This window comes from Pelodiscus sinensis, chromosome 1, assembly GCF_049634645.1.
Source record: "Pelodiscus sinensis isolate JC-2024 chromosome 1, ASM4963464v1, whole genome shotgun sequence".
Lineage (NCBI taxonomy): Eukaryota > Metazoa > Chordata > Testudines > Trionychidae > Pelodiscus > Pelodiscus sinensis.
The window spans coordinates 310,558,628-310,667,200 of NC_134711.1; the positions used below are offsets into that span (position 1 = coordinate 310,558,628).

The window sequence follows — 108,573 nt, forward strand, 5'->3', positions numbered from 1 at the left end:
TGTCTGCAAGGAGCTGGGGACCCCTGTGGACTGGGGTGGCGGACAGGAGCTGGTCTGTATGGGGAGCCAATTTTTAAACCACCTCCCCTCGCAGGATGGCAGGGGGCTCCCCAGCAGTGGGTCTGGGAGCTGGGAGCACACTGGTGGCCGGCCCCGGTAACCATGTAATTGCTAAAAATAGTTGTGGCCACACAATTACTAAATTAAACGATATCCAACATCCCTATTTCCTATGGAGCACTAAATGGTGATCTGAGAAGTAGCAATTACTGATCACTCCCTGCCAACTTGACTAAGGTAACAATCCTCTGCCCCTGAAACTGTCTTCTTTCTGCCCCTCCAGATCTTGTCATCAATTTAACTAACCTACAGATCTGGTACCAAAGCAAGGAAGTTACTGCTTTGGAACTTTGTTTAATTCAACATAATTCTCATAAAAATCTAAGTCCAAAAGCAACAATCTTTAGAACAATTTTCATTGAGCTGTGAGAAATAGCTCACCACATTCAGGGAAAATAATCCCCACAAAGAAAACAAAAATAGGGTGAAAACTTGCTTCAAACCATTAACCGGGATCCTGGGATGTATCTAGACTCTGACCACACATTGCTTTCCCCGCAGTTGGTAGTGCGCCTCTTACACTGGAAACAGCGTCGGTATCTCTCACACTGGTCTAGTAGCATGAGCTTGTTCCCAGCACTAAAGTTAAAGAGAAACATGCTGAATGTTATTGACTGAGGAAAAATAAAGAAATAAGCTGCACCAGCTCAGCCCCAGCCCCACTGCAGTCAATAGGAACTATACCTGCTAATACCAGCAGTGCAAGTGGTTCTGTGGCTGGGTCATGGATCACACAGAGCCCTCCTTGTACAGTTGTAAGGTAAAGTTTGCAGCTATTCATATGGGGACTGAGAAAAGCAGCATCTGGGCCTTTCAACTGAAGTAAGCCAGTGCAGAAAGCATCAGTGCAGTACACAGCTGTCTGCTGCCAGCCTCTTTGGCATGGGAGATGTTATGAGAGGAAGACCAAACCAAACTGGACTTTGGAGCAACCTTTTGGTAAATCTAGGGACTCAATCCACCTGTGGCATATATTACCAATGTCAGGGTGCCCAAGAGATGCCTCTTTGTGTGTAAGGAGTGTCTGATCAGCGGCTCTGATAGGTAGCTCCCAACATACAAGGCAGAGCAGAGTGGTTTTGTCCCACAAGAGGTGGCAGTAGGAGACTCGTTAACTCCAAGACACCTTTGAAACCATATATACATCACCTATGGGCTATTGCAAATCACAAAACAGCTGATGGGCTTAGTTTTTGTCAGTCTTTTTCAAATGAAGATTGATGGCTCTGTCAGAAGGCCTTTAAAACAGACCCTAGTAAACACAGGGGTCCCTTGATGCACTAGACATGCAGCTAAAGGTACCATTCTCTCTGTACTGTCTCGGAAGGATAGCAGTGTCCAGCCATGTCAGCGATCTGACTGGCTCTATGATGCTAAGTGCTTCATAATGTGGCATTAAGACACTCCCCTTGGGCAGTGGTAATGGAGCACTAAAACATAATGTAATGTGCCTTGATACTCCTTTAATTATACTCTTTATGCTATTATTTATTTTTCAGAAAATCTTTATAGATCCACCTTGTTTGGTCTATTATGCAGCAAAGATTCCCACTTCTGCAAAACCAGAGCAGACAGGTGAGATGCTAGGGACAGAACCCATAGCTATCAAAGGGTACATCTGCACAGTAGCACATAGCTCGTAATAAGCTACACAATTTGAGCTATGCAAATTGCATAGCTTATTTCAAGATAGTGCCAAATTCCAATATAGGCTGTCTAAACAGCACTAATTTCGAAATAGAGTGGCTATTCCGATGAGTCCCTTAATTCTTGTGCAATGAGGTTTACGGGATATCATAATAACAAGCCTGTTATTTTGAATGTATTTTGAAATAACGGGCTTGCTGTTAAGACACGCAGAACATTAAGACACGCAGCACCACTGTGCATACGTATCCAAAGTGCCCAGGTATCATGCGAGGATTTTAGCTGTAAGCAGTCTTGCACAGATGTTACTTAAGGTGTAACCTGAAGACAACGGCTGTGTCTAGACTGGCCAGTTTTTCCGGAAAATCAGCCGCTTTTCCAGAAAAACTTGCCAGCTGTCTACACTGGCCGCTTGAATTTCCGCAAAAGCACTGACTTCCTGCTGTAAGAAATCAGTGCTTTTTGCGGAAATACTATGCTGCTCCCGTTCGGGCAAAAGTCTTTTTCCGAAAGACTTTTGCGCAAAAGGGCCAGTGTAGACGGCAGAGATTTCTTTTCCGCAAAAAAGCCCCGATCACGAAAATGGTGATCGGGGTTTTTTACAGAAAAGTGTCCATGGCCAATCTAGACGCGCTATTCCGAAAATGCTTTTAACGGAAAACTTTTCCGTTAAAAGCACTTCCGGAAAATCATGCCAGTCTAGACGTAGCCAATGTGTTTAACACGGGTAACATAGAAAGCATAAGCTGACAGCATGTATTCTAGGCCATACATTTTACCTCCAAGGCTTTGGTGTTGATATACAGGATGAAAAAGTCCCAGCTTTGCTGTCAAAGCCCTGGGTGAGTTTTCAGGACTGACAGTTTGAAATAACAGTTTTATTGAGCAAATGGAATCCAGAAATCAGGGAGAAAGAGAGAATACAGACCAACTTGCATTGAAAAGAATTGCACTTTCAAACTCAATTATTTTGGCCTGGCTAGCCTTCCACTGTCATCACCTGCTTTCTTGCCTTCCAGCCCAACACAAAAACAGACAATATAAAATGTCACTATAAACCCACCACAGGACTCTTGGAAGTGAAGAACGTTTGTCAAACTGAAAGAATGTCAATAGACAATGTGTGACAGCTGAGAATGCATGTAAATGTTATTTTCTTGCCCCAAGTCCAAATGGCAGTGACTTGGGAGATGGGGGAGTTCCACCTTCCTCTGCAGGCTAGGTCACTGCCAGCATTAACTGGGTATGTCACATTTAATCAAATCCCTGCCATTGTAGGGGGTCTAGGGCACTGGTGCATCTCTGTTCCCCTTTTTTTTCTGTCTATGGCCACATAACAGTACAGTCTGCTGTAGGATGTAATACTTTGGTCTGATTTTGGTTTGCTGGGTGTTAGTGTGTGGGTGCAGGGTGGTATTACATAAGAACAGCCATACTGCATCCATCTAGACCAGTATCCTGTCTTCTGACAATGGCCAATGCCAGGTGCCCCAGAGGGAATAGACAGAGCAAGCAATCCTCAAATGATCCATCCCCTGCTGACCATTCCCAGCTTCGGGGGCTTGAGACACATGGGAGGTTTGACTAGATCAGGCCTGGGCAAAATATGGCCCATGGAGGCAGTGGGGAGCCCCAGGAAGGCTCCCCTACTTGCCCTACAGCCCCACATACTACTCAGAAACATGTCTTCAGGGTGTTTTCTCTTTATGATTCCAGACAGGAGGGGAGAAGATTCAGATGCTGGTCCCGCTCCCAGCATAATCCCATTGGCTGGTTTCTGGACAGAAATTGGCCAATGAGAGTTGCCTGTTTGAATAACAGGTAGTCACAAAGCACAACCCTTCTGCTCAGTTACTCACTCAAGCACATGACTGAGCAGGCAGAAACATTTTAAGCTCTGCAGGCAAGCAGGCAGGCTGGTTTGGCTGCTGGATGGTAAGTCCCCTGGCCAGAACCTGCCTCTGTAACCCAAGTCCCTCCCTTCCACAATCCTCTGCCCCCTACTCCTATCCTGCTACTCCACATGCACCCTTACCCCCTCTCAGATCTGGCACCCAAATTTCCTGCCTGAGATCACAATCCCCTCCTACTCTAGGTCACACCACAAAACCCTGCACCTCAGTTCCCTGCCCTAGGTTGCAACTGTCTCCTTCACCCAAACTCCCTTCCAGACTCCATTATCCTTCTTGTATCCGAATCCTTTACCCCAAGCTCCCTTCTGCACCCAATCTCCATCCTAGACTCTGCATTTCCTTCATTAATATCATGGAAGAGTGCAGTCCTTGACCACTTTCCAAAACCTTGGACTGGTCCCCCCCCATCAAAAATTATTGCCCACCCCTGGACTAGATGGTTTTGTGACCCACCTCTGTCCTTAAACTCTATCCCTGTGGACCTAGTTGTATCTCTAGGAACCTGAATACCCTTTAGAAATCTGGTCCTTACATCCATTAGCTTGGAAATAATACTGGACTCAAACTTCTTACATGGTCCAGCTACTAATGCGGGACAAAGGCCTGTACTGAGTTAATATGGTTTTGCTTCAAACCCATTCTAGCATGAAGCAGCACTGAGATCGGTTATGAGGTTGCCACTTCCCCGTGCACTGAAAGCAAAGCACTGCAGCAGGTGTGACTAGTGAAAGGAGAGGCACTGTTGCAAGGCAGCAAAAATGGGAAAAAAAGATGGGAAAGCTTCTCAGTGTTTTGGGGATCTTACCGCTCAAACAGCTTCTCTTCAGCTTCCCGCAGCCTTTTCATTCCAACGCTCTTCTGCCAGTCATCCTGCATTGCTAAATTCATCTGGAATATTTTCTCAAACTGAGATCCTCTATCTGCAATCCACCTGAAACATTTTTTAAAAAGTCCCTCCTGTAATTCATGGACGCATCTACCTTCTACTCCCCAACTCTGGGACCTCATTTTTTACAGGATCATTTGAGGTTTACAGGATCTTTTGAAAAAGGCTTCTATTTTCAAAAGAACTGTGTCCAGACTGGTTTCACTTTCGAAATAGCGCTTTTTCGAAAGAGCGCCATGATGCAAATATGCAAATGATGTGCAGGAAATTCAAATCCAAGCTTCATTTGCAATTTTGAAGTGTCTAATTTACATCCTTCTGTCGAAAGAGGGATGTAGCCTAGACACACCCTCAGTTAGTTTGTCCTGAGGTTTTTGTAGCCGCAGCCCCAGCATGGTGGGCTGTCTAACATGACTCCCTCTCCCTGCCAGCACAGAACTGTTGGAGGCTGTGACAAAGTTAATGACTTTCACATGGAGCCCACTACCTGAGCCAGAAACCCTATGGTGCTTAGAAACCCCACACCGCCTTAGGTAGAGCAGGCTGCTCTTGGCAGAGTGTATGAAAGCCTCCAGCTCCGCTGAGAAAAAAACCCCACAAATTCAGGCTCTTGTCTGAAATGTTCAGCCAGAAATAAGCCTAAGCCACAAAGTTCAGCTGTGAACTTGCATAGACTGAGTCAATCTCAGCAGAACGCTCCAAGTCTCCCCACTTAGACCTGATCCAGCAAAGCGCTTCAGCCAAGCTTAATTTTAACCATGCTTATAGTTCCCACTGAAGACAATAGGACTACGCATATGTTTAACTGTAAGCCTATGCCCAAGTGCTTTGCTAGACTGCAGTCTTAAAGAGGAGCAAATGCACCCTGCTGCCCCTTCCCAGAGCCTTGAGAGGCAATTTCATTTCTGCTGTTGAATTTTCTCAAGGCTTCACAGGAAATGGTGCACTGAATGGAGTTGCCCTGCTTACTCTCGCTTGGCTCTCTGCAGCATGTCGGCTTCTCTCCTCTGCTCCACCAGCTGATTGAGAATAGCCGTCCTCTTGCGCTCTGCCACTGAGTGCAGCTGATGCTTGTAGAACTCCTGGGCTCTCTGCCTTTTTTCTGCAAGCTTCTCATTGGTCATGTCACTCTTCCCAAAGATGAGGTCTGCTGAGTCAGGCTCGCAGACCGGCAACTGTATTGGCTTCAACTTTACCTGTGTTAGGTTGAGATGAAGATTTTTACCATGCATCTAATCTCACGTATGGCTCTGAAAACTTTGAATATCAGAAGCTACGGTTGTGAAAAAAAAACGATTAAATCAGATAATACACTTTCTCTATTCTCGGTGTAAATGTCACAATCCTAGAGGATTCTACCACTTCCCTTGCTTATTTTATAGGCTAATAGAGTTCAATGCCAGGAAGCACTGATTGGTATTTAAATCCATAATTTTCCTTTTAAAATTTCACCTTATAGAGGAGCCAGCATGATGTAGTAGATAAGGCATTGGACTGGGAGCCAGGACACCTGACCTGGTCTGTGACCTTCAGCAAACCTCTTCACCTCTCTGTGACTCTCCTTCCCCTCCTGCCTTCTGTGTGTTTCATCCATTTAGTCTGTTAGATCTTCAGGGCAGGGGCTGAATGCTGCCTAAGCTTTTAAAATCTAATGGCAATTTCAAGCAACATTTTTCAGAAAAATTCCATGATAACTTTGTATAGCTCAACTCAATCCAAACAGATTCCATAACTAGTCTGAGGGGAGGACAAGCTATTTTCTCTGCCAGCACACTGAAAACTCTGCCTTATTTTAGGTGTTACAAAGACTCACCATCTGGACAGCTTTAAAATACTGGCTGTAGTGCTAATTCTTAAAACTTCAGAGGACCTTATTACAATTTATAAGTTTTTTAATGTGTCACCTTCGGATATGATTTATTTCCACTCTTCTTCACAACTTTCTGAGACGCATCCCAGTTTTTAAAGACACAAAACTTAGCCACATAATAGTTCAGAAAGTTATGAAACATGGGATTTTGTTTTGTTTTGTTTTAAAAACTTTGTCTAAGTTACACTATGAAGTCAGTGGACTTGGCCTGCTGAGAAACTCACACTTAATTATTAATCACAAATGTTTACCTGTGTATCCAAGGCTCTCTTATAACACTGCATTTCTTCCATCTTTCCCTTAAGATATTTCGCTCTTTGGGCAGCTAGCCTAGAAAGAAAAATACAAAATAATCTCAAGAGTTTAACTGAAATGGTACTTCTAAGACATAAGCATGCAGGACTCATCCAGGCAAGTCCTGTAAAATACAGGTTTATCAATAGTACGTCTTAGTCCATAACTTTTAGCTACCAGCTACAGCACATGATTCTCTCTCTTACCAAGATGATTCTGCTCCCTCTAAAATAAATAAATAAATAAAAATAGTACAAATAATAATGCTGAATTCCATTCTAGAGGAAGACATTCAGAATACTGAGCTTGAGCTGTGTGCGCGTCATCCTAGCTTACACACAATAATAGAGCAACAAGTCACTGGCCACATCAGATTATTATGATTATTATGATTTGCACTATGCTGATGCATACCTTGGAAGCTTGGATTCCCTAAAGTTAGCAGAAATAGAGTTCAGATCTCCTCATGCTCCAAAAACACAGTCAGTTCCTTCTATCTGATTCAAAGGAAGTCTCCAGTATCTACTGGCAGTATAGGATTTATGACAGTATAAGTATTCTGGTTCCATCTGGCAGAGGACAGTGATACCTTAGCCAGCTAGTTTCTTAAATCATTGTCCTTATGTTTGAAGAGGCAAAAAAAAAAAAAAGTTCACAAGGATGTGACAGGTTGAAACACAGAGGACCCCTTGAGACTGTCCCTGGTGTACTGATCATATCACTTATCTGCCCTTTCGGATGCCCCACCACCCTGCCCCATTGGGCCAGATGCTCTGGTCTCCCGCAGCAAAGGCACAGATTTGGGATAATAGCCCCCCAGCAGAGCAACACAGATACTTACAACGGCTCACCTCTGGAAGATTCAGCTACAGAGGCTTGACAGCACCCAGGATAACAGCCCCGAATAAGATCAACTGCAAATAAACCCATCTTACTCTATATAAAAGTTTTGCAGAGAAAACTCGTAAAATGTTTGCCTCTGTGACGGGGTGTGCAGGTGGGGTTAAGACCCTGCGGGAGGAGGAAGTCCCACCCCTTCACCGAGACTGGGCATGCTCCAAATGCTGGGGCAGCATAAAAGGCAGCAGAGCAGCTCAGTCTGGGCTGGCCAGCAAAGGGAAAAGACCTCCAGCCAGAACTCTGGAATTGCAACAGCCAGTGATCCAGACAGTAGGAACCAAAGTTCCAGGAGATTGCCACTATGCAGACACAGCGGAGCCTCAGGGAGAAGTGGCTACCGGGGAACTGGGAGACCCAGCTGCTACATGGGACCACACCTCAGTGGCACCAGTTGGAATCGACCCAGGAAAGGTGCAGGAACGGCCTCTCCTGCCCAGGTACACTTGGTATATTTCAGCCATATTCCCCACCAAGGGAGCGGTAGACCAATCTGCTGCTCACAGCGTCCTGAGTTGGAACTGAGTGGAGCAGGGCCAGCCCAGGTTCCCCTAATGGGGCTGCTAGCTGCCCACCCTACTGACTCTGGCCATTAGGCAACACTGCCACAAGGCAAGGGCTGCTTATAGACGCTGGCAACTAAGTCACCCGACCCTGAGACAAGGGCTGCTTATTGACTCATACTGCCCTGTGATCAGGGCTGCTTACGGACTCAGTGTTACCCTGACACAAGAGGATATTTACAGATTCTAGAGACAATCAACAACCCTGCAACCAAGTAGGTGGCGTCATCATCCTGGAATATTCTCACACCTGTGATGGGGTGTGTATACCCCACCACAGCCTCCTTTATCAATGATGCACAGCTGTTGCTCCCCATCAGGTTACAATTATTTACACTGGGTTTGATAAAAAAAACAAGTGTTTTTATTAAGTATAAGAAAGTAGGATTGAAGAGATTGCAAGTGAAAAGAGACAGATCAAAGAGACAGATTCACTCACATACAGGGATCAGTGATAGAGATGTAGCCGTGTTAGTCTGGGGTAGCTGAAGCAAAATGCAGGACAATGTAGCACTTTAAAGACTAACAAGATGGTTTATTAGATGATGAGCTTTCGTGGGCCAGACCCACTTCCTTTTTGATCTGAGGAAGTGGGTCTGGCCCACGAAAGCTCATCATCTAATAAACCATCTTGTTAGTCTTTAAAGTGCTACATTGTCCTGCATTTTGATACAGGGATCATTCACTCACAAAATAAAGCCTTTTCCGAAAGATCCCTTATCCCTCTTAAAATAAGGGATAAGTGATCTTTCAGAAAAGGCTTTATTTTCCAAAAGATCTGCATCTGGACTGGCGCTTTTTTCCGGCAAAGCTCCGTGCCGAAAAAAGCGGCAGCCATTTTTATGCTAATGAAGCGGGGGAGATTTAAATCCCCGCTTCCTTAGCGATTGCGATACGTCTAATTTGCATCCCTTTTACGAAAAAGGGATGCAATCTAGACGTAGCCAAAATGTCTCTATTAACTTGAATGGATTTACAGCAGCATAAGTAAAATCAGATATGGGATAGCAATGACACTAAACAAGACACACACGAACAGTCTTTACCCCATGAAGCCCCTTCTGTACCATACAAGAGTAATCCAAGTCATTCTGAAATCAGCAATCCCTATCTTTGTGCCATTTCATATAAGGCAGTAGTGGCTTCCCTTCATTCCCCATACTAACATTGTAGGCATGAATTGGTGAATGTAGATTTTTAAGGATATTTATGAGATGTTTTGTTGCTATATTTCAACATGTATCTCTTTGGCCTGTACTGTAGAATTGACCTATAATATCACAGAGACACGACTAGCTGGGTGGAATGATTCCAGGTTGCACTGGAGAGACACAAGAGGAATATTTTAAAATTGTATTTCTGATCACACTCTCCAAATCCAGAATTCAAAACAGAACCGGACAAAGGCTAGGTAACAATTTGTGCTAATACTTCTTTCATTGAAACATGCCTTTTTCGGGGTGCCAATGCTGTTTATGAATTCAGGTCAAATTCAGTGAACAGTTTTAGGGGGAAAAACAAAAGAAAAATCAGAAATGTTGGAATGGTTCGTTTCCAAATGTCATTTCAAATCGACATTCGACATAGTCCATTCAGCCCAAACACAATTTTTTCTGTTCTTTGTTTTGGCAGGAAAAAATGAAAAATTCAGTTTCTGCTGAATTATTCACTCAGCTCTAAACAGAACAGCTTTTATTACCATTGCTTCTGGGTCCTAACTCTAGTGCCAACAGCAAAAGAAGGGTAGAATGAATCTACTCCCACCAGTACCATACCCACCTCCTACGCTCAGCAGAGCTAGGAGCCAGACTTACTCTTCCGCAAGCTGCACTTGTTCCAACCGATCCATCAGCTCTCTGTCCTGCTTTAGTTTTACTTCCTTCTCCTTCTTCTCCTCCATTTGCTTCAACAAGTCTTGTGAATACTCATCTTGCTTGGCATAGGGAGGAGGGGTAGGCGACCGTTTAACAAAAACAAACGATTTCTGCAAGGAAAGAAAAACATGTTACATATCTGGTGGAAGAAACAAGGCTGAAGACAATACCATGAAAATATGGCATTATTTCCTTAAATGCAAACACTGGGAAATCATTTCAGGCAGAGATACATTAGCAGCATCCAGAGAAGGAGGGAATCCCATCAGAACCAGGAGAATCTCCCCATCGATCCTCCTGGATAGGTGGCAGAATATTGATAAAGGTCTCACTAATGTCCCCAAGCATCCCAATCACTATCACAGTTGTTATTACTGTGCTGTGATAGATAATCTTCACTTACATTACAGGAAAGAATAAAGGCTTCTATTACAGGAATTACTGGTGTATTCAGCAGGTCAAACAAAATGATGATAAAATCTGAACATAATACATTAATATTCTCCCTTGCTGAAAGTTTCCACATTGACAGGGTTTGTCTAATAATGCTTTGGGTTTCCACACCCCTGTGACCCAGTTTCTCATGTTTATTTCCTTCTTATGCTAATAGAAAGTCAACACACAGATTGGGCAGAAAGTTAGCAGGATGAGAATAATCTTTTTTGAAAGCTCTTACGTGAAATTCTGTGGATTTTTCATTCTTGTGGTTTCTCATTGCTTCAGCCACCCCCAGATTAAAGGCAGCATTTTTTTGGTTCTGTTCTCTGTTTGCTAAGAATTTCATCTATCATGGGAGGAAAATAAAATACATGCATTTTAAATGGAGGTGTCAACAGAAGTAATGTCACAGCAAAGACATCCTCCAGTAATTACATGTCTATTCTCAGGACACCCAATTTAAGTTCTTCCTTTTATCATGAAATGCATCATTCTGCCCATTAAAGGCCTGATCCCCAGCCCATTGATGTCAATGGGAAAATTCCTATAGACTTCAATGAGTTTTGAATCAAGTCCTAATAGTTTAGATCAGCCGTGGCCAACCCGCAGCTCGCGAGCCATATGTGGCTCTTGCCCCCCAAAAGTGTGGCTCGCAAAACCGCGCCTGCACCACCACCCCCAGCTTCCACTCCCTGCCATCTCCCCTCCTCCCCCACCCCCAGCTTCCCTGTGCTTACTGGGTCGGAGCTGTGGGGTTTTACAAAATGGCGCCTAAGATGGCAGGCATCTTAAAGAGGCAGCCTCCTATTTTTAATTTTTTCTTTTTTAATTTTTTTGTTTTTGCTCGACAGTTCTGTTCTGGAGGGGATTTTTTGTCTTGACAACTCTGGTGTGGCTCTTCACATTTTTTCTGCTGCTGTTTTGGCTCTCTTTGTTAAATGGGTTAGCCACCCCTGGTTTAGATCCTACTATTATTTACTGCACTTTTAAAAGATTAGATTAACAAAAAATGAGAATATAGTTGATAACATTTTAATACTTTCTAAAACTAATCACTATTTATAGTGTATAATGATAATACCACTTAGCTCTCTATAGTGTATTTCATCCCATAGACCTAAAACTGCTTTACAAAGGGAGTGTCATCATCTTCCTGTTACCAAGTCAGTGACAAAGCTGGGACCGGACCCATGTCTCCTGACCTCTAGAGCCCTATTTACTAGGCTACATTGAGGACACAATTTTCTTCTCCTATTCACCTGGTAGATTTGTGTGATGACATTTTGCTCTATATTTGCAGAAATCATTTTATGTCTCTTTGAGAGCTCAGCATTCCCAATGCTTGTGGTTTTATAAGCAGTCTTGTGATAGTGGTTGTTCTTCTTAAATTCACACTCATAAAATAGTGTGATTAGGCAAGAATCTCTGCTCTCACTTTTTCTTTTTAAAAAAAGTTTGTAGCATCCTGGTTGCAGCGAAAAACTAGAAAATGTGACACAAAAGCCAGGAGTAAAAAAAGAACTAAATTTGTTAATTTGTATTATAAAATCTCATTTTTTAAAGTTTTGAACACTTGGGTGGCAAGACTTAATCTGCACTTGGTGACTGAAATAATTCTCAGTGCTGAAGACTTAGGCACAGTGCTTTTTGCACCATTTAAGCCAGCCTAGGCCAGTGAGTGGACCACATGAGTGGCCCTCCTTCATATCAGTGGGCTGCAAGATTGTTGTAACAAAGAGGATCTCCCGGGATAGTGAAGTTTTGCTAACTGCGCGTGCATATCTAGAATTTGCAAAGTGTGCCAGTTGAACCATAGCAGTGCTTTGAGTGCAGAGGGAGCACCCGGCTCTCACAGTCAATGTTATGCAATCAGCATGGATCTCACTTCATGTGCCCTTGCTTCATGTGTGTATCACGTTAGTAATACAAATAGAAAAAAACTATGTGGATAGAAACCAGCAGAATCTGGCAATCCTGCACATGGGCAATGGGCAGCAAAATGTCTTGTGAGACACTCATAGATTCCCAGTGGGCCACATTGGACCCATGGACCACAGGTTGCCCACCACTTATTTAAGCCCTCAGTCTGTGGACAAAAGCGATATACACAGACTTGTGTGGATCCACTGGAGCATACTTCACTCCCAGACCAAAGAATGTAAAGAACTGCTGTGCAGAGAGAATTCTGCTATAAGTCTTAAGAACTCTGGGCACAAAGATTTCTGATAAGCAAGATGTGAGAGTATCAGTTATTCCCATCAAGAGCCTGATAAATGCCTGCTGATTTCACTGGACTCTTTCCACTGAATTCAACCAACCCTTGGACCAAGTGCTTCATGTAGCAGGTCTCCTTTTATTTCCTCATTTTTTTTTATTGCATAGACAAGTATCTACATCAGTGGTGCTTAACTCATGAGCCATTTCCAACCCAATCAGCACATAGCTGCAGCCCATATGACACACTTAGGGCCATACAGGTTGTATATATACTGTGTGGATGTGACCTATATAGTATAACCCACACACCTAGTGGATGTGGTGTACTGTCCCATCTAGTGGCACTGACACCTCTTACAGAGAGAATAATGATTGTGGTCTACAGCCTTAGCTGAAAGCCAGTTCATGTGGTAGAGTCTCATACACCAAGCTCCAGATGTCCTGGGTTCCGTTTTGCCTGCCAGCAATACAATAGTGCATTCAGGGCCGCATATGCAGCCTACAACAGCAAGTAAGTTGAGAACCTGGCCCTATCAGATGGGGGGAAGGGGTGTCAGGAGGGCCATTTGGCCCTGGCCTCATATTTTAAAAGTTGTAATTCATTCTGATACTATAAATCGATTTTGCTTGAGCTGAGGGTGAGTTTAACCTTTAAATGAAGTGTTTATCTCTGCATAGGAGATTTTTGTATTTCTGTTTTTTCTTATTTGTCTTTGTATACAATAACCATATCAGGCTCAGCTGTAAGCTACCTCTTCGTCCAGTTTTAGATTCCCCTATTATCAGCTATTTTGTGATAATAAACTTTTAATTCTAGTTGTTTAATAAACTTTATAGCTAATCTGGCAATTGGCCTGTTTTCATATTCATAGTAATGCACCAGTGATTAGAGGAATTTAATAATGGGAACATATTAGCAGATGAAATTTCAAGACTTTGAAACAACACCATAAGGGCTATAGTAAATATCACCCTCAAATTGTTATTATATAATATTCATTGTCAACTATATACAATTAAAATTTTGTATAACTAATAGCCTTTAACAAATTGTGTGTTTACATAAGAACATAAGAATGGCCATACTGGGTCAGACCAAAAGTCCATCCAGCCCAGTATCCTGTCTGCCAACAGTGGCCAATGCCAGGTGTCCCAGAGGGAGTGAATCGAACAGGTAATTATCAAGTGATCTCTCTCCTGCCGTCCATCTCCACCCTCTGACAAACATAGGCGAGGGACACAATTCTTTACCCATACTAATGGACTTAACCTCCATGAATGTATCTAGTTCTCTTTTAAACCCTTTTATAGTCCTAAACTTCACAACCTCCTCAGGCAAAGAGTTCCACAGAATGACTATGCGCTGTGTGAAGAAGAACTTCCTTTTATTTGTTTTAAACCTGCTGCCCATTAATTTCATTTGGTGGCCCCTAGTTCTTATATAACTTTTCCTTATTCACTTTCTCCACACCATTCATGACTTTATAGACCTCTATCATATTTCCTCTCCCCCTTAGTCTCATGAAACGAGGCTTACAGGATCAGTCGGCAAAGGCTTCCCCAGCCAACAGATCCGCATCCTTTTTGGATTCCTTTGAGAGTTCAGAGAACTAAGGGTATGTCTACACTACAGAACTAATTCGAACTAAGCTAATTCGAATTAGTGCATCTAGACCTAAAAACTAATTCGAATGAGCATTTTGCTCATTCGAACTAGCATGTCCACATTGAGTGGACCCTGAACCGAAGTTAAGGCTGGCCGGAACCAGTGCCGGCAGGGCATCACGTTAGGACAGGCTAGCTAAGGGCTGTGCTTAAATGGACCCGACCCCGGACAGACAGTTCTCAGGGTTCCCCGCTTGCTTGTCTACCTCGATGAGGGACAGCAAAGCAGTCCTGTCTTGGAGTGCCCTGAGTGCCCACACTAAGCACATCACAGCACTCAGCCATCAGACCGGCTGCACTTGCCACAGGCTGCCATCCAGGGGGGTCAATCAGGGGACTGTCAGGATCCAGGAGGCCCTGCAGGAGAGCTTCCACCCCGAGGAGCCCGCAGAGCCACTCCAGTCCTCCCCATCGGGGACTCATGCCCCATTCCTCCCTCACCTCCTTCCACTTACCCCTCCCTAGCCCCCCTTCCTGATGTAAAAAATAAAGGACACGTGTGGTCAAAAATAGAAACTCTCTTTATTTAACAAAACTGGGGTGGGGATTAACCTCTGGGGAGACTGGGAAAAGGAGGTGGGAGAGGGGAGGGGGAAACCTGGGAGGAGGGAGCTGGAAGGGGGACTCCAGGGGAAAAAGGAGGAGGGGAAATATAAAACCATGGTACGCCATATCTTCAGTACTGTGTACAGATGTGGTCTCCTCACCTCAAAAAAGATATTTTGGCCTTGGAAAGGGATCAGAAAAGGGCAAATAAAATGATTAGGGGTTTGGAACAGGTCCCATATGAAGAGAGGCTAAAGAGACTGGGACTTTTCAGCTTAGAAAAGAGGAGACTGAGGGGGGATATGATAGAGGTATATAAAATCATGAATGGTGTGGAGAGGGTGAATAAAGAAAAATTCTTCATTAGTTCCCATAATATAAGGACTAGAGGACACCAATGAAATGAATGGACAGCAGGTTTAAAACTAATAAGTGAAAGTTCTTCTTCACACAGCACATAGTCAACCTGTGGAACTCCTTGCTGCAGGAGGCTGTGAAGGCTAGAACTAGAACAGAGTTTAAAGAGAAGTGAGAGAAAGTCATGGAGGTTGGGTCCATGGAGTGCTATTAGCCAGGGAGCAGAAATGGTGTCCCTGGCCTCTGTTTGTGGAAGGCTAGAGATGGATGGCACGAGACAAATGGCTTGGTCATTGTCTTCGGTCCATCCCCTCCGGGGTACCTGGTGCTGGCCTGTCAGCAGACAGGCTACTGGGCTAGATGGACCTTTGATCTGACCCAGTAGAGCCATTCTTATGTTCTAAGCTCAGGGCCCAGAGTCGGGGGGTCTCACTGGACCAACTTGATTTTCATGCAAACCTGCTCCTGGGTTCGCATGTGGCCTTTGGTGGCCAGTCTGGCAGCTATCCTGCCTAGACGGCCACATTCCTGTGCCTAGTACGGAGGTCGTGGATGTTGGAGGCCTCTCCCCAAACCTCAATTAGGTCCACGATCTCTGCACTAGACCAGGTGGGCGCCTGCCTCTTGCAGCCCCGGGCAGGCTCCTGGGAGCCGCCAGCCTGGTCCTGGGAAGAGGTGGAGGGCTGGGTGGTAGCGGGTGGCTGGCTCATGCCATGCCAGGTGCAGGGTCTGCTGGCTGGGTGCTGACAGGCTTGCAACTGGCACAAGCACTGTAGCCAGACCGTGCCCCTTTAAGGGCTCCGGGGCCAGGAGGGAGGCAGAAAAGTTTCCCTGGTTTGGCCCAGAGTGGCCACCAGGGCAACCTGGGAAGGGCTAGCCTCCAACTAGTTCGAATTAAGTGGCTACACAGCCCTTAATTCGAACTACTTAATTCGAACTAGGTGTTACTTCTCATAGAATGAGGTTTATCTAGTTCGAATTAAGCACTCTGGTTAAATTCAAACTAGCAGTTTGTATGTATAGCCCCTATTAAAGTTAATTCAAACTAATAGCTGTTAGTTCGAATTAACTTTGTAGTGTAGACATACCCTAAGTGATGAAGATCTATATTCAGTGGCTGAATAGTTTCAATGAAATTTGAAGAGATCTCTGTGATGAGATCATCTTCCTGAAATGTATACATTCTACCAACTTTAAATTGGACTGCGAGCCAAAACAACTGCTTCAAGAAATATTGGATCACAGCCTATTGACTGAATTTCCTAACATCACAATTGTATTACGTATTTTTGTCAGTCTCCCTGCATCAGTGGCTTCAAGCAAATGCACATTTTTAGGAATGCTTTTTTGTATTTGTTATGTGCAAACTTGCTTACAACTGAAGAAAAATCCCATTTTTGTGCAACATCACAGTTAATGTTAAACATTGCAAGCCCATTCAAATGCTCTTATCCCATTGTAGAACAATGATAGTTCTTTACTTGTTTTAGCATGTTGATTCACCTGAAGCCACTGACGCAGGGAGACTGACAAAAATTATTAAATTCCTCTAATAACTGATGCATTATTATGAATAGGAACACGGGCCAATTGCCAGATCAGATATACAATTTATTAAACAACTAGAATTAAAAGTTTATCATAATAAAAAAAGCTGATAATAGGTTAATCTAAAACTGGACAAAGAGGTAGCTTACAGCTGAGCCTGATATGTTATTGTATACGAAGACACATAAGAAAAAATAGGAATAGAAAAATCTCCTATGCAGACACAAACATCTCATTATAATAACAGGATTAATTACAACTTTCAAAATATGAGGCCCCTTTGTCTCCTGAGGCCTGGGCCAAATGGCCCTCTGCCATCTGCCTCCCCCTCTCTGCCCCATAAGGTCTGATGGAAACTCACAATTAAAGTTACATTTTTAATATATATCCTATAGGTATAATGACTTAATTGTTTATAAGTCTATGTCTCAAGTGTTCATTTTCATATATTCTTTTGGTTTTAGTATGATCCTGTGGATGAGAAGTTAGCTGGGGCTGGGCTGGGGCCCTAAACTCAAAGTGGCCCAGGCCTCTGTCATTCTCTTATAGAGCCTGTTGAAAACCATTAATCAATGGACACCTTTTCAACCAAGCTCTATGAAACATTCACAACTCAGCTCCCCTTTGTGTTAGAAATTCTTTTTCTGAGTGCTCCAGATTGCATGGAATACCTGCTGCTTATGAAGAGCCTCCTGGTCTTTCGCTGATTGGTATTGAGCCAATATCCTGTCATCATCCAACTCTTTCCTCCGTCTTTCTTCACTGAAGTACACTGGGATGTTCCTCTGAGCACGCTGCATACACAGATAGCACATTTCCTGGAAGCCCATAGAAATATAAAAGAATGTATTTTATCTCTTTTAACTTTTCACCCTTCTATTCATCTATAATGAACTTCCACAAGTATTCGAGAAAACCCAACCTTCCTATATGTGGTGTTTAAATTAAAATATGAAAGGAAAATTGATTTCTTCTTACTAAGAGCAACTAGAGGCACACTTCCTGGGGAGTGGCAAAGAACCTATTTTGAACACTAATTGGCCCCTAAATATGTACCGTATATTCCGGCGTACAAGACGACCTCTGAAGTTAAAAAACATCCCCCAAAAATCGGGGGTCGTCTTGTACGCCGGATGCCCCGCCGCCGGAGCCCCTCCGCGGCTTTGAAAGCCTCGGGGGAAGCCGGCGGCGGGGCATCCTAGGCGCGCATGGGCTGCCTGCCCGCCGGAGCCCCTCCGCGGCTTTGAAAGCCTCGGGGGAAGCCGGCGGGGGGGCATCCCAGGCGCGCATGGGCTGCCCCCCCGCCGGAGCCCCTCCGCGGCTTTGAAAGCCTCGGGGGAAGCCGGCGGTGGGGCATCCCAGGTGCGCATGGGCTGCCCGCCCGCCGGAGCCCCTCCGCGGCTTTGAAAGCCTCGGGGGAAGCCGGCGGCGGGGCATCCCAGGCGCGCATGGGCTGCCCCCTCTCCGGAGCCCCTCCGCGGCGGCGCGGAGGGGCTCCGGAGGGGGGGCAGCCCATGCGCGCCTGGGATGCCCCGCCGCCGGCTTCCCCCGAGGCTTTCAAAGCCGCGGAGGGGCTCCGGCGGGCGGGCAGCCCATGCGCGCCTGGGATGCCCCGCCGCCGGCTTCCCCCGAGGCTTTCAAAGCCGCGGAGGGGCTCCGGCGCGGGGGGGGGGAGCCCAGGCGCTCCTGGCGGCTTTGCTCCCGGTGCCTCTGGTCTGCTGGGGACCATCTCCAGCAGACCAGGGACACCGGGAGCAAAGGAGGCGGAGGGGCGCTGGGGTATAAGATGAAACCCTATCTTTTAATTAAAAAGATAGGGGGTCGTCTTATACGCCCAGTCGCCCTATACGCCGGAAAATACGGTAGGCACTTCTGAGAACTCTTAGCACAGCCGGATCTGGAATTGTCTGCCCATGGAAAAAATTACATGAATCCATCAGGAGACAGAAATGAAACTGACCAAAAAAACCCCCTCTCTCTTAGAGTTTGGCTACACTTGCAGCAACATGCAGGGTACATGCCAGAGTGAGAGAGAGGCTATATCCACACTGCAGTACATACCAACACACTGCAGTGAAAGGCTCTGGCTGCTCCCCAGTGGTGGAGCCTTTTCTCACTGCCTCCCCCTGCCAAAGCCTTTCGCTGCTGCTGGCCTCATTCACTGCAGCAGAGAGAGGCTCCAGCAGCAGGAAGGCAGTGGGACGTGACACTGCTACAAATAGACTCGTGGGAGGCATGGCAAGAGTGTGTAGCGAGCCACTCAGAGTATATACCATAGTGTTCTGGCATGTCTTTACTCGCCTAAGCCTTGTCTCACCATCTCCATTGCTACTTATACCTGTGCTGGCTGAGTGCACAGTGTTTGTGCTCTACTCACTGCCCCATGTGTAGATGTAGTTTTAGACTTTATAATTTCCAATTCAGAACAGGAAGCAGAATTTTTCTAAAAAAGCGGCAAGGAGTCCTGTGGCACCTTACAGACTAACTGAAGTGTTGGAGCATAAGCTTTCGTGGGCAAAGACCCACTTCGTCAGATGCACTAGAATTTTTCTAGTTCAGATTGACAGTCAAACATGGATACAACAAGCTCATAGAGTAGCCTGGTTTTATGTATAGTCAGATATGCACAAACTGCAAAGTTCACACTTATATTGAGGTATGTCTACACAGCAGAGCTAAAATCCAGTTAAGCTACACAAGTTGAGCTACACCAATTGTATAGCTTAAGTCAAAATAGCTTAATTCGGCTTTTGGCACTGTCTACACAGCAGGAAGTTGAAGGAAAAACAGTCTTCCTTCAACTTCCCTTGCTCCTCGTGAAATGAGGGTTACCGGAGTTGGAGTAAGAAGTCCTCCAGTTCGACATTATTTCAAAATGATGGCTTGCAATGTAGACACACTCTTCGTTATTTCAGAATAACTGTCAGCATCACTGGGACATAAACCCCAATTAGAGATGCTGAGTGTGCAGAACTTTTGACAAATCTTATTCTATGGATCCTAAATATGCATTTAGAAGCCTAATTTTAAAGGTCTGTTTTTTGAAGATCTGACCCCAAACTTGTAAAAGATCTACAGGATGGCCAGCTGACATGGTTTGAACATAGAAACAGCCACAGTGGATCTGACCCAAGGACCATGTTATCCTATTATCTGACTCTGGTAGTGGCCAGTACCAGAGTTATAGATTCTAAGGCCAAAAGGGAACACTGTGATCATCCAGTCTGACCATCTATGTAATACAGGCCAGCCATAGGACTTCCCCGAAATAATTCCTATCTGAACTATAGCAGATCTTTTAGATAAACATCCAATCCTGATCTTAAACTGGCCAGTGATGAAGAATCCACAGATACCATTGGTAAATTATTCCAAGGGTAAATTACCTTCAGTGTTAAAAGACACTTCAGAAGCAGGTGTGAGAGCCCCACAGGAGGCAGATGTGGGATAATATGCCCTCGCATCTCCACACACACACTTGACCAAGTCTCTCATCCTGGTCTCTAACATTTAGTTTGGCTCTGACCTTGAGTCCCAACATTTTTGTTGTCATTAATTATGACTACACTGGATATTCTTGATGTCCAAACTAAACCTTTTTTGAGTCAGAGTGCAGTGTCCCCACATGGCTTTAGTAGCTCCCATAAAACTTCATGGTGTAAAAATAGTTGACAAAATATGCAACCTTAGCACTTGTTTAGGCAAAACAACTATGTGCAAAAGGAAAACTAGTTATTTTCCATAATCACTAATGTATGGAAAGCTTTATGGTTAACATTTCCATAATGTATTTCTATATGCTTCTTCAAAATACAGTGCTGATCAGGGTTTACTCATACATGTATAATGAACTGCATTTCTAAAGGTCCAGTATGAGCTATAAAAACAATAACAGAATGTTATACTGAACAGCCATTAGGGGCAGTTTTAAATCAATCCTCGGGTATCCACATTTTACTATGATTAAAAAGTAACATTATAAGTACATAAGATCCACATATTGTACCTGTCCTGCCCTACCATGATCTTCACAAGGAGGGGATGGAGTTCTAGGTCTGGCTGCCTGATTTAGACTGGGACCACCATCCGTTTCAGTCTTTGAGAAAGATGGAACAGCAGGTGATGTTGCACTAGGAATACAAAACAGGACACACAAATCAGTTTATTACAAGGGCTATGTACAGACTCCGCCACACTGGGCATAAGGCAGCTTTGTAGTGGAGTTCCTGGGCATCGCTGAGCAACTACAATTAATGCACATCAGAGGCATATGGTGAGGATACATTCAATAGCATTCGTGAGGTCTTGAATTGACCAATAAATAAGGCAGGGAAAGGAAACGTGCATTCAGCTTTCTCCTGTTTCACTGATTGTATTCAAATGAATAGGGAGAGAGAGAGAGAGAGAGAGAGAGAGAGAGAGAGAGAGAGAGAGATGATCCTGAACCACAACACTCTCGTGTTGTGGAAACTTCCCTAAACTTTTCAGATATCTAAAAGGGTGTCATAAGGAAGAGGGAGAAAACTTGTTCATCTTGGCCTCTGAGGATAGAACAAGGAGCAATGGGCTTAAACTGCAGCAAGGAAGGTTTAGTTTGGACATTAGGAAAAAGTTCCAAACTGTCAAGGTGGTCAAACACTGGAATAAATTGCCCAGGGAGGTTGTGGAATCCCCATCTCTGGAGATATTTAAGAGTAGGTTAGATAAATGTCTATCAGGGATGGTCTAGACAGTATTTGGTCCTGCCATGGGGGCAGGGGACTGGACTCGATGACCTCTCGAGGTCCCTTACAGTCCTAGTATTCTATGATTCTAAAGCTCAAGCTGTCCCAGATCCAGTTTCCTCTCTCTATTTAACAAAAAGACAAACTATGTCATTTTAAATGTCATGCAGGATGGACGTGGCACCCTTGGGACACAGGACAGATAAGGGGGGCCCTGAAGGTTGGGAATTTGAGAGGCTCCTCCAGCGGCGCAGTGGATAAGATGCCTGCCTGCGGAGCCAGAGGTTACAGCAGACATGCATTGTACATACATTTAAATACATCACACGTTGTGAGGTACTACAGTGATGGGGGGCCACATAAGTACCTAAGATCATAGATTGCTAAGTGACAGATACTGTAAACAAAGAGAAAGCAGTGTGGTGAGAGAACCGATTCTACCTACCTATGAGTCTGACCATTCTACTGTGCCCATGACAGTAATAAGTGTTTTTAGTACCAAAAAAAAAAAAAAAAAAAAAAAAGCTTCTGAGTTAACTGATTAAAGCCTAAACAAAAAAAGGAGATGGGCACTGTTCTGTCCCCATGGGACATGAGGAAGTTTGAATTTCTCTCTGCTCTGTAAAGCAGTATCAATTAAATTAAAACAAAGAGCTCCTACATGTTTAATCATGGTTGAGTTGGGTCTCACTCACCACCCAGAACAGCTGTTTTTGTAGAACAAAGCTCAGACAAGCAGTAAAAACATTAGAAGCCATAGGCAAGCGCTTTGATCCTTGCTTCCATTAAATGTTAATAAACCGCAGACTGTTCTCATCAAGCAGGAGAATTGGGTTCACTGGACTCCACAGTGAATGGTAAGAGGATCCAGACCCTCATGAATAATTATTTACATTTGTTTACCAAATTATCAGATACAAAATGGAGATGGTGTCAGAAGAAAATGAAGTAGACATCAAACACTCAAAAACCTTATCATACCTCCCAGCTAGCAAGAAACTGGGATAAGCCAATGGTACCTCCTTACAGTAGAGCTGGAGATTTTTAAAGGGTTGTTGCATGATAAAAGCTGCAGTCCATGGGAATTTTTAAGCTTTCATTAAATAAAAGTTTATTTCCTAAGTTAAAGAAAATAAGCTGGTACAATGATCCACTAATCTAGGGATGAGTTCAAAGTTAGTGTCTCAGGAACATTCCATGGAAAATGCCCATTTATACAATTCACCCCAAATAGCTTAGATTTTGACATGTTTGTACAAAAATTCTAATAAACATAAATTAAATCTACTTACTTACCTGACTTCAGAGGATTACTGTTAATGGACACAAAAATACAAAATACTGACCACATTCTAAAGCCGGGCTGGGCAAAATATGGCCCGGGGGCCGGATCTGGCCTGCAAAGCCACGGGATCCAGCTCGCAGGCCACCCTGCTGGGACACTCAGGAACACAGCTGCCGCAGGTTTAAAGCACAATCCGGTGGCTCTCTGCTCTGAGGGAAAGGGAGACTTTGTGTGATCTCCCCACCCCCAGCCCAATCCTCAGTTCCTATTGGCCAGAAACAAACGGCCAATAGGACTTGACCCCAGCCAATCTTGCAGTTCCTATTGACTGGAAACAACCAGCCAATAGGAGCTGAGAGATTGGCCTGGGAGATGGGGTCAGTGCAAGCCTCTTCCCCTTTCTGGAGCTGGCAGCCATGTGGAATAAGGATGTTAAAATGCGGTTAATTGACTAGTCAACTACTTGATAGGTCCTTCCGCATTCCTCTTTTGAAAAGTACAAGAGCCCCCACTGAGGCTCTTGTACATTTCAAAAGAGGAATGCTGAACTCCACATGGAGCCCGGGGCCAGCGGAAAGTCCCGCCGACTCCAGGCTGCATGCGGGTGCCTGCTTTGAAATGCCCAAGAGTCCCCAGTGGGGGCTCTTGTGCATTTCAAAGCCATGGAACCCGGGGTCAGCGGGGTACTAAGAGTCCCCCACTGACCCCTGGTTCCATTGTATGCTTCATGCTGCTAGGAGCCCAGGGTCAGCTGGGGAGTCCTCAGCTGACCCTGGGCTCCACTGTTCCTTTGAAACATGCAGAGGTGGTATTTCAAAGGGGCAGTGGAGCCCAGGGTCAGCTGGGGACTCCCCAGCTGATCCCAGGCTCTGCGTGGCATTTCCCCAGAACCTGATGTCAGCTGGGGACTCCCCCCCAGAACCCGGGTTCAGCTGAGGATTATCCCCCAGAACCTGGGGTCAGCTGGGGATTTGGATCAGCTGTGCGGCGGCTGCCCCTTTAAAACGCCACCTGTGGCGTTTCAAAGGGGCAACTGCCGTGGAGCCCGGGGTCAGCTGGGGATTCCCAGCTGATCCTGGGCTCTGTGCAGCAGCAGAACCCAGGGTCAGCAGGGGACTCCCCAGCTGACCCAGGGCTCTGGGGAAATTCCGCGCAGACACCGGGACCAGCTGGGGACTTCCCAGCTGACCCCAGGCTCCACTGCTGCCCCTTTGAAACACTTATCAGCTGTGCAGCAGCTGACCTTTTGAAACACTGCCTTGGGGTTTCAAAGCGGCAGCACCGCACAGCTGTGCGGCGCTGCCACTTTGAAGTATCCCTTTCCCCCCTTTGCTGCCTCTATTATAGAGGCAGCAAGGGGGGCAGAATCGACTAGTCAAAAGCTTATAGGATAGTTGACTAGTCTTTAACATCCCTAATGTGGAGGGAACAGCCTGCAGCTCTAAGCGATCTGGGGCTGCAGCAGGCAGGGAGCCCAGCCTGCCTTGGGGAGTGCTGCAGGGCTGCTGGATTAGGTAAGTGCCTCCCAGCCGGAGCCTGCCTCTGGCACCCTTGCCCCTCCCACACCCCAACTTCCTCCCCCAGGTCACCATCCAAACCCTCTGCACACTCTGCCCCAGGTCACAATTCCCTCCCAGCCTCTGTACCACCTTCTACCCCCTCCCCCAGGCCAGCATCCTCTTCTGCACCTAAACACACTCCCAGACCCAGCACCCCAATTCTCTGATGCAGGTCCCAACCCCCTCCTTCACCCAAATTCCCTCTCAGACCTCACGCCATCTCCTGCACCCTGAGCCCTTACCCGATGTGCCCTTCTGCACCCAACCTCCATGCTAGACCCCACATCTCTTCCACAGAAAAGTGCAGCCCTTGACCAATTTCCAAAATCTTGGAGTGGCTCCCCCACCAAAAATTGCCCATCCCTGTTCTAAAGCCTTTACTCAGAACTCCAGGCTATGTCTACACTACGGGGGATTTTTTGCAGAAGAGCAGGCACACTCTTTCAGAAGCTCTGTCTCCCTCCTTCCACAAGGAAAAAGGGCTCTTCCGGAAGAGAAGGTTTTTCCAAAATTTGGCGCAGTGTAGATGGGCCAAATTTGGGAAAAGCCTGTTCTGAAAAACTATCAAAAAAAGGTACGCAAATTGTGGAGCGCAATTTGTGTACCTTTTTCCGATAGACCATTGTAGTCTAGACATAGCCCCTGCTGCCACATCAAGCAGATTCAGGGAACAATTTTAAAAGTGCCTAAATGAGTTAGGAGCCTATTTGCCATTTTCATAAATGACTCAAGTACTTAAAAGCTGAAATCTCACTGAACGATAATGGAAAGTAAACTCCTAGAAGTGGGACTCATAAGGGGAAACTTAGGTGCCCAACTAACAATTTAGGCATTTAAATCCAAAATTGTAGGTCTTCAAAACCCACCAGTCAGATGCTGGCTAACCCTGGGCCCCTAAGAACTTAAGTTTCAACTGGTAATATCCACTAGGTGGGGCACCTGGCATTGGCCACTCACAGAATACAGGATACTGTCCTAGATGGACCTTTGGTCTGACCCAGTATGGCCTTTCTTAGGTGCCTAAATTTCTGTTAGTGTACAGCCAATGTCCTGATACCACCAAGCAGCTCAGCACTTAACTGCTCCTAAGTCCCAATGGAATTCACAAATTAGGCATTCTCCAGCCTGTCTCACCTGCAGCGCCTGATCCAGTAAACATGCTCAGCATGTCTATCAATAAAGCTTTGAACAAAACACAACACCTGGATGAGGAGGAAAAGGTAGTGTGGATGACTTAGGTGCCTAACCTGTTTGATGCTTTTGAAAATCCCACTAGGCACTTATCTGCATCTTTAAGTGCCTATATTCCTTTGGAAATATATCCCCAATTCATATTTGAAAATGCAATTTAGTCACTTTTGAAAATTTTACTCCCCTTCCTCCTTACACACACAGTTTAATAAATAATTTTTTTTTCCCCTTCACAATTAATAGACACTATTGCAATGGGAAAAAATTGTATGCATTTAAGTGCAAGATGGAGACACTAGAAAGCTTATTGTTACCCTTATCCACTTATCCCTGGGAGTCTCACCTTTCAGGGGCATTCTTCTGCTTGATGTTCTTCTCCAGCTCATCGGTCAGACTGAACGCTGACACCTTGGCAGGAACAATAGATTGTCGGGACACAAGGCGCTTCACGGGAAGATTCTCTATACATGTGAAACAAGGCAAATCGCAAGAAAAGCATTGCTGTGACAACTTTCTCTCAATAACATCTGATTTATGTCTCTCTTCATGCCTTATCCCAAAGTTGACAACCTAGTTTCAGACCCCATTCCTTGCCCATCAGTAAAGCACAATACAGAAGGTGGCTCATTGGGCTGAGACTACATACTTGTCTCTGCAGGCAAAGAATGCCAGGATAAGCTAGGTGTGAAGGTAAACCAATATATTTATACTGGTATAATTCCCCAGGTGGGCACTTACACCAAAATAAGTGACCATGCATGGAATTAGTCATTTATTGTTACCAAGATACTAATAACAATTTCCTTTGGAGATAAACTCTAAGCAGAGGAATTCATAGTGCTGAAGGATTATTTATGTGATATTTATGAGCAACTTGAACATGAGGATTAGAATGAATATTGCTTCCCAGCTTTAAAGATAATATTTTGTAGTGGCATAGGTTGGCAGACTTCAAATGTTCATCATGGGAGGATGCTTTCTTTCCAAATAAAAACCAGCTGTGATTGTCTGAGGCATGCCCCATAGTGGAAAGCTAATAGATGTTCTGAATTTTCAATGCTTTTTGCCTAACCAAACTCATAAAACTGCATAGCGTTTTGCAATACCATCCACTTATTAGCGGTATTATGGTGAAAGTAACCTGTGGAACTGGGAGGGCTTGACCCTTTCCAAGAAGTATAAGTTAGAAAAGTTAGACGTCTGCAAGCCACCAGGACCTGATTAAATGCATTCTAGAATACTCAAGGAGCTGAAAGAGGAGGTATCTGAGCCTTTAGCTATCATCCTTGAAAAATCATGGAAGTCAGGAGAGATTCCAGAAGGCTGGAAAGGGGCAAATATAGTGCCTGTTTATAAAAAAGGAAATAAGAACAACCCAGGAAACTACAGACCAGTCAGTTTAACTTCTGTGCCAGGAAAGATAATGGAGGAGGTAATTAAGAAACATCTGGAAGAAAATAAGGTGATATGTAACAGCCAGCATGGATTTATAAAGAACAAATCATGTCAAACTAATCTGATAGCTTTTTTTTTTGATAGGATAACAAGTCTTGTGAATAAGGGAGAAGCAGTGGATGTGGTATATCTAGACTTTAGTAAGGGATTTGATATAGTCTCGCATGACCTTCTTATCAATAAATTAGGCAAATACAACTTAAATGGGGCTACTATAAGGTGGGTGCATAACTGGCTGGATAACCATTCTCAGAGAGTAGTTATTAACGGTTCATAGTCATGCTGGAAAGGCATAACAAGTGGGGTTCCACAGTGGTCTGTTTTGGGACTGGTTCTGTTCAATATCTTCATCAACAATTTAGATGATAACATAGAGAGTATGCTTATTTAGTTTGCAGATGATACCAAGCTGGAAGAGGTTGCAACTGCTTTGGAGGATAGGGTCATAATTCAAAATGACCTGGACAAACTGGAGAAATAGATTGAGGTAAATAGGATAAAGTTTTATAAGCACAAATGCAAAGTACTCCACTTAGGATTAAACAATCTATTTCACACATACAGGATGGGAAGTGACTTTCTAGGAAGGAGTACTATGGAAAAGGATCTAGGGGTCATAGGGTGTGTCTAGACTACAGAGTTTTTTGAAAAAATGGCCTTTTTTAAAAAAAACTTCACCTGCATCTAGACTCCTGCCATGTTTTTTTGAAATTAAATCCCAAAATGTGGCAGTTTTTTCGACAGCGGAAAACCTCATTTTATGAGGAATAATGCCTTTTTTTCAAAAGTGTTCTTTTGAAAAAAAAAACGGGACTGTGTAGCACTTTAAAGACTAACAAGATGGTTTATTAGATGATGAGCTTTCGTGGGCCAGACCCACTTCCTCAGATCAAATAGTGGAAGAAAATTGTCACAACCATATATACCAAAGGATACAATTAAAAAAGATGAACACATATGAAAAGGACAAATCAAATTTCAGAACAGAAGCGGGATGGAGGGAGGGGGAAAGGGGGAAGGTAAATGTCTGTGGGCTAATGATAACCAGACTAACACGGCTACATTTCTACCACTATTCTTTTGAAAAAATTCGTTATTGTATGCAAAGAGTGCTTTTTTGAAAGAGAGCATCCAGATTGCCTGTGTGCTCTCTTTCGAAAAAGCGGCTCTCTTTTTCAAAAACACTGGTTGCTGTCTAGACGCTCTCTTTCGAAAGAGGCTTGTCGTCTAGACATAGCCATAGGGGACCACAAGCTAAATGTGAGTCAATAGTGTGACACTGTTGCAAAAAAGCAAACATGATCCTACCTGTCAGGATGGTTAAACACTGGAATAAATTGCTTAGGGAGGTTGTGGAATCTCCATCACTGGAGATATTTAAGAGCAGGTTAGACAGACATCTATCAGGGATGATATAGATAGACAGTGCTTGGTCCTGCCATGAGGGCAGGGGACTAGACTTGATCTCTCAAGGTCCCTTCCCGTTCTAGTATTCTATGATTCTATGAATTGCATGACTGATCATTGCCATGATGGAGGCTCACAACTATTAAATTTGTGTCACAATACATGCCAACTGCACACTTTTAAACCTGGCCCCTATTGTCTAATAAGTGAATGATAATGAACCTATATCACTATTCAGTTCACTGTTAACTCTACCTTTCTTACTGCTACTATTACTATGAACTCTCTCTTTTTCTATTGGCTCTTTTTCTTTGTTCGACTTTTCACATTCTTCTATGATAGTTTCCAGGGCTGCTTTGTTGTCTGTTTCCTTCAGCTCAATCCTGGAAACAAGGAAAATACATCAGTCTGTTTTGTAGAACTTATGCCTGAATAGAAGGCAAAATATATGCATTAGCAACCTGGTCCAACCACTATCTTTAGCACTACTGTAAAGACTGTCATTTTCAAAAGCGAAATATACAAGAGCCAGGCACCCAGCCCGGAAGGCACAGCCCCCTGCCCTCCAGTAGCAGTGCAGAAATAAGGGTGGCAATGTCATATCATGCCATCCTCACTTCTGCACTGCTGCTGGCAGTGATGGTGCTTTTAGAGCTGCGCTTCCAGCCAACAGCTGCCATTCTCCAACTGCCCAGATCTGAAGGAAGCATCACTGCCAGCAGCAGCACAGAAGTTAGGGTGGTAATATCACAACCCCCCTACAAAAACCTTATGACACCCCCCCCACACACACACACACACACAACTCCTTTGTGGGTCAGAACTACTAAACTTACAACAAAGTGAAGTTTCAGATTTAAATGGCTGAAATCATACAATGTATGATTTTTAAAATTCTATAACTATGAAGTAGACCAAAACGGACCATGCCTTTGGTAGGTCCCTTTCCATGTTGAAGGCTTTATCAGCATGAATATGGGATTCAAACCATCCCACTCTAATAAACCCTTCTGATGATCACACCACATCAATATACCAGGTAATCTGTACAGGCTACACACTTGACAGAAATGTCACTATTGTAGATGCTTTGGAAATTAATAAACATTTCATCAGTGCTATGTCTTATGTTCCCCTTCATTCAAAGCCAGGCTCCCATTGAATCCCAGCCTGCAAGGTGAAAGAGAGCACTGTTAAGTACTCAGCATCTTCCACTGTGTGGAAAATGCGCTGAGCAATTTGGTAATGGGTACTCAGCACCTCTCATGATCAGCCTCTCAGTTATCTGCAGGTCACCCAAATGAGACTCAGAAGGAGAGGAAAAAATATAACAAATATATTTTAGAAACCTCTGAAAATTACTTAAAATATCATGACAGCACCATAATTTTACAGAAACGAGAGGTCCTGTGACACAAGCTCATGATACTATATATTTTTGTTAGTCTCTAAGGTGCCACAGGACTACTCATTTGGGTTTTTTTAAGTTACAGACTAACATGGCTACACTTCTGAGACAATTCATGATGTATTAGAAATAAAAACAAATTACTTATACTATTGGAAAGTCCTTATTTTCTAATGGTGAAAATTTACCCTTGATGCTTCACAAGGCGTCATATCTCATTGCTGTTACATGAATGGATAGTTCCTGTTCTGAACAAGTGTCATAGGAGCAGGAAGGATGAGACAGGATGGAATGCCTTCAGAGGGGGAAAAATGGAAATGGTTCCCTGGGAGTCTGGGGCTATGTCTACACTATGGGTATCCCAGAAAAACTCAGCTGTGTCCAGGGAATGCATCTGCTCAACCGCTTTTTTTTTTTGCGGAAGAGCAGATGTGCTCTTTCGGAAGCCCTGTCTTCCTCCTCCCACGGGGAAGAAGGGCTCCTCCGAAAGAGGTGTTTTTTCTGAAATTTGGCCCAGTTTAGGCAGGCCAAATTTTGGAAAAACCTCTTCCAAAAAAGGTACACAAATTGTGGAGCACAATTTGTGTACCTTTTTCTGATAGGTCATTGTAGTGTAGATATAGCCTAGGTACCTCAGTTAAGTTAGAAAGGGAAGAGAATTACCACAGTCCATTGATGCTGATGGAAGCAAGATATCATTTAAACTTGTTGACATGTGACTTTCTCCTCTGGATCTTCTATCCAGCAGACTAGAAATAGGAATTCATTCAATTGAATGCCACATATACCAGTAAAATTACATGACAACATGACTTTTGTAAGTCTCAAGCCAGATCCATAATATAGGGGAAACTGTTCATGTAAAAATCAGGTAGAGTGATGTATTTAAACTCTTTGAAATCTTACGCAAAAGAAAAAACAAGGCAGATGAAGCATTGTGAAAAACATTATCTAATTTCATCTACACTTGGAAGTTATTCAGACTATGGTAAAGTGTGAAATTAAAGAACAACAACTATTCCTAAATAACTACATGAGTGGACTCTCTTATCCTGGGATAACAGTGCCTTGTTCCAATCTCACTTAATCCTTTTTTAAAGAATAAGATGCCCACACATAGAGTTATCCTGGAATAGCTAACCTGAATAGGTATTCTGGAGTAATAATTCCATGTGTAGACAAGCCTTGACACAATAGATTCAGGGCTACCAAATGTAAGTTAGGAGCTGCTAGCTTGGCCAGTGAACTGGTAAAGAAGCAAAAGTACTCACCTTGGAAACATGACAACACTGCAGGCACGGGACTGAGACATAGCAGTTTCTCTGCCTGAAATTACTGAATCACCCGTTCCGGGTCTCTACAACAATGACAGACATTCAAGATGACTCGGAGATCATTTTCTAGCAGGTAACAAACAAGGCAACACTTTCTACTTATATAACAAAAGGCTTCTGTTCCAAAATCTTGTCACAAAATTCTATTTTGTTCACATTTGCTCTTCAGTTGAACTGGTGGAATCTGTCCCAGCCAACCACTGATAATGGATTGGATGATAATATTGTCATAATTTCTGAATGGTCAGAAATCATTAGACTCAATAAAGAGACTATTTCCTTTCCAGTAGAGAAGCAAGAGGAGACAGGCACATGCTTAAAACCTGTTACTAGCATGATTTCAAAGCACTGCTTAGTTGCTGGTTTGTACAGTTCTGCAGATTATTTGCTTGAACAGATAGCAATTATTTCAGACAGCAATTAGTTTAAGGTTTTATTCACAAAGCTGAAGCAATTCTTTCCCACAACTAAAATGTCTACCCTTGTACAAGGAGAGACACAGACTGAGTCAGGCCGCCTTTGCCCAGAGTACTATTATTCGTTATTATTTGTACAATAGCAATGACTAGAGGTGCTGACTGGGGCCCTGTTGTGCTAAAGGTTGAACAAACATGTAGACAAGAGACAGTCCCCATCCCAAAGAGCATTATGACAAGATGCAATATGTAGGCTGGGGAGCAAGACACTAGTTAGAACTCAGGAGATCAGGGTTCTGTTCGAGAATCTATCACAGTCTTCTGGTGTGCCCTTGGGCAAATCTCTTAGGGCACATTTACACAGCAGGACTAAAGCTGAAATAAGCTACACAATTGTAAGTCAAAAAAGCTTATTTCAGATTTTGGTACTATTTACACAGCAGAAAGTCCGAGAAAGAGCACTCTTCCTCCAACTTCCCTTACTCCTCATAAAATGAGGGCTACAGGAGTCAGAGTAATAAGTCCTCCAGCTTGACATTGTTTTGACATTATGTTGAAATAACTGCTTATAGTGTAGACGCAGACTATGTTATTTTAGAATAAGATCAGTTATTCCGAAATAACACTGCTGTGTAGATGTACCTTTAGGGAATGTCTAAACTACAATCAGAGGTGTGACTGCAACAGTAACAGCTAATTCGAGTTAAGGGGTTTACTTTGAACTCCCGTTTCACTGCCATGTGTAGACGCGGGCAGTTATTCCGGGCTAGTCAGTTTCCAAAATGGTGACCACCCAGGAACATGCTAATGAAGCACGGGATATTTAAATCCCGGGCTTTATTTGCAATTTCGGTCACCCTCATTAGCCTCCCTAGTTCGAACTAAGGGGCTAGTATAGACGTACCCATGTAGATATATCCAAAATAATTTTAATCTAGCAAGCTCAGGCATCCATAGCAGTGAAGTCATGGCAGCACAAGCAAGCCTCTTGAGTGCATACTCAAGACTGCCTAGAAGTCTCATACCATGAATAAAGCTAGCTTGGGTATGTCTAAATGTGCTGCATTTGCACCTCCAATTTCAGTATAGACATACTTCAGATGTATGTGCTTCAGTTTCCCATCTTTATTATAAAGATAACAACATTTCCTTTGAGCTATCCTGTCTGTTGACACTGTATGCACTGTTGATCAGGAACTGTCTCTTACTACATGTATCCACAGCACCAAGCCCAACAATGCTCTATACCTAGTAGAGGCATCTAGGCACTACTAGAAAACAGATAATAATACATTTTAATAATATGTGAGGACAAGGTAATAATTTAGTACAAGACTAGCTCTGTGCACAATGTTACTTACCACCTGCCTAAGAGGCATGATACTTATTCAAAATAATTGAAGTGCCCTTGGGGAAATGATAAACTTACATTGGAAAGAGCTTTCACCAGGTTGCCACTGCCATCCATAGCTTGAAGGAAATCTTTGTAAAATTTCATTTTCACTTTGTTGTCCCGGACAGCGAGAACTCCAATTCCCTTGAAAGTGAATTCGACATTCTGTTTGGTAGCGATGGATCGTGAGAAAAAAAGCAGGGTCTCTTTTACACATCCTTCCACTATCTCCCTGTTAAAGGGACCCTCCAGGGATAACATGATGAAGTTCAGTTGAACAATTGGGATATCACCTGAAAGCAACAATCAGGGAACCCAGTACTTCAAACAGCAAGAATACTTCCCAAATCACAGCAGCAACCCCACAAGGCTGTGAATTAATCAATCATATTTTGCGCTTAAGTAGCACCTTCCTATGAGAGGCTCAAAACTCTCTATAACCATGAATAAAGCCTCACACAACCCTTATGGTGTTGTTAGCATGTTCATTTTACTAACCTTCTTACAACTCCATACAGCAAGAGTGCAGAACCTAAGGCCTGGGGGCCGAATCTGGGCATCCCCCCTGCACTGGGGAGCCCGGGATGGTACTCTGGCCCCTCTGCCGACCCACTAAGGGCTGGCGCATACAAAATCTACTAGCCTAGTCCCTTTGGTGTGTGAGGGGAATGTCTTTCTCCTTCTCAGTCAGGGGCCATGTCAGTGAGCGTTTTGTGTTATTTTTGTTTTTCCCTTCTTCTTACTTGTGTGCAGCCTCCAACTGATTTTTCTGTGGGTCAGTGGCCCCCACCCCAAACAAGATTTGCCACCCCTGCCATATAGCTTGTCGTCATGGACAGTCGGTGCAGCTGGGGCTGAGGGGAGGCAGGCCTCCTGCCCCACCTACAGCCCCACCCCCTCCACTGAGGCCTTGACCCCACCACGGGGAGGGGAAGAACATGTGTGCCCCCTTTCCCACAGAGCGGGGAAGAATGCGTGCACCCCAGGTTCCCCAGAGCACCAGAGAGGGAAGAGGCTGTGTGGCCCTAGCCAGCCCGAGCCTCCCTGGCCCCTGGAGCACTGAGAAGGGCGAGCAGCATGAATCTCCAGCTTCCCTGGCCTGGAGCAGCGGGGAGAGCAGGCACTGGGGGCAGCAACACTCTTCCAGAATACCTACAGCAGGCGTTCTGGGTGGGGGGAAGGAGGTGGCATGGACAGGGCCATGCCTGGCAGTTTGAGAAGGCTGTGCCTTCCCCCACCTATGATACCAGATGCCCATTCTCATCATTCTGAAGGATCCCAAACTCTTTGAAAAGAAACTGCTATACTAGCTTTACAGGGATAATTTATTCAATATGAAAATACAAAAATGAAATATGGCAATTATATAACACCAGATTTCAGGGCAGGAAGTGAAGAATATTGTATGTAGTTCAAATGGAATGTGAAGCCAGAGTAGGAATTTAACCAGGACCCCTACTCTTAAATACAATGATGAAGGATCTTTGATAACCACAAATAGTCAGAACTTTTATTTTGCACCTCATCTTAGAGACAGCGGGACTGATTCTGCATTCATTAACTCCACATAGCTATCTCAATGCACATATACCCAACGTAATGTAGAGGAGAATCAGGCCTGGTCTACACTCAGTTTTTGTACCAAATTAACTGTTTCAGTTAAGAATACAATTTTTAAACAGAGACTGTTAAATAGTACCACCATGAGTACATACGTATTTATATAGGCATCATAAAGGTGTCATATCTTTATAACTTATTATGGGAATAAGCATTACCTGTACAAATACAGCGAGTCCTACAATAAGCAATATCCTGTATTAGGCACCATGATAACAGAGTAACTGTATCCACACTCAATATCAATTTAATTATACCCATTTCAAAGCAATATAGTTAAAATGGTACAAAATGGTATGCTGGCCAGTTCTTAGCACTCTTGCCTTCAATAGTACAGTGCCCTAGCAATTTCTCTGTCTTCTGTACCAGTAGTCTGTCACCAGGGGGCACCAGACTGAGACTCAAATTCAGAAAAAGATTTTTTTTCCCCACACAGCCTCATGGTTGCTGCTCAAGGGACATAATCAAAACCATTGCTCCCCACTCTGTGAAACCATGGTGGTACTGAAGTGAAACTACTCTGTTCAGTAGCTGTATAAGTGCTTCATATTGTTTGTTCATGTCTATCTTAAGCAGAGCCGACAGTCAATTATTAAGGTGTGTGCCACTAAAATAAAATTAAAAAACTGTTGCAGGCCACTTTTGACTAGGAATTGTGCATGTGTAAAACCTGATACAAAGCTTTAAATTTGTAGGGCTGAAATATTGCGCAAGATGTATACAGAACTTCAATGGTAATAAAGTTTATTAAAATATATTGCAGCTACTATAAAAGCTCTATGGATCATAGAATCATAGAATACTAGGACTGGAAGGGACCTCAAGAGGTCATCGAGTTCAGTCCCCAGCCCTCATGGCAGGACCAAGTACTGTTTAGACCATCCCTGATAGACATTTATCTAATCTACTCATAAATATCTCCAGAGATGGAGATTCTACAACCTCCCTGGGCAATTTATTCAAGTGTTTGACCACCTTGACAGTTAGGAACTTTTTCCTAATGTCCAACCTAAACCTCCCTTGCTGCAGTTTAAGCCCATTGCTTCTTGTTCTATCCTCAGAGGCCAAGATGAACATGTTTTCTCCCTCCTCATGACACCCTTTTAGATACCTGAAAACGGCTATCATGTCCCCCCTCAATCTTCTCTCTTCTAAACTAAACAAACCCAATTCTTTCAGCCTTCCTTCATAGGTCATGTTCTCTAGACCTTTAATCATTCGTGTTGCTCTTCTCTGGATCCTCTCTAATTTCTCCACATCTTTCTTGAAATGTGGTGCCCAGAACTGGACACAATACTCCAACTGAGGCCTAGCCAGCGCAGAGTAGAGCGGAAGAATGACTTCTTGTGTCTTGCTCACAACACACCTGTTAATGCTTCCCAGAATCATGTTTGCTTTTTTTGCAACAGCATCACACTGCTGACTCATATTCAGCTTGTGGTCCACTATAACCCCTAGATTCCTTTCTGCCGTACTCCTTCCCAGTCGCTTCTCATTCTGTATGTGTGAAACTGATTGTTCCTTCCTAAGTGGTATTACACGGTCAGAAGGTAAAAGTAGAAACATTCTAACCTTGCATAGGATATAAATGTAAAAGTGATGGTGTCTTGTAAAGAAATTCCCTCTTGTTGGTGTCTTATCAACAAAGCCTATGTTATTATCAGTTGTTCCTTTTGAAGGAATTTTATATATATGTCACGTTTGGATGCTTAGCTATTAATCTTGTCAGATATTTTATAGCACAGTACAAATATGTTGCAAGGAAAAGAAAATTCCATAATCAAACTTCTTACCAGGAGTGTGTATTTTGGCAATTTTGAGTCCATGAGTCTGTGCTAGTTTCTCGGACAGAAGAAACACAGGTCGTTGCATAAGGATAAATTTATTGTTGCCGACATCTAATTTTTGTCTTAAAAAGGAGAATGTTCCAAGCCCTGGTATTTGAACACCCTGAAACACAAGCAATAATAAATATTCAAGCAGAAGGAGAAACATTTTGATTTGATATAATCACGATCAATTCATAATTTATCACAGAGCATGTCCTTTCCACCCACAACTTATGTTTTCCTGGGCAGGGGAGAGGGATGGACAGTTCTTAGAGTTCTCTGGAAACATCAAAAAAGTGTTAAGCTTCCTTACATATAGATCTACTTTGGGATTTTTTTAACTAATTTGACTATGATACACTATGCTAACTAACCCAGTTAACAAGGTAAGAGAAGTCTGTGGCACCTTTGTGGACTACAACGTACCTTTAATTTGGTTTGCCTCTTGCATGACTCTGGCTTTAGGAGGAGGCATGCATAACAGGTTTTAGTGGCATGGGCATGCATCAGAATCATTTGGAAACATTTAAGTTTAAGAGGTGGAATAAGATGTGCGGAATCCTACCTTGTTCATAGAGAGCTGCCTTTCCACAAATTCAGACACGTTGGCCCAAATACTAAAGACTTCTAAAATGCAAATGAAACATAATATGCGATGATCTCTAGATGACAAGCACAGAAGTTCATCACACTCCATGGCAAATAGAAGCCTTCTTTTCTTACTAATAGCACTTCAGGATCTCACTGTAATCACAAGCATCCTGCATACCTTATATATACACTACAGGGCAATGGTTCTTGCTCCATAGTTAAGATTTCAGCCAAGGTCCACTTTAAACCTTATTTGGATCTCAGTTCTTTCTAAAACCCTCAGTAAGAGTCTGGGGGTGAAACAGATTTTTCTATAAATTCTAAATGATTTCAACGAGGAGTTCCTGCATCCTGACACATAAAAGTAGGAGTGGTCAGAGTTCAAAAATTAGTTTTGCTCAGATTTTTAATATGGAACAATACGAAGGCCTTTTGTTTCAGGCAATCTAGAGATAGCACAGCAAAACACCACAGGAAGCTTAACTCTTTCATTAAAACAAATACCCCTCTTCCTTTCAAAAACAAACTTTAAACCCAGTCACTAGGGAAACTTGTCAAAAGAATTTCCAAGCAAAATCTTCTGAGAGGTCTGGACTAGCCCTTCTGAGTCTCAGAGGAACAACTGCAATCAACAATGCTCTTATATTTCATACACCATGTTTTTGTTTAAGCTATATGTTAGCCACACACTCTACTCTTCTAGCGCTCCAAACACTTAACTAAAATGAGTTAAGTTGGACAATCCCCCCTCTTATGAGACTAGTATTTCTCCCATTTTTACAGATGAGGAAACGGAGATCCAGGCTTCTGTACAAAGGTCATGCAGGAAGTCAATGGCAGACTCAGGAATAGAACCCAGACACCCAGGCTGCCATGCCTGTGCCTATGGCATGTAGCGCTGTCGGGTGAGTGGCAGGATGGATGGGCATCCATGACATGCACCTAACACACAAAAGAGCTCTGGTGTACACACGCTGCTGTATGTAAGAGTCTTCCCAGTGAAAGTCATAGGAGTCAGACTCTGGGGGTTGGGAAGGCCTTACCGTCTGCTGTGAGCTTTGGGAGCGTCGGGAACACACTCTTGCCCGATTCGAGGATTGCAGCATGGATATTGTCCAACATTTTTACAACCCCCACCAAGGTGAAGAAGCAGAAAGCATAGAGACTAATGTTGCTTTTCCTCTTCCAGGAGGCTGTCACTTTCCTTCCTTCCTGCCCACCTCACCCCTCACTTTCCCTCTCCTTGAGCACACTGCCCTCCTAGCCTCTCCCCCATCCCCTGCTCCCTCCTCCGAGACTCTGAAGGAAGGAGAGGGCAAAAAAGCCAGCTGCTGGGACCAGGGATCAATGGGGGAGGCACCGGTGAGGGGAGGAGGAGCCGTATCCAGGACGCGAGAGAGGCTCACGGTTGCTAGGGATGACGTCATAATAGGAAGTCTAGAGCCCCGCACACCAGTCAGTGCCTGCCAGAGCTGCTGCCCCAGGCTGCCGGCGGAGATGATCCTAGGTGTGTGTGTCGCAGTGCAAGTGTCAGCCCTGTCATGTCCAGGCAGGAAGGGTTTATTTGTATTTGCTCTTTTATTAAGTTCTAACCCTGCAAATGGCCACAAGTCCTTAGTGGCTTAAGGGCAAAATTTTCCTTTGTGAAGTTAATCTACTTTCAGCTTGATGAGAATAAAAAGACTAAACAGTAAAGCCAACATGAATCCTCTTTCAAATGCAACTGCACACGAGTGCCAAAGTTTTTAATTCCTGAAACCGCTTAATACAAAATGCTGCTGTTTAAAATATCTGTATATGCTCTATACTGCATGAATGGTTTAGGAATTTTTATATAGTGATCAAAATCAATTTAGAATGAAAGACAGAGTTGAACGGTAGAGCCTTAGCAGCATACAGTTTGCATAACTAGTATTTCATTGTGGAGTTTGCATACAGGTTTGTATTGGGCGTGAGGATTTAACGTATGTGCACATTTTCTTTTGTTTAAATACACATTAGACCTCATTGCAGCCATATAATAGCCACAGGACAGTTTTATCTCAGGAATTTCTAGAACTGCTGAATACACTGTGATCTATAGAGCCCCCAAATACAGCTGGTCCCCAAGTTACGAATGCATCGACTTACAACCATTCGTATTTACAACCAACCTCCTATACAGCCAGAACACGAACTACGAACAGCACGGCCATATGTATGTGAATGCAATCCAACTTACGAACAGATTGAGTTACAACCTAGTGTTTGGTATGTAACTCGTTCGTAAGTCGGAGACCGGCTGTAACATATGTAAATACATTTAGGCTATGTCTACACTGCAGGCTTCTTGCGCAAGAACTGTTTTGTGCAAAAGGTCTTATGCAAGAGCATGTCCACACTGCCAGATGCTTTTACACAAGAGTGTCCATGGCAGTGTGGACGCTCTCTTGCGCAAGAATGCTCTGGTGGCCATTTTAGCCATCAGGGTTTCTTGTGCAAGAAACCCCTGTTGATCTTCCACACTGCCTTCTTGCACAAGAGCTCTTGTGCAAGAAGGCTTATTCCTCGTGGGGAGAAGAATAACACTTGTGCAAGAAGCCCTCTGTTCCGATGCCTTACTGTAAATTTACTTGTGCAAGAACGTGCGTGCAGTGTAGACGCTCCACAAGTTTTTGCCCAAAAACAGTTGTTCTTGCTCAAAAAGCCTGCAGTGTAGAAGTAGCCCTAATGTATTGGATGGCCACAGTTGACTCTCTTGGGCTATCAATCCTAACACTGTTCTACACTTGTTAAAACAGCTCTCTTCTTTGATATGCTAGTACATATCCCAGTCTCTGTGACTTTCACTTTATGCATCTGACAACCAGTTTTTACCCTCAAAAGCTTATGCCCAGAGGTGCATTGCTTCATCTCTGGTAGACTTTACTCTCTCCATGTGGTTCATCAACTGTCAATTGGGGAAAATGATGCAGACCCTCTGTTGGGACATGTATGATAGTCTATAGATTACATACAAAATAACCAAGCACGTTGTTTATCTTTAAACCCACATGCTGAATGGCTTACGATGTATTGGTTATGTATCATTGTTCGGCACATTAGATGAAATATGGAGATCAAGGCTGGGTCCACAATAGGAGCACCTTGCCAGTAAAAGTACTCTTAGACCTTGTTTACAGTGGCATGTTTTGTCTCCAAAAACTGCCTTTTGGTGACAAAACAGTAAGAGTGTTCACACTGCAATGCGACACTTGTCAGAAAAAACACCCAACAAAGACTTTTTTTCCCCACCCTTTATCATCAACAAAGAGCCAGTGTGGACTCTGCTGTTTGTTTAGTTCAGAGAACTGACTTCCCCCAGTATCCCACAATGCCTGGCGTGATGGCTCTGCTCAGTGTTTTGTGATCTCTGCTGTCCTGCAGGCATGCACTCCTCCCCTTTCAATGCTCTGAGCAGTATCTGACAGCTGAGTATGCTGCTCATTTTGGGGAACAAAGAACACATCATTCAGATGTTCCCATTCTGTCCTGCTAGGAACACAGCAGCAGACAGACTACTGCTGCAGGGGCAGGGCTGGGGAGACTGCTGTGCTTATTTGGCATTCCTTCACAAGGAGAGCTCACAAAGCTACAAGGGAATCCCAAAGACTCACAGGGATCAACTCTGCTTTCCCACAACACTGCACTGTGGAAAGCTTACCCACATTGCTTTGTTCTATCTGTGGAACAAATAGTTTTTTCTAACAATATGGCTATGAAATGTCAATAACAGGAGAGAGAAAACCCGGTTTGATTGTTTTTCACTTTTGGGGACTTTTGCATGTCGATAGCACCTTCATCATCAAACCTTCCCAGTACACATAGCCGTAGTGGGTATAGCAAAATAAGCTATACTCTCAAAAGTGTAATGTTGCTAGTATAATTCCCTCTATTCTATGTAGTTCTGCTGGCAGAGCTATGTTTAGCAAGGATCCCATCCTCTATTGACAATGCTATGCCAGCAAAGTACAATGACTTGAGCAGAGCCTCTCTTTGCGTCTCACTTACATGCTGTTCTTTGTATAGAGACTGGACTAGAGCCTGATCTAAACAGGTTTTTTTGTTTTGTTTTTATTTAACTAACAGGAATGTGATTTTCTAGCAAACCAGCTGTCCCTTTAACCTGTAGTATGGACAGTTTTATGGATATGAAAGTTGCCTGGGAATGGTGTAACTGTTTTCCCTTCCCTGAATATACCAATTTAATTGCATTCACCTTAAAGGGACAGATCCTTTAAGAAGTAGAGTGAGTGTGTTGTTTTTTTTTTTTTTTTAAACAAACCCTTAGATTGACCTTTATTTATAACTCTCCTTTTCCTTGTGGCATTGCCACCTGTAATAGGTATACATAAAATCACAAATACTAAGGTGGAGGAACAGCTAGTTACACTTTAGGAATTAAAAGGAACATTGCCCACTTAACAGACATGTTTCCTTAACTCTATTATAAGAGCTTTAAAATTAGTTTTAAAATCTAGTTTTCTTTTATAATACCAATAAAGCTTATGGACTCTAAGATCAGAAAGGGACCATCATGATCATCTAGCGCAGGGCTACTCAACTTTGGAAGCTCTGGGGGCCACAATAACACTCATAGCACATGCTAAGGGCCACAACTTAAGCGTGGTTGCACATTCATGCAAATATATGCAAATAGCTTCCTTCACACTGACAGGCATGAATACATAGTTTAAGGAAAGATTACATAACACGCAGGCCTCTAAGTCAGTTCTGCTGATATTAATAAAATGCAATACTTACCTGATTTCCAACCATATGACAGCACTTTTAATGAGTAATGACAGTCCAGGAATTTAACTAAAACATATCAACAGAAGACCATTATATTGACTACTATTTTTTTGTTTTGGCTTCCACCTGCGGGCCACATGTACCCAAACTGCACCGCAGGCTGCAAATAAATGGGCCTTGGGCCACAAGCGGCCTATGTGTTGAGTAGCTCTGATCCAATCTAACCTCTGGCACATTGCAGGCCACAAAACCTTTTACTCACTCCTATAATAGACTGCTAATCTCTGCCATTTATGCGGTTTACTTTCTGCATTACTGTGACCTTGGACAATGAAAAGACTAGTCACTTCCCCTAGTAGGCTTGAAGCAGTCCCCCAATCTTGCATTTGTAAAACCCTGAGCACAACAATCTTCAGAAAGTTCTAAGTAGATGTCCTCTTAAAAAAGTATTTCACAATCTTTCAGGTGTTAGTCTCAACACTCATGTGAGGAAGGCAAAGGCTACTAGCCTCATTTTATAGCTGGGGTACACACAATAAGTGACTTTCCCAGGGTCACTAGAAAGTCTACAAGAGTAGGGAGTTAACCCATGTGATCCAAATTCCAGGTTCATGCTCTAGTCTAATCACTTGACTATCCTCCTTCTCTGACATGAGTCACTGTCTCCCTTTGTCTTGTTTTCTATGACTAGACGTCAAACAATCTTAAACTGAACTTTAAAATCCCAAAATGTGTTTTGTTTTTAGGCACAAAGTATGCAGTACCCAACCTATGAGGTAACTTACTGATTTCTAGCCCATCTTTCCATCTGCGACACTTCCCTGCCTCATAGCTAGAGGACTAGATATTACCATGTTCCAGCTGCACTACATACTTCAGAGATTAAGGAAAAGTGAAATATGACCACAAATAGTTTAGGGCCCTGGCTTGCTGACTTCCATTAAAGTTTGAGTTTTATTTGGAGGAATGGAAAAGAAACTAAAAGTTAGAAAAATGTGCAGAAATCAGAAGAATAAAGTATTTTCAAGTCAAACCAGATCATGTGAGACTGAATTCAGTCCATAGTTTCAAATGAAAGCAAACTGGGTAGACTGTTTCTAGCATAAAAATATAGGTGAGAGAAGTTAGATAATTTGAGAGCAATGTATAATTTAGCTATAATACTGCCATCTGTCTAGAAGAGGTTTAATAACAGGCAAATTCCCCTTTACAACCACTTTTAGGATCAGAGAATATAGTTTGCAACAACTGGAACTGTACTGAGACATTAAGCATGAAACAGATGTTAAGAAACCATTCCCTCTAGCCAAAGGCTATGAAAAGGCACTGATTTAGTTCAAATCCCCAAGACTAGGAATACAAGAGAGAGTGAAAAGATTACCAGAAACAACAGAAGGGTGTCCTTGTGCTTCTTTGGAATAGAATCAGAGCAAAGTACAAAGGACACTAGAACATCAAACAGATGTTAGCTGGTTGTCAGGGCAGATTCATGTAGAGCAAGGTCATCTCAAGACTATTACTGACTGTTTATGATTATCTCTTACGCTTGCTTTAAACCATTTATGAAAGCCCTTAGTTTAAACTATTATTGTAAGATATTGATGCTACCCCACTATCTGCTAGTGAGAAAGTCTAATTCATACTATTCAGAGTTCCATTTTTTCCCCCCTCCATAGAAGATTAGATTGTGCATCATGATGCAAACAAGAAGTAAACTGCTCAGGCTAAGTAGTTACCCATCAAGAGTCTCCACCATAAATAGTCTCTGCTACCCAAACCTTCCTTCTTCTTTCACCTAGGCTGTCTCTAGACTGGCAAGTTTTTCCGGAAAATCATCTGCTTTTCCGGAAAAACTTGCCAGCTGTCTACACTGGCCACTTGAATTTCCGGAAAAGCACTGACAATCTCATGTAAAATCATCAGTGCTTTTCCGGAAAAACTATGCTGCTCCCGTTTGGGCAAAAGTCTTTTTCTGAAAGACTTTTGCACAAAAGGGTCAGTGTAAACAGCATAGTACTGTTTTCCGCAAAAAAGCCCCGATCGTGAAAAAGGCAATCGGGGCTTTTCTGCGGAAAACTGCGATTAGATTGGCCACGGACGCTTTTCCGCAAGAAGTGCTTTTGCAGAAAAGCATCCTGCCAATCTAGGCGCACTTTTCCGAAAATGCTTTTAACGGAAAACTTTTCCGTTAAAAGCATTTTCGGAAATTCATGCCAGTGTAGACGTAGCCCTACTGACAAGACAAGCCCTTTGATAACATTAAAGAATACTTATTTGGGCCTAGGAATGAACCTGTGATGGCCATTTTAAATTATAGATTGCAGTGGAGAAAATAAATGCCTAAAGTCTTGTTCTTCCCATCCACTCCCACAGCTGGAAGAAAACACATACTCTTTGGAATCAAGCCCTTCAAGGACTTAGAAGAAAGGGAGAAAATAAAGTTATGCCAGTTTATACCAGCTGGGGATCTGGCTCTTAGACTATTAATGCTGAGTAAAATATAAGAAGTGATCATGTCTCACATCTAATTCAAAGATATTAGTAATGTAAAAATGTGATTTTGCTTGGAAGCATCTCCTGAGGTTAAGATAAGAGTTCAATTTGGTTTCTCTACAATGAAACAGAAAACTGCAATACTTCATATAATTTGTACAAATATGGTTGATGTACAGCCATTTTAACAATGGGACAAACTAATACAAGTACATAAGAACACTTTTAAAGATGTAAATATACATTGATTTTTTGAAGTTTATTTTTTAAGCTTAAAACACAAAGATGAGCAGTTTTCAGTTTTTAATTTTAAATAAGTTTCAATGGTACTATAAAATCAACGTAGTCTGCTCGGACTTGGATTGCGCCACCAATTTTCTTTAGTGGGGTGATTAACTGTAACGAAGACATGACTATATAGTTGGAGAACACTTCAAAAGACCTGATTCAAATTTATGTTTTCCAAAAGAAAGGATTCTGGGCCAGTCGTCTTTGGAAGTTCTCATACCTAGAAGAGACAAAAGTTTGTCACAATTAATATGGCTTCTCAATAATGCAACTCAAGATTTTTGGCTTTCCATTTTCCTAGCCATTGCTAAAGAGCTAGTCTAGATGACAGATTAAGTAATCTGTACAGAGGCAAGGTTTACATATCTCTCCCCTGCCGCTGCACACGCACACGCAGAAAACTCCTTGAATACATCTTCCCCCTGGATGGTTCTCTCAAGCCCTGCTTTCCCAGTCATGCTTCAGGCACTCTGAGATAGAGATGTATATTCCATTATATCATTACCTTTACAGTGTAGCTAATTAAAACTTAATAAACCAAACATGTCATGAATTATATACTAAACTACATTAACAGTATTCAGGTTGCACAGTCCAGCATGCAAAAGTTAGAAAATGCCAGTTTAAGGTTGCCCATTTATCCTTATTTCTGTCCTCTGAGTCCATCCTGTACTATAAATGAGGCTCTTGATCATGTGGAAAATATTGTATCTGATTATGTAACTGAAGACTAACACATATGCATCACTCCTGATAACTTAACAGACACTGTAGCTCAGGAACAGACAGCATATGTTCTGCTTTCCCATAGTTAGTACAATTATAAAGAGCAAAGGCGGCTTCTGGAATCAGCCACAAACTGCAGGTAGCGACTAAACTGTCTAGTAGCAAACAATGAGAAAAGTACAGCATTTTAATTATCCAAGTTTAGTATTTACAGAGGCTACATAGAACAGAATACAAGGAACTACTCTAGAGTAGCTAAATCAACAGAAGAACTTTTAGTTACATAGCTTCAAAGTAAAGCTACTGAATGCCATGAAAGTGAATTCAGTGCTATGAAATTCACAATTCTGGAGCCTAGAAATAAGATTATTACTTGAGGTATTTTTCCTTTACCATTTCAGAACAACATTTGCAGGGATGAAAGCTTCAGAGGGATTTGGTGTCATCTGTGCCTGAGTAACTGCAAATGATGAGGCAAAGTTATAGAAGCTATCCAGCATCTTCTGGGTGAACTGAAATACAAAAAAAAACATATTGTAAATCAAATCCATATTTACAACTTTGATCATGGTTTTCATTTTTAAAGTACTATTCCAATAATTAGCTAATCTTCAAGCCTCATGTTGGGTGGATTAAGTCTCTTTTACACATGGGGGAAAGGAAAGCAGAGAGGTTAAGTGAAAAGGAAGTCTATGTTGGAAAAGGAGAGGATGTAGCATTACTAGCTCCCACCTCTACCCTCAAACACGGCCTATTCCAAGAGAATGTATCTTAGAAACTAAATATTTTGACTTTTATTCATTTGTTGTTTCTTTTCAAAGGCTTAGTTTCCTGGAGCAAATTTCTGAAGAAAATCCTTAAACAACCTCAAGATAAACAAAATTTGTAAAATCGTGTGGGAGTAATGGATGATGTAGTGAGAAGACTTGGGCGTTGTTCTACAAACTACACTAGCAAATTAGTGGCAGCCTATCAATAGTACCTGTTGATGATGATTTTGCCTACAAGGATCTCGTTTTCTGTATTGTTCACTTAGAGATAATTCCATGTAAGAAGAGGTTACTTACCTCTAACTGTAGGTTCCTTAAGATGTGTAGTCTTTATTTGTATTTCACTATGGGTTCTGTATATGCACCCTGAGCCCAGAGTTGGAGAACTTGAAAGTAGCAGTTTTTGGTTTGTGCATGCATCCTGGCTGGCCTTATGATTCTGACCAAGGAGACAAAGGGTGGGATAGACCAACTGCTACTTCACATCCTTCACCACCACAAATCAGATAAGATCCAAAGTAGAGGGAAAAGAGGAGGGCTAATGGAAAACATATAGGGAACACACTTCTCAAAGAATCTCCATTGCAGGTAAGTAACTTCCCCTTCTTTGAGTGATGGTCCCTATAGTATTCCACTCAGGGGCTGTCTCTAGACTGCAGGATTTTTTCGAAAAAAGTAGCCTTTTTTCGAAAAAACTTCACCTGCATCTAGACTACAGCTGCATTCTTTCAAAATTAAATCGAAAGAATGCGGCTTTTCTTTTGACGGCGGTACTCCTCATTTCACGAGGAATAACGCCCTTTTTCCCCCTGAAAGTGCTCTTTCGAAAAAAGGCGCTATGTAATGCAAACTGTGCTTTTTCGAAAGAGAGCATCCAGACTACCTGGGTGCTCTTTCGAAAAAGCAGCTTGCTTTTTCAGAAGTACTGATTGTAGTCTAGATGCTCTTTTTCTAAAGAAGCTTTTTCGAATGTATCTTTCGAAAAAGCCTTTTTCGAAAGAGGCTTGCAGTCTAGACATAGCCAGGGTGTTTGACAAGCAGTACCTAAGTAAGAAGAGGTGAACAAATGAAGATGGTAGAATTGAGTGGGAAATTGCCATCCCAAATGAAACCTCAGTAACTGAATCTTATACCAGAAAGTAACACTATGCAAAAAGTTGGATGGAGCTCCATGTGGTGGCTTTACAAATGTGATGGGGCGAGGCAGCCCCGCATTGAATCCACAGGACCAGCCAGGGTTACCTGGCTGCCGAGGCCCTTCCCCCACAGCCCTACCGAGCATGCCCAGGCTGCACCTCAACTATAAAAGCCTGGGGAAGGGCTCAGTCTTGGGCTGACAGCTGGAGAAGGACCTATGAAGGAAGATCCTGACCAGTAGCGACCCGAGACCCCAGAAGTAGTCAGCGGAGATGCCGAGGCGAGTTGGGGGCATCACAGAGGCTGCCCACTAAGGAGACGTCATCCCAGGGAGGACAGCAAACCTGACAAGTACATGGGAAGTAGCTCCAGCGGACCAGGTAGGAAGTGGCCCAGTGCAGGAGCGGGAGCCGCCTCTTCTGCCCCGGGAACCTCAGCGCGGTTCAGCCTTTTTTCCCCGAAAGTGCTCTTTCGAAAGGGAGTGGCATGCCGTCCTGTCACTCATTGGCCCTGGGCTGGGACCCGGTGGAGTAGGGTGGGCCCGGGTCCCCCCTACCAGGGATGGGGCCCTCTATCACCCTGTTCTGCCAGTGCAGGCCTTGCCTTAAAGGGCACTGAGACTGTGTTTGTGGACTCTGGCTGGAGGGCCTTGCCTTAAAGGACTATACAGAGACTGTACTCATGGACTTGGGCCCGTGAGCCAGGTTCTAGAGGGATAGTCGGTATCTGGGTTTGTGGACTTGGGATTCCTCCCTGTCTGCCAGAGGAGACAGGAAGGAGCGCCCCACCACAGAGGGGTACCTCCTGAAGAGATGCAACAGTCATGGCTGGAGCGCTCAGGGACGGAGGGAGGTTTGAGAGCTGACAGAGCAGAATGCAAACAGATAGCCAATTGGAAATTCTCTGGATGAAGACAGCATAACCTCTGACTCTCTCTGCTACAGTGACAAATAGCCTCAGTGACTTTCTGAATAACTTTGTACTCTGCAGGTAAAAGGCCAAGGCTCCTCAAATATTTAAGTGGAGCCTGTGCTCTTCTTTGTATGCTCTCTGCTGTGTCCAGGATAAGAAGCATTTCCAATTAGATTGGCAACATTTCCTAGATGCGTCCTTTCTGCTATTAAAAAGGATGTCTCATAAGGCCAAGGAGCACTCCAATTCAAGGTCTGATAAACACCCTGAGGTGAAGCAGTAGTGGATTGGGGTGCCTGATCCTGCCATTGCACCTGGTCAGAAGCTATGGGAAGATTGGGAAACTAGTCAGATGATGAGATGACAGGAATAGGAGGTTGGGGAACCAAAGTGTCTGGGCCAAAAAGGGGCAACCAGGAGGACTGGCACCACATCCTGGCAAATTGTATGTAGTATTCATGGCAGAAGCAGTAGAGAAAGGAAGGCATAGTTAAACTGATATGACTAGGGAAAAAAGAAAAAGGTCACCCTGGGAACATTAAGCTAGGGCTCCACTGGAGCAACACGTGGCACATCTGGTTGCCCAGAAAGAGAACAGATCCCTGGTTGGGGTTTGCCATCATGTAAAAATGTCATGAAGCTCCATGTTGTAAAGTTCTCACTTGTGGTCAATCAGAAAGTGTCTGCAATCAAGTTCTGCATCCCTAGACGGGAGGCTGCAGATAATGCATCAGCAGTCAGATCACCCTATTTCCAGAGACTGACTGCTTCACAGAGAGGCAGATCTTGCTCCCCTTGTTTGTTGATGTAAAAAACCACTCTAGTGTTGTCTGAGGACATACATAGAGTTGATGCAAGGAAGGACTCACATGCCTTCCATATCACCCATAATTCCAAGACCCTAGAGTATATTCTGTACTCTCGAGATGTTACCAGTGCAGCCCACATGGGCTCCCCAACTTAGCTGCATCTATAATAATATTATTTGTCTAGGAAGGAGGGGAGAAAAAGGGCCCCTAAGCATAGCAAGGAGATCTCTTCGTGGGAACTTTCAGTGTGAGGTTCAGAGAATGGCAACTTAGGGAGTAAACTAACTATAGCCATGCCTAAAGGCAACAAAGGTTTTGTCTTGCAAATGGAGTGACATGGGTGGGATATCGCTGAAGCCACCATGCCATCGGTGGTGGGGACAATGATGGTATCCGGCCATAAGCTGGTGGATTTTTCATACACACAATATATATCTCTAGAATGGATTTAGATGAAGACTTAGTCTCATGGTTCCCAATCTACTGACTAGGCTCCACTGTGGAGTGGATCTTCTAGCACAAAAGTCATACTTTGCAGCAGGAGGTTCATGCCTTGCTGACTCATTCCCATGGATTGAGGCAGGGGAAGAGGTGTGGAGCAGTCCCCAGCCGAGGTCTGATTGAAGCTTCATGATGGACTCGAAGAGTTACTTACAGAAGTCAAGTGCCCGTCCTTCTCAGGCACGGCTGGTCAAGGACTCAAACACTGTACTGAGTTTGGGCCTCTTCCAGACAGCAGAGGCTGAACTGATGGTCATCACTGACTGAAAAGGAGGATTGCAGGCAGAAGGCACAGAGTTTGAAGCTCAGGACATAGTGTGGTATCCAAATGGGACATGGGGGAGAATGCAATACAGGGGAGGGACTCCTCACAGCCTAATCTAATTCTAAAATTATCAAAACTATTAAAAGTTATTAAAATTTCTAAATCTACAAACTATTTACAGCTAAAATAAAAGTGTTCTTCAGAAATTATGTAAGAACGAAGGACAGTAAAGATTCTGACTCTGACCATGTTGAGGTGAGCAGGGACTCAGAAGGTGGTCAGTCTACCTTGATCTCTATCACCTCAGTCAGACGCATGAGACAAGCCAGGGTCCGTGCATGGACCAATGGACAGTATTTTCAAATTTTCTGACTCGGGGTACGTAGAGTGCCTGAGTAATCAACAGTGGAATAAAACAGAGACTATCACTTGAAGAAAAATCCAAATTCAATGCAAGATAATTCCATTTAATTTTTAGTTTGATATAAAAGAAGATTCAACATAAAATGGAACAAGCAGCAGTCATATTACTCTTTTTTTAATACAGGCCAGTTGCAACTGTTCCTTACGCAAACTGGTCCTTAACCAGCAATTATCTCTAGTCATAATCTCTAGCTTTGGAGTAACCATATTCTTGAGAAACAGTATGAATCTTTGCCAGTACCGTATAGGTGTGGCAGCAGAGCCACCTTGTGGATATACAGCAAGAACTGACAGGAGTTCCAACAGCATAGTTAAAAACACCTCCCTGAACAACACTAAGCCAACAGAAATACTCTTCCATCAACATGGATCTGCATGGGGAAGACAGCTGTTAGCATTGTTGTGTTGGCCAGCAAGAGTGGATTTTTTTTTCCACCCCACACTTCTAGCTAACACAGCTATGCTGACAAAACTTTGTAGTGCAAAATAAAACATAAAAATATATTAATTAAGCTTGGAACAGACTTGTAAAAAGTAATTTTCAGATATCAAATGCCTCTCCCATAACTGTAACTACTGTGAGTTGTCCACTATCAGAAAGACATATTACTGGGCTAGAGAGTTTTTGGTCTGACCCCGTATGGCTGTTCTTTTTTGGTAGTTTGTTAAGAATAGAAGACATTAGTTTCTTTGGCAATTATCTCACAAGGCACATTTTCTTAGTGGTACAACAGGCAGTAATGGAAGAACTGATGCTTCAGAGAAATATTGTTCAGAAATCATTCTATATTTCTATTCTCCCTCCCCATGCATGCTTAAAATATTTACTTAAGCTTCAGTGGGGTAGCCGAATTAGTCTTTAAAGTGCTACCAGACTACTTGTTGTTTAAGTTTCTCCTGTTACAGACTAACAAAATATGTAGATGGTATCATAAGCTTTCACGGACACAGCCCAAAGTGGCTGTGCCCATGAAAGCTCATGATACCATCTACATATTTTGTTCGTCGTTGAAGTGCTACCAGACTCATTCCGATGGACTGCGGCAGGGGGAGAGATGTGGAGCAGTCCCCAGCCTGGGTCTGATTGAGGCTTCATGATGGACTCCAAGAGGTACTTACAGAAGTCAAGTGACTGTCCTTCTCAGGCACAACTGGTCAAGGACTCAAACACTGTACTGAGTTTGTTGTTTAAGTTTTTCATATTTACTTAAGAGAATTTGTTTAGGTGCACTAGTTGTGCCTGTTGAGTACTCCTCACTTGAAAGTCTGACGGGTAGCCATGTTAGTCTGTAAGTTTAAAAAAAAAAAAAAACATCTTAAACAATGAATGGTCCTGTAGCACTTTCGAGACTAGCCAAAATATACACATAGTATCATGTGCTTTCGTGAGTACAACCCATTTCTTCAGATGACAAATGTGGAGCAAGAGACAAGGAAACTTGCACAGATCCAAATAGACATCATCTTCCTATTCAAGTGCAAACAGATGAACATCATACCCAATGAACTCCAAAAACATGTCTTGGATGGGCTGTTATATTCAAAACCCAAATGACATCAAAAGTTAACTATCAGGTACTTACAGCTCACTCTATTAGCTTCATTTAGCATGTACAATTTAATAGACAGTTTTCTGGGTTTCCCCCCTCCTTTTCTGCTATATATTTGGACCCCTGGACTCCTTGTTCCATATTTGTCATCTGAAGAAGTGGGTTATGCCCACAAAAATTTATTATACTATCTATATTTTTGGTTAGCCTCTAAGGTGCTACAGGAACATTCATTTTCTAAGTTTTTCCTCACTTGAAAATCATTCTGAAGTTCATCATACCTCCACGGCTAGTTGTGATGGCAGCCTGAAATCAGCAGTCATTAACACAGCTAATGTGTTAGGCTTTTTAAAGTGCTAGGGAGTCATTGTTCCCATCACATCACAGATATTAACTTCAGTGCAGTTGATCATAAATGCCTGAAAAGTTTCTGTAGAACTGAAGCAACAATTTATTGTCTGGCTGAAGCCAAAACAGGGTCTGTCCCAAGCAGCTGCAATTAGCATAATTTCCTGTGGTTCTGTACACTCCTCCCCTTTCTCTCCTCAATTACCCACATGAACATCAAAAATCCATTTACTTCCCCATTAGAGGAGTCTCAAGAGATGAGACATTGCTTAATTCTAGGCCCAAAATATAGTAGTCCTAAGTATGGAGAGCTGTTTCCCCAAGACAAGACAATGGGTGGCAGAGTGAAGATTCAAAGGTTCCTTTCTACTGACTCAAGACTGGGAGGAGAAAACGGGCCAGAGGTACCACTCAGATGCTGGAGCACGAAGAAATTATGGTTAAGGCAAAGGGAATATGTATCCAGTTGAGCATGAAGCAAAACAGAGAGCAGCATGGGACATATCAGACTCTCTTCACCAGTACCAAAGCTATGAAGAACATATCACACCAGCAAGAAGCAGGAGGATCCAGCTAGCTAAGGCTGCCACACAAGCCTGCTGATAGTGATATCACAATATCTGCCTCAAGCAGGCCAACAGCTTTGGCCATTCCCACTGTTCCCCAAGTAGCAGCCCTGAGCTTCAACATGCAGCACAATCTTGGATCAACAGTAAGTTTCTTCAGAGTGTGTTGGCCTGGTTATTGGAATATTCATTATAGGACTACATTGGCTTAAGACCAAACAAAAGTGTCTGGAACAACAGTCAGGAAAGAAAATGGCTCAAGATAAGCCATTCCTCAGCAAACACTTGAGCTGTTAAAGGACAATGCCAGAATCACTGGTTCATTGTCCTGCAGTGCTACAGGATTAGCTTTCAACATGAGAGTCAAAGTTTGGGAACACAGGAGAACAAAAAAGGGGGCTTAAAAGGGACCCTTTCCTCAGAAGAGTGGGTGTTCAGGGGAACCAGACTGAGGATTGATTTACACTAAAACATACTATGGACAAGTATCAGAGGGGTAGCCGTGTTAGTCTGAATCTGCAAAAGCGGCGAGGAGTCCTGTGGCACCTTATAGACTAACCGAAGTGTTGGAGCGTAAGTTTTCGTGGGCAAAGACCCACTTCGTCAGATGTATACATCTGACGAAGTGGGTCTTTGCCCACGAAAACTTACGCTCCAACACTTCGGTTAGTCTATAAGGTGCCACAGGACTCCTTGCCGCTTATACTATGGACAGTTACATTAGTCAGGAGAGTGAAAAAATACCCCCCTGAAGACAGTTATGCCAGCAAAATTCCCAAAGGCAATATGGTGCTGGCAATGGAAGAGCGATGAGGAGTCCTGTGGCACCTATAGACTAACTGAAGTGTAGGAGCATAAGCTTTCGTGGGCAAAGACCCACTTCGTTAGATGCATGTAGTGGAAATTTCCAGAGGCAGGTATAAATATGCAGGCCAGGATCAGGCTGGAGATGACGAGGTGGATCCAATCAAGGAGGATGAGGCCCACTTCTAGCAGCTGATCTGGAGGTGTGAATTCCAAGAGAGCAGAAGCTGCTTTTGTAGTTAGCAAGCCATTCACAGTCTTTGTTTAATCCAGAGTTGATTGTGTCAAACTTGAATCAGCCATACTGTCACTGGTACATTCTCCTGCACATCTACCAACATAATATATGCCATCATGTGGATTTTTCATACCCCAAGAGACAGTTATGATATTGGTCCGACATGCAGACCTGGCCTAATACTAGAGATACATTTAGTCAGTCAGTCAGTCTCTCTCACACTCACACAGCTTTGTGCATACTACTAAACAAAAGTTTTGTTTTAAGAAAGGTATTTGATCACTGTACACAACTGCTCCAACTCCTAAGGGAAGAACAGCAGGTGTCCAAACTCAGTCAGGGTAAGCATAATTGACACACAGTACTGTAGCTCAGTGTTAGTGTAAAAGTGGAGGAATTACAGTGAAATTGGTAAAGGGAGGAGGCCTACAGCAGGGGCAGCTGAAGACACTATGAAGGGGACAGAAGTGCAGATGCACTTAACTGTTACTCTGAAAGAAGACTACCTTACCATTTGAGCTAATATTCCACCCCAAGTGTTTCCCATCCCCCAAGTCTAGACTCCTAAGTATTTTAGGCTCCTAACTGTTGGGGGAACTTTAGAATCCTACTTGATCTATCTTTCTACAGCACCAAAACCTCAGTTTCTGTTCCTGTGCTGGAAAGACCTAAAAGAGCCTTTTAAAGTATGGTAACTTTACTTGAGTTATACGTCATGAACATAGAACTATTTGACTGAGGATGGAAATATACCAGCATTCCACTTAAGTATGTAGAATACTGCAATGGTAAAAAATGCACAATTTTTATATTTTCCTAAGGAAAAATCTTATTTGAATAAATAAACTACCAGACCAAGATTAGCTTGACGACATATAATTGGTGGCTATAGTTTTGGAATTACTTGCGGTAATTTTTCACACCTGCCTTGACAGAGAGCTTGATTCTTAATGGGCTCTTACACCAAGAGCGAAAACCTGATGGAAACAATGCTTTTAAATTACCTGAGTGAATGAGTCTACTGATGATACAGCAGCACTTGCTACCGGGGTCTGCTGAGCCAAATTTTCTAGCAATTCCACTGAGATCCCAATCTGGGCTACAGATGGTGTCTGGGGGATGTTCATTGCTCCAAAGGGGTGTTGGCTGCCTTTCCCTGAAAGAAATAGCACAAGCAGTACAAATGTCAGACTTGGCATGAGGACAACTACCATGTTAAGTCAGTAAAATTTCTTATGAGTGAGGTGTCTTGTTACTTGCCAAGTAGACATCTTTACATACAAAATCATGGAAAACAATGGTGTACTGCTCATACTAATTGTGTGAAAAAATACAATGGATAATTTTAAAATACAGAAGTACCTTTAATCTTGCTAATAAAAAAACAGAGAGACAATCCCTAACAGAACCTTAAAGGGAAGGAGTTTTATAAGGAAGAATTAATCAGTTTCTAAAATCCCCTAAGAAAACTAATCACTCCATTGAGCCAGTTGAGTTATATGTTTGTATATAAGATTCAGAAGCATTTGAACTGCTTGGTATTACTGACTTTTCCAGTACAACACCTCAACTACCTAACCCAGGTCACCACTTCCTCCTACCCCAGTTAACCACAAAAAAAACTCTGCTTCCCCCCTTCCTCAGGTCACAGCTCCCTCCCAGATCCTGTACTCCTTCCTACAATCCTCCCCCAAGCCAGAATCCTGTCCTGCACCCACATCCCTTCCCGTATCCCAAATATCTGCCCCAGATCACAAACCTGTCTTTCACAAAGACTCCCTCAGACTCTACATCCCCACCTTTACCCCAGTTCCTTAACCTGAGCTCCCATCTGCCCCCAACTTCCCTCCTAGACGCTGCACTCCTTCCACAGAAAAGTGTAGCCTTTGACCACTTACCAAAATCTTGGAATTGTGCCCCCATCAAAACTTATTGCCCACCCCTCGGTTAAAAGATCAGCTAGAACTTGTATTGTTAGATTAGATGAAGGGTTCTCTTGGCCCTCTCAGTGAGATTTGTCCTGCATTCTATACCATAGATAATGTCATTACTTTGACGCTACTTCCTCTCCTCTCCCATCCCATCCCCAAGAATCCCAATACAGATCAATCCCCAAAATGATAACTTGTGCTCAGTGCCATAAAGACACAAAATTAAAGTGTCATTCTAGTTGAGTATGGACTTCTGGGGGTACTGTTTCTCTCAACTGCCACAACAGGTACCACCTCCTGCCCCCAGTTTACAAGAAGGAACAGTATAACTGCAAGCCTTGCAAACTCAACAATAGACCCCAAGTCAAGGTTTGGTTTTGTGACTGGTTTAATCAATAAAGATTCTGCAACAGAAACTTTGTTAATAATTGTACTGATGTTCAAGAAAATGGTTCAGTGCTTCACAGACATGCTGGAAGGGCATAATGAGTGGGGTTCTGCAGGGATCAGTTGTGGGACTGGTTCTGTTCAATATCTTCAACTATTTACATAATGTCACAGAGAGAATCATAGAATGATAGAGCTGGAAGAGACCTCAGAAGGTCATCAAGTCCAGCCCCCTGCCCTAGGCAGGACCAATCCCAACTAAGAATGCTTATGATGTTCGCTGGTGATGCCAACCTGGAAGGGCTTGCAAGTACTTTGGAGAACAGGATTATAATTCAATTCAAAATAATCTCAACTGGAGAAATGGTCTAAGGATGAAATTTAACAGGGAAAAAGGCAAAGTTCTCCACTTTGTAATGGATTGGTTCTCCCTCACATACAAAATGGGAAGCAATTGCCTAGGAAGAACAACAACAGAAAGGAATCTAGGAGTCCTAGTGGACCACAAACTAATGAGTCAACAGTGTAACACTGCTGACAAAAAAGAAAAAAAAACCACCATCATTCTGGAATACATCAGCAGCAGTGTTGTGAGCAAGTCATTAGAAGTAATTCTTCTGCTCTACTGCACACTGATTAGGCCTCAACTGGAGTACTGTATCTAGTTCTGGGTGCCTTATTTCAGGAAAGATGTGGACAAACTGGAGAAAATCCAAAGAACAAACATGACTTAAATTCTAGAAAACATCATCTATGAGGAAAAACTGAAAGAATTGAATTGGTTTAGTCTGGAAAAGAGAAGACCAAGAGGGAACATTGTAACAGCTTTCCAGTATCTAAAAGGTTGTAATTATTCTCTCTAAACTCTAATGATGGGACCAGCAGCAGTACATTTAAATTACAGCAAGGACTGCTTAGGTTGGACATTAGGAAAAGCTTTCTAATTGTCAAGGTGGTTAAGCATTTGGAATAAATTGCCTACTAAGTTTGTGAAATCTGCATCATTGGAGATATTTAAGTGCAGGTTAGAAAACACCTGCCAAGGATGGTCTATATAGTGCTTGGTCCTGTCATGAATGCAGAGGACTGGATGCGATGACCTTTAGAAGTCCCTTTAAGTTCTATGATTCTATAAAAATTAAGATTCCAACTTGCTCTGCCAGATTTGGTTCTACAGCACTAAGAGTAGTAAACACATTTTACTCAAAGTGAACAGACATGACTAAATACACACAACAGATCTCACAAGTAATAAAACCGCATTTTTCAATCAATTTTCATGAACTGCCACTTAGACTGAAGAAGAAAAAGAATGTGATCCCTATAGATGCCACTCTCTAAATTTTCTATGTATTACAGGTTGGATCTCCATTGTCCAGGTCCCAGATAAGGGAGTTTGCTGGACCAGGGAGGATCAGGGAGTGGAGAAGGGTGCCATCTTCCCTGCTGGGCTCCTCTCCTGAGCCCTGCAAGCCCCAGCAGCTCCACAGGCTTCGGGCTCTTTTGGCCTGAGACCTCTTGCAGCCATGTGGGCTCCGACAGCCCCACAATCTCCAGCCCCCTGCCAACTGCAGGTTCTAGTGCCATGCAGGCTCAGCTGCCCTGCTCCACCCCCAGCCTCCAGGGCTCTCTAGTCCAGCAGCATCCATGGCACTGGACCAGAGACTCCCAAACTACAGAGGTTCAACCTATGCAGCTAATGAAAAATAGCAGCTGGTTCTTACTGCTTTTTGGTAGAGCTCTCAGTTGCTATCTTTGTTGTATCTTTAATTCTCTAACACTAGTTGATTTCAGGACCAACATTCTTAAGACCTACCTCAGTCAGAGGCCAGAAATGGTTAAGTCATCCTTGTCCAGCTTTGTCTCCTTATCTCTTGTCTATAGTTTTGACTGTTTATTACCTGCTTTGGAACACTGCCAGCATTGCAAAAGTCTTTCCATCGTAATTATTGCTTTTCATTGTATTAACTTCCTAAACCTTTACGGAGCCCAGAATGCGGCAGCCATATTAGTCAGTCCAGAACCATAGCCCACTATAACTTCTTATGACCAAATTAAAGTTAAGTCTCCTCATCGGAGACACAGAATAGCAGTGATCTTGCTGTTAAGAACATTATTCCTAAAGTTGTGCTCTTCAGTACTTTTCCTGCTATAAAGTGAACAAATCACTGACTGTTTTGCAAACTATAAAGTGGATGTACACATGTACACTGCTCACGGGTAAAGACTGTCATGAACTAACTCTGGAAAAAAAGCAAAACATTATAGATTTGCACTATTCTGTACCTGATTTCACCTCTGGTTTCTTGAAGCTGCAGAAGTCAAGGAATCTGATTTCTACAACCTCTGAGACAGAATTGCAGCCTTATGCATTAAAGCAGGGATGGGCAATAATTTTGAATGGAGGGCCACTCCAAGAGTTTGCTAAGAGGTCAAGGGTCGCACTCTTCCATATTAGTTGAGGAGTCTGGGGTTTGGGATGGCAGTTTGGGCAGAAGGGAGCGTGGGGAAGAGGACTGGGGTGCAGAAGGAGATGTGGGGCTGGAGGGTCAAGTTTTGGTGAAGGAGGGGGTTGTGACCTGGGGAGGAGTGCAGTAGAAGTGTAGGAGGGGGTACAAGGATTTGGGTTTTGACCTAGGGCATGAGGAGGTTGTGACATGGGACAGGGATTAGGGTGCAGGGTCTGAGAAAAAGTATTGGTGCAGGATAGGGAGTGCAGAGGGTTTGGGGCAGGAGTGCAAGAGAGGGGACAGATGGTTGGGGTACTTCGGCATCTCCCAGCCAGAAGCCAGGTGGGACCCTCAGGCAGGCTTCCTGACTGCCGCATCCCCACTCAAAGAGGCTGGCTGTAGGGGTTATGTGATCTCTGCATGCCATGTGCCCCTGGAAGTAGGAGAGACCTCCCCATCCTGCCTGCATTACAAGGAAACTGGCCAATGGGAGCTGCAAGATTGCCTCTGGCTCCCAGCACAGTTTGCAAAGCTCCCAGGGTGTGTGGCATGCTGAAAGGACATGGATTCCAGAGCCAAGCTGCTTCGAGTGGATGTGGCTCCCACTGAGCCATGGGCCAATGACAGGCCAGATGCAGTGATCTGGTGGGCCAGATTCATACGATGGGCCTTATTTTGCCCACCTCTGCATTAAAGGCTAGAGTTCACAAAGAAATAGCTATTTAATTAGAATAAATCACTACTCTGACATCCCACCAAAGTGAATTCTACTATAAGCTGCAGGGCTCTTACTATAGTTTAAAGGTAGAAGTGCGGCAGTCAGGACCTGGAGCAAATGGGGATTGCTTACTACATTTAAAAGGCAAAGGCACTGAAGGGATAGCAAGTGCCCCTCCCCCTTATTGACTAATCGAGTAGCTGATGGAAATTCCATCAACTATTCAATTATCTGATTATCAAAACCCTAATCCTTATGGGACCCCTTTGATACACACCTGTTCAATGACTCCCTACTTACATTTTGAAATCTATCAAGTAGCTAAGTTAACCTTCACAGTTACATGCAAGCCCCACTCCACTTCCCTACACTGCTGCCAGCTTTGTACCAACTCTCACGGCGACACCTCTCCCCACATACTGTATCAGAGGCAAAGCACAGGGCAGGGGAGGGCAGGAGCCAGTGCTCATGGGGGAACAGGCTTTCAAGCTGGCTCCCCAAGCATTGGCTCCTGAGGCCCCCTTGTGCTGCTACCTCTGATACAGCTGCCTCCCCCCTGCATGTAAATGTGTAACCGCTGAAATTTTCAGCAGCTACATATTTACCTAAGTGCATTTTAACATCTCTACCACATCCCTGACCATCTACGGTAACAACTAGTGAAGGACTGTTCCTCCACAAACCTACCTCATTCTTTTTTTTTTGAACCAATTGTAATGCTGGCCTTCACAACATCCCCTGGCTACAAGTTTCACAAGTTTACTGTGCACAGTGAGATTTAGTAATAGGGTTCCTAGGTGCTTCACAGGACAATTTTTTTAATAAATAGCGAGACAATATGTTCCACTATCTTACTGCATATACTCATTTGAGACAGACAATCAAGTGGATTTTTAGTCTGCTTTATTATTTAACTGTTATATTTCACTGCTCTTACCAGATTTTAAACCAGAAATTTTGAAGATGGCACTCGGTTTCTCATTGGTGACAAACCCCAGGAGTTGCCACACTGCCATCCCACTCTGGTCAGGATAGCAGAAGTAGACAGATCCTCCCATGCCCTCTGGAAATGGGATAGTTCCCAGCATAAAGACCACAACATGGTTGATGTTTTCATAGTCAGGTAAATCAAATACAAACTTATCCTGGGCCACCTGTTGTGCCACTGCTTGCACCTAGAATATAAAATCAAGTTTTAGTTTAGAAATTTTAGTTTTTACCATGTGAGCCCTGTTTTCAGAAATCCATTTAGTGTTTGAAAGAAGAGGAAATGAGGCACATGCCAGTTTTAGTTTGTAAACAGACAAAGAAGCAAACACAACACATGGGAACTGTGCAATAGGCTGCTAAAAGGATTCAGAGTCCTTGTTCTAGCTATACAGGCTCTATAGCACACATAGGGCGGTAGTATCAGAGTACCTTGGTTCCCCATGTGGATAGTGGTAAAATGTGGTGCAGAAGAAGCCGCCAAGTCTATTAAGTAGTGGTTGTCGACCACATGGCTAGCAGAACCCTAATCATGGAAACCTGTTTAAATAAGAAATAAGATATGGCTTTATACATTTAGTTCAAGGCTAGCTAAATGTTAGGGCATAGAGCCACCCTTGTCCTTATTACCGAGTCCATGTACATGACACATCAGTACATGCTTCTTGATATAGATCGTTCCTACTCAGAATAAGCCACAACACAACACGCTTGGACCAGCCACCTCACAGATACCCAAACATCTATATTACCAAACAGGATTGTAGTCTGCTGCCACTTAGAGCAATCTACTGGCAAAATGACATTACACACCCCTCAGTCAATAAAATTTGGGTACCACCCTTTACGAGGGGAAGGAAGGCACACTGGCACGGGGTCTGCATAGAACTGGCACATCTGGAGAGTGAGGGAAGAAGACTCCGAACACATTTCCTTGGGAGCTGCTCCCAAGAAGCAAGGACGGGAGATAAGCGAGAGCCATCCCAGCCTGCAATCTGCCTGCCACAGGACGACCCTTTCCAAACTTCCTCACCACCACTGCTATCACCAGATATAAACACCCCGCACCAAGAGACACGCCTCCATAGGCTGAGCCCACACGTCCCTCAAGCACCCACCCCCACACCGCCCCCCACTCCTCAGAACCCTCCCCCGACAACCCTTCCCCATGCCTGGCCCCCAACCCGCCCCCTCCCCATAGAGCCTCCCGAGCTCGCTTCCCCTGAACCCCGCCCCGCCGACGGAAGCCTGCGGCCTCAGGGGTCTCCCAGGCCGAGCGACCCCGCAGAAGGGTACGAATCTACCCGCAGGGACCCCGCCTCCAGCCACACCGCCCTTCATAGGCCCCGCCCCCACGCCTGTCTCTCCAGAGGCCCCGCCCAGCCCGCCAAGGCCCCTCTCTCCGGGAAGCGCTGCTCACCAGCCTCCCCGCCACCAAACAGCCGAACATGGCGGCAGCTGCAGAGCCCTACAGCCGCAGAAGCTTCGCGAAGCAGCCGGCCACTCCACAGCCTACATAATGCCTAATCCCGCCGGAAACAGCCCCTGTGAACCCCTAGTTACGGGTCTACTTCCGGGGGAGGGGCGGGATTCGTCGATGTTAGTCACGCGGCCTACACTTCCCAATATGCACCGCGCCTTCGGAGAGTCGTCCCGGGACCTGTAGTCCCAGGCTACGCTGCGAGTGGGTAGGAAAATGCATGCTGGGATGTGTAGTCTGTCCCATCACAGCCGTTTCCTTCGTTCTGGCGCAATGCATGCTGGGATACTGTCAGTCTGGGCGTTTGTGGGATATAAATTAGCGCTTCGGTACGAGGCCATAGATTTCTGCGGCTGAGAGCCCTGCCACGAATCCTTCAGGGAAAAACAAGAGTCCTAGGCTATCATAGACAGTGCAGGCTTTTTGGGCAAGAACAGCTGTTCTTGCACCAATACTTGCAGAGCATCTACACTGCATGTGCATTCTTGCACAAGTAAATTTACAGTAAAGCGTCAGAAACAGGGCTTCTTGCGCAAGAGTTATTCCTCTCCACACAAGGAATAAGCCCTCGTGTGCAAGAGCTCTTCCACAAGGCGGCAGTATAGATGAGCAACAGGGGTTTCTTGTGCAAGAAAGCCCTCTGGCTAAAATAGACATCAGAGCTTTCTTGCACAAGAGAGCGTCCACGCTGTCATGGATGCTCTTGCGCAAAAGCACGTCGAAGTGTAGATGCACTCTAGTGGAAGACCTTTTGCACAAGAACTCTTGCATAAAACAGGTCGGCTACGTCTACACTGACACCCTTTTCTGGAAATGCTTAAAATGGAACAGTTTTCTGTTAAGTATTTCCAGAAAAAGTGCGTCTACATTGGCAGGATGTTTTTCCGGAAAAGCACTTTTTCGGGAAAAGCGTCTGTGGCCAATGTAGACGCGTTTTTCCGGAAAAAAGCCCCGATCGTCATTTTCACGATCAGAGCTTTTTTGCGGAAGAGACTACTGTGCTGTCTACCGTGGCCCTTTTCCGGAATAGTTTTTCCGGAAAAGGACTTTTGCCCGAACGGGAGCAGCATAGTTTTTCCGGAAAAACACTGACAATTTTACAGTAGATCGTCATTGCTTTTCCGGAAAAGCAAGCGGCCAGTGTAGACAGCTGGCAAGTTATTCCGGAAAAGCGGCTGCTTTTCCGGAATAAGTGGCCCAGCGTAGACACAGCCGTCTTGTGCAAGAAGCCTGCAGTGTAGACAGAGCCCAACATTTTTTTTTTTTCCACCATGAGGGAAGACTTCAGGCAGCCTAGCTGTAATGATTTCCCTGCAGTAAACAGCTCTTCACCCTGATGTACTAGAGCAAAGCACCACATCTTAGTGCCTGGGATTATACTGGTAAGCATCAAGGACACAAATTTGCTTCACATTTATCTATCAGGTTCTAGATGGTGGTTTGAACTGCCCCTAATGTATTTCACAAGCCGCTAAATTTGCTCAGGCTTTGCTGGCAAAGGCTTACAGGATAAAACAACCATAGAAGAAAAGATCATTTACAGTTTTGTTCAAACACACATCTAAACTAAAGCATAAGAAGCACCATTCTTCAGCAGTTTATCTTCATCTGTGGCAAATTCCTGCAACATGCTCTCTTCTGGCACCTATAATTAGTATGTATGAAGCCACAAGCAGCAGGTATGAATAACACACCCATATTATACCAAACATGCCTGATTTCTTGTCCACCATCTATCTTAAATAGCAGTGAAGATTTTAAATCCCCCGTTAGGCCCCAGCTTCCATATCTATAAACTGAATTTAAGAGTGCAATCCTTATCTCCACTGTGATAGAGGAATTAGGATCCCCTACTTTCATGGAGCAAGGAAAAACCAAAATAGTACAACACACCTGGTACTTACAGAAAAGAAACATACTTGCACAAAAGTATGCTTTTGAGCCTGCTACTATCAGAAATAAAGCGTACTGTATATAATAATGGATGTTTGTTATTCTTAAAGAGGAATCCAGTGTATGATTGAAAATATTTGTAGTTTTATTCCAAGTTTAGAACTTTAGATGCATAAAGAATACTATCGCACATCACGTGCCTTTACAAGTGGATCTCAAGAGCCAACCATGGAACAGCCCAAACACTTTGCCATAAAGATTCAGAGTTGTGTTACAGTAACAGAGCTAGTAAACTAGGCCCAGATTATGCCCATAAATGTAACTATACAAAAACCTACATTTAAAAAAAATTGTTAAAATTACAAAGGCAAGCACTGAAAACTCAGGAAATGTTAGAAAATTATCATTGTAGGTGTTTAAACGCCAATAGCGACTATTGGCAACCCAGCCTATCCCATTCCCGTGACTTATGAAGCTGTGTATAGGCAGCCTGGACTGCAGTAAGCAGTTCAACTACAGGCTGAGTAACTGCAGAATGATAGGAGAATGCACTGTTGGGCATTTAAAGAGAAGGTTCCACTATCGATTAACTAGGTTAAAGCTCAGTGAACAGAACATTCCCCTTGTGGTGGCAGTCTGCTGTCTGCTCCATATTTGTGAGAGTGAAGGGGAAAGTTATATGGCACAGTGCCTAGCCAGTGATTACAAGCAGCCTGACACTGGGGCTGTAAAAATCTCATTTAATCAGTTAACCATTTAAACAGCGGCAGGCAGGTCCATGAGGGTCCCTGGCCAAGGGCTGTTCCAGCCGATCAGTCCACCATCCATGGGGGGCCTTGCCAGGTTGAAGCAGCCTCGGCTCGCCCCCCCCCCGCCCCTGGCATCCGCAGTTGTCCCTGCCAGGCTGGAGCTGCCCCCAGCAGTTAACAGTACCCATCATCCATTAAGGGTGATACTTACCGGTTAACTATTCACATCACTATGACAGTGAGGGGCAATGCAAATTAGAGAGGATTTGAAAGAGTTTTTAAAATGACCAGATTTGAGAGTTATGTATGTTACTCTCAGTGGGGTTCCCCTGTATTCAGTGTGCTTGCCTGTAAACTCCACACATACTCTTCAACACAAGCAATTAAGAGCTTAGGGCTTTTTATTGAGGAAACACAGCAGGGACAAAAAAGAAGTTCCTGGGAGGGTGAAGTGTCTGTGTGTGCATGTGATCTCAGGCATTTGCTTCAGGACACACCTCTGGTGACTGAGTGTGAGGCTGCCCTCAATGACCCCCAGCCTTCCTGTGTTGTAAGGAAGCTATAGAACTCACTGAAGAGGGAATGTGGTTCCCCAAGGGCTGGAAGGGATGCCTGTACATGTAGCGGTCCTGGAAGGGCACCATGCACTTCATCACATCCACCGTAGTCTTCAAGACTCTTTCCTGTTTCTTCACTTCCAGTTCCCTACATACTCTCCTTCCTCAAGCTTCACTCTCATCTCCAACAACAGTGTATTCCCCCATGCACTTAAGCACTCCCTGTCCAAGTAGACAGATTGCATTTTCTTCTTTAACATGTCAGCCCCAGCTGGATAGCTAGCAGAGCATGTGCAACATGCTCACTGCTGTTCCCACTGTAACGAAAAGCGAAGGGCAGACTTTACAGGAGATACATTGTAGAGCGTAAAACCTAATGTCAGAATAAAAGGAAGGTTGATCTAGAGAGACAATAGGCTATGTTTTGTACAAGGCCACAGTTTTAGTGGCCACTATGCAGCAGGTACACCACAGAGTTCTTAGGGGAGCAGCTGGACTCCTTAGTGGCAGGAAAGGTAAGGGACGGGCTGGGGCTTGAGCCAGTGAGAGCGAGGGGGGGCCAGGCATGGTGGCAGAGCAGGGGCTCATGCAGCCCGTGTGCATTTGCCACCCCTGTTTGGTAGGAGAGAACAACTTTCCCTTACCACCAGAGCAGGCAGGCAGGAAGGGTGTATGAGCACAGTAAAAGGGCAGTGCAGGAACTCAAGCAATGCTTAAAGTGCAGCAGGGGAGGTTTAGATTGGACATTAGGAAAAAATTCCTAACTGTCAGGGTGGTCAAATATTGGAATAAATTGCCAAGGCAGGTGGTGGAATCTCCCTCTCTGGAGATATTTAAGAACAGGTTAGATAGACATCTGTCAGGGATGGTGTAGTCGGAGCTTGGTCCTGCCTTGAGGGCAGGGGGCTGGACTCGATGACCTCTTGAGGTCCCTTCCAGTCCTATGATTCATCATGGATGAGCAAACAAAGATTTACTGCAGAGGCATCAACTAATAGTATCCCCTGCTTCATCCAGATTGCCACACGAGATATCCATCTTGTCCAAATCACAGAGAGTATTAGGCAGCAGATGCTGACTGATTGTGGCTAGAAACTTGGACCTTTGCAGAACAAAGTTTTGCAGCATGATACTAGACCACTAGCTTGGTGTGGAAAAGTATCCTACTGTGGAAGACAGAATGAGGCAGACCTCCCCAGAAACCTAGTGGGAAGGATTAATGAGTTCCTCTATGAGAACTTTATGGAGATGTGCAGGGAGGATTCCTGTTCCATCTCCAGACATGATAACAAGCTGTTCGAGGGACACACACACACACCCCACCCGTTGTGTAGGCACAATGGCCACCACAGATCACACCTAATTACCTTTACCCACTTGTTGATTATCACTTGTTGCAGCATGATAAAAAAATGGGAACTCACTAGAAGTGCCTGACTGTGAGACATCCTTGGAGAGAGGAGTCTGTTTCGGGATGGGTTCTGTTCAATATCTTTATCAACAATTTAGATGATGACAGAGTACACTTATTAAATTTGCACGATACCAAGCTGGAGGGGTTGCAACTGCTTTGGAGAATAGGGTCATAATTCAAAATGATGTGGACAAACTGGAGAAATGGTCTGAGGTAAATAGGATGAAGTTTAATAAGGACAAATGCAAAGTACTCCACTTAGGAAGGAACAATGCGTTTCACACATACAAAATGGGAAGTGACGGTCTAGGAAGGGGTACTTCAGAAAGGGATCTATGGATCATAGTGGACCACAAGTTAAACATGAGTCAACAGTGTGACACGGTTGCCAAAAAAAAGCAAACATGACTCTGGGATGTATTAACAGGAGTGTTGTGAAGAAGATGCAAGAAGTCATTCTTCTGCTCTACTCTGCACTGATTAGGCCTCAGAGGGCGTATTGCATCCAACTCCGGGCACCACATTTCAAGAAAGATGGAAAAATTGGAGACGGTCCAGAGAAGACCAACAAAAAAGGATTAATGGTCTAGAAAACATGAGCTACGAGGGAAGGCTGAAGGAATTGGGCTTGTTTAGTTTTGAAAAACAGAAGACTGAGAGGGGACATGATAGTGGTTTTCAGGTATCTGAAAGGGTGTCTCAGAAAGGAGGTGGGAAATTATTCTCCTTGGCCTCTGATGTTTTGTCTGTTAGCTTGACTTCAAACCAAGCCTGTCCTACATGAGCTTGTGTTTTAGGCCTTCATCTTACTACAATTACCTACTAACTAGACAGATGACCCTCTGAAAGTGAAACATTTAAAATCTCTGGGGATTGTTTAAGAAATAGCTGACTGGCTTTTATTTGACAGAAAAAGAGCCAGACATGCCTCAAATTGGTACTGCGGAGGACAGCCTTTGAGCTAGCTCTCAGACCCCCCCCCCCCCAAAAAAAGCGCTCCTGATTCATTACTAGAGAGAAAAAAACATGTAATATCTTACCGCATTCTTCCTGGGCTGTGTATGTTTACAGAGTTAGAAAAGGGCAAGTGAAAAGAATAGAGATCAATTGGTTCTGGACAGCAGAATGACTATTTTGCACTGTCTCAGGTCACTTGCACATTACTGGCTTGGAACGATATAGTAGCACAAAGAACATAAATGTATTTTGCCAAAAGGTTAGACACTTCATTAGCATTAATATCTTGTTCTAATTTCTCTCATTCTTGGTTAACTGTACACATTTTAACTTCTAAAAAAACCCTAACAGAAGTTATGTAGTGCATTTGTTCTTACAACTAAATCTTTCACCGAGACACCATAGAATACCTACAATTTAGTCTATGTGGGAAAGGGAATGTTTTATAAAACCTATCAGGGATGGTCTAGACAGTATTTGGTCCTGCAGTGAGGGCAGGGGACTGGACTCGATGACCTCTCGAGGTCCTTTCTAGTCCTAGTATTCTATGATTCTAAATATCCATTTAAAAAAAGTCAGTAAAAATAGTTAGGATTAAAGTATTCCCCTAAAGTAGTCAAAAATCTGCATTATAGCACTAAGATAATAAAGAAGAATCAGAAAGCTAGAGCGGTTTATATTGTTTTCCCACCATTTAACCAATAAAAAACAAAAAAATAAACAGTAAAAATGACAAAATACTATAAGGGATGAAAAGATCATTTGTTGTTGTTTTTTAATTCCTTCGGTTTTAATAATCTATAATGCAATTAACATTGGGAAAGGAATAGGTGCAAAATATTTTAGCACAGTCATCTTCCTCTCATATTACACTTTAAGGAACTTGTTATACAGATAAATGTAACTGAAATTGTGAACCACAATAAATATTTCTGTAGCTACTTCACACTCCTGTATTATAAAACACATACTACTTTAAAACACATGCAAGACTGCAAGCTCATATATAGTCAATTCCTACCACAAGGTTAACATGCCCCTCCAAATCATGCACATAGCTAGCTAGCCTATAACATTGCATTTCTACTACTGCTACCAGCTATACTCAAGGAAAAGCAATATAATAGGTCAGTTAAATCATGAAATTCATTTTGGGAAAATAAATGAAGTGGACAATGCATAAAGCTTTACAAAAATATTTTTTATTAATGAAAGCAGCAGAGTCTGAGCAGGACAACAGTACAAAAAATGTAAACATCACTAAGTTCAGCTCCAACTAACTGAACAGTGGGGGGAAAAATCTATTCTAAATGCAACTACAGTGCAGCTAACTGTATAATTAACTGTTGGTTATAACTGTAAACCAACAATGTATTTTCTACTTTTAATTTAAAAAAGTAATTTATCGTTGTCTGTCCCAGCGCCAGATACTGGCATCATCACAAACAGCTATGAGGATACTGCTATCCCTGCTAAAACTAGTTTGTCGAATGGCAGCAGCACATTTGGGATGGGTAAGTGTTGTACATCTACAAAAAAAAAATAATAATTTAGTTGCAATGTTAAATTTGCATTTGCTATTACACTTATGAGTACGGGCTTGCTAGATCAGACCTGTAAAACGTTATTTGACTGACACCCCTGGAACCTCTGTCCCAAATGAAAGACTGACAAGGCTTAGTCCTTAGTGTATTCTGTGCTCCTTGTTCAGCCTTTGAAATCCACAGGAAATTAATTTTCTTTCATTGCAATTTTTTCCTCCACCCAAATTCAATGTTCATAAAGCTCTAGCTCAAAGTGGATCTGAATAGGTTACTGTAATAAACACACTATTTTTTAGTTAAGAATACAGTATTGTAATTGGGAGATGAAAGATAGCAAGATTTCCAAGAAGAACCTCACATATGACTGTTCAAAAGATCACCGGACCAGGCCCAGGTGGTCAAATGGAAGATCATGTTACAAGCCCCTCCTAATCATGCATATAGCTAGCCTATAGTAATATATTTCTACTAATAATACCCTAGTCTTTTCCCCTCCCACCTCCATTATGTGCCACACTCACCTAGTAAGTTTCCTCCTAATTACTGTGCAATTTCTTCAAGGCATATACTCTCTTTTACTATATCTACATATAATGCCCAGTAAAATGTTGCCCTGCCCCAGCCAAACTAGGGTCTCTGGGCACTACCAATAATGTTGAGCTTGTATAAGGTTATTTACTGTACAAAGTGAGAATTGGAGATGTGGCTATCATCACTCCAGAATGTGAGTTATGGGTAAAGTGAAACAAAAAATGTCCTACCACCATTTAAGAGATGAGCATGTAAAGAAAGAAAGTGCATCAAACTCCATGTCTCAGTATCACAAAGGAATCTAGGGGAGTTTAGAAACTTATATACACACTCACTTAGCTTTATGAGGATCTTCTATTTCCAAATCCCAAACATAAAGTTTGCCAACTTGATTGCCCAATGCAAGCATCTTTGAAAGAAGAGAGAATACAGATGCTTTAAAATATGGTATGAAAGAACAGAAGCCAGGCTTCATAAAGCCTGTAGGACTGATGACATTTAAAACACACAGACAACACTTCACATACTCAAATCACTATAAAACTAGTGATCTGTACTACACCGGTGTGTCATATACATTTGCCTCAGTTACCTCATCAGTAAAATGGAGATTAAAAGATTGAATATTTTTTCCCCAATGCCCAGTGAAGAGTCAGAATTGAAGTCTAATGTTCCTGACTGCCAGTTCTAAGCTCTTCACTCCAGACCATGTTGCCTCCCATCACCTCAGGTCATGCAAGCTGAAAAGTTTTCCTCATAGACCACTAAGGCATCTAAATAATGTAACTTTTCTTCAAATAGAGCAAAAGTTCAGAGTTCACTCTTACCTTTTGCCAGAAGTCCATTGAAAACCTCATATACCAGATATCACACTGACTGTAATCAAATCGCCCTAGTATTGTCACATTTGACTCACTGGGCTTGATTTTATCTATGTCATCCTCCATTTTGCCTGGTTTCCAGCACACAATAGCATTTTCACAAGACTGTAGGAAGAACAAGAATAATCATTTAAAGGGATGGGGGGAAAAAAAACAGGCACACCAGCCATGCTTTTTCCAACTATATTTTTACTCAAACTTCCCCTTTCACAACTACCCAAATACATAAAAAAGAAAAAAAAATCAAGGATGTCACTTGGAATCTTAGTTGTCTATCCATAGATCTTATACGATGCAGTAAAGAGCCAGTTTACCCCAAATTACTTGCCAATGATCTTTAATTGCCAAAGGTGTGAGAACAACGTGCGCTTGGACAAATCAAACAGAAAAGGGTAGAGTTCTGTACTATGCAAATTTCAAGAATTTTAGTAATGTTCCAAATATGTTTCTTGCTAGAAACAAGTTAAGTTGTTTTCAAATCTCAGCGTAGACAGGATTTTAACCCAAAATATGAAGAGCAAACATTACCAGTGTTCCAACACAAATCAAAATCATTCCATAATGCAGACTTTCCAATTTAAGTGAATCTGTTTCATTTTGTTCTTTTTTCCTGCAAGAGCTGTGTGATCTCCCAGAAATGGACAGTATCATTTTTCCCCCCTCATGAACATTCCACCCAGATTCTGGCTCTTCCCTTCTGATATATATTTAACTAGTGTTCTAAAAGAATTTATATAAAAATTTAAATATAAGATGCTTATATACCCAAATTCAATTAGTTAAACTCACACTCTACTTAGAAAAATCACCCTGTATGGCACAATAAGTTAATTTTCCAGCCAGTAAATCAAAGAAACAGAAAGACACCCTAATCTACTACACACTCATTTAAAAATCAAGACCTAGAATGTAAGCAAATATCCTTGTGACTAAAAAACAGACACTTTACCTTGGAAAGAATTAGATCTCCTAACCATCGTACACAGTCAACATAGTTCCTATGTATATCTCTAGTAGAAAAGTCAGGAAAGTGAATTTTCTGAGAAATAAAAGGCCTGTGGAGGGAAAACCAACAAGTCATATCAAGAAGGACAAAAAGAGGTAAAAAAACATAATTGTAAACACTGTAATATATTCTAAGAGTAGAACCTTTTTCTGATGTATATAATAATTTGGTGTATAGCTTTCTGTAAAGTAAATACTACATGATTATCAGTGAATTAGCTGAGGTCCCAAACTACATGTGGGGAGCAGGTAGAGGGAGGAAGGGCTGAAGGTACTGGAAAGACAATTTGTTAGCCTCTGAAGGAATTCGGCAATTGTCTCTCTCAAACACTTTGATCAGTGTTAAAACAGAAGGCATCCTAGAAGTTGCTTCAAGCAAAATATAAAATGTGTGTGGTAAGAACACACTAAGGGTTTTCTTTTGTATGAAGTGCCATTTAAGATTTGGTAACATTAAGTAGTAAGCACGTTTATAATATTAGTCCTATTATAAAATGGTTTTGTATCCTTTCACATATTTCACAAATTGGAGGCTACTCAACTCTAGGATTGATACAAACACGTAAAAACATTACTAGCTAAATTTGTCCTTAATATTAAGGGAAAACAATTCATGTAAGTAAAAGGTAACAACTTTTTCAAATCAACATATTTCTCTGAGACTGGCTCATAGGAGGATTGAAAATTTCAAGTGACATTGAAAGTGTATAGCATTTCTGCTCTAAAGCCCCCAAATAAGTTACAGATTACAGTAACTTGTATTATTTGCACTCCGGGAAATTAATTACAATGTAATCAATTTTTCTGGTGTGTATTTGTTACCTTATTATAAATCTGTAATGGGCCGGGGAAGGGTGCTGCTATGTATTTTTATATACTTCAGAAATTAGAATGGATTAAAATATCAGTTCCAAAAACCTTCTCCCAGTGCATAAACAGAACTATTTAAATAAGTGTCAGAACCTGAAATTATACAGAACAGTATTGCTACCACAAATCAGTAAAACAAGCCTTCTTCCAAAGCTGTTTAGGGACCCACAACTCCTAAGTCCACAGAAAAACCTGGCAGGAGCAGGTAAAGGCTGTTGATTAAAAGATTCATATTTAGTAGATATATCCAGGAATAGAGATCAAGATTGTGTTTACCGGTTGGTTTTATTTGGATTGTACTCATAAGACTCCTTAATGGCATTCATCATTCTCTTTGAATTGATTCTCCAGAGTTTCAGAGAGTGATCCATACCACAGGACATTATTTTCTCACCAAGCAGGTCATAATCCTACACCAAAAGAGAGCCAGCTTTAAGCCTTCAATATTAAGTTTCAACATACTAAAGTCACTGATTCTATTTTTTGTCTTTATTTACACTGAATGCATAATACGTTCAAGTCATATTTTCAGGCTAGAGAGTAAACATTTCAAAATGGAAAAAGTGTTAAATATTAATATTTAAGTAATAAAGCTTGCTCCCTGTAAAAGGTATCAGATATTGGTATGCCTGTTTTATTCTTTTGAAGGCAAAAATTGAACCTTCAATGAAGCTGAAAGACAAAATTTAAGATGACTATTTTCTCCAACACAAAATCTGTGGAACTCATTGCCATATGATTTAATAGAGGCAAAAACTGTAGCAGAATTTAGCAAAGGATTGGATACAAATAAATACCATTCACCATTACAATATACAGAACAATAACAATTTTAAAGGGGATATAATCCTTTATACTTCAGAGCATAAAACAGCAACTGGCAGGGGTTAAGAAAATGTTTTTCTATAGGCAGGTTATTCCTTATTTGTCCACTATGTGGTTACTTGTATCTTCTTCTGAAGTAACTGATACTGGTTTATATCAGAAACATTGATCTGATTTGGTAGTGCAATACTGATGTATGTGAGGAAAGAATATTTGTGCTAGAAAAAAAAAAATCAATCACCTAGATAGATGAAAGCTAAATATTTCTTATATACCAATAAAATCTTAGTATCTGTACATAAAGAGATCTATAAACAGCAGGCATAAACTTAAGTAACTAAGTAACCTTTTTCCTCCCTTATCCATTCCTCCCTTCATATTTTTTGTTGCTTTCCTTTGTGTTATGTATCCAATGTGACTCAGAGGTCAGGACAGTACAGAAAGCTCCTCTTAGGTATAAACCATGTCTAATGTGACATGTGTGTCAAGTCCTTAATTACTAAATAAATAGTACTGAATTAATTGTATAGTACAGTAAGCCAAAACAGGAAGTATGGTAAGTTTGACAGTATTCTGTTGTGCATGAAAGCATCAGGTTTTTGTTCTACTCATCCTTACAGCACACTTGTGCAGCGTCTCTCAACACCAAATTCCATTTGAAAGATGTTTTAGAGATAGACAAACTCCAATTGTGTGATGCTTTGATTATGTAAAGTTTGTGACGGTTCCCAAATACTATGTTTATACAGGTATCTAAGAAACATTTGTCAGACAGATTATTTGTATATATCAAAACTGCAAGACAGAAATAGTATGAAAGTTTTGATGGCAAGAAGCAATCATTGCATCACTTGAGAGGTGAATCTACAGGAGAGCGCATACCATAAGCATCCTAAACAAGTAACAAAAGAGACCTCCTTGGAGGAATTGCTTTAAATCAAATCAATTAAATAATTTTAAACTCATATTGCATTTGCCCATTTTAGTGATTTTCATAAAGAAAGATTGATTTCACTGGTTTGCAACTATGTAAATGTTGATTCACAAACCAATGCAGCCTTTATACTAAAATCGTTGTTTTTCTGCTGACCAGAAAGATAAGGTATAGCTACACATGTTTAATTAAGCTATTATATTTCTTAATACACAATAAGAATCTGAACAGGAATGTATTTACTTTAGAAAATTATGAACAATGCATCTCTTATTTACTAGAAGATTATTAAGTTTTACTTGTGAATTATATCAAACAATTTGAATGGAAATTAAAATTCAATTAAATTCACAAAAACATTTTAAATTATTTTTATTAGTTATATAAAACTAACTTAAATATGCTGAAACAAAATACAGGACTATGTAGCACTTTAAAGACTAACAAGATGGTTTATTAGATGATGAGCTTTCGTGGGCCAGACCCACTTCCTCAGATCAAATAGTGGAAGAAAATAGTCGCAACCATATTAAATATGCTGGTTACCCAAGATAAAAGTCTATTCTATATATGTATAAAAATTATAAATATTTTACATATTTAAAATATGTAATTGGCACTATATTTGTTTGTCTTTCACTTTCTGCCTACTTCAGATTTGTATTGTAACCACAAACAAAAGTCAAAAGGCACATGTCTAAAAATTAAGCACATATGGCATAAAGGTCCTCGTCTGCAAGCTCTTTGAGGTAGAGACTGTTTCTTTATTCTATAAAAAACTATGTGGTCTGTCTCACTAAGTTATGCATTATAAAGGCAAAAAAAAAGAAAAAGGATAAAGCTATTTTAAACGTTGGTTGCTTCATCCAACTACCTACTGACACTACACCTTTTAAATATTAGAGTAACAATTGACCAGTTTCTCTTACCCTCTCATGAGGTGTCTCAGCTGAGGTCAATTGGGATACTTGCAGCCTCTAGAGGCATTCATTAGAACAGTATGTTCTTAGTGAAGGACTTTAAAGAATTCCTTCCAGTACCACTCTTTAGCCCCACAGAATCCCTGTTTGTTTGCTTTCAGAACATGTTGCAAAATATCCAGCTTCTCTACAGTCCGAGTTATGCAGATGTTCAGTTTTTAGGTTTGGCAAGTATTTTAGTGATGATGCTGTGTAATTTTAGAATTACATTAGGCTAAACGTTTTTCAAAGTGTTTGATTCATGTATTTTGGATTTGCTAGTCACAATATTTAAGCCTAAATGTAATTCAAAGAGTTATTGGGTTTCCTATACATAAGGCTGAAGGCACTGCCCTGTAGTTTTTCCACTTACTGCACTTAAAACCTCATCCCTGTGCCCCTCTACTCCTCCAAATATTGCAACCAACGTGTCTGTTTGGATGTTCCACAGTCTCAGTGCATGATCTAGAATAAAAACATAGAAACTGATAAATTAACCTTTATCATTAGGACCCTACCAAAACTCATGGTTCATTTTGGTCAATTTCATGGTCATAGGGTTTTTTAAATAGGAAATTTCATGATTTCAAACTATTTAAATATGAAATGTCATGGCATCGTAACTGTAGGGCTCTAACCCAAAAGTCAAGTTGTGGAGAGGGTCAAAAAGTTATTACGCAGGGGGGGGAGGGGGGAGGAGTGCCACGGATAGGAGCAACACCTTCAGAACTAAGCAGCTGGATTCCAGCTCTGAATGCAGAACTACCGCCAGCAGCAGCACAGAAGGGTAAGCTAATATGGTGCTGCCATCATTACTTTTGTGCTACTGATGCAGAGCTGGGTGCCTGACCAACTGCTGTTGCTCTCTGGCCACCGAGCTCTGAAGTCAGCACTGAAGTAAAAGTGGCAATACCCCGCCCCCAAATAAGTCTGTGACACTCCCCACAACTCGCTTTTGGGCCAGGATGCCCACACTGAGAAACACTGGTCTCTCTCATTAAATCTGTATCCTAGAGGATAAAAGCACAAAAAGATCAGATTTCATGGAGTGCAGAACAGATTTTACAATTCATAACGTGTTTTTTATTGCTGTGAATTTGATAGGGCCCTATTTATCAGCCATCTGTAACTGAATAAAGTTAATTTAGCCACCATTTTCAAGAATAGGAATTTATAACCCAAAAAATGTAGTAATGTTACTCTATTATTACAAGAAAAAAAGTTGTATGCAGTTAAATGTTAATATCACTTTAACATTGTAGATATGATTGAGAAAGTCTAAGGATGAATTCCCACCTAGCCTATTTTCAGGCGTTAAGTCATTTCCCAAGGGGAAAGGAAGAAAAAATACATTTCATCCAAAAGTTAATGTCTCATTCATTTTCAGCTCAATTATTATTTTATATTCTAGAACAGAGGTGGGGAACCTTAGGCCCAGGGGCTAGATGTAGCCCCCCCAGCTTGCCTAGATCCAGCCCCCATGGCTCAGTGGAGTCCGTGCTTCATTCCCCCAACAGGGCTTGAGTATACAAAATTTACTAGCTTGAGTACCCCAAGGCTCTGGTGTACATGGGAAACGTAGGGATTGTCTTTCTACTTCTCAGTTGGGGGGTCAGGGTTTTTTTGTGTTTTTGCTCCTTATTTCTGTGCTGCCCCGGCTGATTTTTCTGCGGGCCCCTGACCCAAACAAGGATCACCACCCCTGTTTTAGAAAGTGTGCTAAAATTCCTTTGATCATCTGAGTTATTCACCTATGCAAGAAAAAAAAGGGTACTTTTCACTCTTATAAAGTATTGAATTCCTTGATAAACAAAAAAAAGAAAAAAGAAAAAAGAAAAAAAAATCTTTCAAAGTGCTGTAAACCAAAGGCAAAATTGGGCCATAAATTACATATATGCAACTTCTACTGAAGTTAATGGCAATTGGCTAGTTGTTTCAGAAGGCAGAATTTGGTGCTAATTTTAATGAAGAGCCACTGACATTTAAAAACATCAGGCTTAGAAAAATGAAAGATTTTATGGATTCGCTACACTAAAGAATGTATAATAAGATGATGTGTCAAACTAGCTGCATTTTACTGTTCCCTTTTCCTCCCCTGCCTTTATCTTCCCAGACATATTGGAAGTGGCCAAGCAGTTCTTGGACTCCTATCACTGTCAAAGCATTATATGGAAAGCAACATTTGATCCAATAATCATACATGTGACCGCATAACTTTCAATTCTTTAGAATGTCAAAGTATTTAATTATAAATACAATAAGCTCAGAAAGTTATGGTTCCAACAGCTTGACCACACTACACACAAAGCTGCAGAAAGCACTTTCAGTTTCTTGACACTTGTTCTTGTAAAATCTCATCCATAACACTGCATTAATGCATGATGTTCTGCATTTAGAACAGAATATATTTTTAACTCTAGAAAATGCAAAACATCACTCTTGTGAACACGCTATCTAGCTTTAAGTTCACCAAGTTGACAAGGCTATGAATGCTTGCACAGTCAAATTAAGACCATAGGAAACAACGCTCTTTTCACTTCTTCCTAATCTGTACTCTTGTCGTGTGCATACCATAACCAACACCACTAGGTGGCAGGACAACTCAGCATTTAAAAACAAGTTTAAATGATCATCATAAAGCTCCATCGTTGTCAAACCTAACATGGATGTTTTCTTTCTTTCTACTGAAACATTGTTGCAGTCCCCAGCACTAATGAATGCAGTTATGTTGAGTACAAGCATCAGGTTCCATCAAGTATATGTAAATCCAAATTAACTGATGTTAATTTGTTCTAGAGTTTCAGGGTTTAAAATTGGTTTCAGGATATAAGAGAGAATGTGGGTGAGGTAATCTCTTTTATTCCAACTTCTGCTGGTAGAAGAGAGACAAGCTTTTGAGCCTCCCAGACCTCTTCTCTAGATCTAGAAAAGAGTTATGATAGCTAACTCAGAACTGTAAGTGTCACAGAGCTCTGAAGTTTGTGAACTTGTCTCTACACCAACAGAAATTGATCCAATAAACAATATTCTCTCACCCATCATGTCCACCTCAATGCTTAACATTAATCTGTGTGCAAATGGGGTTTAGCTAATCTCATTACACCTATGACCACTTGCATGGTATTTAAAAAAAAATCCTAAATAGATGGCTCCTAAACAAATAAATAAATTAACTTTCATACCTTTGCTTACAGACAAGAGGAGATTTGGGTCCCTTGGGTGAAATTTCAGTTCATTGATTGCATTTCCATGGCCTACATAGTGCTAAGAGAGATTTCAAAGATAAAATCATTTCCCCTCTCTCATACTGAGATAGTTAGAATAGATGTGTTGTAGATTATCTAGAGAACCGCAATCTGCAGTTTGAAGCTGTGACCACTCACCTTTATGCACTGCATTGTAATAGGATTAATTATCCTAATAATTCCCCTCGAGCCAGCCACAGCCAGAAGAGGGTGACTTGTATTGCTATCGTAGGTCCACGCACAAGTATAAAAGTTTTCATCTGCCTAATAGGTGCCATGTTAAGGACTACAGAAACAGTGGGAGAGTTTCCTTTAAGAGATTAAGGTATTCATATATTTGTTAGAACTACAGTTGCTCTTTTGTAAAAGTTTATTAGCGTATGACTAAAAATAAGCAGATGAATATTTATTCTGATTGCTAAGCCCCCTATAACGCCACTCTCTTCCCCGTGCATGTTTCTTTCCTTGCTGCTCCTTTTTTTTTGCCACTTCCTCTTGCTGCACCATGCTTCTGAAGTATTAGTGTTGGGAGGCATAACATTATGTAGAATCTATTTGACAATATTTTATACAATACGTTTCATGATTCTGCATTTGTAATATTGGAAAAGCAAAACTAAAATTTGTAGGATACTAACAGGAGTTTGAATCTGAAATGAAGAATGTTCCTTAACAGATATTTACAATGCTTTATCACCAACAAAAATTAAATTGTTCCACATCAAGAGAAAGTAAACAAATATTTCATGTTAGTCTTACTGAAAGACCATTTTATGACCCAGCTGCTTTAGAAGGATACATCAGCATCTACATAAGACTGCAGTAAACGGATTTCTCCTTGGGAATGACACTCATATAAAGTAACCTAGAAAAAAAGGTTTAATGGATTATTGGTTTCATATATTATGAAATTGCAGGCTTGTGATTTTTATATTCAACTGTGCAACCTGATGGATGTGTTGATCTCTCACTACACAAGTCATCTCCTATCTGTTCTTGTGCTCATTGTAGAAGGGGTTTGATGCAAAAGAATTCACGTTTCTTATCAGAATAATTATGTATTTCAACATTCCTCCTGGTGGCACTTCCCAGAGATGAAGGCTGCTGACAAACTATATCAGACTCTGGAATTAATGTAATTAACTCTAACCTACGATTTTTTATTAGCTATTGACATGCCATTGAATTGTCTAGTTTAATTTCTTTGCATAGAACCATGACCCTTGTTATTTCTCTACATTAGTTAGTGCTTGTGATAAATGACACACCGACAAACTTGAAAAAACTGAAAGTGTCTTATTTACTCACACAACAGACACTGTTTGGGTTGTGCAGAATACTCCTTGTTAACTAATTATTCTTAAGGCTACTAATAAGTGGATGTCTTTTCACCAAAAATCTATCAACTCATTTCACACAGGCTGCTAATCTTAACTCACAATCAGTACTTGGCACACTGACATCAATAAAAATGCTTCTTTCATCCTATTGTACATCACTTAGTCTTTTAATCATGAATCTGAGAAATCAACACTTTACTTAACAGAATCTTAGTATCTCCCTTCATAGATATTGCAACTTTTGCTCAATTGAAGGGATTTTAGTAAAACATGAGCCATATTCTCAAACCACTGAAGTGGGCCATCACATTGCAATTCACTGGATTCGCCCATTTTAAAATTGCAGGAATTTCTTAAGCCTTGAAAAATGGAATATAAAACATCACTACAATATTTTAAATATTGAAAACTGGTAACCATATTGGAGGAGGGTAAAGAAACCAAGATACAGATGCAGAATCACATGTAAGGACAACATGATTAGACAAAAGCTGAGCATTATTACTCACTCTATTGCTGCCTACAGTGGCAAACACTAATGGATCTCCTTCCTTACTGTGCCAGTTAAACTGGACACCAAACAACGGCTGACTGTGGTCCTCCTGCAAAGGAAAAATAAGGTAAAGGGAAACATGAGAGAATGAAGACTAGACATTATTTCTCAAAAACTCACGATTTGTGGCAAAAGGAGCCTATTTTGGTACAAGCTCTCCCCATAAAAAATGTCACTACATTTATAGTCATTTATATATTCTGACACTATATACTCACTCTTAAAAAGGAGGAGGGAGGAGTAAAGCACATGAACTTTTTTGTCTTCAGAGGAGATAAAAATGTGTTCCTCTGCACAAAGCTTTAAAAGTGAAGTGAAAAAAGATGCCATCTCTTATGTACTAGTTCTATTTGCAGCTGACTGTGCTTGTTTTGCGATCCTGGACATGGTAACCTCTGGGTCTTAAGCTGGGTCCATACACATTTTGTACCACTAACTATTTCAGTTAGGGCAGGTCTACACTGTAGGGACAAGTCGATCCAAAGATATGCAACCGGAGTTATGTTAATAGCATAACTTAAACCAACATAGCTTAGATCTACTTACCACAGGTTTCAAACTAGGGATGTAAAATTTCGATTTGGCTAATCAAATAGTTGATGCAATTTGCATCAACTATTCGATTAGTCGATAAGGGTGCTTCACCTTTGAAGTGTAACAGCCCCACGCTGTTGCTACACTTCAAAGGCTAAAGCACTGCGGGGAGCACGGGGCCAGCGGGGGACTCAAGCAGTCCCCCTCTGGCCCCATGCTCCCCACAGTATTTCAAAGCAGCAGTGCCGCATGGAGCCTGGAGTCATTGGGGGAGTCCCCTGCTGACCCTGGGCTTCATGCAGCACTGCTGCTTCAAAGCACCTCTTCCTGCCTCTTCTCATAGAAGCAGCAAGGGAAGGGAAATGACTAGTCAGCTAGCCTATCGACTATCCGATAAGCATTTGCTTATCGGATAGCTGACTTGTCATTCATATCCCTAGTTCAAACTGCACTGAGCTGACAGAAGAAACTCTCTTATTGACACTCCCCCCCCTTACTTATTTTGTTCTGATGGAGTACTGGAGTCAACGAGAGAGTGATCAGCGAGTCTTAATAGACCTACTAAATCAACTCCTAGTGGATTGATTGCTGCAGCATCTATCTACCCAATAGTGGAGACATACCCTAAGGAGGTGTGATTTTTTTAAACCCAAATAGTTATTTTGTTACAACTTCTAGTTGGGATGCAGTATATCAGTATAAAAGGCCTTATCAGCATACCTTAATCTTTATAGACTAGACAAAAAGCAATACTGAAATAACTATGTCCACATTGGGTGATGGAAGGTTACCACTTAAAATAGACAAATATAGTTAAGGTGGTACAACTCTCTGGAGTAAAGTCATAGTTAAATCATGCCACAAATGGCTTCAATACTAATCTAGGTCACATTATGCCTATAAAGTAAGCACTTTCATTTGAAGTTAATCCCAATTTGTTAGATACTATAGAAATTAGAAAAAATATTAAAATAATCATTTAAGATATGTCTGCAATTACAAATGTAGCTTTTCAATTATAACAAATACTCAGGTGCTCTTAAATAACATTGCATTTTGGTCTGCCACTTCCATGGCATTAAGGGATCATCTGGAACTGTCCAGGCAGGGAAGAGATATGTTATGATGCCATTAAGGTAGAAGCTATTAAGGAAAAAACGCCAGAACAATTAGCACTGACAACCCTATTACAGCCTCTAAATAACTAGTTTTGCCAATGTAGGGGAAGGGAGAAGGCCACCAGCCCTTCAAATAGCTTCATGGAGAACAAAGAAAGCTGACAGCTTTATTGTAATCCTGTTGGTCCCAGGATAAGACAACATGGTGAGGCAATATCTTTTACTGAACCAACTTCTGTTGGTTAAAGAGACAAGCTTTTCTCAGGTGCCTGAAGAACTTCTGTAGTTCAAAAGCTTGTCTCTGTAACTAACTGAAGATGGGCCAATAAAAGAGCTAGAAGGACACTCTTGTAAGGGACAGGGAACAGAGAAATAGTCAAACACCTCCAAAAAACTCACATTTGAAGTAGTTAATACTGCCTAGGTCACCATTATGGGACAGAGCATGAATGTTTTAAAATCAGTTGGTTGTTTCTAATCTTTGCTCCAACTGATATAGAAAATATTTTCTTTTTAATAAGGCTAATGGTTAATATCACCAGTCAAAGATTACCATGGAAAAGAAATAGGCACACAAATATCAGCTTGCCCTGCAGGGTGAGAAATGGATGGTGTACATGTGGCAATTTAGTCCTGGTCCTACTGAAAGAATGGGAAATTTGCCAAATATCACTCCAAAACAGATAAGAGCTAAAAAGACACAAGATCTGAGTTCATTCAGACACCAGGAAGAGGACAGAGGATACATGACATCTCTGCATCTGTTATGACAATTTGTTTAAACAATTTTTTTCTTACTTACCTGTCCAAACCTGAGTGAGAGTTCAGGAAAAGCAGAAATCCCTAATTATATTAATTTTAGAAGGAAAACCATACAATGCTCAGCTGAGGTCTTGGAAGGTGAATATAGTATTTTATTTTAAAAGGCAATGTTTCAAAACAGCTTAGACAACTTACATCAAGCAACTACAGATGTTAGATACCATGTAATTGAATAATTGTGTAACCACATAAAATTTTAGCCGTTACACAACTATTAGATAGAACCTGGGGGCGGGACTGGCAGCCAGCGAGCTTGTGGCTCCACTCCTAGGAAGCCCCCTGCCACTGTGCGTTGCTGCTTCTGCGTCAGAAGCAGCAAGCACGGGGCAGCAGCAGCCACTGTCTACAAGGGACCCCGAGCTGCCTAGGAAAAGAGGTTGCACCTTCATCCCAGAGAGCTGCCATTGTTCGCAGCGAGCCCAGGCCCGCCGTGGACAGAGGCTGCTCTATGGCAGCCTGCCCTGCCCTGCCTCACTACTGCCTCTTAAAAGCCAGCTCCCCACACACACTGGCTCTGCCTGTCATTTCCCCCTCCCCCACTGGCAGCAAATAGGGTGGGGAGAGGAGAGGGGAGACAAGCAGCTCTGTGGATATCATGCAGATAGCTGGCTTAAAAGCTGGCTCCCCACGTGTATCAGTCTCTACCTCTCCCTGCCTCTGCACTGGTGCCTCTGATGAAAAGGCAGCAGCACAGGGGTTGGAGGGCAGGCAGCTCCATGGGTGGCAATACACATGGGAAGCTGGTTTGAAAACTGGCTTCCCTCGTGTACCAGCTCTCACTTGCCCCCCTAACCCTCCATACTGCTGCTGCTATCAGAAGCAGCAGCGCAAGCGGGGATGTGGGGGGGGGGCAACTCCACGGAATCAGGTGTTTATGGGGAGACGGCTGATACAGAGGCAGTGGGGTGGGGGTAGTGCATGCAGGCAACAGGATTAACTGTTAAGACCAGGCTTATCAGTTAATTGTGTAGTTGAATACACAATAACATCCCTATAAAGGGCTGCAGTCACAGAAGACCCCTTGAGACACTCGCCTCTTTGCTCTCTGGGGTTTCTCACCAGCCTGTCCTGCTAGACCAGCTCACCTGGTATCCCCCAGCCAAGGCACTAAGTTGAGATCACCAACCCCCTGAGGAGCAGTACAGACACTGGAACAATTCAGGTCTGAGGAAAACACCATTTTGGGCCCAGCTGCCAGGAAAACCACTCCCCAAATGGGATGAGAACCCCAAATGAATTATTTAGGTAAGCCCCCTTTAACAATTAAAGGAGGGTATACACACTGATTGCTCCCCCCAGTAAAAATTACAGTAAGCATGGGGGGAGGGAGTGTTGCAATCCGTACAATAAACTACTGTTTTCTTAGCCTGTGGGGCAGTAGATTTTTCTTTCTATTGCAAATCATCTCCGCACACACACGTTTACTGCTTAACCTTTACATCTATACATATTCAGTTACCAATTTGAGCTCTCTCAACAGTTACCCCCTGAAAAGACATTTTACTTATTCCCTCAGGGTGTGTCTACACAGAACCCTAAACTCAAAATAAGATAAGCAATTTGCGCTATGCAAGTGGCATATCTTATTTTGAGTCTATTTTGAAATAGACTATGTTGAAACCTGGCCTGTTTACACAGTGCCAGATTTTGAAATAATGCACAATTTTGAGACATCCCTTAGCCCTCGTGGAATGAGGGCTATGGGAATGCCAAAATAGCGCACCTGTTATTTTGAAAAATATTTCAAAATAATGGGTGGCTTAATACATGGGGTAGCTATTTCGGGATATCTCCGGCACCTCAAAACAGCCACACTGTGTAGACATACCCTCAAGGACTTTGACAGCTATTTTGTAAAAATATTATATCAATACAAAAGAGACTGCACGCATGCACACACAAAAATGAAATAAAGGGTTGCTTCATTTGGAAAGTTAGACTTTTGTTTTCTTGGCATTTAAACTACATTTAAGTTAGCTCCTACATAAGCATTTAAAAATATTTGAGTGATTTTTCAGACTCAGTCAGAAAAACATTTAAAATTTACAGCAGTGAGTAATAAACATACTTCATGATTTCCTGAAGGCAAATGTATAAAAACAGTAAGAGTAATGGAAAGCAAGACTAGGAAGTTAGAAATTTCCTACTTCACACATCTCTACAGGAAAAAAAAAAAAGTGAAATCTCATTCCGTAAGTTGTTTGGGTGATTTTTCACTCTTAAGTGTAGTCATGTTACACTTTTGTATGGGTCAAAGATGAATAAAATACATTCTGACGTGACATAGGCTATTTCCCAAGGGATCATACATGATGTCTCTACTCCATGTGCAGCATTTAACTTGGGTTATTTTTGTGGTGTTCGTCACTATTCTAGCGGCCTAATATTGCATAATTAGCTTGGAAGGACAGAGAATGGGGATCACTTTCCTTTGAAGCATGAGCACAGGTGAGATTTCAGACACAACATTCTCCAACAGCTAGTGTCTAGTTTCCAACCTTATCTATTTGAGACTTACCTTGAGACTATTTACACATTTAAAGGAATATTTGCACTTCTTGGATTTCCATTTTCCTTTCCCCCAGCTTTTTCTTCCTGGTGCATTAGGAGTGTTTGTTGGGGTATCAGGGCGTTCAGTATTAGTACCACTTTCTATACTAACAGCATCATCCTGAAAATATACAAATCGGTAGATATCAGCATCTAATTTAAGAAACACAAATAATGGAAAACTAGCTGCTTTTACTCTCCTCCCCCTAGGAATACTCCCTGCACACTGACTTTTAAAAAAATGTTCCCAAGGGGAAAATAATTGTATAGATTTCTAAATAAAAACACCATGGGCATGCAATGGGCATGCAGCAAGCAGAGAGCTGCTCCAGGTCCCACCAGTTAACCCATTAAAGGTGATGCTTACCAAGTAACCTTTCACATCCCTAGTAGAGACAAGAAGAACAAACGAGTAAAATGGCACAGGACTATGCAGGGAAGTAAAAAGTAAGTTTAAGAAGGTAAAAATCAGAGCCGTTCACAGCAGGGGACCATTCAGGAGAGAATTAAACTACAAAAAACAGCCTTGGAATTTATATATAGAACCAAGCTCAATGGGACCCTGATCCATGACTTAGGCCACTAGGCACCATTGAGGTAAAAATAACTATAGACAAAGCTTCAAGTTTCCATTAACTTCAACTCTCTCGTCACAAAATATTTTGAAGTCTGACTTACAGCAATGACCACAAATTGTCATCATCAAGGACATTTGGTAACAGCAGCAGGTACTGCAATGTAAACTAATAATTCAAAATGAATATTATGGGTAAAGTACTGTCTATTTAGTGATAACAGATCCCCATCAGAAGCTAAATCACTGGCATTATTCAAGAAGTATACTGAAAATTACTCAACTTCCCAAATTAAATTATTGATTAAAAAGCAAAGACAGCTTTAGGAGCTGGCATGAGACAGGATTGAGCAGTCCCAGCTCATGCAGGCTCCGGGAGCCACCTGCACTATAGCTCTGCATTTTAAGAGCCCGATGGGTTCTTACTACATTTAAAATGCAGAAGTGCAGCATCCTGGACCAGTGCAAGCCGGGACTGCTCAGTCGTGGCTCTCCTTGAGTCCAACGGCCCCTGTTCACAGTGGACAACTCTGGCCACCATTAAAAGGGGATGCTTGGCAGCAGCAGACCCTGTCCATGGGTGGAGGGCAGCTCCCCACTGTGACCTCTTCACAAGGGCTGCTTTGCAGCAGCCTCCACTACCCCCCCACCCACTGCCTCTCAGAGGCAGCCGGGGGAGGGGTAGGCAGTATCCTGGAGACGGTGCTGGGGGGAACCAGCTTTTAAGCTGGATTCCCCAAGCACCAGCTCCTGTTCCCCCTCACCTCCCCCCACTGCCATGGAGGACAGGGGAGGCAGAGGCACAGTGGGGAAATGGCACAAGCAGGGACTAAAATAGTCCCCAATCGTGCTGGTTCCCACCAAGGCACTTCAGGCTTTGAACCTGTGGGGTTCAAACTACATTTGGGGTACGTCTAGACTACATGCCTCTGTCGCCAGAGGCATGTAGATTAGGCTACCAGACATAGGAAAATGAAGCGGCGATTTAAATAATCGCCGCTTCATTTAAATTTACATGGCTGCCGCGCTGAGCCGACAAACAGCTGATCAGCTATTTGTCGGCTCAGCACAATAGTCTGGACGCACGAGTGTTGACATCAAAGGTATTTGTCGACCACCCAGGTAAACCTCATCCCAGCAGGCATACCTGGGTGGTCGACAAATACCTTTGATGTCGACACCCGCGCGTCCAGACTATCGCGCTGAGCCGACAAACAGCTGATCAGCTGTTTGTTGGCTCAGCGCGGCAGCCATGTAAATTTAAATGAAGCAGTGATTATGCCTGGTAGCCTAATCTACATGCCTCTGGCGACAGAGGCATGTAGTCTAGACATACCCTTGAAAAGAAGAAGCGCCGTAGGGAGCACAGGGCGAGTGGAGACTCAAGCAGTCCCCGTTCACCCCATGGCACTTCAGCCTTTGATCCCATGGGGCTCTTGGTACATTTCAAAGGCTGAAACACGGCAGTGGGAACCAGCACGAGCAGGAACTACTTCAGTCCCCACTCATGCCATTTCCCCACGGTGCTTCTGCCTCTCCTGCCCCCCACAGAGACAGTGCTGGGGGAATCGGCTTTAAGCCAGCTCCCCCCAGACCCAGCTCCTGCTTCGCCCCCCTTGCTGCCTCTCTCTGACAGAGGCAGAGGGGGGGGGGAGCGACTAGTCAAGTCATGTCTCGACTATCTAATAAGCTTAAGGTTATTAGATAGTTGACTAGTCGCTTACATCCCTAATTCTGGTAACAACTGAAAGTAAGCCAGCAAAACTGACGTATAGGTGCATTCAGAGCCAACATGCAAGATAATATCACTATAGGTTTGTCTCCACTACTAAGTGGATCAATGCTGCAGCAATTGAGCCACTTAAGGTCAAGACCTGCTAAATCGACTGCTGATCTCTCAGACATCAACTCTGGTACCACAACAGAGCCAGAAAAATAAGGAAAGCAAGACAGATCCCGCAGTAAGTAGATCTAAGCTAGGTTGACTGAAGTTACTCAACTAAAGTAACTCAAATTGTGTAGCTTAAATTAACTTGTCTCTATAGTGTAGATCTGCCCTGAGTTAGACAACATCGACAATTTCATGTGCAGCTTTCACTAGTATTCTCATTGAATTATGCACTTTCAGTAGTATACATGGTTCTTTACAAAGACAGAAGACAAGTTCCCCTGAATACACACAGGATACATCTAGACTGGCATGATTTTCCGCAAATGCTTTTAACGGAAAAGTTTTCCGTTAAAAGCATGTGCAGAAAAGAGCATCTAGATTGGCACAGACGCTTTTCCGCATAAGCACTTTTTGCGGAAAAGCGTCCATGCCAATCTAGACGTGGTTTTGCACAAGGAAGCCCCAATCGCCATTTTCGCGATCGGAGCTTTTTTGAGCAAAACAAATCTGAGCTGTCTACACTGGCCCTTTTGCACAAAAGCTTTTGCGCAAAAGGACTTTTGCCCAAATGGGAGCAGCATAGTATTTCCGCAAGAAGCACTGATTTCTTACATGAGATTGTCAGTGTTCTTGAGGAAATTCAAGCAGCCAGTGTAGACAGCTGACAAGTTTTTCCGCAAAAACGTGCCAGTCTAGACACAGCCACAGATTTTACACCACAAAGACCAAATCCTGCAATCTTTATTTAGGCAAGATTCCCTGCCGAGTAGTTAGGTACAGTACAATCTTCACTTGCTGCAGTACACCGTGCACACCTTTACAAGTCAGCATAAAAAAGCAGGCAAAGAAAACTATCAGCCTCTACAGCACGCAACAAGAACACTCCGTAACCATACACATTTTCTCTCAAATCAGTGGGAACTGACTTGCCAGGCACTGTAAGATTTGACTCAATTTTTTTTTAACAAGTTAAAACATTAAGTCATTCTAAGAACATGTGGGCAGATGGGCTTGAAGGAAGTAATACTGAAAGGCTGAATAAAGTGGGTTTGAGGCAGAAAGGAAGAAAGCAGTGGCCAAAGCTATGCTATATGGAGGCATAGTTATAGCTCATAGCTACACTGCCTGTGGCACCACAGACAAGTTGCAGACTAGACACAAAACGGGGGGGGGGGAGAAGTGGGGGGTTTCCATTGCTGTAGGAACTCCACCTCCTGAAGTCTGTTAATCTTCCAGGCAGCATAACTATGGTACAGAGAAGGGCAACAAAAATGATTTAGCTTCCATATGAGGATAGATTAAAAAGACCAGGATTGTTCGTCTTGGAGAAGAGTATGATAAAGAGCTATAAAATCTTGACTGGGGTGGAGAAAGTAAAAAAGGAAATGTGAAATACTTCTTCACATAATACAAGAACCAGGGTCACCCAATCAAATTAGTATGCTACAGGTTTAAAACAAACAAAAGGAAGTACTTCTTTACATAGGTCATAGTTGACCTGTGGCACTCCTTGCCAAGGGATGCTGTAAATACCAAAATCATAACAAACTCAAAAAAGAACTAGATAAGGCCCCCCAGGGAGGCTGTCACAAAGCAGCCTGTGCCCACACGGTCCCAGGCTTGCCCTGGGCAGAGACTGCTCCAGCAGCAGCCTCTGGGGCAGGTCCGAGCTCCCTGCGGACAGAGGATGCTGCTGGCACAGCCTGTGTTTCTGGCAGCAGCCTCCCCTGCCCCCACATACACCCCCCCAGCAACCTCTGTCCACGGGGAGTTCCTGCCTGGAACCCTGTGCCTGGCACTGGGGTGGCGGGGAGGGGGGGGGGAGTTCCCGGGAGTGGGGCCGGTCCGCACTGGAGTCCAGCCCCACCCCCAGGACTGTCAAATAATCAACGAAACACTAAGACTATTCCATTACCCGCGTCCAACACCCCTACCTCAAGCCCCACCTGCTGGGAGAAGTGGGGGGGGAGGCCCCAGGATACCAGACAGCGGCACGTTTCCCCGGTAATGGGGTGACCCCGGCCCCGCTGACGGGAGGGGTGGAGAGCCCCGGGGTCTGGGCCCCCACCCAACAACGGGCAGCCCCCGCCCCCTCGTGCGCCCCCTGCTCCGGGGCGTGCCCGGGCCAGGCCCCCGCACTCACGTTCTCGTCCCCGGAGAGGTCCCCGGGGTTGCTGTTCTCGTCGCTGCTCAGCTTCTGCTTCTTGGCGGGCATCTCGCTCCCCGCGCCCGCCGCCGCCGCGGGATCAGCCCGCTCAGACATCTTCCCCGCCCCCCGCCACGCAGCCGTAAAGCGCGCCCGGGCCAGGCCCGACACACCACCGTAAAGAGTCCTGCTCAGGCCGCCAAGCAGATTGCCAGTCGAGTGCCAGGAGATGCCACACTGCTGAAAAATCCAACCTAGGCGCACCCGCAGCCCTACTAGAGCTAAGAGAGAGAGACAGATTCATGGGGAAGAGATGAGGGGAGGAAAGGGGGTTAGTTTCCTATCTTCCAATGAGCGGCATGAGCCTAAATATCTTTTAGGGTTTGGGCTTTATTGACAAAGCCTTTTTTCCCTTCATTTGTATGGCAAAGCAGTCTTCACTGATTGGTCAGAAACTAATTCCTCACTGCTTAGCTCAGGGGCCGGCAAAGTTCACCATGCAGCCCATCAGGGTAATCCACTGGCACGCCTTGGGACATTTTGTTCATGTTAACCATCCACTGGCAAAGTCTTGCACAGCCCCACTGGCCACAAGTTTGCCAATCCTGGCCAATGGGAGCTGCAGGAAGCGGCATGTTTGACAAAATCGAGTTCACATTTTATCTGTATCCTGGAATAGTTGATTTTTAATAACAACTGCCTTTTCTTTACTCCTCAGTTTGTGAAATGAATCTAAATCCATGTTTGGACACGAGACTTTCCATTCCTCTCTAATTTTCCTATGACTGAAAGTTTTGGCTTCATTCAGCTTTTCCTTGTCTTTCATCTCCTGCATTTTAACTCAAATGTCATGTGGCCTTCTAACATCATACAGTTCACTTATTGAAATCCCAACAATCCTCATAAATTGTGAAGCTCTTTGATCATTGCAGTTCCCATTAGCTTTGGCCCAGAAAGTTAGGTTCAGTAGTTTCATTTGTAGTGTCTCTGGTATTTCACTAGAACAGTGGTTCTCAAAATGCAGTCCACACTTACAGTTTGGCTTCCTCCCACACCACCGCCCTAGCCTTGCAGCAGCCATGTAGCCACGAAGCACCAGCTCTAGCTTCCCGTGGAAAGGGGCAAGAGTAAGTGAAGAAGGCTCTGACCTTTCCCACCAGACCCAGCTGTGGAGCAAGCGGTTCCATGTGCTGCTGCTCCCTCCTACCCACCCTGCTGGGGGAAGGGCAGTGCAGTGATGCACTGTCTGGAGGCTTTCTCTGCTGCTTCCATTGGCTGGCCAAAGGGAATAGCGGGTGGCCATGCTTGAGAGCAATGGGGACATGAAACCAGGTAAATACTCCCCCTCATGCCCATACCCCGCACCCCAATCCTCCTCATTCCCACCCTGCCAAGACCCTGCACCCCCAGCTTGCTCCTACACCCTCCCTCCTGGTCAGACACCCTACCCCAATCCTTCTCCTGAATCCTCCCCCTGACCAGACACCCTCCCTCCTGGCCAGACACCCTACCCCCAGCCTGCTCCTGAACCCTTCCTTGTTCCTGTACCCTTTTCCCTAGCCAGACATCTTACCCCCACCCTGCTCTTACATCCACCATTGCTCCTGCACCCTCCCTCCTGGCCTCACACTGCACCCTCCCTTGCTCGTGGTCCCTCCCCACTGGCCAGACACCCTACTCCTAGCTTGCTTCTGCACCCTATCTCCCACTCAGACCTCTTGCACCCTCATCCTCTTCTGAACACCACCTCCCCCAGACTTGCACCCCCATCCCTAGCTTATTCGCTGGCACACTGAACCCCTAATTTTTGTCCCCACCCCAGAGCCTAAGGAGGTCCCCAATTCCACTACCTCCAGAACCCCAGAAAAGTAAATCTGGCCTATGGGAAGCCCTGAACCTCAGTCCTCCCTTTCCCTTCCCCTCACCCTGTGGGGCTGGAGTGCCAGAGGAGTAAGATATCTCTGTTGGAAGTCACATCAGTGAGGGTTAGAGGTTTTTGAAGGAGTAATTTTTCTTCTCACTTGTGTGGTCCCAAGCTGATTTTTCTGTGGGTCAGTGGCCCCCAACCAAAAAAAGGTTTCCCACCCTTGACATAAAGACAATGTTGAAACCTTTTGTGTTGGACATAAATTCATATTTTACTTTAGTTAAAATGAAGTTTGATAAACTAACATCAGAAAGTTTAAACACTTAGGCTGTGTCTACGTTGGCGTGATCTTGCGCAAAAGCAGCCGCTTTTGTGCAAAATTGGTGCCTGTCCACACTGGCCATGAGTTCTTGCGCAAGTACACTGATGCTCGCATGTATGAAATCAGTGCTTCTTGTGCAAGAACTCTGATGCTCCCGCTCAGGAAGAAACCCTCTTGCACAACTGTTCTTGCGCTAGAGGCCAATGTAGACAGGCAGCCAAGAGATTTTGCGTAAGAGCCCTCCAAACGGAAAAAAGCCCTAGTGGCCGCTTGGATGCTCCATACGCACAGGCAGCTCTGGACTTCCTGGTAACTCGAGCCCCCTTAAAGGCAGACGCAGCCTGCAGAGGCCACATGGCAGAAGCACCTCTGCCACCCAGCTCTGCCGCACGGCTCTGCTCCTTCAGCCACCAGACCACCCAAGATGGCCACTCCAGGAGGGCAGCAGCAACCCGCACCCCCAGCACAGGAGGACAATAAGGAGGACCAGGGGGGCAGTGTCACCCTCCAGCTCGAGATCCTCTCAGGCAGCCCGGACGTCTCCCGTGTGTCATTGGAGGATGGGGAAGAATCCACTGGTGAGTGTTGCACTTTGCACTCACAAGGGCGGGGGGGAGCCAGGTGCCCAGGGGGAGGGGGAGGGAGCATCACTCAGGCAGCGTGAGCTGCACGCTGTGTAGCATTACCAGTATGCAATACGTGCAACAATGTGCAGCCTGGTGACCGAGCGGCATGTGGCTGTGGCAGGCAGTTCCAAGGCACACCTGGGACCGTGCTGCTCACACACATCCGGACCAGGGGGGATGGCTGGATGCCAGCTGGAACCATCCAGGGCCCCAGGGGCTCAGGCCAGAGCCCACACCTCCCACAACACACAGAACGGCACACTGTTCCATGCCTGGCTGTGTGGCACAGCCAGCTGCTCTTGGGAAAACTGCAGCGACACAGCTCTTTGAGCATGGCCCCCACTGAGCCCCTCGCCTGTTCCCGGTGCCTTGGCTGGCCCCCCCCGAGGGAAGTCCCCGCTGTGGCCACACATGTCCCTGGGCTACGTGTGTGAAGGCTAGTGGGAGGGGGAGGGGGGAAGCGCTCGGGCCGGCCCTAGGGCCACCTGAGTTTCGCTGCAAGGATGGTACATTCCCCAGTCACTCCTGGTTCCGTCCAGAAGACATCCCACGCGATGGGGATCTGAGAGCCCAGACCACCTCTGCCAGATGTGCTCCCAGGCACTGTGTGGGGATTCATTTTGCTCCCTGTCAAACACCATTGATTAGCCCGAAGCCTCACAGCCTCCCTGGCAGGGAGTTCCACAGGTTAACACAACACACACTGCTGCCGCCCCCCCCCCCCCTTCCCGCAAGGGGCCAGGACACAGACCAGTGGTTACAATATATGGAGGAGCACCCTACTCTGGGGGTGGTCCTGTATGCAAACATACAACACAGGGGGGGAACGAGTGGGCCCAAGCCACAGTACTGTGGTGTCACCTGGGCTCAGGGGCGGAGGGCATGGTGTGGGGGACGGTGGCTGGGCTGCCTGACTGACCCACCCTTTCCTCTGTTACCTGCAGTAGGACCAAGCAGGAGCGGGGGACCCTCCAGCCCTGCGGCAGTAGCAGCACCCCCAACCTTCCAGGCACCAAGCCGGCGGGTCCGGGACCAACTCCTCCGGCGGCCTGTCCAGGCCATCGAAAGGATTGAGGCGGCTATCACACGCCAGGTGGATGCGGCTCTGGAGTGGCACCAGCAGGCCTGGGGCCGCTTCCAGGCCCAGTGCGAGCGCATCGGCGATGCCATCACCGCCCTCACTGCACACATCGGGCACGCTGTGCATTATGGCATGGCATTGCCCCATGCACCCACCATCCCTCCCATGGCAATGCCCGTGCCCCCTCCTGCTGCCCTCCTGCTCCAGCAATGCTCCCTCCTGATGCACCCCATCCTGCCCACCTCCCCGTGCTGCGTGCCCCTATGCGGCCTGAACCACACCTAGTGGTCTTCCCCCGCAGAGGCAATCGCAGGGGCCACCCCTCCCAGCAGTAGCTCTCCCCTCCCGCTTCCCCTCCTAGTTCAGAGCCCCCTCCCTCCTCCTAGTTCAGAGCCCCTTCCCATCTCCCCCTCCCAGTTCAGAGCCCCCTCCCCCTCCCATCCTACATCCCCCCCATTGTAAATAAAAAGTTCAAGATGTTGTTTTCCAAAAAAACCTGTGTTGGTTGTTTATTGGGAGGTACGGGGAGGGGAGGAGGGAAGGGTTGGGGATGGGAGGGAGATGTAAAGGGAGACAGAGGTGACCCTACTGTGAAGCCTGAGAGAACATCTCTGTCAGGGCCTCCCGGATGTGCACCCCATCATGGTGCACCTGGCGGATGGCAGTTGTGCGGGGCTGTTCGAAGGCCTGGCCCTCATCTGCCATCCATGATGAAGAAGTACCCCTTGCAATTTATGAAATGGGCTGCTCTATGCTCCGGGGCACAGACGGGGATGTGGGTTGCATCCAGGGCTCCCCCGCAGTTGGGGAACTGCAGGGCAGCGAAGCTGGCTACCATAGCCTCTACATCCCACAGGCAGATGACTCGCTGGAGTAGGACGTCATTGATGGCACAGACGACCTGCAGAAGGGTGCCCAGAAACACAGGGGAATGCATCACATAAGGCAGGGTGAGTGCATGCTCCCTTGGGGGTTCCCACCACCTCTGTGATGCCCTCTGTCTTCACACGCACCACGGCCCCCTCGCCCCATGGGCCACCCACCCCCTCCACCAGTAGGCCTGTGCAAGGGAGGGATGGCCCAAACCCCTGGGTGATGGGGCATTCCCCATTGCCCCAGCCTGGAGTCTTGCCTGACCCTGGGCATGAAGTGCAGCACCCTTTCCCTCCACCCCCTCCAGGCCTTACCTGCATGACGATGGCACTGACGGTGGATCTGCCCACCCGAACTGGTGTGCCACCGATCGGTAGCTGTCCAGGGTGGCCAGCTTCCAGAGTGCGATGGCGACCCTCTTGTCCATGGAGATGGCACATAGCTCCAGGAATGTCTGCTTTTGCATCTGAATGTTCTGGAGCCATTGCTGGTCATCCCATTGCCCCAGGACCAGCCAGTCCCACCAGTTGGTACTGGTATCCAGTTTCCACAAGGGCCTCTCCATGTTGGGGTGGGCATGCCACAGGGACACCATGGCCACCCTGGTAAAGGAGTCCAGAGCGACCTGCGTCTCGAGGTCCTGGACGATGAGTGCAGCAGCATGGAGCGGTAGCTGCCGGCACTCCAAAATGGCCGGAAGGGACCAGAGCAGGCACAAGGCCACCCCTGGCTCCATGGCACAAGAAAAGAGCTGAGGCCAAAAAATCAGCAAATGGCACTAAAGCTCAAGCTATGGTGTCCAAGAAGGCAGAGGGCAACCACAACTAGAACTGCTATGGCTGTCAGTCCCTGCAAGAGATACTAAAGCTCGCAGCAGGAGAGAAATGGCTGTCCAGGGAGATCCCTTTAAACACGTATCTCAAAGGAGCTCCAGCCCCCGCCCCTGGAAAGTGCTGGGCCCTTTTGCCCTCTCCAAAATGGTTCTGGACTCCTACCTTTGTGCAAGAGCGTCCCACCAATGTAGACGCTCTCTTGCGCAAAAGCGCATCGTTCTTACGATGAGTCCTGGCCAGTATAGATGCTCTCTTGCGCAACTACTTTAACGCAAGAACTCTTGCGTTAAAGAGCATTTGTGCAAAATCGCGCCGATGTAGACGTAGCCTTAATCTGTTTAATAATTAAACCATTCTCCCTAGCAGCAGCACTAATAAAAGTGGATCAGGTGTAATGATGTCATTAATGGTGAGTTTCTGTTAGCAACTGGTGGTCCATGGAAAGGTTTGCATTGAGCCAAGTGGGCCATGGGCCATAAATTTTGAGAACCACAGCAGTAAGATATGTGGTTGGCCAGCTGCAGTTCATTTGCCCCTCAACTCACTATTGAGCTGCTCCCAGGAGCCTCCTACTTACTATGTGGGGAGAAGGAATGAGGAAGACAGAGGAGTGCTGATATCAGGATATCTCCCTCCCCCTCACTCCATAACCCATCTCCACAAAGCAGGATATCACAGCTACAGAATCCTGTGTTGGGACTTCCTGTTCTACTGTATTTACAAGGGCAGTGTGCTTGAAGTGGGACCATATTTGTAACCTTCTGCCAGGAGGAGCCAGCATAAACCAGGATCAGGTTTAATATCTAGGGGGCAGTGTTTCGCAGTCGGCACTCCCCTGCTCCCTCTTAAAGAGACAAAGTCTTTTTTGTTGTTGTTGTTTGTTTGCTTGACAGGTTGCGGTGGGACTCATCAGGTTTTTTTTTTTCTCTCGACAAATTTTACCCTAGGAGTTTCTTGAAATTCTTTCAAGCTGAAAAAGGTTCCGTGGCCAAATAAAATTGGGAAACACTGGTCTAGGGGTTTCTCTCCATCCATCCAACACTGTAATGGCTCGAGTCCCCACCCAGTAACCTGGGAAATTCACACAATACCCCCTCATCATAAAGTCCAGTGTCTGGTGGGCCCAAAGACTGGAATACCTAAGGAGACTGCATTTTTCATTTCTTGATAACCTGTTTGACAATATAGAAGTTCACTTTTGTTCCTGGCTTAGTATAATCTTAATGACAGAACAACCTCCAGTTCAGGGTAAGTCTATCCTATTTCTCAAAAATCTGTCATGAATTTGACAGCCATAGCTGTGATCAACTTAGGCACAGTAAGCGAGGTGTTATCATCTAAAATCACTAGATTGTTTTCATCAGTGAAGTTTTCTAAGCAAGAACCATTTTTATCAGTTGTCTTACTTCTCCCCTATTTATTATGACTTGTTATTTAGTAGGTCATTGCATAAAATATGTCTTCTGTCATTCTTTACTGTTTCATGTAGGTCTGTACTTTTTAATTTTCTACATGGGCTATCGATATTATGAATCTTTAAAGAAATTCTACTCTTTTGCATTATATTCTAGACTTATTTCTTCATTCTCTACAGAAAAGCAGTTTAATCTTTCCGTTATGAAAATCCAAATACCTCCTCCTCTTCCAAGTTTTTGGTTTTGCCAAAAGGCAATGTACCCTGGAATTTTAAATGCAGGCTCTTCAACCAACCATGTTTCCTGGATACATACAATATGTGGTATAGCTTTCATTTCCAGGATAGTTCTTGCCATGTGCTATCAGACTGTGCACATTCCAGTAAAAGATTGAGGTCCCCATACTTGGTCATATTTCACCATTAACTTCATGAAGAATTGCATGAATAAGGTCCATTGACATGTTGTATATATATAAGCATTTTTATGGCTTTTGCTATAATTTTTATTTTTTCTGATATATTTCCAGTTTGTGATGTACAATTTATCATTTGTTAAATAAATAAAATAAAGCTTCCTTTTTTTCTTTACTAGTCTATCATTGCCCTATTCTGCCAGTCTTTACCTTCCTTAGTCCATACGGTAACACCTCTGTGCAGTGTTTTTTGCAGCTAGAAAAGTGGCTTTGCGGTTTTATCCAGCCACACCTGCACAGAGGTATTACCAGGTATGCATTCACAAGACAAATAGAAACTTGGAAATTCTGAACTCACTCCCCTTGATCCACACAAGTTACATGCGCTACATTCCCACTTCTTGGAATTCATAGAACACTGCAGGAGTCCCAGCCATGAAGAGTCTTGGGGAAAAAAAAGAAAAAATATTTTTATCACTTGAGTTATAGAACTTAACTATGTTACCAGCAGTAGAAGGCTGTTATCCAAAAGCAGGGATAAACCACTCCTTCCATGTACTGGGTCACATTCTTTGGTGACTAGTTTGCTGTAAGACGTACAATGAAACAATCAGCTTTGTTGTTTGGCATTCGCAGAGCAGCTTCAGGTGCTGGTTATGGACCTGAGAAATAAGCACTGACTGGTGAGATCACATTATTATGCATGTATGGGATGATGAGTAGTAGCTGCAGAACTTCTGAATGCATCAGATCATATTCCTGGAAGTGTGTGTCAGCTCTCCCTGGCCCTCGGGCATAGTGACACCAAAATGAGAGCTGCCCTGATGCTGGAGAAGTGAGTGGTGAGTGTTGTGCAGAAGCTTGCAATGCCTGATTGCTACTGATGTGTCACGAACCAATTTGGATCTGAGAAGTCCACAGTGCGAGTTGCTGTGATGCAAGTGTGCAGGACCATTAATCATGTTCTGTAATGGACACTGAGTGATACACAGGACATAGTGGATGGGTTTGAAGTAATGGGTTTCTTGAACTGCAGTGGAGCTACAGATGACACATGCATCTCTATTTTGGTATCAGACCAGCTTTCCATAGACTTCATCAACATTTTCTATGATCTTGCAAGTGTTGTTGCATTACCTGGGACATATTATCAACATCAACACAGGATGACCAAGGACAGTGCATGACAATGCATCCTTAAGAATACAGGCCTAGAGTCAGAAAGCTGTTAGCAAGGATTTTCTTTCCAGAACAGAGGATTACCATTGGACATGCTAAAGAGCTAATAGTGATCCTGGGAGACCCAGCCTACTCCATACTCCTGAGGCTCATAAAGATTCACACCTGCCACCTTGGCAGCATCTTGGAGTATGCCAACTACAGGCTCAGCAGATGCAAAATGACAGATGAAGGTGCCTTTGGCCACATGAAAGACTGCTGACAGACTCACTAGATTAGACCTCAATGAAAAAGATAATGCCAACAGTTACAGTCTTCTGTGTGCTTCATAATAATTGTAAAGCAAAGGGAGGAAGTTTCTGCTGGGGTGAAGGTCGAATAACAGCACTATAAGAAGTACTCATTGGGGAGCTATGTAGCTCAGGGAGGCTTTGAAAGACCATTTTATTAGTGAGCCCCAGTATTGTGTGTTGCTGTATTGTGCTATGCCTGGCCTCGCTTTTTTGTTTGTTTGTTTGTTTTGTGTTTGCGTCCTGGTATGAACCTTGTAATGAGTGCTCGGTGAGTAGTCATACAAGTTGGGCTTTCTTAGTCCAGCACCCTGGGTACTTGACTGGTCCCAGATTAAGGGTTTTTCTGGACCAGGAGAGGTTATTTCAGGTGCACCTTCATGCCGCCCCTCTCCCTGCTTCCTGGCTCCCACCACAGACCAGCTGAGCCGCGTGCCAGCTACCAGCTCCTCCTCAGCCCAACTGAGCCGCACGCTGTCTCCTGCAGCTCAGCTGAGCCAGGCATAGGCTTCCTGCCCACCCCTCCAGCTGAGCTACCTGCTGGCTCCCACAGCCCAGCAGAGCCACACACTGGTTCTCTCCTCCTCACCTCCCCCTTGCAGCCCAGATGAGCTGTACGCCAGCTCCCTGCCTCAGCATTGCAGCCCAGCTGAGCAATGTGCAGGCTCCCTGCCCTCCCTTTGCAGCCCAGCTGAGCCACACGGGCTTCCTGCCCTGCTCCCCAACTGAGCAGCATACCCCCTTCCAGCCCAGCTGAGCCCTGCGCCCTCCTGAGCCCCTATCCGCCTGCATCACTCCGGGTCCTGGAACATCCCAGGGATGTTGCTGGACCAGAGAATCCCAGATTTTAGAGATGCAACCTGTAGAAATGCAGCTATTACCATTCACAGATAATAGCATCAGCCCCACACAGCATATGTTGTCAACTAATAAGGATGAATTAAGTGTCTAAAATTACATTTTTATTCCAAAGCCATGCAAACAGAAATGTATAACTCAATGACACTTTATAAATACAGGGAAAACAACCTTTGAAGGGGAAAGAACAGTAACTGGAACCCTTAGGAAGAGAGCAGCTGATGCTTTAAAGAGCAGCTGCTCTCCGCTCTGGATTGCTGTGGAGGGAGGAGGGAGACTTCACACACTGCTCCTGCCCTCCAGCAAAATCTCTCAGCTCCCATTGGCCAGTTTTCAGCCAATAGGGGCTGAGAAATTTTGCTGGGGGCAGGGACAGCATGTGACGCCTTCTCTGTCCCTCCCTGCCTCCATCTCCATAGCTGGAGCAGAGCCACACAGTAGCTTGTGACTGCAGTTCAGGTTCCTGCAGGGCTGCTACCCTGGAGACACCTAGGTAAGTGCCTCCCAGACAGAGTCTGCCTCTGGCAACCTCACTCTTTCTTCCTTCCAAATACCTGCCCCAAGCCACCATCCAAACCCCATGTACCCATTTCCCCCTTCTCGCAGGTTACAACTCCTTCCCAGACCCTGCACCTCCTCCTACAAGCCTCCCCCAGGCCAGTATCCTTTCCAGCACCCACACCCCCTCCCTGGCCCTTCACCCCATTCCCCTGCCCCAGGTCACCACCCAAACTTTCTTCACCCCTTTCATCCATGTCACAACTCCCTCCCAGACTCTGCACTCCCCTGATAGAGCCCCTCCCCAGGCTAGAATTCTCTCCTGAACACATACCCCTTCCAGGACCCTGCACCCCAAACCCCTGCCCCAGATAACAACCCCCTGCTTTACCCAAAATCACTCTCAAACCCCATGCCCACTCCTGCATCCCAGTCGCCTACCCCAAGCTCCCTTCTGCACCCAACCTCCCTTCTGCACCCAACCTCCCTTCATAGAAGTACGGTCCTTGACCACTCCCAAAAGTTTTGATGGCCCCCCATTAAAAATTATTGCCCACCCCTGTACGGCACATCTCCCTCCTTTTCATATTGCCTTTCCCTGTATTTATGACACCCTTTTAGATACCTGAAAACAGCTATCATGTCCCCCCTCAATCTTCTCTTTTCTAAACTAAACAAACCCAATTCCTTCAGTCTTCCCTCGTAGGTCATGTTCTCTAGACCTTTAATCATTCTTGTTGCTTTTCTCTGGACCCTCTCCAATTTTTCCACATCTTTCTTGAAATGCGGTGCCCAGAACTGGACACAATACTCCAAGGCTGTGTCTAGACTGGCCAGTTTTTCCAGAAAATCAGCTGATTTTCCGGAAAAACTTGCCAGCTGTCTACACTGGCCGCTTGAATTTCTGCAAAAGCACTGACTTCCTACTGTAAGAAATCAGTGCTTCTTGCAGAAATACTAGTCTGTTCCCGTTCAGGCAAAGTATAGACAGCTCAGATTTGTTTTCCGCAAAAAAGCCCCGATAGCTAAAATGGCTATCATGGCTTTTTTGCAGAAAAGCATGTCTGGATTGGCACGGATGCTTTTCTGCAAAAAGTGCTTTTGCGGAAAAGCATCTATGCCAATCTAGACACTCTGTTCCGAAAATGCTTTTCCGTTAAAAGCATTTCCGGAAAATCATGCCAATCTAGACGCAGTCCAACTGAGGTCTAACCAGCACATAGTAGAGCGGAAGAATGACTTCTCATGTCTTGCTCACAACACACCTGTTAATGCATCCCAGAATCATGTTTGCTTTCTTTGCAACAGCATCACACTTTTCAGGACTCTTGGGTTATTTATGTCTTTTAATTTTAAATAATTAAATCTGCATTTAATCTTAACGAAGCATTAGCGTAAAGGGAAGCAAAATAATGCAAGTCTAATTTGTTATTGATTTCTTACAGTTAAAAAAATAAGTGGACTAAATTAAAGCTTGATGCTGCAATCTTTATTCCAGCCACTTTTGCACCACATTCGGCCTTGGTGTAAGTGAGTGATTGCACTGACTCTGGCATCAGGTTTTTTAAGGATAGAAATGTAGAAGGACTTGCTCTTTGGACTAATGCTTTATGTCCTTGTACTGTTATATAAAAGTGATTAATTTCAAAAAGCTGCACAGACATTGCATCAGATCAAAATATTAATGAGAGGAAAAGTGACATTGGTTGGAACAGTATCAGAGAAAATCATGTCCAGATGTTACCAGAGTGCCAGTATCAACAGATTCTAAACAGCAGTGGTCACTGCTATCAATAATTAACATGGGACAAATTCCTGGACTCTCTTAACTGGTTTTTTTTTTTTTTTTTTTTTTTTTTTTGTGGATGACCCTACTCCAAAAAACTCTACTCCAAAAGAGTAATAGATACAGCACTGGAGACTGCATCAGAGAATTGGAAAACTATTACATTTACAGATTTTGCCACTTCTGGAAAAGGAATGATTTCTCCAGTTACAGCAAGTATTTTACATGAAAAAAATCTACTGCAGCTTCCAGAATTTTTTAGTCAGGCAGTTTTCAATAATGAATCCTGGAACTTGTCTTTATATAAAGCTAAACCCCTTCTCTCCCACACAAAATCCTGCTTTCTTCATTCAGGGTGTACTGTAGCATAGGTAGAAGGAGGCTCATGTTGACTCTGGAGTACCTTTTCTACACTGGGACTACAGCCACTTTGCCTGCTTCAGATTCTAAACCTTGGGTCGAGCGCTGTACTTATCTTTAGAAATCTCATATTGGTACCTTCTTTGCATTTTGTCAAATCTACAATGAAAAAGTTCTTAAATTGAACAGCATGTGCTGGGTCATTATCTGAGACAGCCTTAACACCATGTATATGGCAGAATGTGTGTAAAACTATGGAGCAGGAGACATACAGTTATCCCCAAGGAGTTCAATCACACATTTAAATCATGTATTTTTTAACAAGCTTCATCAGCATGGAAGTATGTTCTCTGGAATGGTGGTCAAAACATGAAGAGGCATATGAATGTTTGACACTCTTAGCACATAAATAACTTGCAATGCCAGCTACAAATGTGCCGTCCGAACACCTGTCCTCGCTGTCAGGTGACATGGTAAATAAGAAGTGGACAGCATTATCTCCATTAAATATAAGCACACTTATTTGTCTGAGTGATTGGCTGAACAAGAAGTAGGACTAAGTAACAAAAAAAATCTATATTTTTAAGTTGGATTTTCATGATATTGTACTACTTATACAAAGTGAATTAAAAATACTATTTATTTTGTTTCTTTTTTATTGTGCTTGTATCTGTAATAAAAATAAGCACCATGCACTTTGTATGTTGTGTTGTAATTGGCAGGGCTTGACAAACCGCGACAAGAGCTACTCGCCAGCCCGGCACCGCGCATGCGCCAGACCGGCACTGCGCATGTGCGCAGCACCAGTGAATGAAGTGCACGGAGTGACCAGCTGAGTAGAATCAGTGGTTTGTCGAGCCCTGGTAATTGGAATCAATATATTTGATAATATAGGAAAAAAACCAAAATATTTATAATACATTTAAATTGGTATTTTATTATTGTTTAACTCTCTGATTAAAACTGTGATAATTTGTGGTTATTTTTTTTTTTTAGTTAATTGTGCAAATTAACTGCAATTGATTTACAGTCATAAAAAAAAACCCAAGCTGGAACATTAGGCTGTGTCTACATTAGCACCCTTTCCGGAAAAGGGATGCTAATGAGACACATCGCAATTGCAAATTCCGCGGGGGATTTAAATATCCCCCGCGGCATTTGCATTTACATGGCTGCCACTTTTTTCCGGCTCGGGGTTATGCCGGAGAAAAGCTCCAGTCTAGACGCAATTTTCCGGAAAATAAGGGAATAAGGGATCTTCCGGAAAAGGGTTTATTTTCCGGAAAATCGCGTCTAGACTGGCGCTTTTCTCCGGCATAATCCCAAGCCGGAAAAAAGCGGCAGCCATGTAAATGCAAATGCCGCGGGAGATATTTAAATCCCCCGCGGAATTTGTAATTGCGATGTGTCTCATTAGCATCCCTTTTCCGGAAAGGGGTGCTAATGTAGACACAGCCGATGTGAAAAATTGTTTAAATGTAATCTTACAGAATTGATTTATTTTAGACACCTAGAGTATGTGCATATGTGATATATACCTCTGTTGGACATACATATTTCTTCAGCATCTAAAGCACCAGACCTACAAAATAATGAATATGTATATGCTTTCTTATTACCTAATCCCCACTCATTGAATGGGTCAATGGTACATGGAGATAAGTGTGATGCTAAAATGGTTATCTTTATAAAGAAAAACATAGATCAACTATTTAACTCATTATTTCCAGCTGAATAATTGAAAATGCATTAGATATAATCTTCTGAATAAATGGTGCAGGGAAATAAACTTAAAGAACCAAACAGCATGGTGAATCAGTGCATTATGTCTGTTTGAAGGATAGGATAAAAGCACTTTGAAACATTTAGCCTCTATGAGTACATATTCATAAGTCATTTGGGGGAAAATAAAAAGGGAATTTGAAGCTGCATCAATTCCTGTGGTAGCAAAGCATCTGGATAATGCTGGGAAATTATTAACACAAACCAAGAACTGGAACAACAACAACAAAAGCAAATATTAAGCTCTAAGGCAGTGTTTCTCAATCATTTTGTGTTGGTGACCCCCTTTGGACCCGCTGCCTGGGGCTAGTACTAACAGCTCAAGCCCCACCATCCGGGGTTATCAGCTTGAGCCTGTGACCTCTCCTAAACCCATCCTGCAACCCCTAGGTTGAGAAACACTGCTCTAAGGCAATCAACACAGTTTCCTACAATTGACTCTGAAAGGAGTCTAAGACTAAGAAAAATAGACTAAGACTAAGCTGTAGGTTTTTAAACACTTGCACTGGACAGATTCACCATTGTGTAGCTGTTTCATGCCATTGTAACTCCTTTGATTTCAGTGGAGTTACACTAGCACAGTGGTCCCCAATCATTTGAGGTTGCCGGGCGCCAGGGGGCGTGGTCGTTCGCCCGCCGGAAGCCAGGGGGCGTGGCTGTTCACCCGCCGGGCGCCAGGGGGCGGTGACACTTGCACTCCCGGAGGCGGCCCCCCCAGAGCCGCATACCCGGGGCGGGGCCTCCCCATAGCCATGCGCCCGGGGCCGGTGCCCCCTGCAAGTGCCATGCACCCGGGGCCGGCGCTCTCCCCCAAGTGCCACGTGCCCGGGGCCGGCACTCCCCCCACCAAGCGCCACGCACCCGGGGCCGGCGCCCCCTGCAGGCGCCGCGCGCCCAGAGCACAGGCGGCCAATCCGCAGTGCTCCCGGGGCCGGCGCTCACCGTGGCACCCACGGGCACAGTGTTGGGGACCACGGCACTAGCAGATTATGGAGTAATGCAATGCTGACTCAGGGACCCACTGAGTTTACACTGTCGTAAACTCTGCTGTGTTAATGAAGTAACTCTTGATTGACATTGGTTTCAGATCACAATCATACACTAAAATCACAATGTCCAATCCTGATACAGTTTTCTTAGCCCTTCATCTTCTCCAGACAGTGTAGCTAAATCAACAATCATGGAATTACAGATATGTCTCATGGAAAAAAAACAACCATGGCAGTAAGTCTCAGAGCCGGGTTTATAGACTCAGGCTCATGGAGCTTGTACTGTGTACTAAAAATAGCCATATAGACATTCTTGTGTGGCTCTGAAATCAAGAAAGGAGTGGGTCACAGAGCCCACACAAGAACCTTTACATGGCTATTTTTAGTGCTATAGAATGAGCCCTTTGCACCTGAGTTTGTAGATCTAGGTTCTAGACCCACTAGCCTGTTTTTTTTTGTAGTTGGGCTTGTTGCATCATAGATGTACCCTTAGGCAAGTCTATACTACAGAGGAAGATTGAAGCTGCCATTGTCGATCTTCCAGGGTTCAAATTAACGGTCTAGTTAAGACAGCTAATTCAAAGTGAGAGGGTGTTATATAAGGAGCCATATGCAGGGCCTGCAGCTCAGCAAGCTGGGATGGAAGTTTCCATCCTTGCTGTACACAGCCTAGTACAGCCTTGAAGTCTGTAAACACAAACACCAGCTGGCCCTTATCAGTTTTAACCCATGCACTTGAGCTGGGAAACTACTAAGTGGTAAACAAGTTTGACCTCAGTCTCCGCTCATAATAGCGATAAGAATGATATTCAGCCAGCATGCACTCACCCAGTAAACAACGGTAATATAACTAGTGTAGGGAGTCCCGTGCCTGGTGAGTTTCACCAGAGACCTAGACCTCGGAGGGTGCCCTCGACCAAGGCCCTTGAAGCAAGGATCAGGGATGGGACTTCCCATGGTAGACGGGACGTAAGCATTCCAAGTGCCCTTTACTCTTATATGCATTGCTCTGTAGTGCTTGCTGATGTGTACTCTGTCTGTAGTAGCAGTGACTAGTGAGACTAATAAAACAAATGATCCCTAATTGACTCTGTGTTGAATCGATTCCATAATCCTGTTTGCACATGGCTCTGTGAGTTGGCAGAGGGGTTCTTCAATTGATGCCAATAACCCTGCTTTCACAAGGAGTAAGGGAAGTTGAAGGAAGAGTGTTCTTCCTTCGACTTCCTGCAGTGTAGACAATCAAAAAAGCTGAGTTAAGCCACTTCAACTTCAGTTCCCCATTAACATAGATGAAGTTGCATAACTTAATTTGACTTCATCCTGTAGTGTAGACATACTCTTATAGACCCGAAATGCTCAGGGCTATATTCTGTCTGTAGCTTCAGTGGTATATAGGGTACGTAAAGGAGCTTCAGCAGAGAATTCACCTTGCATAGAAACAATGTAGAGTAGCCATGTACAACCACAAAGCTGTCTCTTCTTTGAAGCCCTTGGCTTCAATATATGCAACTGATGTTATAGGGGCAAGGGCACAGGGCAAAGCCAAATATTCCGAGCCACTCCCTGAAAGACATAGACCAACATCTAGCCCTGACCTCCTCTCTTGTTTTTTATGGACATCAAAGTTCTTGTGGAACTCTTTATGAGAAATTGGCCTGTCCTGGTTCCCTTGTCAAAATGTCCTCTCAGTGCTGTGCAGTGTGTTGGCTGCCTACCTCTACCGCTGAGGCTACTGTATTTCAATGGAGTTGTATGCACTGTATATGGCATTGGGATCTTTTGGCATTAAAAGGTGCTTTGTACATTTCACTGCTTATATTTATTGTATTATCTTACAATGCCAGATTCCTGTTGTTTGTCTTTTAGTACCCACCTACAGCTTGCTAATATTACACTGATATCATGCACACAAACATTTCCATGATATATCAGAGTTCTTGCCAATCATCCCTGCTTCTTTAAATCTGAAGTCACTGGATTCAATAAAACACCATTATTTACACGTGTTCTCCTGTATCAAATTGTTAGCAAGTTTCACAGCCTTCTTAATAAAGTATGTGAACAGAAATAAGGTTACAGAGTTAATATTCAAACTGGCATTTAAAGTTAGACAAGGAAAACTTCGGGTCTCTATTAAAAGAGAAGCTGGGGAAACACCCTGATTTGTATATGAGGAAAGCAGTAGCTCTCTTTTCGGAAAGGAAATCTAAACTCTTACAGTGTGTCATTTGGGCATCTGATCCAAAAGTTTAGTAACACGTCTAGCCAAGCCACAGAAAGTTTTCACATCTGGATCTGCCCCCACCTTACTAAACTGCTTCAGCCTGTAGAGAAATCCAAAATACACTGTGCTTTATTATTATAAAATAATGTTATGTTATATAACCAAAAGTGGAAGGCCCATATTATGGAATATTTCTGAAAGAACAGCATGTTAAAATGGCACTTTTAAACAAGCCTTGAATTTACCAGAAAATATAGGCTTAACAGGTCTACATCTGTCAATAATTTGCTTTACATAATAGGCAGAGAGGAATACTGTCTGCCAGAAAAAAATGCTTAAAAATTAAATCACACTGGTGGAGCTGAAATAGCTTTCTAGGCTACAAAACAAAGATGGGGCCCAAGATACAAGTATCACATCTGGATTGTTCAAAAGTTTGGGGGTGTTTTGAGCTGGGGAATTGGCCCCTGCTTTGCCAAGAAGCCATTTTAAAGATGTGTTTGGAGAAATTAGGATTGTGCCTTTGTTTATGAGGTATAAAGAAGGCCTGAAAGGACTTTAAAAATGTAAAAATTGGCAATTTTGCTTGGGGGTTCCATAGGAATATTGGCAAAGTCAAGTCTGTCTAGCCTGGCTGATCTGGTGAACATTTTGGGGCTCTGAGATGTGTTATAGGTGCTCTCTCATCCTTTAATTGAAGGGGAAGGACTTCCTGAAGCTTTGATAATGAGATTGTTTCTCCAACTGTCGTAACTAAGGCCAAGTCTAAACTAGACTTGGAAGGTTGGGTTAAGGTACACAACTTCAGCTATGTAAAATATGTAGCTGGAGTCCACTTACCTTAAGTTGAGCTTGGCGCCATCTTCATGCTTCCATCAGTTTCCCTTACTCCTCATGACTGCCAGCAGTACTGGCACCAACCGGAGCTGCTCCTCTGTGTTCGATTTAGTAGGTCTTAACTAGACCCACTAAATCAAACACCAGAAGATCTATCTCCAGTGAGATAAGCATAGATATGTCCTAAGCACAGACATGGCGTACCTAAATGAAAAGTCTCAGAGAGATAGCTGTGTTAGTCTGTAACTTTAAAAACAATGAGTAGTCCTGTGGTACCTTAGGGTATGTCTAGACTACATGCCTCTGTCGCCAGAGGCATGTACACTAGACTACCTGACATAGTCAATGAAGCCGGGCTTTAAATATCCCCGTCTTCGTTAAAATAAAAATGGCCACCATATTGTGCCGGCTCAGCTGATCGTTGGCACAATGCAGCACTCAAGATGCAGATTGGTTGACAAGGGAAGCCTTTGTCAACCGCTCTTGTAAACCTCGATTCACGAGGCATAAAGGAGCAGTCGACAAAGGCATTCCCTGTTGACCAATCCGCATCTTGATTGCCGCACTGTGCCGATGATCAGGTGAGCCGGCACAGCATGGCAGCCATTTTTATTTTAATGAAGCTGAGAATATTTAAATCCCGGCTTCATTGACTATGTCGGGTAGTCTAATTTACATGCCTCTGGCAACAGAGGCATGTAGTATAGACATACCCTTAGAGACTTAACAAAACTATATATATATATAATATTTTGAGCTTTTGTGGGCAAACTTCACTTTTTCAGATGAGATGAGCTTGAGTGGAGAAAAAAAAGAGGGACACTCAGAATAAGAAGGGGG

The 108,573-nt window shown here is 43.6% G+C and overlaps 3 protein-coding genes across 5 annotated transcripts; all 3 read right to left on the minus strand.

Moving 5' to 3' along the window:
• Positions 1-374: 374 nt before the first annotated feature.
• Positions 375-44,400, minus strand: CCDC81 (coiled-coil domain containing 81). Of its 2 annotated transcripts, XM_006118366.4 has the most exons (15): positions 38,091-44,400; positions 37,022-37,083; positions 36,421-36,577; positions 33,044-33,300; positions 31,136-31,221; positions 28,712-28,839; positions 25,938-26,055; positions 20,842-20,965; positions 17,507-17,653; positions 10,741-10,848; positions 10,005-10,174; positions 6,688-6,766; positions 5,536-5,762; positions 4,486-4,611; positions 375-699 (listed from the first exon to the last, which is right to left on the minus strand). In XM_006118366.4, the coding sequence occupies exons 1-15, from the start codon at positions 38,167-38,169 to the stop codon at positions 558-560; spliced, it is 2,010 nt and encodes a 669-aa protein (XP_006118428.2). In that variant the 5' UTR covers positions 38,170-44,400; the 3' UTR covers positions 375-557. The 2 variants fall into 2 exon arrangements, with proteins under 2 accessions (XP_006118428.2, XP_025038041.2); XM_025182256.2 differs by lacking the exon at positions 37,022-37,083.
• Positions 44,401-44,553: 153 nt separating this feature from the next.
• Positions 44,554-61,700, minus strand: HIKESHI (heat shock protein nuclear import factor hikeshi). Of its 2 annotated transcripts, XM_075919402.1 has the most exons (6): positions 61,544-61,673; positions 60,556-60,663; positions 60,074-60,311; positions 54,655-54,806; positions 45,721-45,839; positions 44,554-44,821 (listed from the first exon to the last, which is right to left on the minus strand). In XM_075919402.1, exons 3-6 carry the CDS (start codon positions 60,222-60,224, stop codon positions 44,767-44,769), a joined length of 477 nt encoding a protein of 158 aa, XP_075775517.1. In that variant the 5' UTR covers positions 60,225-60,311; positions 60,556-60,663; positions 61,544-61,673; the 3' UTR covers positions 44,554-44,766. The 2 variants fall into 2 exon arrangements, with proteins under 2 accessions (XP_075775517.1, XP_075775516.1); XM_075919401.1 differs by lacking the exon at positions 60,556-60,663 and having other exon boundaries at positions 61,544-61,700.
• A 6,216-nt stretch (positions 61,701-67,916) lies between these two features.
• Positions 67,917-89,649, minus strand: EED (embryonic ectoderm development). Its single transcript, XM_075919403.1, has 12 exons — positions 89,493-89,649; positions 84,853-85,005; positions 79,817-79,909; positions 78,767-78,832; positions 78,106-78,231; positions 77,905-77,986; positions 75,096-75,187; positions 72,281-72,414; positions 71,079-71,184; positions 70,076-70,234; positions 69,584-69,657; positions 67,917-68,702 (listed from the first exon to the last, which is right to left on the minus strand). Exons 1-12 carry the CDS (start codon positions 89,610-89,612, stop codon positions 68,576-68,578), a joined length of 1,332 nt encoding a protein of 443 aa, XP_075775518.1. The 5' UTR covers positions 89,613-89,649; the 3' UTR covers positions 67,917-68,575.
• Between the last annotated feature and the right edge of the window lie 18,924 nt (positions 89,650-108,573).

What these genes read in the sequence shown, in the direction of transcription:
- HIKESHI (XM_075919401.1), bottom strand. Translation starts at nt 61,573, where the DNA reads ATGTTCGGCTGTTTGGTGGCGGGGAGGCTG. An exon ending in AATTTCTGGTTTAAAATCTG is followed by an intron (nt 54,807 to 60,073) that starts GTAAGAGCAGTG and finishes TATTTCTTTCAG; the next exon opens with GGAAAGGCAGCCAACACCCC. An exon ending in GCAAATGTTGTTCTGAAATG is followed by an intron (nt 44,822 to 45,720) that starts GTAAAGGAAAAA and finishes TGTCTCTTCTAG; the next exon opens with GTATGAGAACTTCCAAAGAC.
- CCDC81 (XM_006118366.4), bottom strand. Translation starts at nt 38,169, where the DNA reads ATGTTGGACAATATCCATGCTGCAATCCTCGAATCGGGCAAGAGTGTG. An exon ending in CCCAAAGCTCACAGCAGACG is followed by an intron (nt 37,084 to 38,090) that starts GTAAGGCCTTCC and finishes TTTGCATTTTAG; the next exon opens with AAGTCTTTAGTATTTGGGCC. An exon ending in CTGCAGAGAGCCAAGCGAGA is followed by an intron (nt 4,612 to 5,535) that starts GTAAGCAGGGCA and finishes AAAATGTTTCAG; the next exon opens with GTGGATTGCAGATAGAGGAT.
- EED (XM_075919403.1), bottom strand. Translation starts at nt 89,612, where the DNA reads ATGTCTGAGCGGGCTGATCCCGCGGCGGCGGCGGGCGCGGGGAGCGAG. An exon ending in GGGATGAGGTTTTAAGTGCA is followed by an intron (nt 72,415 to 75,095) that starts GTAAGTGGAAAA and finishes CTTTTGGTGTAG; the next exon opens with GATTATGACCTGCTTGGTGA. An exon ending in CAATGGACTTCTGGCAAAAG is followed by an intron (nt 69,658 to 70,075) that starts GTAAGAGTGAAC and finishes CTTCTTTCAAAG; the next exon opens with ATGCTTGCATTGGGCAATCA.